The sequence below is a fragment of the Hydra viridissima genome, unplaced genomic scaffold (assembly GCF_058129835.1).
Source record: "Hydra viridissima isolate aposymbiotic clone 2 unplaced genomic scaffold, HvirCarnegie_v1 scaffold_15, whole genome shotgun sequence".
In the NCBI taxonomy this organism is placed as follows: domain Eukaryota; kingdom Metazoa; phylum Cnidaria; class Hydrozoa; order Anthoathecata; family Hydridae; genus Hydra; species Hydra viridissima.
Genome location: NW_028324314.1, coordinates 8,945,304 through 9,072,190, shown reverse-complemented (window position 1 = coordinate 9,072,190; position 126,887 = coordinate 8,945,304). Strand labels below are relative to the sequence as shown.

At 29.7% G+C, this 126,887-nt stretch overlaps 7 protein-coding genes, 1 long non-coding RNA gene and 2 pseudogenes across 12 annotated transcripts in view; 3 read left to right on the top strand and 7 right to left on the bottom strand.

The window, feature by feature from the left end:
- Window positions 1–2,448: 2,448 nt before the first annotated feature.
- On the bottom strand, window positions 2,449–3,385 carry LOC145185003 (uncharacterized; annotated as a pseudogene).
- Window positions 3,386–6,336: 2,951 nt separating this feature from the next.
- Window positions 6,337–29,785, bottom strand: LOC145192797 (uncharacterized). Of its 2 annotated transcripts, none has more exons than XM_090073107.1 (29): window positions 29,646–29,785; window positions 26,789–26,976; window positions 24,190–24,399; window positions 23,084–23,371; window positions 22,655–22,804; window positions 20,950–21,109; window positions 20,716–20,873; window positions 19,833–20,102; window positions 19,432–19,580; window positions 18,396–18,634; window positions 17,877–18,064; window positions 17,389–17,661; window positions 16,722–16,835; window positions 16,374–16,538; window positions 15,583–15,732; window positions 15,022–15,273; window positions 12,158–12,322; window positions 11,393–11,643; window positions 11,037–11,211; window positions 10,665–10,763; window positions 9,691–9,869; window positions 9,277–9,403; window positions 9,023–9,166; window positions 8,705–8,847; window positions 7,864–8,125; window positions 7,398–7,571; window positions 7,134–7,199; window positions 6,687–6,916; window positions 6,337–6,585 (listed from the first exon to the last, which is right to left on the bottom strand). In XM_090073107.1, exons 2-29 carry the CDS (start codon window positions 26,961–26,963, stop codon window positions 6,466–6,468), a joined length of 5,076 nt encoding a protein of 1,691 aa, XP_089929233.1. In that variant the 5' UTR covers window positions 26,964–26,976; window positions 29,646–29,785; the 3' UTR covers window positions 6,337–6,465. The 2 variants fall into 2 exon arrangements, with proteins under 2 accessions (XP_089929233.1, XP_089929234.1); XM_090073108.1 differs by having other exon boundaries at window positions 29,641–29,770.
- A 7,205-nt stretch (window positions 29,786–36,990) lies between these two features.
- LOC149878543 (uncharacterized) lies at window positions 36,991–38,938 on the bottom strand. The gene is made up of 3 exons (XM_090072555.1): window positions 38,245–38,938; window positions 37,987–38,085; window positions 36,991–37,706 (listed from the first exon to the last, which is right to left on the bottom strand). The coding sequence occupies exons 1-3, from the start codon at window positions 38,825–38,827 to the stop codon at window positions 37,072–37,074; spliced, it is 1,317 nt and encodes a 438-aa protein (XP_089928681.1). The 5' UTR covers window positions 38,828–38,938; the 3' UTR covers window positions 36,991–37,071.
- LOC149878542 (uncharacterized) lies at window positions 38,913–41,414 on the bottom strand (annotated as a pseudogene).
- A 10,801-nt stretch (window positions 41,415–52,215) lies between these two features.
- Window positions 52,216–91,852, bottom strand: LOC145193136 (uncharacterized). The gene is made up of 29 exons (XM_090073109.1): window positions 91,711–91,852; window positions 90,585–90,787; window positions 88,803–88,997; window positions 87,736–88,032; window positions 87,318–87,467; window positions 82,393–82,552; window positions 82,159–82,316; window positions 79,792–80,070; window positions 67,415–67,560; window positions 66,686–66,912; window positions 66,171–66,358; window positions 65,580–65,861; window positions 64,902–65,015; window positions 64,470–64,634; window positions 64,027–64,176; window positions 63,477–63,722; window positions 60,446–60,610; window positions 59,663–59,913; window positions 59,294–59,468; window positions 57,257–57,355; window positions 55,566–55,744; window positions 55,181–55,307; window positions 54,918–55,052; window positions 54,580–54,722; window positions 53,750–54,011; window positions 53,285–53,458; window positions 53,026–53,091; window positions 52,579–52,808; window positions 52,216–52,480 (listed from the first exon to the last, which is right to left on the bottom strand). Exons 2-29 carry the CDS (start codon window positions 90,772–90,774, stop codon window positions 52,361–52,363), a joined length of 5,073 nt encoding a protein of 1,690 aa, XP_089929235.1. The 5' UTR covers window positions 90,775–90,787; window positions 91,711–91,852; the 3' UTR covers window positions 52,216–52,360.
- A 1,728-nt stretch (window positions 91,853–93,580) lies between these two features.
- On the bottom strand, window positions 93,581–99,652 carry LOC149878541 (protein mesh-like). The gene has a single exon (XM_090073110.1). It carries the CDS (start codon window positions 96,940–96,942, stop codon window positions 95,164–95,166), a length of 1,779 nt encoding a protein of 592 aa, XP_089929236.1. The 5' UTR covers window positions 96,943–99,652; the 3' UTR covers window positions 93,581–95,163.
- A 6,236-nt stretch (window positions 99,653–105,888) lies between these two features.
- Window positions 105,889–109,127, bottom strand: LOC149878540 (histone-lysine N-methyltransferase SETMAR-like). Its single transcript, XM_090072554.1, has 3 exons — window positions 108,977–109,127; window positions 106,543–106,668; window positions 105,889–106,370 (listed from the first exon to the last, which is right to left on the bottom strand). The coding sequence occupies exons 1-3, from the start codon at window positions 109,125–109,127 to the stop codon at window positions 105,889–105,891; spliced, it is 759 nt and encodes a 252-aa protein (XP_089928680.1).
- Window positions 109,128–110,013: 886 nt separating this feature from the next.
- Window positions 110,014–112,612, top strand: LOC149878539 (uncharacterized). 4 transcript variants are annotated; one of them, XR_016447647.1, is made up of 5 exons: window positions 110,025–110,182; window positions 110,266–110,401; window positions 110,539–110,872; window positions 111,628–111,878; window positions 111,996–112,180. It is a non-coding gene; the product is annotated as an uncharacterized LOC149878539 (long non-coding RNA). The 4 variants fall into 4 exon arrangements; XR_016447645.1 differs by lacking the exons at window positions 111,628–111,878; window positions 111,996–112,180 and adding an exon at window positions 112,277–112,612 and having other exon boundaries at window positions 110,014–110,182; window positions 110,271–110,401; XR_016447644.1 differs by lacking the exons at window positions 111,628–111,878; window positions 111,996–112,180 and adding an exon at window positions 112,277–112,612 and having other exon boundaries at window positions 110,016–110,182.
- Window positions 112,613–114,805: 2,193 nt separating this feature from the next.
- On the top strand, window positions 114,806–118,940 carry LOC145192913 (protein mesh-like). The gene has a single exon (XM_090073275.1). The coding sequence runs from the start codon at window positions 115,914–115,916 to the stop codon at window positions 118,770–118,772; it is 2,859 nt and encodes a 952-aa protein (XP_089929401.1). The 5' UTR covers window positions 114,806–115,913; the 3' UTR covers window positions 118,773–118,940.
- A 6,966-nt stretch (window positions 118,941–125,906) lies between these two features.
- Window positions 125,907–126,887, top strand: part of LOC145192798 (uncharacterized) — a 24,832-nt gene continuing 23,851 nt past the window's right edge. Inside the window, exon 1 of the mRNA XM_090072690.1 lies at window positions 125,907–126,099. Within this exon, the coding sequence (XP_089928816.1) occupies window positions 125,922–126,099 (178 nt within the window). The 5' untranslated portion in view covers window positions 125,907–125,921. The remainder of the gene's footprint in view (window positions 126,100–126,887) is intronic.

Sequence of the window (126,887 nt, the reverse complement as noted above, 5' to 3'; positions counted from 1 at the left end):
AAATATTGCAAGTAAGAGTAAAGAAACTAAGTGTGTGATGCTCAATTAGAAAAGTGGATTAAAAAAAATGTCCAGAGAACAGATCTTCTTATAAATCAAACATGTTCTGAAAAAAACATGAAAACTCTTTCAAGATACGACTTTGCTTCAATTATTTTGAAGATTGACAAGGCGCTTCTTAACTGCTCTGCAAAAGTGTGGGTTTGACTATGATTAACTTAACTTTTTGAGGCGAAGCAGCAAATAGTGAAATCAAATGTAAAAAGTCAGGTTATTTTTGTAATATCCAATGTCAGCTTACATTCATGGCATTGAATAACATAAACTGTTCAAAAGGTATCATGGCCCAGATTCAGCCTTTTGTTTAGGGGCTATGATTGTCTTTATCATTCTCTTGAGAATGATGTCAGATAAATTCAAAAACGTTGTTTAGTAGTTACACAGAAATAAGCAACGAAAAAACAGAAAGTTAACAAAACTTAAGACCACTGATCTGAAAACAATAACTGGATAGCGTGATTAATTTTTACAAGAAAATATAATTTTAAAATAGTTATCCTAACAGGTGCATGCTAAGTGCAATTTACTTTTTATTACGATTTTATTTATTATTATTTTATTCTATATAACGTTTATTTAATTTTTTTTTAGAGAAACTAAAATACCTTTTAGTTTTTTTACTATGCTTTGTGCTGAAAGGTAATAGCACAATTGTATAGTAAGCAGCAATGGTATTTTCATACAATGTTTAACAATCTTATGTTTTTTTTTTATTCCTAGATAGATGTCAGAAAAGTAATAACGCTTCTTGAACTATTATCTGACCAATATGAGTGACTAACAACTGAATCGATTCTACTAAGATGTTACTGGTCATTATATTATGTAACCTACTTTAGTGCATAACTGCTTGTTTTGAAAATATATTTTTCCAGTGCTGGGCAATATATGTGTTTGATCAAATATATGTATATATATATATATATATATATATATATATATATATATATATATATATATATATATATATATATATATATATATATATATATATATATATATATATATATATATACCATACACTCCAAATTTGTGGCAAGTATTAAAAAAACACAATTCCCAAAAAATTGGAGCTCTGCAGGACCACTTATTCCTTCACCATAAACACTTTTTTAGAAAAAAAGTTCTCAAAAACCATCAATATTTTTAATCATCATTTATTAAATCTTATTTATTGCACCCAAAAAATCTTATAGACAAAAAAATATATGAGTTTTTAACAAAATATATGCTTCTTTTTATTCTTTCTATTTTTGTTTTGTAAAATTAAAGTTCGAATTTTTTCTATCGATATTTTTCAATTGAATTTCAATCGAAATTAAATTTCGAATTTTTTTTAATCAATGTCGTAACTTTTCTTTTGTTAATTTTTTTTTTTAAACGTAGCAATAGACAGTTTTGGGTAATTCCATGTCAAAACAACAACAAAAATCCAAAAAAATAATCCGTTATCTCTAAATTACTTAATTACATAATAAATAAATAAAAGTCTCACATACATAATAAATAAATAAAAGAAGAAATACATAAAAGTCTCTAGTTCCTGGTATTGCTTTTACATTTTTAAATCTTTCAGATTTAATAATTTTGTTTCTATCAAACTTTCGCTTGAAATAAAAAAAAAGTTTATACCTTTGATGTTGTTTGTGCAACATGTAAACATATCACGTGAGTTTAATATTTGATTTGTAGAAATTCTCGGCAAACTAGCATTAGGTACAAGCCGTTTAACTGTTCCTCCTATACCATCCCAAGGTTGCTTTCCAAGGCTGGTTGCAAAGAAAACCCATTTTGCATCTATTCCAAAGTCTGATTTTTGCTGACATAGGTTAAAAATATTTTTGCAGTTTTTATATTGAGATGAACAGCCATCAGAAAAGTAGATTACGTTTACAATACTAGGTTTCTTCAGATTATTGATAATTGATTTTTGTACCTCGTAAACCATTGCTACATCATGATTGTTATCATCTGATGTAATGCAATATGAAGTGGAATCCAACACTTGATCTTCTTTATAGTACACAACTACTGGATGAAGGATGCACTGAAAATTACACACACAGAATGGGTTCCTGATGAGATTGGCAAAACACACCATTTAGGTCTTAAAACACAAAACTTGGAAAAGCCTAACTTTACAAGCGGATAAAGAATTTTAAATGAGACAAATAACTCTTTTAAGCTTTGATAAAAGCAGTCGCTTTTGCCTATGGACTTTTCAACTAATACTTACAAATTCCTTTTGACCAGGCGTCTGGCGAGAGTTTTCACCATCTTCATAAAAATTTTTAACTGAAGTATTTATTTGATTTGGAAGCATTTTACCTCTTTTAATTTATGGAACTGCAAGAATTCCTTCTATCTGAGCTAAAGATCTAGATTTTATTATTTTGAAACACCAAAATACTCACTGCCTGCTTCAATTGACCATTCTCGTGGGCACAAAGTCAAGACTAGAATCTTGTCCCTAAATGAACAGCATTTTTCAAGTTTATCTTTGATCAAAACATTTATTCGAGCAAATTTTTTATTTAAATCAAGAATGTATTCATTATCGAAAACTTCAATTTCTGTCAATAAGGTTTTCAAAGAACTTGATAACTTTTCTTTAAAAACTGTTGTTATAGTTTTAAGTTTTCTTTTCCCAATGCACATACGATTTACAAATGGCTTTCCGTGAAGCTTAACTGGTGATACATAAATTGTACTGAGACAATCAGAAATTTCTTGTATGCTTTTTTTTATATCAGCCTCGTGTTGAATTTTAAATACGTCTTCTTTATTTATGCTTTCAGTTGTGTAATCATCAGCAATATCAATTTTATCAGTATTAATTTCAGTGAAAGCTTTTAATTTGACTTAGCAATTTGTACAAATTTTTTGACCAGGTGCAATATTGAACCTATTGTTTAAAGCTATGGTTCTTAACTTGACTTCTCTGAGAGATGCTAAGTTAAAAAATATAACTCAATAAAAGAAAACGTGCCTAGTATTAACAAACACAATGGACTTAAAATTATGACCAAGTAACATTTATAAAAACTTTATGTCAAGCTTTACTAACCTTTGCATGGTTATTTGTGAACTAACAGCGGATCACAGCATTTATTCTGAAACACAGGGAACTTCTCAAGAATTTTTGGTGATGAAAACAAATGTCAATTATTAAAGCAGGAAAAACACCAGACCTCAGTGCAACTAAATTTTGCTCGTCTGGAGCTAAATCTTAAAAAAAGTTTATTCCAATGAGGTTTGTAAACATTAATTTGTGACAATTTGATTTTAAAATTAATCTAACTGAGTATTGAGATGTTCCAGCCATTATAAAAATATTTAGTTTCAATATTTTATCTTTCTAAAACCAACATTTAAAAAAAAAGCAATTTCTCACATAAGCATTACTGTTAATACTCCAATGTTAGAACCAATTGCTCCATTTAGTTAATCAAACAAGAAACCAGAAATTCATTTTTATTTTAAACTAAATAAGTGTAGTCATGGAGATTATAACCAAATCGGAAAAAAAAAAGCTAAAATAAAATTTCAAACATAAAGCTATAATAAAATAGATATGTGCATTGAAAAACAGTGATATAATTTATGCCTCTTACGGGTATTTTTATATATAAACTAATACTGTAAAGATTCGAAATAAATGCATCAATACCTTTTCTGTTATTAATCTTAAGCTAGACATGTTTACTGAAAAGTTATCGTAAAAAACCCGGTTTGTATTTCAAAGTTTTTTGTTAAATATAAGATCTAATAACTTCAAGTAATGATTTTCGATTTCTTCCTTCAAAATTTTCTATACCAATTAAATTTTGTAAACGTATCTTTAATGCAACTGTGTATACTTAAACATTTTAGTGTTGATATAGACATAGCTAAGAGGGCGGAGAATAAAAAAACGTAAAAAATCTCAAACTTCAAAGGCCCATAACTCTTGAAATAATAAAATTGTCTTCAAATTACTTTTGATTATTCCAAACAGCACTGTTTACTACATTTGTGTCAAAACTCAAGTATTTCTGAAATGGTGGGTTACTTCGACTTATTGCTTTGACATAGAATTACCTTTTTAGAATTAAACTTAACGTCGGAAACTCTATCAGGTCTTAACGGAATAAAAATATATAGAATCTTTTGAATACTTAGTACTGGAAAAAATTCGGCAAAAAGTTCTTGCAGCTATAAATTACAGAATTACTGTATAACAAGCTCGCAATGCAACAATTGATGTAGAAATAACCAATTTGTCAACTCTTGTTGATGAATTAAATACAATAAGAGATAGTTGGGATACTATTTTAAATGAATGTAGATTGTTGGGCACATCTTTACAGATAAACACAGAACTTTCAGGAAAAAAATATACTAAAGGAAAAAAACAGCACACAAGTTAAAATGGACGCAGACAGAAAAATTTAGAACTTATATTTTCAATGTTTTCATGAAAAGCATCTTTGGAAAAATGAAAAGATTTAATGCAGCAAAGGAAATAGATTCTTTTTCAATGTACTATGGTTGTTCCGTGATTTAAATGATCAAGAAATACAAAAAAAGTGTAAAAGGTAGCAAATACTGTAGGAGAATTATCATCTTAGAGATTAAATGCTACATTTAAAATCAATTTATGATGCCAATATACAAAATATTTCTCTCCAGCCCGTTGAATTATTAAATGAAATTCAAAAAACAAACTAGATGTGCTGTTTCCAATCATTATAATTGCAATAAGGCTATTTTGCACAATTCTAGTGACAGTTGCTCAAGCAGAAAGATCTTTTAGTGCTTTGAAAAAAATAAAAAATATTAAGATCAACAATTACACAAAATTGTTTAAATGACTTACGAATTTTATCTATGAAAGCCGAAATGGCTTTGAAAATCAATTTTAAAGTTTTTAATTTGTTTGCCAGTCGATAGGCTCGCAGAGTTCTATTATGAAACAGTGTCTGGCATCATTTTTTGTGCACTTTTTCCTAACTTTACCTTTTTAAAAGCTGTCTTAAACCCAATTTTCAGTTTTTTTGTTTTAAGAGAAATAAATATTTTTTATTTTCTATGCAGGTATCCTTACAAAAACTTTTCAATCATTTTTTAGCATTTTTATACATTTTGGTAGTAGTTTACACCTTAGGAAATGCCGAGATTTTCACGCTATGCAAAAGCCAAAGCAAACCACGTTTTAAATTGCAAATCAATATTTTGGTCAATAAAATAAAAACGGGACATGTAGCAACTAAACAATTGTAATAATTATTGTTAGTATTACATAGTAGAACACTCATGTAACCATAGTTTTGAAAATAGTGACCGAATATCACAATAATCGTAACGTTTTGAGGTATGAGTAGCAAAAAACTAATAAAATTTAAACTAAAGCTGCCATAAATCAGTAACCATTGAACCAATCCGACTGAAATTTTATCCAAAGTTTGGTGCGGCTATAGGCAACACTTGCACCAAATTTTATCAAATTATATAAAGTGGTTCTTATTCTACAGGTGTTTTTATTAGCACACTATGAAGTCAAAATTTCACTCAATTTGAACATTCAAATGAAGTTATCATCCGCGGAAAAAATAAAATGATTTCAAAATTTGCATTACAGGGTACCTTATATCACCCCATGTAAGTGGCGCTCTTTGGTCAGGTTGGGCTAGGTTGGCAATATCGTAATCCATGCTAACCATGTGCATCAATTAAGAGCCATGATTTAGAACTAAGTTTACTCCACTCGAAATCGTTGAAACAACTTAACCTCTGGACTAGAAGATACTCCAAAACAAGTTTTGTAACCATGGGATTAAATTACTTCATGAGCATGATGTGTATAACAAAGATTTTCCTATTAAATTTTTCCAGTGAGGTACAAGTGCCTTAATGTTTACCTGTGTTGCTTGAAGTATTATCAAAAAAGAGAGCTACAAATCTGTCATATAAAATGCTCCAATCTTTTAAAACTTGTTCTGTGGCGTAATTTATTTGTTCACCAGTACCTCTATCCGGTTTTGGAACTAACAACATTTTTTCTACATCATATTTTGTCACTAATATGGACAGCTGATCAACTTAATTCATTATTGTCAAATTGGGTAACAATTTTCTTATGCGTAACCTGATCAAAATATTTTTTGCATTGAATTGTTATGGATTGAAGGATATATATATATATATATATATATATATATATATATATATATATATATATATATATATATATATATATATATATATATATATATATATATATATAAACTACACGGATTTATCTTTCGATCAGATTTTTCATATGAAGCTTTATTATATGCAAATAAATTACATCATTAGATTTAAACGATATTCCAAACGAAATAACTTTAAATAAAGGAATATACATAAAACTAACATAAAAAACTACGCTGCGCAAGGAATGCTAGATCTCTTCATGGCCGAAAGCATCTTTTGCACTTTACCAATTTCTTTAGCCAGCTCAAAAGTCGGTATGTTATCATCTGTAGCCACGTTCAGAAGAATCTGAAACAGTATTTAATCACGTTTTAAAATGCAGTAAAGTTACAATTTTAACAAAACCAAGAACAAAAGAAAAATATTGCAACAAATGCGAGTCAACTAACTTTCTTAATGTGATGCCAAGAGCTGGTTGAATCCTTAGTGGGCTTTTGGTTGACTTGAGATTTCTTATCAGCTTTGACAGCTAGAGAATGTAAGTATTTGATGTACTCAGGCAACTTTAAGCCTCGATCACTTTTGATAACATCATTTAATGCCTGACGCACGTGATTTATGCTGTCACGCTTTTTCCCCTGGAACACACTTGTCGCTTTATCTAAGTAGCTTTTAATATCTACAGGGAGATAGAAAGGTCTGAATGAGATTTATCCGATAAATTTATAAAACTATTAACAGAAAGTACAATTTCGGAATACTTAAAGCAAGTTTTAAAAACAAATTTTTTAAATTTCTTAACAATATTGCTCATTTTCTAAAAAATAGTTTTATTTTAAAGCAGTTGCCTTTTTTTATACTGCACGAAAATAAAATACCGTGTAAAAGTTACTTACGATCTTCTGCGTAATCTTTCCAATGCCAAAGATCTTCTTGTTCATCCAAAGTCATGTTATTTAAAGCTAAAGAGTTTTTAGAGGAAAAAATATTCCAGCTTTTTGGCTCAACAAAAGTAGTCGAGATGGTTGTGGCAGTGATTGTTGGTGGTGGTGACAAGAGAAGGGGTGGAGTGTGAGAAATGGGTGAGTGAAGTGAAGTGAAGTGAAGTGTGAGCAAGTTAAAAAACAATAAAAGTAATTATTTTAACAAGTATTACTTACGCCCTGAACGAATTAAACCATTCAAATAGTCTATTTGATTTAAGTATGATCTCTTTTGGTACATGAAACCTTCTTTGGCGTCATTTAAATGTTCAATAGCTGAAGAAAAACCATTTGCTATTGTGCTATACCTCGAAAGAACGTTTTGATGTTGATGGCAAGCGTCATGAGATTCTAAAAAGCAATATATAAAAAAAAATCAACTTTGATTTAAATAACTACGTGGTTTGAAACAGTCTCATTTTTATGCTAATTATCAATATTTAAACCAATACCTTATGTCAAATTACCAAATTGCATAAAAAAAGTCTTCAAAAGTTGTTCTATACGTTTTTAAATACACTTTTATTTATGCGTTACAAGAAAAAAGAGATGCAGTTCTAAATCTAGTTTTGTTTTCTCAGAACTTTCAAAAAAACCAATCATCTTCTTGTTTTTAAATAGACACAGGGATATACTTGCATACCTTCATTAGGAATTTGATGGCGTGTAAAAGCTGCATCTTTTGTACTCTTGCCAAATTCTTCGACATTGAGAGATTCCCAAGGCACTGCACGTGTCATTGCAATGTTTGTTTCTTCACTTCTCAAGTTTACATATGGTAGAGGGTCATAAACCAGTTTGTGAAACCGTAGTTCTTCTTCTGTGTAAACATATGATCGCTTCTCTAATTTAGCTGTTGTTGTTGATTTGACTTCATTTTCAATACGTGATGCGTTTTTCTCCATCTAAAAAATTTAAACACAAGTTTTATTAAAAGTTAAAATTTCATAAAAACATAAAAAAAACTTTGATTTCTTGAGTATTAGAACTTCTGAACATTTTTGATTTAGAAAAGTTTAAATTTTTTATACATAACTTTATTGAAAAGCTTAAGTTTCAAAGTCTTTTTGACTTTGATAAAAAGATTATTATAATTATCTAAATTAGTTTAACTTTGATTGCGAATATAACGTTCCTAAAGTTCTATCTAAGAGATTGATGAAAAATTCTAAAGAAATTATAATAATATATTGTTTGACTTTTTCCATTTATTGTAAAGTTCAGGTTTAACAGAGATCTGTTCAGTTTGAGTATTGATATTTCAATATAATTGTTTACAAGCTCGATCAACGTCAACTTTAACAGTTAAGATATAATTTTCATAAAAATGCAAGAAAACTTATAGTGTTACTTGAGAATTACAACTTTCTAAACTTTTTTGATCAAGAAAGTTTTAAACTTTTTAACATGTTTTTATTGCAAAGTTCTACGTTGTTTAGAAATGATCTATTTAGATATGTTTAAATATTTAGATTTCAGTAGACCTGTTTACATGCTCGGTCCACATCTTTAGCTTTTGCATCAATGCTCGCAGTATTATCTTCCAACTTTTCAATCTTAGGTTCTGCAGACTTTGCTGTCGTAGAACCCAGTGTTTTGAATGTAGATAAGTCAATGCATATTGTTCCTTAAAGCAAAAAAATGCAGTCATATGGTATCAAGAAAAAGTAAAGAAAATGAAAAAATATATTGCTACTTCTTTAGAGTCTATATAATTGTTTTTTTTTTTTTGACTTATGAAAGATAAATGGTGCATAATTACTGTATAACAGAATGAAGATTACATAATTCATACAACTTACCATTAAAACTAAAAGACGTAGTACCAAGGAACTTCCCTGCAAGACCAAATCCAACACAAGTTTTGCTTTGTGGATTAAATTCAGCATTCAGACAAAGGTAATCAATTTCAATGTTTAGCAATGATATAGTGAATTTGAGAATTTCTGCAAATAAAATTTTACCAAGTTAAAGAATTAAAATTTTGTTTAAAAAATACTTATATGTAGTTATATTATTGAAAAAAACGAATCTAACAAATAAATTTTAATTTTACCATCTGTTGCATCTCTTGCAAATTCTACTAATCCTGAAGCTACAGAAATAATACCGTCTGCAATTTTTGTCAATTCAGAAGCAGCATCTCCTAAGAGCTCTCCTACTGAGGCTAATCCTAACATAATCTAAATAAAAAGAAACACTTTAAAGTATTTTTTCAAGAGAAGTGCAAATTTGCCATAGAATTTTTTTTAGCTTTATCATTATTTCGGAAAAATCCTGAGGGCAATTGAAATAAAAATATAAAAAGTGATAAATACTTGGTCAAATAATTGTAATAAAAACTTTTTTCATAAGCATCAGTTGTTAATTATAAACATCAAGATTTTTATAATAAACAATGATAACTGACCAAATATCAGATAAAAGAAAACCAAAACTGAATTTGTTTTAAAAAACATTTGGGAATTACCTTTATTCCTAATTGCTCAGCCCATGCTGCAAACTTAGCCAAGCCTTTTCTAATCTCACACGCAGCAATGCATATAAGATTAGGAGCCTTCCATTTACAATTATCCCATCTCAAACAGCCAACAGGATGTCCCCAAATAGTAGTGCAATGAGATACCCATCCAAAAAAAGGAATACAAACTAAAAAAATCATGCAGGGTTTTAAGTAAGTTTCAAAATTTAGCAGAGCTTCAGTAAGGTTTCAGTTTAAGTTTTTTTAATACTTAGCTGTTGCTAAATTAATGACTAAATAAATGACCTTGCAAATCACATTTTTATTTTTGTACTATAAATAAATAACAAAAAATATATCCTGATGAAATTTAATTTGTTTTTTGCTTCATTTTATAATAATCTAAAGTTGATAAGTATAACGCTTCCTTAATGAATGGAGTTATCATTAGTTTTTAAGTATCATTAGTATAACATCACAAAAACTTTTATGTTTGCACCTTTCTCGCAGCAAACCTCTAGCTGAAAACATAAGTGACATTTGTCAGTACATATGCGAGGTAGGATTGTGTTGGATGAGTACAAATCAAAAAAAGTTGTACAGACTAGCAGTTTTTGACATTTTTGATCTTCAATGATTGCACCGGTCACTTTGAATGATTTCTAATGCAATACTTTAAATTTAAAAATCTTCTTGCTGATTCTCTTTGCTGATTCTGATGATATCCATCATAACTGTGAATAATCTCTTTATGACCCATTTTTGATAAATCTGTTTTTTGACTCATTCTTATACAGCTAAATTTCATTTCATAAACTGAAACTAAGTTCAAGGGACTTACGAGTGACAAATCTTCAAACTACCCTTAAATATAATATAGCTATACTGTAGTAGGATCTGCTCCCATTTCTTCAATGAGCATTAATGCAAAAAACAAAAGTTAAAATAAAAAATAAAAAATTCCTTGACTAAAGTTTATTTACCCGTCCCACATTCTTTCCCACAATTGGCCTGCATACTTTCTGTCTCTTTTTTTAGGTCTTCTTTTCGTTTTTCTAACTTTTTTTTATATTCCTGAATACCTAAACCATGAGTAAAATTTTAGTTTGCAGTTAGTTTTAAAATCATCTTTTTTGAATTTAAATATACACATTATCTATAACACATGAAAAAATTCAAGTATTGTTTTCTTTTCACCAAATGTTTAAATACTCAGGGCTACAATTACTCATGGGAAGACTTTATGTTAATGAAAATTTTTAAAAGTTTTTTAGTCTAAAAAGGACTAAACAAGGCAATAGCAATTAATAAAATATATTTTCAATGACATCAACAAATGTGTTAAATGCCTTTACCTTGTTTCCATTTATTTATCTTGTTCCTGACATTTTCAACATCCAATTTAGCTTTTTCCAGAGTCTCAATTGCTTTCGAAAAAACAACTTTAGCTTTCTCTTGTGCAGCTTCTATAGCTTCAATGGCTGATTTCGAAACAAGATCTTTAATATTTGCACCCACGCATCCTTCAAACTAAATGTAAGTTTTATGGCGGTTTTTTACTGAAGTTTATCAAAAAAAATCTTTTTTTAAAAAGTTTCACTATTTTTCTTTAAATACATAAAAAATGTCAAAATAAATGTCCCTTCCTCCTCTTCCCCTCTCTCCCCTACAGAAAAATAAGAGAATCATTTTAAAAAATTAACACACTTACAGAAAATGAATTCAGCTTCTTGTTAGCATAATCAGCTTTTACTTTTACAGACATAGTTAAAACACCCCATAAGTTTCCAGAAACTTCAAAAGAAAATGCGGAACTTGTAATTTCAATGTTTATTAAACTTCCTACTCCAAGAATGTTTATATATCCTTTGATGCAGACTTCAAAATTATTAGGTTGGATATCTAGGTATAAAACAGGTCCCTCTGTGTGATTATCAGCTGATCGATAAAGTTTAATCATACCTATAAAAATATATATATATATCTGACAAATGTATTCAAAACACTAAAAAGAAAAAAATTATTAAAAGTGATTTTTGGTTCATACCAATTACAATCAATAAGTAAAAGTAACCAAAACTATTTTGAGTTTTTAGCAACAAATATTTGCATAGCATTAAACATTTGCTTTAAGCATATATTACACATGTATCTTAAATTAATGTTTATCAAAAATAAATATATGATAGGAAAAAAATAAAAAATTTAAAAATAAAGTATAAGAACATAGAAAAGCTTGTTAATATTATTATTTCAATATGATAAGCTTGCTACTAATAGCAATTAGGTTTTTAGAACGAATAATGGATTTATGCCAATTATTTTTTTATTATTGGTATGCAGGATTATTTCACAGGGTAAGAAGTCTCATTACACTTGGTAGCTTTGAGCTTGATAATAAAAATGACATTCTAATTGTAAAAAATATTATACATACATATTAAAACAGTACAGACTTTAAATATAAATACCATACCTGATCCCCAATCATCAATTGGATCAAAATTTGCATTCAAAAAAAATGTCTTTTCTAAGTGATTAAACCTTAAATCACATTCAATATGGTAACCCAAAATGGAAATTTTTCCTTTAAACACAAAACCAGGCGGAATGGAAAATCCAAATTCCTCAATTACTTTTTCTAAAAAAAAAAAAACAAATATAAAATTAACAAAAATGAAAAAATATTTCAACCTTTGAAAATATTTTGAAATTTGAAGAAAATTTAAATAACACTAATTGTAAAACTAATTACTCATTTAAGTTTTATTTTTATTACTTTTCAAACTTGATATTATTGCAATTGAACTTTATTAAAATACAACTTTTCCAAATAAGCTATTACAAACTTTTCAGCAATTGCTGAACATAAAAATTGTTAATTAAAGTTATAAAAAACAAAATATAGAGATAAAGCAAACTTGATGCAAAAGCTAAACAAAGAGTTCATACAGAGATATAGCAAACTCGATGCAAAAGTTATAAAAATGGGACAAAATATTCTGATAAAGATAGAGCAACTTGATGCCAAAGTTTCAGCGAACTGTCTTTAACTTAAATCTTTTGTAACTATGAAAAAGGTGCTTGTTAATTCCTAATTGAGTTTTATTATGAAAAGCATCAACTGACATTGTTCAAATTGAAGCTAGATTCAGTCAAAAATGCGTAAAGTTAGCTTCAGTTAACTCAAAATTTTGAAAAGTTCAAAATTTTGTTTCAGTTTTTGAAAATAACAGAAAAAGAATTTTGAACTTTCAATAAAAAAAATTTCAGTTTGGTTGTCTAAATTCCAATATCAATGATATTCATTTAAGTTTAACACATATGTAATGGTCGTCAATTTTTTCCAGAATTTTCCTAACTCAAGATTTATATTATCTTTAATTTTTTACAAATTTCAAACCAAAATATTAAAAGCTCTTGGAGGTTTGATAGAATTTAAATTTGGTAAGATTCAGGGTTCTTTTTTTCCATTTTACTTGGATAAAAACTTCATCAACAACTGATTTAAACTTTGCATAAAGAGCAAAAATTTATTTACCTACTAAATTTTGTATTTCTCTCATGGAGATTAGTCTTAAAAATCAGGTACAGCATATTTTTATTTTAAAAGAGTTTTGCCCACTGCTTGTCTTAAAATATATTTTTTATAATATTTTGCTTTGTCTCTAACCCTATTCATACTTCTTTAATACCAAAGACGCTTTCTACCTTTCCAACTTCTTACAATACTGCAAACAGTTTGCCTTGCTCTACAAAATTTCGTTTTTTAAATTTTTCTTTTTTTGTAATATGTTTAAAAAAATGTATTTAGATTTTTTTAATTTTTTTTTAAACTCTGAAAATCAAACTTTCTCAGTGAATTTTAATGCTATATGGATGAGGAAATCATTTTTTAAAACACAATATTATCTTTTACCATCAATGACTGTGAAGTTTATTTTTTCCGAATATGCAAGCTTTCTGAGCTGAAATTATACAGTCTGTTCAAGCTGTTCCAAAAACAATCATAATCCGACAATCACTTTCTGTAAGGACCTAATACCAGAAAAATGATGCTCTTCAGGAAGATCATCTAGTTCCTCTTTTTTCTTTTTCAATTTGTTTAAAAAGTTTGCTGACATATTCTGTTATGGACAATTACTACTGTTGAAATTAGTATCTTTTTTAAAATAAGATAACATAGAATTCATCTACTTGTGAATTCTCCTGATTCTCTCTGACAACTTTTTTTATTCAAAATATAGATTAAGAAATATAGATTATTTTACTTATATTGCATAAAACTGTTGGCTTAACACCAACAGTTTTATGCAATATAAGTAAAATAATAACTCTATTTAGGGGCCATCCATGTATTACATCAACCAATTTTGGGTTGTAACATTTTTGGCGATTCCCCTTCCCACTCCCCTTAATATTATGTTACAAATTTTCAAATCGCATGGTGTGCTTGAACTGCAAGTTTGTCTTTAACTTTTTTTCAGCTATGAATTGAACATTAGCCAAATCTTTTTCATTTTCCTAAATCCAATCAATGTGTTGCCCATTTTCCGAAAATGAAAGTAATTGCCATAAACTCAGACTGATGATGTGCTGCAAAAGAAACCAACTTTTGCCTTAACAGATGCTTAGGATCAGGATTTAAAGCACAACATGATGTTGATTGTAGACAAGCAACCAAGTACTTTTTCACCAACACTTCAGATGCAAGGTATTTTGTAAAGATTCTTGAAACAGCAATTTTGAAGGAAGGATTGATCAGATGGGTGCAAGAAACTGTAGGGCAGAACCTTACACACTACCATCAAGCAGAATCATACAACGATATCAACAATTTTTAAAGGTTATCCAACAAAAAAAGTTGGAGCTTGTGATTTTTGATTCCAAAACATGATTCTAAATGCATTTGACCAAAAAAAATCATTAAGTTAAAGCTGTAGGTTGCAACCAAAAAAGTATTCAAAAATTTTTTAAGCGCCCTAATACTGTCCCTTTTTGGCCTACACCCAAAGGCTATAGCATCAGTCAGTAAATTCAAAACAAAAGCTCTGGAGCTAGGCTATCAATGTATAAAATTACATTATTTAAAATAATAACTTTGGTTCTACATTTGAAGTTGAAACTCCCTCCCTTTCAGCAAGGCTACATAGCTGGAGGGGATTTTGATTTTGTAAAGCTTCTAAGTTTATTGTAACAACTTTACTTAGCATAAAATATTTATTGCATAAAAAACATAAAACCTAATAAAAATGAATAAATTTAAAGAAATAGGATAAAGCTTATTAAAATGTAAATCAAAACAATTTGGTGATTAAAAAATAGGATTAAAATGTTTACCTTGAGGATAAAGGTTCAAGGAGACTTTTAATTCTCCCTTGAAACCACTTTCTGCAACCATTTTTGGTAGTTCTTCGGTAGAGCCAAGAGCCTTTAGAATATTATCAATGGTTAAATCTGCTCCAAAGCTACGAGCATAGAAAAAGCATTGTTTAGGTGAGGTTGCATCGAACCCAAAATACCCTTGAAACTTAAACAAATCTTGGGATCCTGTACTATTTATATTACCCAGCCAAATTTCCGCTCCCATTTCTAAATATTATTTATTGAGAGATAAATTTAACTTACATAAAATAAACTTCAAAATATTTTAAAAACTTAATTTAAAAAAAAAAAATTTTTCACAAAAGAATAGGAATAAAATGAAACAACAGGTTTAACAATTTAGGAGCTAAAATTACACAGCAACAAATACCAAATTTATGTTAACAATCAAACAACAAGCTTTTCAAGAAACTTTGAGTTATTTAGATTTGAGTAGCAATTTTTAAAGTCTATGAAATATCAAGAAAAAATAAAAAAGAAAATAACAGCAATTGATAGGCACAAAAACTATAATACCAATTGATGGAAGAGCAGTCTTTAAATCAAGTCCAAAACTAAGCATAAGATTTCCAAAAGAAAGCCATTTTATCCCAAATGGTTCGTGAATCATGCCACTCATAGTTCCACCAATTTTTAACTTTCCACTTAAATCAATTTCAATAAAACCTGGATAAAAACATTGATGTATTTATACTATATCCAGTAAAATATGTATTCAGTAAATAAGAATCTAATTTAGAAACACAAATATTTGCTTATAACAGACAAATATAAATTTTTTTTATGCTAATTTAAAATGTGTTGACTGCTTTTGTTGAATTCTTTATTACAAGAGAAGTTTTTTATTTCACAAAAGAATTGAAGAATTTCAAAGAGAATTGAAGCTGTTTTTTTTAAAAATAAAAATATACTAGAAAAAAGAATGAAAATATAGACTAAAACTTTTTTAAAATAAAAGTATTTGTCAAAAATTAACTAAAATTGCTAAAGATTGAGAAATTTTTGAATAATTGCAATCTGTAATGACAAGTAGTGGCTCTTTATTATGAAATTCACATTTTATAGAAATTTTGTTATTAATAGTTTTATTCAAAAATTTAACCTGCAGTCTTGAGTGGTAGATTTACAGTATGAAATTTACAAACTTTACGTTTTATACTGATTTGTTTAAAATCAGTATATATAATAATGATAATGCAATAAATAGGACAATAAAAAAAAAAGATCATTTTTATCAAAATATTAAAAAACAACCATTTGAAAAATTAATAAAATTGTTAAATAAGAGTTTTATTAAAAAATTTAACCTGCAATCTTGAGCTGTGGATTTGCAGTATGAAATTCACATTTTATAGAAACTTTATTATTTTCAGATCCAAACTCTAACACCAAAGATGCACTTTTCAAAGTAACATCTCCACCTAATTTTATATCACCACTAATTCCAGCTTCAATCTTGACACTGGATGTTGCTGAAACAAGCAAAATAATTAATCAAACAAAAATCAAAATGTTCCAAGAAAATTTTATAAAAAGAAGAAACAAGGAAGATAAAGAAAATTGATAATTGAAAAATAAGAAAGTCGATCGTCTTGAATTTTTTTTTAATAAAAAATACTGCACAAACAATAAAAGATTAGTTCAAATATACTCACTGAGCTTTCCTTTAAGAAACAGTTTTTTGACCTTTTTATCTACAAGAAACTCACAGATGCCATTACCATTACAATGCTCAGCTTTAGGCTCAATAGAAGCTTCCAATACAAGTCCTGAATAATTTATGTAAAAAGAAATTTAGCGCATAGCATAAGGGTTAAGCAAACATCTTAAGATAAACACATTTCATTTCTTGCATTTTTGTTTGAAAGTAAAAAAAACAAAAAAAAAACTAACAAATTACTCCAATTAAAAATAAAAAATGGATTGGTTATGATTCACTATATATGCAAAGTAAAGTCTAGTAAAGAAATTAATTAGACAACAGTTTTCAAATCTTGAAAGTTTTCGTTAATTCTTTAATTTATTTCAATTTTGTTACATGATTTTCTGCTGCAACTTCAATAGAATACTACATGACCAGAAAATTTTTTTTTTGTATTTCAACTCAGAACTTTTTTTACCAGCATATCGTTTTCAACGGTATTTCTGATACACAGTAAATTCATCTTTTTCTTTTAAATTACAAATATAGCAAAACAAAATTTTAAAAAAAATTCTTTAGAAAATTTCTTCTTCATTAAAAATAGTAGAGAAAGGATTTTTCCAAGATTAACAATAAAACAACAAAGTTATTTGGGAACCTTTTAGAAAAAAAATCTTCACCTTTTTCAATTTTAAAATCTCTTAACTCATCAATTGTATCAAAATGAGTGGTTGTTTCATTAAGTTTACTGATCACTTTTGGTTTGTTTTGTTTGCTTGTAGACTTCTTTATGACTCTATTGCTTACATGAGTAGTTTTATGTGAATTATCTTTTGTGCCACTGTTTGATGGTGTTTCAGCATTTTTTTTAGTCTTAGTTGATTTCTGACATTCTGGTCTTTTAGCATTTTCTTCATTACAATACATTTTATCTCCATTACTGGCCAGCATTACTAAAGTAAAAGTATACAATAAGTATAATTTGAACAATAATAAAAATAAAAATAATATTAATAACAGCAACAAAAACAACAACAGCAAAATCAGCAATAAAAATTATTAAAGTTTTAATTAAATGAATTTTAGAATCCTCATGTACATTTACTTAAAAGTTTATGATTGACACACTGTATAACAAAAAAAAAGTTAATTGTTTCAAAAAACATACCTATAGATACATCGTTAAGCCAAGAATCAGGCATTTCAACTCCTGCAAATTTTTTCAATGCTTTATCTAAACGCATGTTTTTCATGACTAAACCAAAGGCTATACTAAGCTGTTCTTTTTTTGGCTGCCATATGAAAATAGCAACTGTTAAACCTGTCATTCCATTAATCACTGGAGAGGCAGTCACTCTGTAATTAGAATTTATTACAGGTTTTTCTTAATTTCAATAGATCACAAAAGCTCAGTGTTAAAAAAGCATGACAAAGCTTTCTTAACAATTATCATGCTTTAGATTATAGATTAATTATTGTAATTTATATTACAGATTAACTATTGTAATTTACACAAGTTTAAAGATATGTTATTTATTTAAAAAAAAAAAAAATTGTTAATACTATAAAATTTCTGCACATCAAACTGATGACTTTTTTAAAATAATTGAAAACTATGAATTGTAGATGCATTTTATTCCATGCTCATGTATTTTATAATGAAATTTTAATCAAAAAAGATGCTTACGTAAGTTCCCCTGTTCTATCTTTTATATTTAACTTTCCATCTATATAAAGGTCTTTTATAGCAGGGTTCAAATATCTTTTTAGATATTTAATGTCTCCTTCAAATGGATCAACTCCAAAAAATTTTGCAAGTGATTGGACTTCCAATGCTGGAACTTTAATGCTAACTTTGATATTTTGATCTGTGTCTAAGGTAAAGTCTATCTTTCCTTTATTGCTAGCATCTTCAAGAAGGTTAGACTAAAAAATCAATATATTCAATTTTAACTGATAAAAGGATTAATCTACCACTGTAAATTTAACAAACTTTTTTTTTTTAAGGTAAATTAATGTATTATACTAAACAACAGAATCATAAAACTAACTCTTAAACTTTAACTTTTTGTAGTTAAATATAATTTTAGTGAATTAAATTATTAATTGTTTTGTGCCAGACTAATATGTCATTTAAGCTAGTTAACAATATCTAAATATTATATAGTTATTAAAAATATTATAACAATATTTAAATTTCAAAATTTATTCCTCTTATGTTATAAACATAATTAATAAAATCTAGAAAAAAAAGTAAAACTCCCTGATCTAAAACTTTAAACTGCTGAAAAAGTATACACCTTTTAAAAGTAATTCATTTAAAACATACACTAAGAGCTTATTTTATAGAGCAATTTAATTTAGCAAGAATAAATTTTTTAACAAAATGAATTAACTATGATGAATAAGTAACTTAAATAATAGTTACAAAATGGATATTAACAAAAATACTTCTTTTTTAAACACTTAAATTATGTAAAAACATCTAGTAGAATCTAGGGAGTTAAAAAACAATACAATGCTCCAAATTTTCAGTACAAAACTTTTAAGTTCTGAAAAGAAAACTAGTAATTATAGTCATTTGTTTAAACTTTCTTCATTTACAATAAAAGTGTCATTAATAGTAATATTTATATAATTAAAACATTAGAAGTTTAAGTATTAAATTTTGAAAACAAGGTCAAATTTTTTAAGGTAAGCAAAACCATTTTAAATAAACTTACAATAATGTCTGCTTGACCTTCAAAAATCCAAGTTTTAGCTTCCGATTTGTTTATACTAACAGCAAATGTAGGATTTGATATATTTACACCAAGGAAAGGAATACTGATGTCACCAGTGTATGAAACAGAAATTTTGAACACCTCATTTTCTAAAAAAAAAAAAGGTAAGTTTAAACAAAATTTCCTAAGTAAAGTATTACTTCAACTCATTAAAAGCTAATGTAGAACATTATTTTAGCAAGAAATCAGAATGTAGTTTAAAAACTCTGACCAAAAAACTTTTTAGTCAGTGGAGGTGCCAAGCCAAACAGTTATTCTTAAGCAGTTCTTTTTTACTTATAAAGTTCATCTGAATAAAGAAAAATATTTTTAAAAATGATCTAAAAGACATGAAAAATTACCATAGGAAAGTTCTTTAATAAAAAATGATGGTTCTCTATTCTTTTCTTTAAGCAGCGTTGGAATCTCATTGACTGCATATTGCGTTGTTTTTTGAAGAAAACATTTCATCACTATACTAAGATCAGCAGAAAACCCCACTGGTAGTTTTATAGTGACACCAGTTTTAGTCAATGTTATGTTTACCAGCTCCTGTTTTGTTCCAGCTTGGACTGTTTTATCACACTTACTTAACACTCCTTTAATATCAGTTTCAATGAAGATGTTGATACCTCAAAAGTAAAAAAATGAAAGATTATGTACTCTTAAATTCAAAACTTTAAAGTACAAAATTTAAAAGCCATTAAAAAGGTTTGTTGAAAAAATTAACATCAAAAAGCTTGTTCAAGGGGTTGGTGGAAACTTTTACTAGTTACTTGGAATAAAAACATTGATTAATCCAACTACCTGATTACCTTTATTAATGAAAAATAAATTAATCAATTGACATAATGCTTAATAAAAATAATTCAGTCAAATTGTTCAACAAGATTTTTTTAATGCGTTGTTGCAACTTGTTATCAAGGGTTTTTTAAGTTACTTTAAGTATTCAAAAGTAAAAAACTTTACAAACCAGATGTTACAAATATTGTTCTTATATTCTACATGTAGATGAAATTTAATCATTTTCAAATTCCTTTCATTGGCAAACTAATACATCAATCATATTTATCTTTTTTTTAAAATCATGAAACAAAAAAAGTTTTTAGAAGATAGAAAAAGACAATGATCAACAATAACAATGTAATATAAATAAATAATATATATAATATAAATAAATAAAAATGGAATAATAATCCTAAAAAAGAAACAGGTGTAAGTTATTCTTCTGATATAATAAAATACCTGGTAAAACAGACTCTTGATCTTTCCCAGCTAATTTTAAGAAACCATCAGAGTCAATCAGATCAATTGTTGTGTTTGAAACAGAAAATATGCAACTCTGAACCAGATCTTTAATAAAGTCAGGACCTTTATATCCCACTAGTGTTTTCAAATATTCACTAAAAATAAAATGAAACTTTTACACAAAGTAAATATTATGCTAGCTTTAATAACTAAGAAAAATAAAAGCCTTACACAATATTGTTAACATTGTTTAGCTGTACCACAAGAGCAACAGCAATTGGTAACCCTTTGGGCTTGTCCAAAATTAAGTTAACAGTTAGATCTAATGGATCTTTCTTATACTTAAACTGAGCAAAAAGTTGAAAGTGATTGTTTGAGGTGTTGTACCGACCTAAAAATGTAAAATTTAATTTATATGTTGAAAAACTTGTATGAAACAGTCAGATAATGATTAATAAAAGTAATATTAAAACATTTAACTCTATATTCTAATGTATCTCAGGTCTTATAGTTAACTATCAGGTCTTATATTTAACTGAAACTATGTTGTTGTTTTTTTCAACTGTTGCTAAGACTTACCTTCTTAACAATATTTAAAATTAATAACAGATATGGACATGATAAAAATTAGTTACATATATAGGCGTTAGGGTAGATCAAATAGTGGAATGAAGGAGGGGGGGGGGGGATGCTCATACAATCAAAGGTGCACATTCTCATAAATAAAAAAATGTGAAGATGTATTTAAAAGTCATGCTACAAAATTTTTAGAATTTTGCTTTCCTGTGGATGAGTTTGACTTAATGATTGGTTAGATCTTTTTTGAAAAGGTACGGAGATTTTACTGTAAGGTTTTCAACCCAGTAAGCACACGACGTTGAAACAACGTTGAAATAACGATGATCGACGTTGATCAACATTATTTCAACGTTGTTTCAACGTAGTGTGCTTACTGGGTAAGTAATATGAAGTGTAAAAGTGATAATTTGTCGAAAAAAAGTGGAAGAGATTGAGAAGTAGTTTACTAATTTAACCTAGTCATTAGATCTTCAATGAAGGATTAGCATGGAAGGAAGGAGGAAGGGAAAGCAATACGAGCCCTTTGGTCCTTACCAAGTAATTTTCTTTATTTCTAAATTATATGACCAAGTAAAATAAACTTGGGGATGAACATCTTTTAGCTGGTTTTTGCAAAACAGAAGTCTTTCCGAAAGATAAATCTCCAGTAATATCTAAAATGACATATTGCTGTGACAGGGCAGGTACCAGCTCTAATTCCAAACCGGTTAATTAATTAATAAAGTTAAAATTATCTAAGTTTAGCAAGAGAAGGTATCTTAGGAGTTTTCATTCAACCACAGCAATATTAAATTCTACAGTTCAAAGCAAGAGTTTGTGTGCAGTTGAAGTACCCTTAAACGTAATGGTGGATAAGTAACATCACCATCAGAGTTTATTAAAAAATATTAAAAAAAATTGTTTCGTAGCCATTTGTTTGCCTTTTGTACTTTTGTTTATTTTACATTTATATTTTGCTGTTTTAAAAAATTTTTATAATGGGTTTGATCCGATTCTTAAACTGAAAAATTAATACCTTAAGTGCAAGAAATCTTTGATTAATAGTCATAATTATCTTTGTTATGGACTTAACAAAAAAATTATTGTTCCTGGAAATAGCTTATGTTCTTTTAATTCATTCAACACTAAGATGTAATATGGCCAAAACTGACCCCATTTTACAGTGTGTGCGAACACTTTTAAACTATTATCAAATATTCTTAGGTTTATCAAAAAATAGGTTAAACTTTAAAGGCGCCAGATTGCCGACGTAATAAAATATGATATAACTATGCACATACTATATGACTTTTAATGCAATATATTTCGTTAAAATTCTAATTTATTATTAAAACTTTTTTGCATGTTAATTACTTACCAGTCACATGTCCACTAATTTTTGCATTTTCAAAAGTTTCAGTAGATAATCCACTTTCTTTTAACTCTGTAAAACCCAAACTCCAAGATTTCAAAAATTCTTTAACTGTTGTTTCTTTTACAGCTATACCAATTTTTGCAATAGGACTCTCTATGATTAAAAATTAGTTTAAAAAAAAAAGATGATCTCAAAAACGAACTATAAAAAGTTGAATAGAGAATGGTGAAAATTATATCAGTAAGAAAATATTTAGATTTGAATAAGCAAACAAAAAATTTAAATTCAAATAACAAACTCAAATTTAAAATTTAATGAAAATATTTAGAAATAAAATGAAAACTAATATCAGTCTTTAAACTTTACAAATGATACATGGAGATTTTTTCCAACTAGAAAAAAAAAAGGATTTTGAATCACATAAATAAATACCTGCCACATTATAAAATATTTCTGTGTCTAAATTATTAAATTTGCTTTTCATCTCAAAACTAAAGCTTTTGTTGGTTTCTGCATCACTTGACGCTGCAGTACTGGCTGATGGTGTTTGTGAAGGTTTTTTTTTTTGATTTCTAGGAATGCCTAATTTAAGATCAATATCTGTTAACTTCAGCATGGACTGTGTATGTGAGTAATCACCATTATATCCTGCATGAATGATCACATATGTTTCGTTTACTTTCAATGATTGGAAAAGCAATTTATTGCTTTGAATAAATCCTAATAAAAAAAAAAGTTTTGTATTCAAAACAAAAAAAGGATAAAAAATTAAAATAACAAGATATAGATCAATGCTTTATTGTTTAAACTTTGGAAGAAATATATAAAATCCCACTAAGTGAAAGGTTTTACGTAAATTTGCAACAGCTATTTACTAGTCAAATCAAAATATAAATGCAGTATCTATGTTATATTACTTTCAAAGAAGAGTTTTGATGATTTTTTTTAACTTTTTCATCAAAATAAATCATTTTGAACTTAAAATGAATATCTATTTATTGCTTTTTACAGAATTTATGTTATATATATATATTTTTTTTTTCATTTACTAAAATGTCACTTACATATAGAGCTTATTGCTTTTTTTTTTTTGTTATTATTACTATTTATTATTTCAGTACTTATTTTAATAAATAATAAATTTAAAACAATATGCAATTTTCTTTTTCATTTTCTTTTTTTCTTTTTTTTTTTCTTTATCACAAGCAATAATAAAAACCTAAATAAAAATAACAGCTTTTTGTATGTCATTTTTAGGCTATTAAAAGAAAAAATAATTTCAACCTTATTTAGTTATATGACACATAACATTATAGTATACTATATCATATATCTATCTGGCGAGTAGGTATAATAAAGTTTAGAAATATTTCAATTTTTTTACCACACATTTTCCTCTTAACAGGATTTATGTAAAATATGCTTGCAAGAAAAATTTAAAAAACCTTATAATCATACATACAAGAATATCAACAACAAAATGTGTAGAAATGAACAATAAAAATTGACTTCAAAATTAATATTTAAAAGATAATCACCTGAAGAGAGAACATCAATGTTAAAGTTCTCAAAAAACTTTCTTATGACATTGCCAATATCAATCATTCCGTTGCATTCATTTCCAGCAGTCATTTCAAAAGAGTTTCTTGATTTTTTTATTTCAAGTGTGCAATTATCATACAATTGAATTTTATCTGATTTCCAATTTTGAATGGCTGTAGCTAAAGCTTCTATAGTCAAAATACCATCTAAAAGTTAAAAAAACAGAAGCATTTTGAGATGTATTAGATATCATAAATGCAGCAATTCTGATTTTGCTTATAGCAGTATCATTAACTTCTCTCATTAACTTGTAACAATTTACTTTAAAATCTTTTATTCATTTAATTTTTCAAAATTCAAAAAGGCCTTAAGACATGAATTTAGAACAAAAAATGTCTTCTAATTTATCACTGATATGTTACGATCTGATTTAGTATTCTTAGTTGAGCAACTTGGATTCGTACATTTTACATTACTTCTTATTTCTTTCTATTTCGATATCTGTATTTAGACGGATATTGCGAAATAATTTTTCTTATCTTTTTATCTTTTGAAATGAAATAATGACGGTCATGAGGACCACGTGGTCATTAGTTCTCGGAAATCATAATAGTTATAAGAAGACTATAATTAGGGTAGACCGGGGAAATGCCGACACACGGGGCAAATCCGACACCCTGCTCTGTAGTTGTATTTTGTGAGTAAAGCGCTGTTGTATAGTGCTGCGACCTGGCGGACAACACTAAAACTAACGTTCAGTGAGTTTTATGCGATTACGCCTACTGCTTGTTTTGCTATAAATAAATAACTAGTTTTTGAAGTTTTCCATATTAAAACTGACTCCTGGATGAACTGAGGTAAGATTCTAATTGTAAGTATTACTAAAAAACCACTTAGTTTGCTAGAAAATACATATTAAAACCAACATTTTGGCATAGCTGTTTTAGGATATGGAGCTAGCAGTAGTTTGTAGGGTTAGGTTTCCGCCATCTTGTTCCACCGGGGTAACGCCGACACACCACCACGGGGCAATGCCGACAGATGTCGGTATTGCCCCGTTACTTATAAAATATTTAAGGTGGTCCTATACTAGAAAAAATCGAAAAAATCATTTTTTCAAAAATTACAAATTCTAAAATTTCAAACATTCTACATACCGAATATATACAAATCATTATAATAAATTATATTTCAAATACTCTAAAATGCACTACTCATTAATCTTCGATTTGAAGAAGGTTTTTTTTGTATCTCAAAGAGTTAACCTGTCTTACTTTGTTATTATCAATTATATACTACGTTTATTTACTCTATGTAACAATAAAACATGTTTGGTAAAATAATTGTCTTATTAATTACTAATGTCGGTATTACCCCAAAGTGGTGTCGCAATTACCCCGGTGGCTGGGGAAATACCGACACTGTGCTTAAATTACGAAAAACATTCATGTAACACTTGTAATGTAAATAATTTTAAAACATTACATATTAATTTGCTACAGAAAATTGGGACAAATATTTAGGTACTTTCACCAAAATCGTAACTAATCTAGAAAAAATTATAAAAATCAAATTGTATTAAGGTGTCGGCATTCCCCCGGTCTACCCTAAGCATCGGCACTTGGTTTTACCGTTAATAACTAATAAAAACGATTAAAGTGCTAATTTATTGATTTTTCTTTCACGATAAATCGCGTTTTCTGAAGTTTATTAAAACAAAAATCTTTATGTGTGTAAAGCAGCAAATGTTTTCTTGTTTGACTTTTTCTTCATACGCAATTTTGAAAAATAAGTTAAACGAAATTTAATTGAATAACAATTCTGTGCAAGTCTTGAAGGATTGAAACATAATTTTATACATTATCTGAGGTGTCGCAATTTTTTTCAGAAAACTTAAAAATTTCTAGGTCGGAATATAAATATTATTTTAAGTTTGATTTATTTTCAGTGATTGATATAGAAGCTTGCGCATTATTCGTTACAATTTGTTGTTAACAGAAAATCAAAACACCGATGATGAATTAAAATAGTGGATATAGAGGCCTTTTTTTAAAAGACGGAATAAAAGCATGGTGGATTTGGTTTAAATAAATACGATGCTGAAGTTATAGTTAAAGAGTAAACGGTATAATAATATTTTTGTCATGAAAGAAAGAACATGGGTCGTTTAGAAAGTTCCTCAGTATAAAGTTAGATCATTTTTCAAACTTGCTATATGTGCTGTTAAACAATTTCATTTTTTTTTAGTTTTACAAAACTTATGAATCCGTTTTGTTTCTGAATGATAGCATGATCTTAAATTAACGCATCATAATTGCATCATTCCTATGATCCATAGAGGCTTATAAAAAATGTGTCACTATTGCAATTATATCTTTATCGGTCCAATGTTTTTTATTTTAAATGAGTATTAGTTGAATGGAAATAAACGAAGCTTAAGTTAAAATCAGGAAAAGTGAATGGCTAAGCAAATAACGTTTCCATAGAGTCTGTAAAACTAAGTTTAAATTTTGCTTCATTTAATTTTAAAATTGATTTGAGAAATGCAAGTCAACTTTTTTTGTATTAAGATTATTTTAATAAATGTTCCTTTACCTTGAAAAAAGTTGTTTGTACTTCGTGCTGACAGGGCGTCTGAATCTTGAATATCGAGGCTCTCAACCGGAATAAATCTACCACTAACGCTTGCGAAATCGAGGTCATCTTTAAAATAATTATGTGCTTCATTGTACGTCACGCAGATGACGAAAAAGAGAAGGAAACCGATCATGTTTTGGTTTTAACTAAAACAACAAATGAGTTTTAAAAAGGTGAAACAAACTCAGCATTCGCTGCTCAATTTATTTTAAAATTGATATTGTCAAGATGAGCTGTTGGGAGAGCGACGCTCCTTGTGTAAAAATAAATCAGCCCTTCAAGAGCTACCAAAACTTTACGCGAAAGAAGTAGAATTACGAAAGTGAAATTTAAAAAAAAAATGAATCAGAAGAAATTTTCACTCAGACGACATAGAAGATGATATGGCAAAGAAAATTGCTTTTAAGTTGTAATAAAAGATAATTGGAAATTTAGAAAACGACATTCAAATTGTTCCTTAAACATTTGAGTCTCACTTGTTTACTAATAATTATTTACTTACCAGGCTTTATTTATTTACCATACTTTATTTGTTTACTATACTTATTAATACCGTTTTTTGCGAAACATTCAATGTTCGTTTTTGAAATAGTTATTTTTATTTATTTCTTTTCGTTTAAAATAACCGCTATTAAATTATCAAAAACATTTCCCGCGGTCCGTTTTCGATAAATTGCAGTTCAAAATAGTTTGCGGGTGAACTATCTATAAGTATCTTTCAAACTATCGACAGTTAGAAAATTTTCCTCTTCCATCCAGTATTTAAGGAGTTAAAATTGAAGCGATTGTTTATGTTTAGAATATCTAACAAAACATGCATTAAAAGTTTCAGATGTAATTGATTTGGAAAAAGCTAGATTAGAAGACATTTTGTTGTAGGAGGTTTTGTGAGGAAAGAAAACGAATGAAATTGTAAACAGAAGTTTTAATTTTCTTCTCAGCACAAACATATTACTTATCGAGCGATGAAAAGTACACTTAAGCCCAAAGACCAGGTGGACAGTCGCACAATTAAAATTTAAAGTTGTTTTCGCAATAGAACAATAAGGCAATGGTTCAATTTGTAAATTTGGCGACAATTATGTAACTATTTTATGATTTTTATTACCAAGTCTAGAGACAAACGTTGATCAAAAGATGGCAAAACCTGTTTTAGAGATTCATGGTTTAGAAGTCGAAGCAAAAACGTCAAACGAACTTGTGAAATAAAATCGATTGTCTGTATCAGAACGACACTTGATTTAAGAAACTATTGTGGACACACAGAAAATATCTGTGGGCACACAGAAATGCAGAGCCGAGAAAATTTTAAACAGGGAGAAGTAGATAAGGTAGAAAAGGAAAAGAATTTTGAATAAAACAGGGAAGAAACGTAGATTTTAAGATGTTGTAAATAGTTTCAATGTAAGTCGGCATTTTGGGCGTAAGTTCCATAAACAAAAAAGTTATAGTTTGGAATGAGATTTCGTGTTGAACTTGCAAAGTGTTAAAACAACTTAAGTTAAACAATTAGCCAAACTTAGTAATTGCTATAAAAGAAAAAACTGTAAGTATTTCGAGTAGGTATTTTGAGTCAGACTTTATCGTTAAACAATTGCATAGATCGAAAGCGTTAGGTGTGAACGAATCTTCTATTACACGAGCCTTACGCGAGCCTATACGCGAACTATAAGCGAATATCATTTCACAAGACAACATCAAAGCATTATTCGATCTTCTTCAAATTGTTCAATACCTTTACAATTCACTCAAGTTATGAACTGTACTTATAAACGCAATGTGTTATTTGCAGTTATACAGTTTAAAATTTCCTTGATCGGTGTTATTGCCCATAATTGCATTTTCCAGATTTTAGCAAATCTGAAGCGTACTCGTTGAGAATATTTTAAGAAGTTATAAAAACTATCAAGATGCAAAAAAGAAAAAACGCCAACGTTTTAGCATAAGATTTTCAACTGTATGTGAAATTTAATCTGGTTGACTATCACAAACTTCTGATGCATATTCAAGAAAGTCAAGAGAAACCGAAAATTAATAGCTACAAATATTAGAAATTACTCAGCCAAAGTTTCACTTAGGGAGACAAAACGGAAAAACGTGTCATCCTTTCCTCAAAAAAGTCAATTTGATAAAGTAGGTTATCGAGACAAGTGTAAAGGCTGAACATTTGAAATTGTTTTCTGAGTTTTATAGATTCAAATAAGTTTTTAAGTCATGTTTTAGATGTAATTTGCATGAAGATTTTTCTATGTTGTATTCATGATCTTAGTTATCTCTATATGTTTCATCATCTGGTTTGGTACAGCCACTCATGTGGTCAACAATCATCAGTTTTGAAAAAAATTTAGCAAAGTATATGTATGTATGTATGTATGTATGTATGTATGTATGTATGTATGTATGTATGTATGTATGTATGTATGTATGTATGTATGTATGTATGTATGTATGTATGTATGTATGTATGTATGTATGTATGTATGTATGTATGTATGTATGTATGTATGTATGTATGTATGTATGTATGTATGTATGTATGTATGTATGTATGTATGTATGTATGTATGTATGTATGTATGTATGTATGTATGTATGTATGTATGTATGTATGTATGTATGTATGTATGTATGTATGAATGTATGTATGTATGTAATGTATGTATATATATATATATATATATATATATATATATATATATATATATATATATATATATATATATATATATATACATACAAACAAATACATATAAACAAGTACATATAAATTTTTTAGATGCAAGAAAAAATGATATCGTAACATTTTGTACCTCACCTGGTCATAATATTCCTTCAGCTAAAAGTATTTCATTTTTTCAAGTAAGAATGAAATTTTTTCGAAGATTATGTTAATGCACGGTACATTAGCAAAATCATTCAAAATACCCAAGTTAGACAAACAATTAGACAAAAAGAAGCAAAGGCTTAACTTAAAGAAAGTAAACAAATTACAGACTTCGATAAACGAGTGTATTATATGTCAATAAAGCAGGTCATGATAACTTGCAACCGCTCCGGTTGAGCACCCAGGAACAACTCGTAAAATAAACAAAACTCAATTTGTTGTCAAGGGGGGAGTTTTTTTTTACCAATCACATTGCGCAGTAATTTACTCATGTGGAATGTGTGCTTAAAAATTATTCTAACATGAAATAAAAAAAAGAATTTGAATTTGATAAAAAAAAGAAAAAAAAGAATTTGAATTTGATAATGAATTAGAAAAATCTATTATTACATAGTTTTCGAGAAAGAAATTAAGTCAGTAAAGTAGAGCATTTTTGAATTGACATTTATTACTTGACAATCACTGATACGAACAAAGTATATCAAAATACAATTTAGATTTATCTTAAAGTAGAAAGTCAGAAATGCAATAGCTAGCTTTTATTGCTGATGCTGTAATTTACTAATGACATTGAATATTTTTGAATATTTTTATATTTTTATTAATCTAAATAGTATATTTGGGAACTTTCAAATCTGTATTTTATTTTTGGAGTCATTTTTAATTGTTAATTACACTTTAACTATGGAGCTTCTAAAGTTCTTTGTATTCTAAAAGAGATAAATTGCAGATAAGATTTAAATATGGCAGAGTTAACAATTGTATATAGCGTGATAGAAAGTCAATTGTATATAGCGTAGATTAAAAGTTTAATAAGATTTTTTGAAAACATCAAATAAGTTCGCTGTGAGGAAACGTTGATAACATCAAATGTTTGCATTCTCCTTTAGCAAAAGCTGATTCGGTTTAAATGATAAAAATCCATTCAAAATGTAACTTGTAGATTGCTTTTGCTCCACTTATTCCGATTGTCCATGTTGGTATGTAGAAGGGTACAAGTGATCTGTTCATTTTACATGGTTTGATCCTCGCCATCATAATGTTTTCATCTGCATTCTCCAACGTTACTTACAACGTTACAACTTCAGCGTTCTTTTCCTATTTTTTTATTTTTATTCAAGATACACATAATCATTACAACGTTATGCGTTAGAACATTTAAATTGTCATTTTACAAATCGCGAGTTTAGAATTACTTTGTTCAATCTCCCATTTTAAAAGTTGGGATAAAATAAGCTATTAATTTTAGTAGATAATGATTACTTTTAAAATACGCTTTATTTAAAAAAATTTTTTTCTAAATAATTTGTTTAAAACTTTCTCTCAACGTTTAAAACTGGAGATGGAACAAAATAATTCTAACCTTAAGATATGTCCTTATTTGAAAGCAACGTGAGTGACCTTACTCTGAGGTCATTTACTCCCGTTCGCTTTCTGTTTTGAGGCTGTTTATTCTCAAATACTTAATCACCAACTGGTAATTGTTTTTCAGAAATGTATTTTTGAGGAAAATATTAAGAATTCAATAAAAGCATTTTTTGCGTTTACAGAGGGCAAAAAAAAAAAAAAAAAAAAAACGAATTACTTTGAGGTAAGAGAAAATCGTAAATTACATTTAGCCGAAAGTTTTTTTTACTGGCTACAAACTTTGATTTAAAATTTTGATAAAAGAATGCTAATAAACAACATCCTTTGTCTAAAGATACGTTATCATACGTCTGATACTGATTTATTAGATTTCCCTATACGGATATATTTAGGCTTCACAATTTCAACTAACTCTTGATTTTAATGCCTTCAAACTATTAAAAACAACTTTTCGCAATAAACGTAGTTTGAGACAACGCCAAAGTATTCAAAACGTGATTATCGATTACAAATGCAGAGAATATACCGATATATACAATTTTTTTCAATAATATTTATATAACATTATATGATAATAAATAATATCATTATTATAATCAAAAATATTTATATAATTTTGTTAGTATAATCAATAATAGTTATATGATAGCGCAATATTTAGCTTTACATTTATCAGAACAAAGTTGGAATCCAATTAAAATTTAAAAAATAGGCATGAAAACGAAATTGAAAAAAGATTGGCAATCCAATGACATATATGAAAAATAATGCTCACAAGCTGCGAAATTTCTGCGCAAGCAAATATGGACTATAGCGCACATCTTGGTTTTCGCAAAACACAACTGTCATGTTACTAGCATGCATATTGTGAAATTATAGTTAACTATTAGTATGGTTACTAATAAATTAGATCAACATTCATCACCAGTTAATGACAAATACTTGTTTGTTTTCACCAACAAAAAAAACATCTTGTGAAAACTTTTAACAAATGTAGATAATTCTTATATAGTTTTAGGTGCTGAAATCTTATTGCGTGAATTTTTTGTACCACCTACAGTTCTCTCACATTAAGACCTCGAGTCTATTTTAAAAAGAGGGCAAATAGGCCAAAAATGATAAAAAATAATAAAAAAATCTAGCTGATTTTGCACTTCTGTTTAATTATATTTATTTAATTTAACACATTATGTACGGTTTCGACAAATTTTAATTTTTTTGTACTTTTCTCTCTACTTTTGGAAGGTTTTAGCGTAACCCTTTTTCCGATATGATGCATTATGCTGTTTTCGGTAAAATGACCATTAGAAATCTATGATTATGTTGACACTCCACCGTCCCTGGTAACGCTTTTCTATCACTTTGAATCAAAGTATGATGTCCTGGTAAAACCAGATTGCTCAGTTTACGCCTCATTTTTTGAAATTTTTTTTTTTTTTGAAAAAAGTTCATTTCTTTAAACATAATTTCTTGAGCGTTCTATGGAATACCTAAGAAATCATATGTAAAGTTCATTCATAAAGAAACTTAAACAATTTATTTAAAGAGATTTAGAAATGATAATTATTCTCTTTAAAATACGGAATCATTAGCATTTTTAATAAGATTTTATTATTATTTTTTAATTAAAACTCCTTATCCTCTGTCTAGCTCGTGTTATTTCTTGATCACCGAGTTCATCTTAACATAATCCTTGTTAACCTTTTTTATGAACTCTGATAGTTCTTTGAACTCTAATATTTCTTTAAACTCTTATATCTCTTTCACCACATGCATAACAAAAACTGATAGGAAAGTTTTTGCAACTACGGTCAAAAATACTTAAAGCCAAAGGTAAAAAAGCTGAAAAATGACATTAGATTGAAAACAAAGGGCTGAGGGGAAGAAGAACGAGGCGGGAAAACAAAGTGCAGCATTGAAAGCATCATTTACAACCCTCCCAGCATTATTTTATTAAAAAGTCTGGTAAATTAACTAGTACAGAAAAATTTTTTTATAAAAAAAGTTTACTTATATGCAAAAGAGGTACGTTGTTCGACTTTTTCATGCCACTGTTTTCTGACTCAGCACACCCAAAAAACAAAAGTGTCAGACAAAACCATTAAAGGTTTTGTTTATCACTTACAAATTCTTTACAATATATTTGACACATTTGTAATATACACGCATTAATATCATGTGTAATGGATTAAGAACCGAAAAGTTTACCACTTCGTATCAGTTTTTCTCTCTTCTTTTATCAATACCCTTTAGGTTTGCTTACTTCCTTTTATATCGTTCCGATATTTTTTTCCGATTTTATTGCATCGGTTAGAAAACGTTTTTTTTTAAATCTCTAACAACAATTCTCTAATAACAATTCAAGCATTTAAACCTAAAGTTTATACGCTTAAATTGTTACGCAACTATCTATTAGTAGCTTACTTTTGTATAAAATTAAATATTTAATTTCATAAAAACTTAAACTTCAAATATCTTCATAAATATCTTTTTACGTGAACTTAATTCCTTTAGTATCGTTCCAATACTTCATCCATTTTTACTACATCGGTTTGATGACATCAACATTCGCCTTTTCTGGGAAAATAATGACATCAACATTTGTCTTTTCAGGCAAAACTAATCTTTAAATATCTACACAACAAAATTTATTTCATTCTTTTAAGGTAGCATCAATACAACCTATCAAAGCAGTGAGGAAATCTGTAATGGTACGCTGGATCTTTTAATGGTTGTCAGCACTTTGTTTACGCTTGCGTGGTTGGATGCATTCACTAGTAGTAAGAACCAGTAACATGTAAAATGATACCAAAAAGGAATAACCAAGGTAAGGTTTATTAGGTGCGATTCAGCGTATCTTTCTTAACACCTAAACAAATGTGATCAAACGAAGAAAATGAATACGAAACGAAAAAAATATAAAACAAACTTTGTTAAACTAATTTAATTATTTCGAACGAGAGAAATTATCAAAAAATAACACAAAAAAAGAAAAAAAAAAAATCAAAAAATCAATGATACAGAAAAGTCAATTTGGAAAATTTTCGTTTGTTAAGCGACCATTTAGATAAGTTATGGCATACAGAAGTTGTTGAAAAATAGAACAATTAAAAATGCTTGAACATATCAGAAAGGATAATAAAACCAGAGGCAAGATAAATAATCCTTTTGTTGATGATTCCACGAACTCGAACCAATTGAAATACCCTGATCGAATTCGAACTTTCTGCTATCGTTCACTACAAGAAAATGTAAATATTTAATATATTGCGGCAACTTTACACTACGCTCTTTTTCAACGATGTCGTTAAACCATTGACGAAAATGATTAATGCTGTCGCGCTTTTGTTCTTTGAAAATACATTCAGCTTTTTCCACGTAACTTTTCGCATCAAAAGCTGGGCATAGCCGCCGAGAGAAACTTCGGGCCCTGGGGAAGTTTTCTAAACGGGCCCTCATTATAATCAATCAAATACCCAGGACCGTTCGAAGCGTCCTCTGGATATTGAAACCTTTCTCACTTATTTTGTATTTCTTGATCAATTAAGTCACAGAACAACCGTAATACATTGAATAAAGAATTTATTTCTTTTGCTTCTTTAAATCTTTTTGTCATAATTCCAATAATGCTATTCATGGAAACATTGAAAATATTAATTCTAAATTCTTCTATCGGCATCCTTTCCAACCGGTGTGCTGTTTTTTTCCTTTTAGCATATTTTTTTTCTGAAAATTCTGTGTTTCTCTCTAAAGATGTGCCCAACAATCTACATTCATTTAAAATAGTATCCCAACTACCTCTTATTGTATTTAATTCATCAAGAAGACTTGACAAATTGGTTATTTCTACATCAATTGTTGCATTGCGAGCTTGTTATACAGTAATTCTGTAATTTATAGCTGCAAGAACTTTTTGCCATATTTTTGCCAGTACTAAGAATTCCATACATCTTTTTATTCCATTAAGATCTGATCGAGTTTCCGAAGTAAAGTTTAATTCCAAAACAGCGTCTATTGTTATTTTAATTTCATAAGTTTTTTCAGCAAATGGCTTAAAACTTTAAATTCTCGCAGACCACCGTGTATTTGACAGTGCTCAACGAACATCCAGTGTTATTTTTTATTATTTGTGCGCTACTACTAAATATATTGTACAATTTTTGTATAGTGCCGAAAAATCTTACAACTTGAATACAAGCTTTTGCTGGATGAACACCACATAAATTTAAACTATGACATACGCAAGGAGAAAATATTGCCAACGAATTAGTTTGCAAAATGCAAGCTTGTGCACCTTTATATGATCCACACATGTTGGATCCATTATCAAGCACGACAGTCACTTATAGGAATATTACACCTTTGTAGCGTTTCAAGAACAAAATTAGCAATATTTTCTCCAGTCTTCTTATTGCAGTCAACAATCCAAGAAATCTTTCAATAGCTTTGAATTTGTTGGACTTAACAATAAGTACCATAAAATGTATGTAATTTGTTCTATTTGCGCAGAATCGGGTGTTGCGTCTACAATAAGCGAATAATATTTCACAGTTTCTCTTTCCTTTAAAGTACAAGTTCTTAAGTAGCCAGCACAGCATGATATGAATCCATTTTGAATATAATCCGACAAGTTATATACTCTGCAATCTCTGCTATTCTTTTTGTGTCAGCTTAACGTTTTTTAAATGTTCTTCTAAAAGTGGATCGTAATGACTAAAAAGTTCTAAGAATCCTAGAAAATTCCCATTGTTCGAATCTCCAATCAAATGAGTAACACCAAGTAAAACAAAAAAGAGCATATTTAGATTTGCTCCTAACTAAGCAATCATGAGGAACTATTTATTTATCTTTTTAAAACGAAAGCTTGATAAATACGTAGGGAATTAACTACCAAGTTTATCTACCAATGTTGTTGGATATGGTTCTGGACCTCTTAAAATGACATCTTTTACGTCTTTTGGTGTTACATTTAATTTTACCACTCCAATATCGAAGTAGTCACAGTCGGTATACAAAGAAAGTGGCGAAATATCAGATTGCATTTCGAGCGCAGAAATTCCAATAAATTCCGTTTCATTTCTTGCACTTAATGGGTCCGCATCAATATTTCCATTATCGTAATAGTCATTGTTCTGTGTTTTTGAAGAAATTGTAGACCCCAACTTTTCTAGTGTTCTCATTCCTCTAGAATTTTCTACATTTCTTTTTTTGTCGCTCTTTTCGTTTATCATATCCAGATTTATGGCGAGAACTCATATTCTATATTTCAGAAATTAAAACGTAACTCTTTTATTATCTAGTTACACAGAATTTATAAATAAATAATACAAATTAAAGTTTTTTAACAATATCAATATTTGAATAATAATATTTTGTATTAAACGTAATTGTAATATCTATTAAAAGTTTTAATATAACACGTATTATTTACAAATTGTTAACTAAAATTAAAAATATACGCTTACAAAAAACAACAGCAATAGACACATCCCGAATTCCAATGATGTAATGTTACGGCTACCTGAAATCGAGGCGAACCATGACAAAATATTAATTTTCAAAATAAAACATTTTAATTTTTTTTGTTTTTTATTTGCCACAAAAATATTTTGGAACATGATGTTTTTTATGTTTGTTTGTTTATTGTTGTTAATCTTAATAATGTTTTTTTTCATTACTTAAAAAAAGAATATAAAAAATATGGATGTAAGATGAGGTTAAAGAAAGCCAAACTATTGCATCTGTAAGAATACATATAGAGCATGCTATTCAAAGAATAAAGCGATATAAAATAATTCGTAATGAAATATCTCTATCTTTGCATGGTTCAGTAAATCAAATTTTGACTATTATTTGTCCCCTTGAAAACTTTCAATCACCATTAATAAAAGATACAGAAAAAAGAATATTTTTTTAAACTAAAAGAATTTACTTTTTAATAATGTAATAAAACTGCTTTTAAATAATAATATTTTGTTTGTCATATAATTTATTGTTCAACTTCATTAGTCTCAAGTTCTACAATAACAGGTAAAAGATATTTGATAAAAAATAAGTTTAGTTTATTTACAACATCTTTAAAGTACATTATATCAAAAGGAATTCGAATAATAATGGATCCTTGGAATGTATAAACAATGAAATCACAAAATGTTACTTGTGATATGTCTAGAGCCATTTTTATTTGAGTGTAATATCCATTTTCATGTTTTTTTTGCAAGACTGGTTTGTCACTTTTTATTTTCACATAAAAAGATTTGTCGAGGACTAATTCTTTGGGTGCATAGTTTCTCTTTGACCAAGGATATTTTATTCCTATTAACCCAATTTCATTATTCAACTCTCCATTAATTAACATACCATCAGGTGACACTGCAAGCCATGGTAATTTAGGTTGCATAACAATCCCTGTTTCTCTGCATTTTATAGAATGATTAAGTTTGTGTTTCATAATGTCTTTATAAATATCTCTAGCAATAGGTTCAAACTCTTTACCATGTTGTACAGCTTTTTCAAAAAGTTTAGAATCAAATAAATTATATTTTTGTGTAAAGATGGATATTAGACTGTCAAGGTTTTTGGTTTTAATATATACTTTGAGCATTGCTAGAAGTAATTTTGTTTCTTCGTATTACAAGCCACTTATCTGACAAATTTTGTAAAACTGTTGTTTTTTCAATATCTTTTGGCTCTAAATATGTAACTTTTATTTTTTCTAAATAGTGTTTCTTTTCAAAAGAAAATGTACAATTTGGAATGATGTCATTATAGTCATCATTTATTACTTTTAAGAGTAAATACTCAAATTCAATTTTTGGTTCTTGAAAAGCAGATTCATCTTTAGCAAACTTTTGTATATTTGATATTATTTCAAAATAAGGTTCAACAACTTGCAAATGCATACTAAGAGGTGAGCCTGTTAAAAATTGACCAAATCTTGTATTTACATATTTGTAAGTGCGAATGGGTGGCACAACATGGGAAAACCCAATTTTGTAGTCAACTTCAATAAGTTTTTTTTGCAACTTTAACACTTTTAAGTTCATGTGATGTTCATTAAAAAAAAGTCTTGGGTCATACAATGTAGAGTATATACCACGCTTATTATTTTCTCTCTTAACAGTTGAGCTCATTACAGGAACTTTTCTTATATTTTTTTAACAAGGTATGCCCCATTGTCGTTGTTTACTTGTACAAGAAATTTCAGTTGGGACGTTTTTAAGAAATTTCATAGGGTAATCAGCTAATTCTAACAACAAAGCCATTACATGGTTACAATATCCACTCAATCCTGCTGGACAAGAACAGTAAGCATACATAACATGGGACGACATTTTTGATAGGTGTACAATAACTTCCCTTTTTTCCTTTTTCATACTCACTTTACACAATCCTTTAGCTTGAAATACATTTTTTGCAGAATATGTAAATATTATGTCTGATAAAATATAACGCTCATCTTGGAATTTCCTACCTCTTAAAAGTGTTTTTTTAATTGACAGTACTTTTGATTTACCACTTAATTTACGATAATTTTGAAATTCCTTTATGGTAAACAAGGGCATTTCTTTCAAGCTTTTCCCCCATTTGTTATGTAAAAGATACTTTTGATTTATCTTTGTGACTTTATACGGTATAGAAACATTACTTTCTTCTAAACAATCACTTTCAGATAAGTCTTCTGACAAAACAAGAGGAATAGCTTCTTCAGTATTTAAAAAATCATTTAGAGTTACAGTTGACATCTTTTTTTAAATTTTGAAAGTATAATGTTTTTTTCACATCTAAAATTTTTGTCATGGTTCGCCTCGATTTCAGGTAGCCGTAACGTTACATCATTGGAATTCGGGATGTGTCTATTGGTGTCTAAAACGAAAATTTTAAAACGCAGCATTAACGAGTCGTACAATCTTAACGTCAGTTGACGTTTTAAAAAGAAATTTAACAAAAGAAGTTTCGAACTTTAATTTCGATTGAAAAAATTCGAATTTTAATTTTACAATAAAAAAAAAAAATAGAAAGAATAAATAGAAGCATATTATGTTAAAAACTCATATATTTTTTATCTTTAAGATTTCTTGGAAGCGATAAATAAGATTTAATAAATGATGAATAAACAGAACCTTATGAAAAAAAAGTATTTGCACACTCACCGGTCCACCCCCCACCCCCCTCTCAGCGGCCATGAAGATGGGTAACCAATTGTGTAAAGAGTCTTGTATAAACTATTACCTTAATATTGTATACCGAATGTATACTGTTCAATAGCACAAGATCAGTAAAATGAAAAACATATTTTTCCGCGCTATCCCTCCAGCAGAAAATATCTTGTCGGTCTTCTAAAGTCATATTATGAAGCGCCGAAATCAAGAGAAATTCTTGAATACAATTAAGAGAGTAAAGTTTAATCACGAGAATCTCCATGATAAACATGGAAATTACTTTTGTAATACACTACTAACTTAGAAAAAGAGCCTTTGATAATTCGTGTTAAATCAAATAATTGTATTACTTAAATGATATAAAGCTAATAAAAGAACTTTGAGTTCAACATAACACTTTTATTACCACTGTTATATCAGCGTCAACAATCGAATCATGACCTGCAAAAACTGCCTACATCGCATTTTTTGACGATATCATTTTATTGCAAAAAATGTTCCTAATGTGCGGTATTTATAATATTCTGTAAAAATTAGACTTGTACCGTTGTACCTTATAATCCAGTCAAAATAAACATTTCCATTTACAATAATTCGCATAAAGCTGAAAATTGGTACATACCTTTAGGATATTATTAAAAATAAAATGTTAAAAGTCCCCACCGATCCCATATCTGCAAAAAAAGTTATTAAAGGTGAAAGGTTAAAAAAAATAGTTTTTTCTTTTTTTCCAATTAATGATAAGTTTTATCATAATAAAGATCAAACAAAAGTATTACATCATGAAAGTATTTAATAAAATTGCCTTTATACATTTTTATGAGAACCGTTATTCCTGAGATATTGCAATACTTGCGAAAATATATTGCGAGAAGATATTGCAAGAATATATTGCGAGAAAATATATAGCGAAAATATATTAAGTATAATGCGATTTTATATAAAATGAATTGCTAGAAAAGATATTGAAATTCTTGTGAAATTACGAAATTGATATAATATAAATATTAAGAAATTAATATACATATAAATAATATATACATAATATTTGCATATATTATTTATTATTAAATGCATATTATGTATTATATATTCGTAGGCAGACATAATGCTGTGGCTGATACTTGTACAAACTAATTTTAAATGTTCTAATTTTTCATCGTTTATTTTTCAAAATAACTTGCTCTAAAAAATAAGTCAATGACTCTGGAATATCGCTGTTAATATTTTCAAACATTTGACTAGGCGAGGAATAATTGGTATTATCAAATACCAATGATTGAATGTCCTCTCGAATGATTGCTGCCGCAGTTTTTAAAATTCGAAATCGTTCTTCTTCTTTATTTTGGCTTTTCTTCTCATACCAAGCTTGGTTAAGAATATCGCTATGATTGTCAAAAAAACAGATAAACGTTAATTTTCCCTGTTTTTCAGTGATAATAATTTTATTTCCGAACTTCAACTTTAATCGGGTCTTAATTGTTCTGTTATCTAAATGTGGATTTTTGCAAATATTTTTTAGTTCTTCTAATGAAAACTGGCAGTCATCGCTATTTTCAATGTATTTAAATATTTCTTCCATCGCAACAATTGTAGATTCATCTTGAGGACGACCGATTTTACACCCATTGGTTGGCCTCAAGAAAGAATTATAACAGGTATTATGATATTTAGCCTAAGCAGCAACTAAATCAAATTCATATTCAATGCGTGCAGTAACCTCGTTTGCTTCCTCGTCAGAACGACTCCATGCTACCTTCAGAATTGATTCTTTAAATTCAAGAGTCGCAACTTTATGAATTTTACGCCGAACTTTCTTCGCTTTCTTCTTCTCGGCCTCATCGTTTGCTTCTTCGCCGCAAAATAAGCAACATTTTTTTAAACAAAAAAGTGATTAACTTACGCGCGCTCTGGTACGAGGTGGACTATTTTCAGATGTACTGACTTAATCTATATCTTACTGTCTTTTAAATGCAACAATAGTACTCTTCCGAGTATACTTTTTACGGCACACCACATGAATCGTCACAGACTTCAGATCTTTGAGGTATTCATAAAACCCGTCACTTCTTTTAACACTTGTATGAATCAAAGTCTTTATTCCACGATCAACAACAACAGTTTCACTTGCTTTTAAAAGTTTACTAAATATAAAACATAGTTGCGACATTTTAATAAAAGTATTAAACGGTTCCAATCGTAATAAAAAATACTGCTCGATACTTAACTGCAATGGAACGTTCAACGCTAAAAGTATTTCGTCGTTCAAAACTTTGTTCCAAGAATTTTGGGAAGTCAGACGAGAAAAATCAGTTGAAAAAATCATTTGAAAAAAGCATTTTTCATTGTTCTTATACAAGTTCAAAGAAAAGCCGACGAAACAGTTTATTCAAAAATGTGTTTTTAATGCTGTTCGCTTTTTGTCTGATCTATTTTTATGATAAATCATTTCCTTTTTTTTAAAAAAAAAAACTTTTTTTTATACCTTAAACCTTGAATAACATTTTTTGCAGATATGGGATCGATGGGGACTTTTAATACTTTATTTGTAATAATGTGCTGAAGGTATGTACAAATTTTCAGCTCTATGCGAATTATTGCAAATCTACCACTATTTTTTTTTGTCTATTTTGACCGGATTATTACTTTATAAGTAAATGCGTAATTTTCACGCGGTCTGTAAAATAACTCAAGTGTTGCGCACGTGTTGTTTTTGCAGACCACTTGCGGGTTTATTTCATACGTTGCGGTAACGCTGAGTTTTTGACTTTTCGTATTTTGACAAAATAGTTGTATTCAACTTATTGCTGAGTTAGGTTGCGTAAAGTTTAAATCATGTCTGACAGTAGTAATACGATGGATATTGACAGAGAAACTAAAAAAAGGAAAAAGGCGTGATTACATCAAACACGCCAAATAAAGAGGGCTCGCACATAGAAACCACGTGAATAAAAATGTTCCAGAACAATCAACAGGTCCTGACTGCAAGTACAAATTGCATTGTTACAGCAACATGCCGTTGCAAAAAATGTGAAAAAGGCTGCTGTCGCAGAATTAATGATGCAGAGATGAAAAAAACCCATACATTTTACCTAGCAATGAAAGCATTTAAAGAAAATACTTATGATTCAATTGCTGTATTGTCTTTTGACTATATGCAAAATTTGTCTCTTCCAAACATTCCTGTTCAGGAAATATTAAACACGAGGCAGCTATGGATTTTTATTTTTTGCATTAATAACGATAGAGCAAAGTTCTACATATACCATGAAGGACACGGGAGGAAGTCTCCTGACAAAGTGTGCATGTTTTTGCTTAATTCTATGACAAACAAATTGCCAGCAACAGTAAAGAACTTTATTTTGTCTAGTGATTCATGTGGCGGATTGAACAAAAATCATACATTAACAAGATTCTTAAGGAATTTATCAGATAACAAGGTTTTCGAAAACATCACTCATTATTTTCCAATCAGGGGTCATTCATGTTTACCCTGCGATCGAGACTTTGCAAACATAAAAAGGTTGCTCCGTCCATTCGATCGAGAGCAAGTAAACTGAATACATTCTCTGTTAAGATGATTGATGCCACAGATATTCTCTCCTTAAAGTCATGGTAGCCAAAAGAGTATAAAAAGACAAAAAAAAAACAGATATTGTAATGAAACCTCTGGAAGAGGCATCCAAAAAAATCAAAGAATTCCTCCTGAATATCGAAATTTTTCCAGTATGACTACAAAGCAACCATTATGGAGAGAATATAAACAAGGCAGTAGATAAACGATTTTACCGTAAATAATTTTAGTACGGCCGGTTTTACCAAAACTCTAGCTGCTTTGCCCACAGCAAAGGCATTCGTCTGACAAAGTGCCTATAAATAGGAAAAAATTGCTGATTCAAAAAAACTTGAAAAATATGTTATTCGGTATGAAGACATTTATGATAATGTTTTCAATTACCGAAACAGATGACTGCTCTATGTTAAGTAGAATTTGTATATTTCATATTTTGTCTTTGTTTCCATAACTTTATTTTCGATAATAAACTTGTTAAGTGCAAAATGTTGTTGCATTTTACTTTGAAGTTAGCGATGGTCAGCAAAAACCACGCATGCGTATGTTATAAACAAAATGAATATAATACCCCAACGATAAAGTTTACTGAGGCCTAAAAAGTCTCAAAATCCCCAACACTGTTGAAGCATTTAGAGAAAGCTAGCAACAATTAGGAAATATTGTAGGAAATATTGTAGCTTTTATTAGACGAAACCTCTGTGGCAGAACTGAGTTTTAGAGATATGAGTACAGAAATATTACTTAGAAAAAAAAAATATTCATATTCTTTTATTCTCTTGTTTCAAATTCTACCAGCGGCTTGCACTGAGTAGGGTTATGAAGCTCGTAAAACTAAAATCCATGCAATATTCGATTGCCCCAAAGATATGAAGATTTACAAATGACATTATGTTTGGGATTCAATCGATTCTAAAGTTGGGAAAGAAGACAAACTACTTTAAACGTAAAGAGAAAAAATATTTTAAGAGAGCATTTGCAATAAGGTTAATTATTCAGTTTAAAATAGAAAGTATCTGAAACCCATGCTTCAGTATTTCTTTTTATTACACAGAGTTCTAAAATGAATTTAGAGCAAGTTTTTTCAGAAAAAAAAAACAAAGAAAAAACAAAAACATTTTTTTGAAAGTTTTTGTCTGAATGAAACGCTTCTTAAATTTTACTAAGAAGTATTTATTCCTTACATAAATCAATTTAAAGTAAGGCGAAATAGAAAGCCCCTTAATCATCACATTAAAAACTCTACATCAATCTTCTCGATCGAGTTCGATGGAGGACAATGTTGTTCATATCGATTGTATTTATTTACAATTTGATGATTTAATCGTAGGAAACGTTTTGAAAAATATCAGCATATCACTGACATATTTACCAATTTTGTAAAGTCATTTCTCAAAAAGTCCAGGTCTGCTGTTGAATCTTTGCCGTAGTTAAATTTAAACGGATGTATAAAGTGTAAATCTATGCTACAGTAGAGAAGAAGACGATCACTTCTTCTTAAGAGACCGCTACCGACCTCTCCTAGCATGTCTATAGCTTTTAAGTTCATAATGTCTGTGGCATGCAGCCTTATAATAATCGAAAAAACTATTTCATTTTTAAACGTGAGGTATTTTGATTAAAGCTTTTGCCTTGTGCAGCGGAATTTAAAAATATCAGAATGTTCACCGTAGCAGATGTAGTTATAAGTACTTCATAACTTTTTCTTTTCCGTAAGTGTTATTAGACGTCATCAAACGGTTTTATGATGTTTATATGTGTTGAGAGAGCTTATTTTCTGAAGGGCTTTAACACACAATTGTAAACCAAATGGGGTTTTCCAAAAATAAGAGACTTCTCCTGATGAAAAAGTAAACTTTCTAAACTTGGAGGGGGATTCTGGACCTTGCAATAACTTGTCGAGATGATGCTCTTTAGGCTCCAAACGTTAAGCAAAACGTTATCGCTAAAGGTCAAAAAACCAGTCTAATAGGGATGTATGGTCATCACTTGAGCAGCACATTCATTATAGCTAAAATATCCTTTATAAGTTATTGAGTTAATCATTGGATAAACAGATGTCAAGTTTTTTGGTCCGCAAAACAAGATGTGTGAAAAAACCTCATTATACACATTTAGAAGTAACGGAATATAATCGTAGAGAGGAGAGTTAAACGTGATCAGAAGAAGAACTTCACGGAACTGGTTTTTCAAACTGGTTTTTGAATCTTAGGAAACTTGATGTAGAGATTTTGTTGAGTAAAAAAAATAAAGAACCTTGTTTAAATTGATGTTCACGTATCGGAGATAATTGAATAAAGACGCAGCGGCTGTACATAAAACAAGAAGCTCAGGTACGACGTCTTTTCATCCGTGGTAAGAAAAAAAAACTAAAAGGAAAAAAGCTTCAGCGATGAATTTTTTAAAAATTCTTAAATTAAAAATAGAACTAATTATTTAATAACGTTGCGGCTGTATTTTTAAGTATTCAGTATTTTTAATAATGTAGATTATTACCTTCCTTATTCGTTCTAATAATACTGGCTTTTTTATTTATGCTTAAATATAAGCTTTTACTTTAATAAACCCGCATACAAGTTCTTTTGCCTTTTCTCAAAACTAGAAAGACTTACAGCAACCATGCAAAGAAGCTACATTACTTCACTAAGCTTATTGTTTTAAATTATATACCTTTTTTCGAATGAAAAATACTCTTTATAATGAGTTAACATTACGTTGTTTTCGCAAATTTTTAAAATTTTCTCTTCCGCAGAAAACCCTACGTTAAGTAAAACTCGCGTATTATTCTAACCTTTTGCGTGACGCACAAAAAGTACCTCATAAAGTTTAAAGAGGAAGTTTCGTAACGAACACGGTTTAGTCTGTAGTTAATACCTGCAGGTATTTGGAACAGCTGGCCAGCTGTTTCGAAAAACGATGGTAACAAAAAGTTTAACAAAGTTGATATCAGGGTTTTGTGGAAGCCAAATCAAGTTTTTCAAAACATTTTCATCTTTTTTTCGTTCTAATTAACTTCAGCCTAGTTTGGAATAATGTTTGTCCTGTTGAAAAATGAATCTATCACCATTTAATCGCAATCCCGAAGGGACTAGATTTTATTCAAGAATTTTATTATATTGTTCTTCTTTCAATAAACGATCAATTTTAACTACATCTCCACCTCCAGAGCTCCTACCATGTCTCATTGTAGGGATCATGTACTATGGTGAGATCTTTTCTTTGTCTCTTTAGCGAAAGTAAACACTTTTGGAAGAAAAAAACCCAAATATTTTGAACTTCGATTCGTCAATCCAAATTACTTTTTCAAAATCTACTACAATTAGATATCAAACAATCGAGTTAAGGTTTTCAGATTCGTATATTTTTAGTTCAACTTTGAAAGCCATCGCATAATGAGTAAAGATTCAAAAAAACTGGCAAAAAACCCGCCAAAAAACACAATTACTAGGAACTAATAAATTGAAATATAATGCAACTAAAACCACCAAAAAACTGGAATTAATTGTTTTTTAATTAATTTTTAAGGGTTCGCGAACTTTTGCACCTCTTCCTTTGACATAATTTTATTTATTTTTTGTTGAAAAACTAAGAGGTTCCACCAGATTCCATCGTAGTTTTAACTTTTTCTCATTCATAGGTTTATATGAATTCAGAAAAAAAAAAAAAGAAAATCAGTTGCCCGAGCTTGCCCCAATTCAATATACAAACTTTTAGAAAAAAGTCAAATATTAAATTTCATGTTGATAATTTTTCGCACAATTTTCATACTACATTAGCACTACAGAGGTAATTTTTCATAACTAAAATTCCAGCATTAAAAAACTCATACTCGAACAAATCATTTAAAATTTCAAACCTCAAAAACCAAGTTACATATTTTTATCTCATTTGGTAAAATATAAAGTATTAATGTTTTCGTATAGATGTCCAAAGAAAACTAAAGGCTCACGCAGATAAAGAAGATAAAAACTCACGCAGATGAAAAGGTTTCAATGCCCCAATGTCGCACACGCTTAAGATCGCAAAACAGCCTTTCCTCAATGAATATTACCTAATACTTGAGAGTCATCAAAGTTATCCCTAACACATTTACTTCATTTAAAATTGAAGTTCCTAATCAAATTTCTGATTAAATTAAGATTGTCTTAAAGCTATTTCTAGCCTTATTCTATTAGTTCTAGCCTGGTGCTAATATTCATTTTAAAACTAAAAATTCTGATTAAATTTCTGAATAAATTAAGATTGTCTTAAAGCTATTTCTAGCCTTATTCTCAAATTTCTAGCCTTGAGTCAATATTCGCATTAATATTGACAATTCTACTTAGAATAATTATTGATTGGTGCATTTCTACCCTAAAGTTCTTAGTTAAAAATATGTGTCAATAGTCGTTTTAAAATTCAAAATTCGGATTAAATTAAGGTTCTCTTACGAATATTTCCAGCGTCAGTGTGTTTCCAGCCTTACTCTCTTAGTTTTAACCTATTTTCAATACTCGTTTTAAAATTGACATTTTAAATCGGACTAAGTTCTTGCTCAGTGTGTTTCTAGCCTGAATCACTTAGTTCTAGCCTAATGTCAATATTCGTTTAAGTATTGACTTTTTTCAGTGTGTTTCCAGCCTGATTCTCTTAGTTCTAGTCTAGTGTCAATATTCGTTTTAATATTGGCAATTTAAATCGGATTAAGTTATTATTCAGTTTGTTTCTATCCTGAGGCTCTTAGTTCTAACCTAGTGTCTATAATCTTTTAGGTACTGATCTTTCTCAGTGTATTTCTAGCCTGAAACTCTTAGTTCTAGCCAAGTGTTAATATTCGTTTAAATATTGACCTTTCTTAGTGTATTTCTAGCCTGGTTCTCTTATTTCTAGCCTAGTGTTAATATTTGTTTCCAAAATTGACATTTCTAATAGGATTAAGTTTCTGCTCGCATTCTTTATAGTTTAATTCTCTTAACTCTAGCTGAGTATTAATGTTCGTTTAACTGTTACAAACGCTAAAGTAACCGATCTAGAGAACTAAAACTGAATTGTTCGTTAAAAAAGTTCGAATTCCGGCGCGACCCTCGCATTGAACCTCAGACGATTTCAAATTCATTTTTTTCATTTTACTATGCTACGTCAACTTAAAACTGAAATTGTTTTAAATATAAATAAATATGAATGTTTGATTTAAGCAATTACTATATTTAAAAACTATAAATTACAACTTTTGGAGAACTGGATTGTATTTAAGTAATTCTATACCGACCACATACACGTAAAATAATATATATATATATATATATATATATATATATATATACATATATATACATATATATATATATATATATATATATATATATATATATATATATATATATATATATATATATATATATAATTTTACGTGTATTTTGGGTCAGTGATTGGTCAGGGGAGCACGACTATCTTCAGCAAATGACGCACTGAATATACAACCTTTAGGCAATTTTCATCTGACGTGAATAGGGTGATTGAAACCTAAGGTATACGATTCTTTGCACATTTACAATCTTCTGCACCTGTAACTCTTTCGACTAGAGCAATGGTTATCTGTGCTAATCTCAGATCACACCATTATTAGCTCACACCGAGGTGGCGCCCTAGCGCTCTGACATGTAGCGGACATTATCGCGAGTTCCGATGGGCTGATGGGCCTGGACCAGTAGAATCCAGGGTATATGTGATCTATACTATAACCAAACCATCCACTTTATGATTTGTGCGAAAGGGCCCCTGGCTCTAATGTGGTAGTCACAAATAATTGGCGGGTGCCGAGTGTGGTAATTCGAATTCCAAATGGAAGCAATATTATCCATCTAGCTCGAAAGCACTCATAACCAATTTTCTTACAAAAAGAGATTAGACAACTTGTACGAACAAACACATGCAAACCCCATATAAAACTTAAGCATAAATAAACTTTAACAATCTTTTGCAAGCTTTTTTTTGTTCTAGCAATAACTCTTCTTTTCTTTCGGAAGGTTTTGATGCGCACATGTTGACATGGACTAAGATTGATTAAAAAAGCTGGCTTATGAAATTTCAAAGTATTTTATTGACTTTGAGTTAACTCAAAAAAAGCTAATAAGTTTAAAATGTTAGTTCATTGGAAATTCGTTTCATGAAAGTAAAAATAATAATTTAGTCCAGCCTCAAGGGACTGCACTCAGTAAAAACTAATTAAGCTTTCTCTCCTACAAAGTGCCCAGCTGCTTAGAAGCCGCGTACCTTTTAATATTACTATTTATCCTTATCCGAGTTTCGATTCCACTTAGAATTGTAAGAATACTTACTTTTTATAATACTACCAAAGAGTCAGCTAGTCTCCCCTCTAAAATAACCCAAACGTGACTTATTTCAAAAATATTAGTGCTTTACAAATTTGAGAATATGCTCGATTTGGCATAGTAGTGGAGCTAAATGGTGGTGTAGGTCATGGGACTTGGCGCAATAGTCTCTTTGAAACACAATGGTGACAAAATCATGACCCAGACAAGAAGGTCACCGTAACCACTAGACTTGTAATTGGAATAAAGCACAAATGTTTTTCTTTCTACCTTTCTCCTACCTAGTCGTCCCCAAATCGCTAGCATTAACACGTAATTCAGTTAAAACCGCAAAACCTTTTGAAATACATATTTGATGCATGTATTTGCTTCATTATGATTTCTAAGTAATCGCAACATGATTAAAGTTGCACAATTTCTGAGAAGTGAGGCAGGATGGAAAAGTGCGAAATCTGGCTTCAATATTACACTGATTGAGAACAAGAAGATGATTGGAAAATTATTCAATGGTGTTAAATTCCCATTGCTATTAGAATTAAATGAAAGCAAAGAGGTAAGTAAAGTATCACCGAAAACTTTTTTTTTTTGATAACTAGATTGCAATCTGTATCATTCATTTTGATATTTTATGGATATATAGTTAGTAGAAAAAGAAACTCCTACTTTGGTAGTATTATTGAAATCACATTGAAGAGCTTTTGGCAATGGTACTTCAATGGTAGTAATGTTGATATCAAATTAGGTGTAGATGGAGTGCAAGCATTTCTTAAAGTTACTCTGTAAATTACCCGATAACCAGAGTTAGAAAATAATAAAATTCCAGGAAACTGAGCAGGTGTGAAGGATATGCGTGCAAAGACTTTATAGTTTCAAGTGTCCTTAAAACTATTATATTGACCATTTTGCCTTCATTGAACAAAAATACCATAATTTGCGGTTATTTTTGGATAAATTGAGTTTTTCTTCCTTAGATTACACAGTTTCTGAAGATCTATAGGTTTTGCTTCAAATGCTTGGAAAATAAACTTCAACATCAAAGCATTTTTGTCCGCATTGCATGAGGTCACCTCCTGACTTTCAAAAAGCTCATCATTATACTTTAGAATCTTTGTGAGACCAATAGATAGCTGATGCTGCAAGTTTAAAAAGAGCAAAAAATTACACAAATGTTATTAAACCCCCATTATTAACACACGACAAAAACAAAAAAAATACCAGAACTTGTAAATATTCCTGGTATATATATATGGCTAGGATTTGGGGACAAAATTTTAAAAGAGATTGAAAAAATTTATTTGAAAACAAGGAGTATGAGTTACAGTTTTTTAACCGATATCTTTCTAAGATGAACATCTGCAGAGTATCTTACTAAGGGCGCTATAGTTTTCTAATGCTTGCAATAAGTTGCTTAAAAACATAGACTGCTTTGAACTGTTTTTTCTGGAGTCTAGTCTCAGAGTTTCCGCTGCCAAATATATTAAGTTACTTAGAGATTTTGAAAAAATAGTCTACTGCTGTTTTGGAAAATCATTAAGCTCCATATATGTAAAAGATTTAGAGGAATTCTCAACAAGCTATAGAAATCTATTCCTTTGAAGGTACAGGTAGTTGAGCAACATGATATCTACTTCATCAACATGAATGGTGGAGTCTTCGGTATGATAAATAATTTTTTCACTTTATAAAAAATAATTTACAATATTAGTAATTACAAATATTATAAATAATAATTGTAAATAATCTATTTCAACAGTTGAACCCTAAAATTTGCATAAATTGTGAAGAATATTTATTAAATAAACTTGCATTTCTTTTGTACTTCTTTGGATCGAACAAGCTCTCGAATCCATTCATTAAGATTTCAATCAGTTTTGGCGAATGAGAAAAGTGGGAGGGCGCCATGCAAACTTTAGAGAAGCGCTAAAAAACGCTGTTATTGCTTACATTTCCAAGCAATTTTAAAGCAGCTTTCTACTTGCAGCAATTTAGTTTGAATATTAAACCTACAATGAACAAACGTTTAGTATGATTTTGAAATGAAAAATATTAATCTTAATCTAACCATAAAGACCAGAATTTTTTTTACGGTATTAAGTGATTGTAGCAAACCCTAATTGACCCCTAATAGCCCTCTCCTAGGGTTCCTAAAAATCCTTTTCAATTTTTTTTTTGTTTGTTTTATATTAAACTAGATAAAAGTTATCAACAGATTTCAAATTATATTAAAAAAAAACTTCATGTCTAAAAATTAAAATCATTTAAAGTTATTTCAGGGAGTAATTGGGGCGGGGGAGAGGGGACTTTTTTGCATGGTTATAAATCTTAAACGAAAAGAGATTTTTTTGATGAAATATGAAATCTGTCGATGAATTTTAATCTAGCTCATAACAGAACAAAAAAAATATATAGTTAAAGGTGACGTAGTTCTAGGAAGAGGGCAGTTGGGGGAGGGGAGAGGAGGGGTTGGTTTAGCTCAAATTACCCTAATTTTTTTGCAAGTTATCGTTATTCGAAACCAGTATCAACATAGTAAAAGTTTTAGTATGCCCAATGCTTCTTAGTTACCTATATTGTACAACAAATTTCTGGACACTGCCCTAAAATATGTAATTTCTCCCAAGGCCCCACTAAAAAAAGTTGTCTTTTAAAAATTTTGAATGAGGACAATGATAACTCTTTGAAGATAATCAAAAAAAAATGTTTTGGGAATGTGATGCAAGTTCTTTGGACATGTTCCTATGCACTGCAATACATAAACTTCAAAGTTAGGTAGAGTGTGCTACCTTAAGCGTTAAAAAATTGTGAGAACTGCTTATCAAAAGGAGAATTCTGATGACGCAACAAAAGAAATATTTCCGACAGAACAGTTTGCCACATTTATCTTCATTACCTCTTGCTTCATAATAACGAATTCCAAGAAAAAATCTAAGGTTAAAAAGGACAAGTGTGTGGAGCTCAATATTTCTATATTAACAGTTTTTTATTAAAAAATTAAGTAAAAAGTTTTCATTGTAAAGTTAAATCCTCTACGTCAAAACAAATGATATTTTTCAAAGATTTTTATGTATTGACGGAAAAACAATATAAAGTTTTCTTTTATTTCCTTTTTATTTTTTTATTTATTTCATATGAAACATTCAGATATGCAATTAAATTACATCATTAGATTTTAAACGATATTCCAAACGAAATAACTTTAAATAAAGGAATATACATAAAAATTAGCTTAGAAAACTACGCTGCGCAAGGAATGCTAGATCTCTTCATGGCCGACAGCATCTTTTGCACTTTACCAATTTCTTTAGCCAGCTCAAAAGTTGGTATGTTATCATCTGTAGCCACGTTCACAAGAATCTGAAATAGCATTTAATCATGTTTTAAATGCAGTAAATTTACAGTTCAAACAAAGTCAAGAAAAAGAAAAACATCGGAACATATATGAACCAACTTACTTTCTTGATGTGATGCCAAGAACTGGTAGAATCCTTAGTGGGCTTTTGGTTGACTTGAGATTTCTTATCAGCTTTGACAGCTAGAGAATGCAAGTATTTGATGTACTCGGGCAACTTTAAGCCTCGGTCACTTTCGATAACATCATTTAATGCCTGACGCACGTGATTTATGCTGTCACGCTTTTTCCCCTGGAACACACTTGTCGCTTTATCTAAGTAGCTTTTAATATCTACAGCGAGATAGAAAAGTTTGAATGAGATTTATCCGATAAATTTATAAAACTATTAACAGAAAGTACAATTTCGGAATACTTAAAGCAAGTTTTGAAAACAAATTTTTTAAATTTCTTAACAATATTGCTCATTTTCTAAAAAATAGTTTTATTTTAAAGCAGTTGCTTTTTTTTACACTGCACGAAAATAAAATACCGTGTAAAAGTTACTTACGATCTTCTGCGTAATCCTTCCAATGCCAAAGATCTTCTTGTTCATCCGAAGTCATGTTATTTAAAGCTAAAGAGTTTTTAGTGGAGAAATTATTCCAGCTTTTTGGCTCAACAAAAGTAGTCGCGATGGTTGTGGCAGTGATTGTTGGTGGTGGTGACAAGAGAAGGGGTGGAGTGTGAGAAATGGGTGAGTGAAGTGAAGTGAAGTGTGAGCAAGTTAAAAAACAATAAAAGTAATTATTTTAACAAGTATTACTTACGCCCTGAACGAATTAAACCATTCAAATAGTCTATTTGATTTAAGTATGATCTCTTTTGGTACATGAAACCTTCTTTGGCGTCATTTAGATGTTCGATAGCTGAAGAAAAACCATTTGCTATTGTGCTATACCTCGAAAGAACGTTTTGATGTTGATGGCAAGCGTCATGAGATTCTAAAAAGCAACATATAAAAAAAAAAAATCAACTTTGATTTAAATAACTACGTGGTTTGAAACACTCTCATTTTTATGCTAATTATCAATATTTAAACCAATACCTTATGTCGAATTACCAAATTGCATAAAAAAAGTCTTTAAAGTTCTATGAGTTTTTAAATACACTTTTACTTATGCGTTACAAGAAAAAAGAGATGCAGTTCTAAATCTAATTTTGTTTTCTCAGAACTTTCAAAAAAACCAATCATCTTCTTGTTTTTAAATAGACACAGGGATATACTTGCATACCTTCATTAGGAATTTGATGGCGTGTAAAAGCTGCATCTTTTGTATTCTTTCCAAATTCTTCGACATTGAGAGATTCCCAAGGCACTGCACGTGTCATTGCAATGTTTGTTTCTTCACTTCTCAAGTTTATATCTGGTAGAGGGTCATAAACCAGTTTGTGAAACCGTAGTTCCTCTTCTGTGTAAACGTGTGATCGCTTCTCTAATTTAGCTGTTGTTGTTGATTTGACTTCATTTTCGAGACGTGATGCGTTTTTCTCCATCTAAAGAATTTAAACACAAGTTTTATTAATTAAAAGTTAAAATTTCATAAAAACATAAGAAAAACTTTGATTTCTTGAGTATTAGAACTTCTGAACATTTTTGATTTAGAAAAGTTTAAATTTTTTATACACAATTTTATCATAAAGTTCAAGTTTCAAAGTTTCTTGACTTTGATAAAAAGGTTATATTAATTGTCTAAATCAGATTAACTTTGATTTCCAAAGCAACATTCCTAATATTATAACTACAAAGTTAATGAAAAATTCTTTGGAAATTACATTATTATATTGTTTGACTTTATTGCTTTTATTGTAAAGTTCAAGTTTAACAAGGATATGTTTAGTTTAAGTATTGATATTTCAATATACTTGTTTACAAGCTCGATTAACATAAAAACTAAGTTTTCTTAAAACATCAGGAAACGTATAACGTTACTTGAGAATTACAACTGATAAACATTTTAGATCTAGAAAAAATTAAGCTTTTTGGTATGTTTTCATAGTAAAGTTCTACACTGTTTAACTACGATCTATTTAGATATGTTTAAATATTTAGATTTCAATTTACCTGTTTACAAGCTCGGTCAACATCTTTAGCTTTTGCATCAATGCTTGCAGTATTATCTTCCAACTCTTTAATCTTAGGTTCTGCAGACTTTGCTGCCGAAGAACCCAGTGTTTTGTATATAGACAAGTCAATACAGATCGATCCTTATATAATATGTATGAAGATAATATCTTTAATTATAAGAAAGGAAATGAATAAAAGTAAATGAAACGAAAAATTATATTACTGAGTCTTCAGAGTCTTTATTACCGTTTTTTATAGTTTGTAAAAGGTAAATGGTGCATAATTATTGCACAACAGTATCATTACGAAAATAATTAAAAAATCAAACCACCTACCTTTAATACTGAAAGGACCTCTAAAGAAAGTTCCTGTAAGATTATACCCAACACAAGTTTTGCTTTCTGAACTAAATTTAGCATATAGGCAAAGTTCTGTTATGTTGAACAATGATTCAGCAAACTTGCTAATTTCTGCAAACAAAAATTTAGCCAATAAAAAAATTTATAAGTTGTTAAATAATTCTAAGTGAAAAAAGAATACTTAGAATAGTTACAGTAATAAAGAAAAAAGATGGTTAAAGAAAAAACCTTAAATTTACCATCTACTATATTTTTTGCAAATTTTACTACTTCTTTAGCTTTATCAATAATATATTTTCCAATATCTGTCAATTCTGTAGCAGCTTTTAAAAAGAACTCTCCTACTGCAGTTAACCCCAACATAATCTAAATAAAAATAACATTTCTTTATACTTTTTCAAGTCTAGTGCAAAATATAAGGCAAAAAAAAAAAAAAAAAAAAAATTTAAATTTATCATTATTCAGGCTGAATGCTCATAAAAATAAAAAAAAAAAAAAGATTAAAAATGATAAATACCCAGTCAAGCATTTTTCTTAACAATAATAAAAAAATTTCATAATTAGTAATTAATAACCTACCAAATATCCCATAATAATCAAATAAAAAAATGATTAGAAAATTACCTTTATTCCTATTTGTTCAGCCCATGCTGCAAACTTAGCTAACCCTCTTGTAATCTCACATGCAGCTATGCATACAAGATTAGGCGCCTTCCATTTACAATTATCCCATTTCATACAACCAACAGGATGTCCCCAAATAGTAGTGCATTTATCTACCCATCCAAAAAATGGAACACAAACTATAAAAATCATAAAATTTTCAAGTAAGTTTTAAAATTCAGCAGGGCTCCAGTAAGGTTTCATATTATGATTCTTAAATGCTTAATCATTTGCATATTAAGGACCTTGCAAATTATATTATTATTTTTAGGCTATGAATAATTAACAAAAAAAACCTTAAAAAATTTCTTTTTTTGTGTTTCTTGCTACATTTTATGTTATAAGATTCATTTTGCATAATAATTTCAATATTTCAATAGGTCTAACGCTCCCTTTATAAATAGAAAAAATATGTAAGATAAAAATTTAAAGAAAAGTAATAATACTTTTAGCCTTTTACTTTAGTTTTTTACGGAATATTTAAGGGACATCTTTAATTCTCAATTGACAGATGCCCTTAAAATACTCCAAATATTTTTGCTCATGAATTACCTATTCCACTTGTTATACCTATTCCACCTAAAATTTCCATTTGTTCAAATACATCCATTTAATTTGAAAACCATTTGGTCAACAAACTTACCCTAGGTGGCTGCAGCAACACATTCTTGGCAACCAATGAACTTCCAAGCACTTTTGTGGAAAAAAAAAATCTCTCAGTCTAATTGCTTGAGCCTTTCTATAAAGTAACGCAACTTACTCATTGAAATCATTTTCTATTTGTCGATTGAGACATTGTGCCAGAAGATAGCCTCTTATACTGAAACTTTTGTTTTACCTCTCTCTTGACAGTGTGGGAATTTCTATCAATAATGTCTTCCCCAGAAGGACAGTAAGCTCATGAAACTTAAACTCACAGTTTTCAAAAAAACTTCTAGTCTCTTCATTTCTAAACGTAGTGCTATTGTCCATCAATATTTCCTCTGGTGCTCCTCTTTTACAAAATATGTAGTGGAAGTGTCAGATTACTGTGGTGTTACCTGAGAGAGTGAAAGTTGAATCTTGAAGGACCACATTCCATTGAGATCAAATAACTTTCTTCTCTGCAGTTAGTGGTATCCATAGCTAAGTTCTTCCTATTATTTCCAAACAAAGCACAAAATTCTTCTGAGAACCAAGTGTCCAATTTGCTTGTGTATTTAATATACTTTCAAGGATGCACAATTTTTCTTGAGGTTTTTTATTTACAAGTTTTTTATTTACACAAAAAATTATCTAAATTGGTTATCTGTTTGCAATGAAATCATCTTGTAGCGTCAAATGCTTGTCATTTGCAAGTTTATACAAGTGTGTGTGTGTATGCACACACACACACAAACACTTGTATAAACTTGAATTATAATTATTTGCTTCTTTTAAAAAAAAAAAATTACATTTTCAAGTTTAATTGAACCAAAACAAATATATTAAATCATTTAAAAACAATCCTAACAGAAAAAATTCATTAAAAACAGCATGAAACACCAAATTCCATCCCTTAATAAATTATGTTTTAAACTTCATTTTCCCTTTGTTGCATTTAAGAGAAACTGGGATTTGGAAATCACGTTTTATTAAAAACTTCAATAAAATAACCTTAGTATCATTTATACCTATTCCACATTCATTCTCACATCTTGCTTTTGATTGATTCATTTCTGCTTCTAATTTCTGTTTTCTTTCTTCTAATCTTTTTTTATACAGCTTAGTTTCTAAAACATTTCAAAAATTATTGATTTAACACACTCTGAAATAATATTAGGAAAAAATTCTTTCAAATGCACCTAAACGCAAAATGAACGCTTCACTTACACATTTCATTTTATTTTAATTTTCGTCAATATATTGATTATAAAAAAAATTAAGAATAGAGCACTTAAACAGAGTTATTTTGATGATAATAGTTAAACTGCTTCTAAGGATGGTGAAAAAAAAAAAATAAAAAAAAAAAGAACCAAAATTATGGTTTGTTTAACAAAATAAAGTAAAATGACTATTATTGTTATGCACACTAATACAGCTTTAATTGAAACATTTTTGATTTATCAATAACTAGTGTTACCACCTCTTGATGATATTAAAGCTTGACAGCGCCGTGGCATACTTTCAATTCAAGATCTAATCATTTCTAGAGGGATATCTTCCTACATATGGATAAGACTTTGATGCTGCTCGTATAGACTGTTTGGTAGTGGATGTTGGGTTCTAACACGGGATCCAATTATTTTCCAAAGATGCTCTATTGAGTTCATATCAGAACTGCAAGCTGGCCATTCCAAAACTTCAATATTAACATTATTTAAGTATTCAAGAACAGTATGTGCTGTATATGGTCTAGTCTTATCCTGCATAAGAAGGAATAAATCTCCAATGTATGGTGCAAAAGATACCAAAAAAGGTTTTAAAACGTCTGCTATGTATTATTGAGAAGTCAGATGTCAACCATTAACAATAAAAAGCTTTATGCGAGCTGTTAAAGATATTCCACTCCATACCATCAATGAGCCGCCTTCATATAAAGCAGTTTCTCAAATAAAACATGCAAAATATCTTTCATTTGGCCTTCTCTAAACTCATAGACAACAATTAGAACTTACAAGGCAAAACCTTGAATCATCTGTAAATAAGACCTGTGCCCAATCCTGTATTTCCTTATTTATACGCATCCTTTCAAAAGCCAGTCTGTTTCTTCAGTGGCCTAAAGACAATCTGGGGCCAGTAGTTGCTGCCTGATGTCCTAAATTTAAAGTGCAAAGTCTTCTTCTTATGGTACCTAGACTAACACCAGTTCCATGAACCTTAGCAAGTTGTATTTGGAGACTTCGTACAGTATTGAACCATTCTTTCAGTGTTCAAAGGATTAAAAATTGGTCCTCCATGGCATTAGTGGGTAACAGTCTGTCTTGGCCAAGTTGTCTAGCGTGATCATTGGTCTCTGCAAACCTTTGTAGACCCTACCGACAGTTGTATGAGAAATTCCAAATCTTCTACCAAGTTCGTGATTTGTTAATCTTTCATTTGACAAAGTGGCAATTGCAACACATTCATCATAGCTTAAATTTTGTCTAGATTGCTGCATTGCAAACAGATATGTTGCTCAAAGGACAGTTATTTTTTCTACTGTTAAAACAATTTAAAATTAACATACTTTTCTTTTAGAAATGAGGTTTAATTATAGCAAAACATGCTACTTATCAGAAGCTACAATAGTTTCGAAATTAAATGTAGGAAATAGAATAAAAACTACAAAAGCTATAACAATAAATATTACTATCATCTTTGTTATTGATTAATCCGAGAAATACATAATATTCTTCAAAATAAGTCGGAATTTATAAATGGTACGTTAATTTTGCAGTTAATTGTATTATTTCTTTAGATATTTTCATGAACATTCTCTCAAATATCAATCATATATATAGGTGTATATATATGGTTTATTTTGAGAGAGAGTTTCCATGAAGATATCTAAAGCCCATAAAGTAATAAGACTATACTGTAAATAAATATTCTGTAATACAGACACTTAACAATGAGAGAAGACCTTTGAAGGTTATTCAAATTTAAGTTTATGGTAAAAATTGTTAAAAAGAATAAGTCAACTATGATCTAACAAGTTTGAAGAAGATCAAAGTAAATTTATTACTAACCATTTTCCCATCGCATTATTGTTGCATTTACAGCTGCAACATGTTTCTCAGCATTTTCTAAAGCAGTTTCTACTCTCTTTAATACTTTTTTAGCTTTCTGCGCTGTTTCGTTTATAAACTGTAAACTAGCATTTAGCACCCGCAAAATAATGTCTGTAGTGAGGCATCCGTCGAACTAAGGAGATATTTTTTTAAATAAAAATGTAAGACATTAGTAGCTAAAAATACATACATACATACATACATACATACATACATACATACATACATACATACATACATACATACAAATGCCCCACCCTCTTCCTCCTCTTCCCCTCTCCCCTACAGAAAAAAAAGAGAAACATTTTAACAAATTAACACACTTACAGAAAATGAATTCAGCCTCTTGTTAGCATAATCAGCTTTTACTTTTACAGACATAGTTAAAACACCCCATAAGTCTCCAGAAACTTCAAAAGAAAATGCGGAACTTGTAATTTCAATGTTTATTAAACTTCCTACTCCAAGAATGTTTATATATCCTTTGATGCAGACTTCAAAATTATTAGGTTGGATATCTAGGTATAAAACAGGTCCCTCTGTGTGATTATCAGCTGATCGATAAAGTTTAATCATACCTATAAAAAAATATATATATCTGACAAATGTATTCAAAACACTAAAAAGAAAAAAATTATTAAAAGTGATTTTTGGTTCATACCAATTATAATCATTATGTAAAAGTAAGTAAGAAAAACTATTTTGAGTTTTTAGCAACAAATATTTGCATACCATTTAACATTTGCTTTAAGCATATGTTATTCAAATTAAACTAAACGTAAATATCACAAATTAATGTTTATCAAAAATAAATATATGAAAGGAAAAAAACAAAAAATTTAAAAATAAAGCAGAAGTATATAGAAAAGCTTGTTGATGTTAGTATTTCATTATGATAAGCTTGCAACTAATAGAAATTAGGCTTTTGAAACGAATAATGGATTTATGCCAATTATTTTTTTATTATTGGTATGCAGGATTATTTCACAGGGTAAGAGGTCTCATTACACTTGGTAGCTTTGAGTTAGATAATAAAAATGACATTCTCATTGTTAAAAATATTATACATGCATATTAAAACAGTACAGACTTTAAATATAAATACCATACCTGATCCCCAATCATCAATTGGATCGAAATTTGCATTCAAAAAAAATGTCTTTTTTTCGAGATCAATTTTAAATTCACATTCAATTTTGTAAGTCAATATGGAAATTTTTCCTTTTAACATTAAACCAGGAGGTATAGCTAAGTCCAACTCGTCAATTTTTATTTCTAAAAAAACAATTTTCAAAATTAATAAAAATAAAAAATTATGTAATATTAGAATACACTTTGAAAATTGATTAAAGTTTAAATGATACTAACTTTTACTTTTTCTTGTGTTACAATATTTATTTGGTAATTTTATTTCATACATTTAAATTCTACAATTCTTTCTTAAACTGCATTTATATAATTTAAATTGTACATTTCAATTTGTTTGAAATTGTAGAATTATGTTGTAATTTATAGAATTATAATTTAAAATTTACATATTTATTGTTCTTTTTAAGTTGCACAAATATACCGTAAATTTCTCATTTAATTTGTATTTATATTGCATTTCAAACTTGATATTGTTGCAATACTTATTAAAAAAGATTTTTATAGTTGAATTGTAAAAAAACACTAAATTTTATTAACTTATTTTAATCATTTTTTCAGCAATTGCTTGACATAAAAATTATTACTTAAGTTAAAAAAATTAAACAAGTATTCTTACAGAGATAAAGCAAACTTGATGCAAAAGTTATAAAAATTAAACAATATATTCTTATAGAGATAAAGTTATAAAAATTAAACAATATATTCTTATAGAGATAAAACAAGATTGGTAAACAAATTAAACAAAATATTTTTATATAGATAAACAAACTTGATGCAAAAAATAAAAACTAGCCAAAACATCCTTTAAAAAAAATCAAAGCAAACTTGATGCAAAACCTTCAGCACACTGTCATTTAAATTAGATTCTTGTTACTTAAATGTTTTTGTTGATTCTTAATTCAGTTTTATTATGAAAAGTATCAACTGATAAAAAAATTATAAAGTTAACTTAAGAAAACACAAAAGTTCAAATTTTTATCCCAATTTCTGAAAAAATAATAATAAAAAAAATGATATTTGAACATGGCTCAAAAAATGTTGCTTTATTTATTTGACTTTCAGTTCAAAAGTTCTGTTTAGTTGTTTTAGGCTCAATATCAATGATGCTCATATCAAGGTAAAAAGTTCGTTTTTTTTTCTGGCATTTTCGCAGTTGAACTTTGAAGCTAACTCGTTTTCTCTACAAACACTTGTCAGAATGAAAAAAACTCATGGAGGTTTCTAAAAGTTTATATAGTAAGAGTTAGGGTACTTCTTTTTCTTTTTACTATGATAACAAATCCTCCATAATAGCTAATTTAAAATTTGCTTAAAAAAATCTGAAGCAAAAATTTATAAACCTATTAAGCTTAGTATATATCTCATGAGGATTAGTCTTAACAATTAGGTATAACATTTCTATATTTTAAAGGTGTTTTGCACACTATCTGTCTTTGAATGGCCCACTGTGAGGATTTTTCATCTTCTTTCAATACAGAAAATGGTTTCTGTCTTTATTAGTTTTCAATTTTTCAAAGTTGATTTAATTTTCTTTTCTTGTAATGTGATTGAAAAAAAAATTATAAGCCCTATTCATCCTTTTAAAACTCTGAACTCAAGCTTTCTCTACAACTTTATTGTTTGATTCTAAACAAGCAACCAAATGCTTTTTTACCAATACATTCGATAAAAAGAACATGCAACAAATCTTACAGCAGCAAATCTGAAGAAAAAGCTACACATATTGGCACAAGAAATTATTGAGTTTAACTTTACACACCACTGTTTTTTTCGTCAAAAAAAGATGGGAGATTTAGTCTGATGCATTTGGAATTTGAAGCCCACCTTTTGGCATTTTTGAGAGATGATTTAGTGGTGGTAGAAAACAGGTGTAATGGTGAAGTAGGATCTTCTTGGCTGTTTACAGCATTTGATAATTTAAAGAAAAAAATTGACTTGTTTGTACATGATAGAATATAGGATTTAGTTTTAGGGGACACAAACGGTGATGTGTGCTAATATATGCAATAAATGACTAAGTTGATGGTGCTGTTTGCAACCAAAAAAGAATGTTTAAAAATATTTACAATGAATATTTTTTCCACATTTTGGTCTGCACCTAAAGGTGTCAGTCAACCTATTCCTAAATGAGGCAATGGGGCTAGATTATCAATATATAAAACCATTTAATTTAAAAATATTGCCTTTACATTCAAACTCTTTTTTTAAATAAAATGTTTTGCAGCAAATTTTATTTCAAAAACTTAGATCATGAGCCTAAATAGAAATTAAAAAGAAAGTTATCTTTTTTTTTTTTTTAAAATCATTTTTAAGAATATCTTTAAAGATAGCATTGTAAATTATATGTAGATAGTATTATAAATGGTAATACTAATATAAGTAAAAACAATAATACAATTTTGATTAAAAGAAATATATTGAAAAAGGCTGTTAGAAAAGTTATTCTTTAAATGTAATCCCTCCATTAAACTTGTTTTAACAATATTTATCCATTAAACTCTAACATATTTTCTCCAACATTTAAAATAAATATGCATTGAATACAAATTCCCAACTATTCATTATTAAATTTTAAGACATTCAGCAATTGAAAGATTTTGTCTTTTCACTTAAGTTATTAAAAGAAACATGTAAGTAAAAGATATTAAATATCTATAATAGCATTAAGAAAAAAACGATTTTGCTTTTTCGTTCTTTTTTTAGTTGTTAGTTCTTTAAATTAAAAGTTCCCTTAGTAATTGACCTACTTAAGTAATGTAGCACAATGAAATTCAGTTGCAGAAAGTGCAAAAGCTTTTATTGACGTTATGGAGTTAATAAATTTAACAGTTGTGGAAAACTATCCAGTACAAAGGAATGAGAAAATACTTAGCAATATATGAAGTATTCTTTGGCACATAAAAATAGAGAACCTAATCAAAATAAAATCATGTTCAAACTTTACGTTGGTCAAAACAATTATTGCAATAAATATTAGGATTAAAAAGTTTACCTTCAAGATTGTGATTCCAAGAAACAATTGTTTCTCCTATAAAACCACTTTCTTTAACCATATCTGGTAAGCTATAGTTTTTTTTAAACACTTTTAGAATATTATCTACAGTTAAATCTCCTCCAAAGCTACGAGCATAGAAAAATATTTTTGCAGGTGAGAGTACATCAAACCCAATATAACCTTGAAACTTTAATGAATTGTTGGTATCTGTTTCATTACCCAGCACAATACTTGCTCCCATTTCTAAATATTTATTGAAAGGTAAAATTGTTATTTTTAAAGTTTATTTAAAAAAAAAACAAATTTTTACAAAAGTATTGAACTAAAATGAAAAAACAGGTTTAAAACTTTTAGGAAACTAAAATATCAAAGTAACAAATGCAACATATCTTAACAATCAAACAATGAGATTTTTAAGAAATTTTAAGTCATTTAAATTTGAGTAGCAATTTTAAAAATCTAATAAATGTCAAAAAAAAAAAAAATTTAAAATAAAAGAAAAAAGTAAGACCAATCAATGGGCATAAAAACAACCAATTATAAATACCGATTGTTAGAGAAGCAGCACTAAAATCAATTCCAAAGCTAAGTGAAAGATTTCCAATAGAAAGCCATTCTATTTTAAATGGATTTTGTACCATACCTTTCATAGTTCCTTTAATTTTTATCATTCCTTTTAAAAGAAACTCAATAGAACCTAAATAAATGCATTAATGTGTATATATTAAATCCAATAAAAAATATAATTAGGAAATAAAAATATTTTTATATAACATCCAAATATATATTTTTGTGCTAATTTTTATTTAAAATGGGTTAACTAGTTTTTTTTATTTGTTAGAAAAAAATCTTTGTTTTATAGAATGCTGGTAACAAAACAGAGAATTAAGTTGTTTTTCATTAAAACAACGAAATATCAGAAATTAGTCAGTAGTAAAAAATATCAGATAAAAGTTGCAAAAGATTGAAAAACTTTTGAATAGTTGAAACCTGTAATGACAAGTGACGTTTCTGTGATATGAAATTCACAAGTTATAGAAATTTTTTTTTCCTTAGATCCAAAGTTTAACTCCAAAGTTGCATTTTTCAAAGTAACATTGTCAAAAAGATTTATTTCACCATAAATACCAGCTTTAATATTGACATCAGTAGAATCTGAAACAAATCAATATATAATTTAAAAGAAAGTGAAAATAAATTTCAAAACAACAATATTTAGAATAATAATATTCCAAGAACTTATAATAAAAAAAAAAGAGTGGAATTGAAAAATTACAAAATTTTATATTGATTTTTAAAATTAAGTTAGTTTTAGTAAATCAAGTAGATTGATTAGATAAAAAAAAAAAATACTCTATACACATGAACCTTGTTATAGCATAAAAGAAGCTAGAAAATGAAAATTAAAAAAAAAAAAAATACTTATATTTCCTTTAAGGAAAAGTTCTGTGATTTTTTTCTTAACAAGAAAGTTACAGATACTATTATCACCACAATGCTGAGCTTTAGGTTTAAAAGAAGCTTCCAATGCAAGCCCTGAATATTTTATGCAAAAAAAAAAATATATATTAGTTAACTTAGTAAACTGCATAAAGTAAACACATTTCATTTGTGATTTTGTTTGTAGATAAAAAAAAACAAACAAAAAACAAAAAAAAACTAACATGTTATTTTAACTAAAAAAATAAAAATGGTTTTAATTTATTTTATATGCAAAGTAAGTTCTGATAAAGAAATTTATTAGAAAACAGATTTCTATTCTTGAAAATTTTTGTTAATTTTTAACTTTATCTAGAATTTTTTATTTGATTTTCTGCTACAACAGCAATACAGTACAACAATACTATATGACTGGAACATAGGTTTTTTGTTTTTCAAAACAGACTTTATTTTTTACCAGAATATAAATTAGGAATAATATTTCTGATACACCATCAACCAGCCTTTTTTTAAAAATTATAAACTCAGCTTTTATCCATAGTTTTTTCCTTAGAAAGTTTCTTAATTTAAAACGGTTTACTTGTGTTGTTCATTGATACATACAAGATTAATTATGAACTATAAGATTTTTTTTAATAAGAACTTTAAAAGCATCTTCACCTTCTTTAATATCAAACTTTCTTAACTCATTAATTGTTTTAAAATGAGTGGTTTTATCTTTATCTTTACTGATAACTTTAGGTTCGGTTGAAACATTTTTGCTTGTAGACTTTTTTATAACTCCATTATTTACATGAGAAGGTTTCTTTATACTACTTTTGCTATTTTTTAATTGTTTATTGTTTCCTGATTGTTTTTCTGTATTATTTGTTGATTCCAGACATTCTGGTCTATTTGAACTTTCTCCGCTACAATCCTTATTTCCAGTACTGGCCAGCATTTCTAAAGTAAAAAGAACAGTAAAAGCCTGAAAAAACTTTAAATGAAGGTTAATAAAATATTTAGGTTCTGATTTTGTTGTGGTAACAGACTTTGTAAATTAACCTATTCACATCAATCTTTTTTAGTGAGTTAGAAATAAATGGAAGAAAATAAAGCTTAACAAAATCAATTTAAGCATTTATTTTATAATGGTTTGATCAGTCTTGAAAACTATTTAAAGAAAAATAGGTAAAATGTACATTTACATTAAATTTTATGACTGACACATTGATATAACAATGAGACTGTTAATTGTTCAAAAACACATACTTATAGATACATCACGAAGCCAAGAATAAGGCATTTCAACTCCTGTAAAATTCTGCAATGCATGATCTAAACGAATGTTATCCATGACTAAACCAAAGGCTAATTTGAGAGGTTGATTTTGAGGCTTCCATATGAAAGCAGCAAATGTTAACCCTGTAATTCCATTAATCACTGGAGAACCAGTTACTCTATAATTAGAATTTATTACCACTTTTTCTTAATTTCAATACATCACAAAAGCCAAATAATAACAAGATTCAACATGTTTTATTGACAATTGATTAGATTATAGGTAAGTTAATACAATTTACACAAATTTAAAACTGTCACTATTAACATTTATTAACAAATTAAACCTTAAAAACTTAAAAATTTTTTTTTAAATACTACACATTTTAAGCACATCAAAAAGTAATGACCCTTAAAAATACTTTAAATACTTCCAAGTTATAAACTGTGTCATGTATTTTTTTATATATATTTTATAATGAAGGTTTATTTAAAAAAATGCTTACGTAAATTCCCCTGTTCCATTATTTTTATTTAACTTTCCTTCTATATAAAGATCTTTTATTATCTCAAGATTTTTAATATCTTCTTTGAATGAATTAATTCCAAATAAATTTGCAAGTGATTTGACATCCAATGCTGGAACATTTATACTAACATTGATATTTTGATCTGTGTCAAAAGTAAAGTCAATCTTTACTTTATTAGTAGTAGCATCTTTAAAACCAGCATTCTAAAAAATCAATATATACAATTTTCATTGATAAAATAATAATCTAACCTGTCAATTTAACAAATTTACTTTTAAGACATGAATGCATTATAATGCAAAGCAGAAAAAAATCTAAAAAAACCTAAAATCTTTCTGAAATTAGAAGCAAAATAATTGATTTTATAAATAGTTAAACAGTTCTAAAAAGGATATTAATAAATAATCTCAGAACAAAACTTATATGTTCTAAAAAAAAAAATTGCAATTACAGATATCATCTAGAAAATTGTCATCTAGAAAAAAAACTTGTAATTACAGATACCATCTAGAAAATTGTCAATGCTTAAACTATAACTTACTAAAAAAGGTATATGATGGTTTAAACAATTTACATAACTGTGATATTTATGAATACTTATGAATGAATGATACTTAGTTTAAACTTTAGAAATTTAGCATACTTAAATTTTGAAAACTAGATCATATTTCTTTAGTCAGACAAAAATTTGCTAAAAAAACTTACAATATATGCTTGTCCTTTAAAAATCCAAGGTTCATCTTTGGATTTCTTTTTACTAACAGTAAATGTAGGATTTGATATACTGACATTAAGGAAAGGAATATCAATGTCACCAGAGTATGAAATAGAAATTTTGAACACATCATTTTCTAATGAAAATATAAGGTAAGTTTAAACAATATTGGCAATTACAGTATTGTCTAACTCACTAAAAGCTTGCATTAAGTTTAGTAATAAAAAAACTATAACAAAAACAAATTTATTGAAAATTTTTTTGCCAAAATATCTTGGTTAAAAGAAATAAGGGCAGAAATTTGAAAACTATCCCAATCACCAAACATTTAATCAGGTCACTTTTTTCATTTAAAAAATAATCCATAATTAAAAAAAAAATTCAAATGAACTTCTTAAAGTAATTATGAAAAAGTATACAAAGATAGTTACTTAACACAAAATAAAAAGTGCTTATTTTTTTCAGTAAGCAAAGTTCGAATGTTGGTAGATGTAAAATGCTGGATCTAGTTCAGCCCATTATTAACCATATGCCCAACTACTAACACATAGATAAGTAAAGTGATTAAAACTTTTTAAAAAATTCTTGCTAATGTTAGTCTAAGCCCTTTTTGACCATATGTTTACCTGTTAAGCTAGATTTAAAATCAACCTAAAAAAGTCCTCACATGCCTCACCCATTTTCAACAGTATGACCAAACATCAGTACATTGTCAAATTTCAACCATCTAATAATTGTGGCAGAACTTATAAGCAATGATCTCACAACCCTTAAATAACTATTAAGCTATGGTAAAAACTTAAAACATAAAATTGAAAAAAAATTCAAAAAATTTCTGTTTCATAAGAAATTGTAAGAGTTATATATGAGAAATTTATTAGAAAAATAAAGAAAAGGGTTTTGCATTCACCTTAGAGCTAAAAGCCATTGTAAAGAATATAAAGATGCAAGTGTGTGCACAACAAATTAAGATGGAGATGTTTACCATACAGTGGTGTTAGCATTCGTGTACATGATAGGATAAGATAGAGCTAAGTAAATTTTAAGTAAAATTAGTGAAAAGAAAAGAGACAATGTGAAATGTTATTTAATGTAAACATCATACCATTCATTTTAAGCTCTATAAAAATTGGATCACAATCTACTAAGTAGTTAGCAAAAAATGATTTATGATCTGCTCAAGTAATGAATCCTTTATAATGTGCAAATAGTTTTACATCTCTATAATAGTTTTATAGTCTTATATCCAGCTATTAATGCACCATTACACTCAGGACTACTTTAAACAGATACTGCTTCAGTGCCAGCAGCTCCTGAAATAATCAAAACTCCTTGTGGATATAAAATAACAATTTTATCCCATCTTCCACCAACATGACCAAATATCTTGCATCATAGCTTTTTTCAGTATATGTCTGTAATCAATAAACTACATATATATTCACTACATCATATACACCAGAAGCTGAGTTTAGATTTATTTTAGATAAAAATATTTGTGCGCTATTTTCAATGAATAAATAATATCTATTATTCTTATCTATAGATAAAGTTGGTTGATTTGCAATATTGAATTGTAGCATCCATACCACAAAGAGTTCTATGAAAAATGTGAGAATATCTTTCAAGTAACTTAATTTTGTAGTCAATTCTCTATCAATTTGATATAGATATCAAGCATTAGTGATTTTAATATCACCAATAATTTCTGTTAAAACTTTCCATTTTTTTATATAGCAAAGTTTTTATTGCTCTGTTAAGTAAACTTTTGGAAAATAAAAAGTTAAAGTTAAAAGTAATCTTATCAACATCTATACTTTTCATTTGTTACTGTACTAGTTTGATCTGTAACAATGAATCCATGAGGTTTCTTCCAAGCCCTTTTACATAATCTTCTATACTTGATAATTGACTTATCTTGACTAACATGATTAGAATAGATGAACTTTTTTCCTTTTGTGTCTTGCAGAAATAGACAAAGTTTTCATTCTGACCTATGGTTTGTGTGCTGATTATTATTATTATTATTATTATTATTATTATTGTTATTATTATTATTATTATTATTATTATTATTATTATTATTATTATTATTATTACTATTATTATTATTACTATTATTATTACTATTATTATTATTACTATTATTATTATTATTATTATTATTACTATTATTATTATTATTATTATTATTACTATTATTATTATTATTATTATTATTATTATTATTATTATTATTATTATTATTATTATTATTATTATTATTATTATTATTATTATTATTATTATTATTATTATTATTATTATTATTATTATTATTATTATTATTATTATTATTATTATTATTATTATTATTATTATTATTCTTGTTGAGTTTAATTATGTGTTTACTAAAACTAACCTATTTTTATATTTTAGTTATATATTATTATATGAAGAATAAAACCCTCTATGTTGGCTTAGAATTATTAATAGACTATTGAATTAATTATACTACAATTTATTCTTCATATTTTAATGGATAAATATCTAAGACCCGAACGATTTGACAGCAATCACAATTCTGCATCAGCTTCCAAAGAATGGTTACACTAGTTTAGAACTTTTACAAACTTCATGAAAACTAACATGTAAATAATAAAATATAAAACAAACAAAAGATAAATTAGATGTCCCTATTAACTATTTATCTCCTACTGTGTTTGACTATATTGCTGACATTGAATCGTTTGATGACGCTATAGAAATCTTGGAAAACTTATTTGTAAAACCTAAAAATGAATTATTTTCCAGACATCAGTTAGCTTCACGTAAACAATTATCTGGAGAATCTATTGATGAGTTTTTGAAGGCCTTATGTACACTCAGTAAAGATTGCAACTTTAAATAGGTTTCTGGTTCAGAACATTGTGAAGAATATATTTGTGATTCATTTATAAGTGGTCTAAGCTCTTATCATATTCACCAACGACTACTAGAAAACTCTACTCTTAAACTTACTGAGGCCTATAATCAAGCTCGATCATTGGAAAATGCCCAAAGAAATAACAAAATGTATTCACATGCAGAGTGTAGTAATGTCGCAACAATTAATTAACATTCTAAATGTATTACTGAGATTGCTTCAGTTTCTACTAAGCCTAGTGGACTTTGTTATTTCTGTGGAAGTAAACTTCACCCTTGACAATCATGTCCTGCCAGAGACGCAGAATGTAACAATTGTGGTATGAAAGGACATTTCAAGAAAGTATGCAAATCATCAAAGAACTTTCTCACGTTTGCTGCTGCTATTTTCCATGCACCAAATTTAGCCTCTATTACTTGCTCTTCTATCAACTCACTCAACTCTATTGTTCATATCTTTATTGCCAGGGTCAAGGTAAGAGCTCTTCTTGACACTGGAAGCTCTGACACATTTATAAGCAAATCATTATGTGACCTTTTAAAACTTAATACACTCCCTTCTAATAAAAGAGTTTCCATGGCTGATCCTTCCTTATCTTGTCAAGTTATAGGTAAAGTTTCAACTAACTTCACTTTATTTGGTATGAAATACTCTAATATTAACTTTTTGGTTATACTCAACTCTTGTGAACAAATCATACTTAGTAGAGATTTCCTGCAGTTACACTAAAGTCTTAATACCAATTATGGTGGAAAAAAAAGACTCTTTAGAAATCTGTTCTCTGAATAGTATTACAATGAAAGCTAGCACTCTTTTCCCTTTTCTATCTCCAGAATGTAAACCGATTGCTTCACCTTCTAGACAATACAATTCAGAGAACAAATCATTCATTGAACAAGAAGCTAAAAAACTTTTGGAACTAGATATAATTGAACCCAGTAACTCTCCTTGGCGATCACAAATAGTTGTTACCAAGAATGAGAGACATAAAAAACACATGGTCATTGATTACTCACAAACAATAAATCGCTTTACACTACTTGATGCTTATCCTTTACCTAACATCAATGAATTAGTTAACTCTGTTGCAAAATATACATTATTTAGCACATTCGACTTAAAAAGTGCTTATCACCAAATACCTCTCCTAGAAAGTGGCAAGTATTATACTGCCTTTGAGTCCAATGGACATCTTTTCCAATTTAAGAGAATTCCTTTTGGCCTCACTAATGCTGTTGCACAATTTCAAAGAATCATGGATAAGTTTATTCAAGAAAACAAATTAGAAGACACCTTTGTATATCTAGATAACTTGCTTGTATGTGGTACATCTAAAAATAACCATGATTCCAATTTAGAAAAATTTCTTTAAGCTTCTAAGAAAACAATGTTTACTTTCAATGAAGAAAAGTCTATATTGTCTACTTCGAGTATAATCTTCCTAGGTTTTATTATAAAAAATGGCTCTTTTTCTCCTGATCCAGATCGTTTAAAGTCATTAATTGATAGCCTGCTCCTACTGATAGTGCTTCTCTTCGTCGAGTCATTGGTATGTTCTCATACTACTCTCAATATATCAAACATTTTTCTGACAAGATTCTCCTTTATCTCTAGCATCTACCTTTCCACTGTCAACTGAAGCTATTAAAGATTTCAATGAAATGAAAGAATTAATCTCTCAATCAGCTCTACAAGCTATTGATGAAAGCATACCATTTGAGGTGGAAACAGATGCCTCCGATTTTGCCATAGCTGCTTCCCTTAATCAGGCTGGAAGACCAGTTGCATTCTTTTTTCGCAAACTTTCACCTACTGAAAGAAAACATTCTTCTGTTGAGAAGGAAGCTTATGCTATTGTTGAATCACTCTGAAAATGGAAACACAACCTTGTTGGTCGGCATTTTACTCTAGTCACTGACTAGCGCTCTGTCTCTTTCATGTTTGACACAAAATAAGAGTGGAAAGATTAAGAATGACAAGATTTTGAGATGGAGGATAGAACTTTCTTCATACAGCTATGATATAGTTTATCGCTCTGGACGTAACAATTTTGTTGCTAATGCCCTCTCTAGATCTTGTTGCTCTATGACTATAAACCAACCCTCTCTTAAAGAACTACATGAATCTCTTTGCCACCCTGGAATCACCAGAATGTATCATTTTATAAAATCTAAAAATCTGCCTTTTTCAAATGATGATGTAAAAAAACCATTTCTTATCGTCAAATTTGTGCTGAAATAAAACCTAAATACTATGTAAGCAATTCTTACCACACTTTAATAAAAGCTTCTCAACCTTTTGAGCGACTAAGTATGGATTTTAAAGGACCTATTCCGTCTTCATCTAGCAATAAATATTTTTTAAAAGTTGTTGATGAGTATTAAAGATTTCCCTTTGTATTTCCTTATCATGATATCTCTTCTTCAACTGTAATTAAATGTTTAACTCAACTTTTCACTTTATTTGGTATGCCAGCTTACATACATTCAGATTGAGGCACTTGCTTCATGTCTACAGAGCTCCACAATTTTCTTAACTCTCGAGGTGTCAACCTAAGTATAACTACTCCTTATAATCCTCAGGGCAATGGTCAGTGTGAAAGATACAATGAACTGAAAATATGTTTTACCCGATGTCCTTCATTCAATGTGTTCCTTACTTTGCACTTCTACTAATGCTACACCTCACGAACGATTATTCGGATTCAGTCAACGTTCTTCTAATGGGCACTCTGTTCCTACATGGTTAACTAACTCGAGTCCTGTATTGCTTAAAAGGCATGTTCGACACTGCAAATACGAACCTCTTGTTGAAAAGATTGAGCTTTTAGAGGCTAATAGTAAATATTCTCATTTAAGAATGCCTGATGGGCGTGAGACCATTGTTGCTACAAGACATCTCGCACCAATGGCTGAGGAAATCAGTGATAATGATGGAAATAATAACTACAAAGATAACTCCAATGAATCTGATACAATCCCTTCACCTGAGTCTCTCCATTCCAAAAGATCTCAAATCTACAAAGATAACTCCAATGAATCTGATACAATCCCTTCATCTGAGCCTCTCCATCCGAAAAGATCTCAAAACTTTTCTACTTCCTCTCCAACAAATCGTAAAGGAATTTCTATTGAAGAATCAATCCAATTGTTCAGGAAGATCCCGCAATCCTCCTAAATATTTAAATGACTATATTTGAACTATTTGAACTTATTTACTTACTTTGTTTACTTAGTACAGAAGAATGTGCTGATTCTTATTATTATTATCATTATTCTTGTTGAGTTTAATTATGTGTATACTAAAACTAACCTGTTTGTATATTTTAGTTACATATCATTATATGAAGAATAAAGCCCTCTATGTTGGCTTAGAATTATTAACAGACTATTGAATTAATTACACTACAGTTTGTCTTGGAAGTTTGAAATTATTCTGTGCCAGGTAGATGCAATCCACAATGTTGTCTTCCACGAGTGTAACTAGCCTCACATTTATTCTGTTTTTATGACAATACATCATCAGAAACGACAAAGTTTTCATTTTCTGATGATAACTCTCTAGGACCTGGAACATCTGAAACAGATAAACCAGTTTGTACGATTGCTTTATTGTTATTGAAAAATTTTTTTATCGTTTCCTATGATAACTTTTCTTCAAAGGCTTTCTTTACAATGCAATACTCTGGCTGAAAATTTTTTTTTCAAAAAACCACAAGTCTATTAAAATCAAGCCATTCTGGGTTGATAAGTAGATGGAGAAAAAGAACTGTCTTATTGCATCCAGATTTACCAACAGTTAGACCTCTAATGCTTCTAGGTAATAATGAATTATTTCGTTGTTTCTTTAGTTCCGTAATATAGCTTAAATTTCATTTTATATGTAGATAAAATAGTAAAGTTTACATAAAATGAGATACAAGTCGGTGGAGTTGTGTAAGATAACAACCCATTATCTGAGATTGAGATTATAAAAGTAGCTAAATACCTGCTTATAAAAAACTTTGGAGATGTATTTCTATGAAATACGTTACTTAAAAAGCCTAAAAAAGTAGAGTGTGGTGTTTTTAATTCATACTGTAGTGAAAATGTTGAAACATGAGGTAGTTCGTTATAAAAAGCAAAAAGGAAAGTATTAATTTGATAGCTATGGTTTACCACCTGCTAGCAAGCTTCAAAAGTACATAAACTATCCAATATATCATAACACATATGAAATTTTACATGTTGATCAGGTATTTTTTGACATTTATTTATGACTTATTTAAAAAAAGATGAGTAAAGAAATGAATATGCTGTATAAATGATCAGCAAAATTATATCGTGCTAATGAATATATTTGCACCAGAATTTGATTTACAGCATGAATTCTCAAAAGAAAATAACTATAAACCTAGTAATTGGAATCATAGTTATGAGACAAAAAAAAAAGTTAAAACAATACAACTAAAAAATTTTAGTTGAGAAGAAGTTACAATTGCGTGTTTATATGAGAGATGAGTGTCTGGCTAAATTAGATGATTATTTATCTTGCAGAGTCTATGAATAATCTGATTGAGACTATTACAGAAGGAAAAATTTTTTTTAAACGAAGGATATTAAAAGAAGTAAAAAAGCTAATAATAAGTCTTGTCCTTCTATCCCTGGTTAATAGACTTATAGTTATCCCTGGTGAATAGATTTAATATATCTAACATCAATTATTTGTTGGATTACGAATAATACGCTATAAAGGTATTATTCGTGATCCAACATGATGGAAATAGATGCAGATGCATTATTAATACAATGGGTAAAGTGTAGAGGTATTAATATTACTATGGGTAAAATACAATTGGAGCATAAAGCTTAGAAGATGAATACTTTTGCAAAGTTTTACACGATTAAATAATTTATATGTAAAACTTTTGCAAAAGTTTACACGATTAAATAACTTATATGTATAATAAAAGCTATGGAGTCTGGGGAAATTGGTCAGTTGTATTTCTAAAAAAAATGGGCAAGAAGAATAGAAATACTGAAACAAGAAAGAGCATCTGAAGGGGAAAAATAGAAAGAAGAAAAAATGAAAGAGAATGAGAGGAAAAAGTGGAAAATAAATGTAAGCAAAAAATCAAGAAACAGAAACGGTATGATGATTCAGACTCTTCGCACCGTTTCATCCATTCACCGGGATTCAATTTGAATAAACGAGTCTGATTCAGACTCATCTAAGCTAGGGATGATGAGCTTAGGGATTCTAACTGGCATAAAGATTCTTAGATGAAGATAAAATTACTCTAGAAAAGGATGTCTTTGTAATTGTAGAGTAAAAAGGAAGTCATTTTCCAGGATAAAATAGTGCAAGTTGTAGCTAATGGCTATGAAATAGCCACAATGGTTTAAAGCGAAGTTTCTTCTTATCGATGGCCAGATAAAGAAGATAAACTTGTATATATAAGGAACAAATACAAAAGATAATCCACCATACGAAACCTGTGTTCTCGACGTGGGTTATACCTTATACCAGAAATGAACGCTTATTCATCATTTCATTAGAAATAAAATGTTGTTTGTGTTGCATTACTTCAAAAAAATTCAATATTTTTTTGCAATTTTATATACACTGAAATAAAATAAAAATATTATCACTGCTTTCATTTTTCTCCCATTGAACATATAGTTAACTACTAAAGCCAAGTACGGTCAAATACTGAAAAAAAACATTTTTAGACGGTCGATTTCTAAAATAAAATCAAAAACTATTGTAATAGCTTATTGTTATGATTCATTGTACTTAGGTTGCAACAATTGAGTATGAAACTTTAAATTATGCCCTAGAGAATTCCGAAAAATATATATATATTTTATAACTACCTAAATGCAAAGAGAGATAAAAATAGAAATATATAACCATAATAGAAATACAGTCGTCTTGATTTTAAAAGCTATTTCGGCAGTATGACACCTATGGCAAAAATGATTAGAAAACTTCACGGATCTGGAGATGTGGTGGTATGGCTGAAAAAAGTGAAACTATTCGGAGAGCTACAAAAGATAAGCGATCTTTCTTTAATAAATCCGTTATTTCTCGAAAGAAGTGCATTCGCCTTGTGTAAACAACTTAGCGCCAGCAAGAAAACCTCCACCGTGGATATTGAAAAAACTTTATTGGATGCGTTTGCAATGAATAGTTTTGAAGCCTACGAGCTGTCTAGGGATCAGAGATGGAGCAAAGGCAAATCCGTCGATGCTTACATGGCCAGTTTGCGTCAACTTGTTAGGCCGGCGAAAGTTGAAAATGAAGAATTACAGAAACGAGCGTTTATAACTAGATTGCCAGGTAAAATTTCATAGCAGCTACGAGCGCAAATAAAAATATTTGGGATCAATTGGCAGGATGTGATAACCCACCTAAGAGTGCTTATGTCGAAACCAACGAAAGAGGAATGAGTTTCACCAACGATCTTTAGAATCAATAAAAACGTTAATAGTAACCGTACATGGATGGCTAAAAAGTGTGCAGAACGAAAGTCATAAAATTAAAATAAAATAAACATCGTGTTAAAGTGGGTTCCGTCCTCTAAAAACAAAGCTGATGCATTGACAAGAGTTCCAAAGATCTGGTCAAATGAACTTTCACGTAAAGGTGTTAAAGAACTGTGTGGGTTGAATGTTGCAGATAAAATTCGTAAATGCCACTCAAAGCATCATTTTGGCTTTAATCAGACGATGCTTACAATTCAATGAATAACTCCGCATGCAACCAGAAAAGATGTCGAAGAATGTGTGCGCTTTAATTGTCAGTGTAATTCAATTGATCCAGCACCAATGAAAGCGGGAACACGGAGTGCTAGATGTTCCTGATACTATCTATCGTATTGCCTGTGATGTCACTTAATATAAATGTCACCATTCCTAACAATGACTGACTGTTGTCCGAGTCGATTTGTAGTGTGGAGAAAAATGCCTCGCGAAGGTATCAAAAGTGTACTAACTCAATTGGATTCAATATTTTAGGAGCATTGCCCACCACGAGAACTATGGATGGACAATGTAGCGGTGTTTAGATCGAATGAGCTTTCGATATTTACTGAGAAATGGTATGTACTAAAAATCTATAGATGTACATATAGGTCAATAGGAAATGGGAATGTGGAGCGTAACCATCGCGCAGTAAAATGTACAGCGCCGAGGGCACAGGTATGTTCTTTGCAAGCAGTATTTTGGTATAATTCAACACCAGTATTTTGGTATAATTCAACACCAGTATTTTGGTATAATTCAGCACAAACGATTGGAACGCAAGACTGCACCTGCTTCTAAAAATTTTAAGTACGAATGGTGTCTACCACTTATCTACGTATTACGTATCTACATATCAACGCAGTTTACAAAAAAACGACAGAATTGGAGAGCAAGTTTACGTTCGTCCCGTTGACTCAAGGTGCACCTCATTTTGGAAAACTGGCAATCTAACTAACATAATCACAAAAAACAAATATGAGAAAAGTTCCTACATCAGATTTAAATAAAAAGAAAGAAGTTTAGGTATAGGTTTTTTTACGGTCAGGGACGAAGAGATCGAAGAGGCAGATGTTAACAATGATGAAGAAGATAGCAGTAAAAGAAAGAAGATAACAGTATAGGAGATGATGTGTTACGAGTGATCAGACGGTCTACCAGAGAAAGAAGAATGCCAATGTAGTTAACTGACTATTTAACTTAAGAACTTTATTTTTTTTATGGGGATGTTTTAATAGCTTATTGTTATATTTCATAGTACTTATGTCGCAACAAATGCGTAAGAAATTTTATATTACACCTTTGAGAGTTCCAAAAAATGTATATAAATTGTACAACTACGTAAAAGCAAAGAGAAAAAAAAAAGAAATATCTAACCATTATAGAAACATAGTCATCTTGATTTTACAAAAACATAAAAAGATAGTTCTTTGTAAAATATTGCTTAACAGTATACTAGAAGATATATGTTTAGTTGTTAGAACTATTAAGACTATATAATAGGCAAACAATCTTAAAGATATGACAATCATATAGAATTTTTCTCTTAACAGATCAATTACTGGTACACTTACCTCAGTAAGTATACCAGCAATTGACCTCTTAAGAGAAAAATGGAATCATAAAAAAAAAAAAAAAAAAATGGAATCATAAAAATAAAAAAAATAAATAAAATGCGGAAATACATCACTGCTAATTCAACTTATAAATTTTTAAACGTTGTGAATGATCATGTTTAAGAATATAATAGTATTATTCCTTCGTTGATAAACTTGACACTAGTTGAAGCTTATTCTTAAGAACAATTAAAACAGTGTAGAAGTTTTCATTGTGTGAAATGAAAATGATATTAAAAGTTCTGTTTCTTATTACGAGATATATATAGAATAGAAAAAATTTTGAAGAAAAAACAAATTCTTAAAGTCTCATGGAAAACTAATTAAGACTTGTTTGACATACCACGCTAATGATGAATAATATGTTGTTTAACAAAAAGTAATATTTCTCATTTGTACTAAATTTAGCTCTTAAAGTCACCGTGTGAAGCATTATCACATTTTATTAAATTTTCTAAAAGTTTTCCGCACCACTCTCTAAGTGCAATTTCAACATATCCGTCTCTTATAACCATCTTTTTTCACATACACTAGTCATGCCACATTCTTTACAATTATCTTAATTTACCATGCTTACATATACTATTCTTATCACCTTTTTTAGTATAACTCTAAGTTTAAGGTGAATGCAAAAAGGTCTTGTATTATCACTTAAATGTTTAAATTTGATAATGTGTTTATGGTTGGGCATACATTTGAGAATAGATAAGGCATGAGAGAATTTTCTTTGGTTAACTTATAGCTTAATAGTTAAACATGTGGTCAATTTAGCGGTTAAAAATTTTAAAAAGTCCAAGTATAGATTAGCCCTGTAATCTATGGTTGGACTTTTCAAAGTTTTTAACCGCTAAATTGACCATGTGTTATTGGTTGAGCATATGGTTAAAAATGGGCCAGGTCCCGCTTTTTACAACTACTTATGTTATATATGTAACCAATTACATATTTTTTTATTATTCAAAGAAAATATCTCATCAATATAAATCAAGATCAGCAGAATACTCAGGCAGTTTAATCAAAGAAAAACATGTTGATTTGAGAAACCAATGTACAGAAAAGCTGGAAAAATCTAGACATTCTGAATAAATGAGCTTAGAAAAAAACATAATATTAACATTCTTTTATACACAATCATGCTTACATTAAGATTATGTTTTCAATAAATGAAAAAGTTTTTTAAATGAACAGGATAATCTCTTTCCATCATGTATAAAATTTTTTTTAGTGATTAGAGTTTGTAGGGATAGTGTTAACGGTTATGAATCCCCATAAAACCTTTTTCTTAAGCAAGCATTTTTACTAATTTAAATTTAAGAAAATGCTTTGAAATTGTAAAAACATACCGAAGGAAAGTTCATTAATAAGAAATGATGGATCTCTATTCTTTTCCGCTAGCAATTTAGGTATCTGTAATGCCTTATTGATTGCATGTTGAGTTGTTTTTTGAAGAAGACATTTCATTACTATACTAAGATCAGCAGTAAACCCTACTGGTAGCTTTATAACGAAACCAGCCTTGGTTAATGTTATGTTTACCAGCTCCTCTTTTGTTCCAGGTTCTATTGTATGATCACATTCATGTAACACTTTTCTAACATTAGTTTCAATGAAGATGTTAATACCTTAAAAAAAAACAACAAAGTTGAAGGCTTATATATAAGTGAAATAAAAACAAGAAACAAAAGTATAAAATTTGAAAGATATAAAAGTTTGTTAAAAATATTTACAAAAAAATCCATCTCATGCATTAAAATTGTGATTGCTAGAAATTAACTTTTCAGTATTCTCTTAGACAAACAAATTTTTCAAGATTATTTAGAAGAAGACTTGTTCATTTACATGTGACTGTGCCGCCTGACCCAGAAAAATTTTCTGATGCTGATGATGAGGCTGGATTACAATAAACTTTTCTTGCATGTTTTGCGAAAAGAGGGTAAAAGTTGGCCATCACTCTTCACCATTCCGTGATCTTTCTGTTTCTGGATCTTCTTCCTCATCAAATATGGAAATGATGTTGATAGAATAAGGGGTTCGGATCCTTTAGCCAATTTGTGAGCTCATAAAATCTTAAGTAATATTATATCATTTCATTTCCTTTAAGACACGGCCTTTAGTGTTTAGATCCAGCATGTGTGCAGTTGAATACTTAACCAACTCTAGTCTCAGATTTGGATAATGGAAAAAAAGATTTTCAAGAATATTTTTTGCTAGTTATTTGCAGCCTTGGTTTGAATCATTGGCTTTGGTGATCATTCAATGGATTCTTAACAAAGAAGGAATTATTTGATGAATTGTTGGCTCTTTCTGCCCCTATAAAACTTTACAGGACAGAAATTTACACCGATATGAAATCCTATGTGAGCCCCTTATAAAGTTTTTAGGCCCACTAAAAATCTTTAAGTTGTAAATTGTCATTGATGAAATGTGTTGTGAGAGACATATAGGCATCATTGTACCTACTTGTCCATATATCAGTTGTGAATGCTATGCTACCAAGTCTTTTAAATGACTTTTTCATCACTTGTTGATTGACATCTTGAACATACAAGGAAGTATATAAATGTCATACAAGAAAGGTAGTTTCTATCTGGAATATGTTGTACTTGGCTAGACCGTCATTTTTAGATCCATCATGTCATAAGCCTTCCAAATCCTCTCCCTTCAGCTGTATTAAAGAAAGATCATCCTTAGATGAAATTCTATGAGGATGATCTTCCTTTAATACAGCTAAATTCTGTCATTTAAAATTCAAAACGTATTTGATTTGGATCACTGAGTTCCTAAAGAGTCGGTTTTAGGAATGATGCCTTGATTGTTGATTGATTAGACTTAATGTGCTAGTAGAAACTTCACCACTTTGCTGAAGTTTCTACTAGCACATTACTGGATGCAGTTTATGATCACTCTTGGGAAGTTTTTTTAACAATTAATTTGTTGAACTTCTGGGTAACGGTATGAGTGAAGACTTTCTAGATGACTGAATAGTTTTGTAAATGAATATGTAAATATATTTTTACATGCTTGACATTCGGCTTTTTTTTACACTTTTTTCTTTCATCTTTGTGAAGTATTTCCGTGCTAAACACCAGTTTACAATCACAATAATGGCAGTTCACTGGAGCTGTTCTTTAACTTAAAGAATAGCTCCAGTGAAAATTGATTGTAATTATTAACAATGAGAGTTTTTAAATTTGTTTTTGGATCAAGCCAATTTTTATCTTTAATCTAACTTTACAAAGCATTTTGAAAAGTCATGCTATTAACATGGTATTAACAAATTTTAGAACGATTCGGTATTGGATTGATATTCTCAAATAGTTTTTGTCTTAAATAACAGTTAAAATTTACAAACTTGATATATTTTTGAAACTTGATAAATTTGTGTAATTCGATCAAAATATTTGAGTGAAAATGAAACTTAACAAACTTGAACTCAAATTACTTGAAAAACTTTACTATTTGACAAACTTGTATTGAAAAACTTGAAAAAAACTTTTAAACTCGAAAAAATTTGACAAACCCGAATGAGCTTAAATAATAATTTAAAATATCGCTCATATTTACTTCCTTTCAAAAATATAAAATAAAAGAGAAGGGAGGAAAAGTCAAGGAACAACAATAGCAAAAAAAAAAAAGAGAAGAAATAAAAATGGAATAACATTCCGAAAAAAGAAACAAGTCCAAGCTATTCTTCAAATAAAATAAAACACCTGGTAGAACAGACTTTTGATCATTCCCAGCTAATTTTAAGAAACCATCAGAGTCAATCAGATCAATTGTTGAGTTTGAAACAGAAAGTATGCAACTCTTAACCAGATCTTTAACAAAGTCAGGACCATCATATCCCACTAGTGTTTTCAAATAATTACTAAAAATAAAATTAAATTTTTTTACAAAGTAAGTATTATGCTAGCTTTAATAACTATGAAAAAGAAAAGTCTTACAAAATTTGATCTACATTGTTTAGCTGCATCACAAGAGCAAAAACAATTGGTAATCCTTTGGGTTTGTCCAAAATTAAGTTAACTGTTAGATCGAATGGTTCTTGCTGATACTTAAACTGAGCAAAAAGTTGAAAGTGGTTGTTTGAGGTGTTGTATTGACCTAAAAATATAAAAATTAATAATTATGTTAAAAAACTGGAATGAAACAGATAAACAAAGATCAATGAAAATATTATCAAAACATTTCACTCTATATTTTAACATATCTCAGGTGCTATAATTAAATCATCTTTCAAATAATGTTTTTCAATCTTAATTTTCTTAAGAGAAACAATTTATTAAAAGATAATTACATATATGGGTATTAGGTAAGATTTAATGCAAATAGTGGAGAGAATAAGGGATGCTCATATAATAAAACCAAACAAATTAAATAAAAAACTGAAAGGTGTACATTCTAATAAATATGGTGATCAGCCATTATGACAAACAAAGATATTTTTAAGTATTGTAAAATCTTTAAAACTTGGCTATTCTGTAAGTGAGTAGACTTGAACAAGTGAGTTGAATTATTGATCAAATTATATCTATTCTGAAAAGGGGCAGAGATTTTACTGTAAGGTTTTTAAGTAAGGTTGAGTGTAAAAGAGTGGAAATGAATAATCAAGAGATAGTTACTAGGGCGGGTCATACATTTTTTTTTTTAGAGTTGCTAACCTGGCTATGGTCTAAAAAGTTGCTCTAGGTGCGTGTTATTGTAAAAAGGCCAAAAACATTTAAAACAACAGGTGTCTTGTACTTGCAACTTTACCGCAAAGATTTACCCTTTAAAGGCTTATAGCTAAAAATATAAGAAATTAATCAAGCACTTAATATGATACAAAGGCCATATCCATGGCTAGCGCAAAAAAGTATTTTTTTGGGGGTGTTTAAGCATTTTTTGCTTACTATAAAAAAAGTAAAAAAAAAGATGCACCTCCTTAATTTTGGCCCTGTCAACGATAAGGGGGTGTTATCGACGTCGAAACATTAAATTCACTTAAATGGTGAAGTTCTAGACATTATTAGTTCAATGAAACAAAATAATCAAACGTAATTTACAAAAGTCTGATTTACAGCTAACACTAGGTAGTTCTGTTCTTGATGCAGTACACTGTAAAATCATTCCATGTCGCGATTCATGCCCAAAAACGGTTGAGCTTGCTGCAGAGATATCTTGGATAGCACGCTCAACTGCCTGAGAGTGACAGGGTATACCAAAAATGAAATCAAACTGACAGTGTTGAAGTTTTTCATTCTCAATAGCTGCTAGCAACGGTGGTGGTGTGAGGTTAGCTGTAGTCTAGTCAATCATATCAACGTAAGTCAAAGCATTGGCGTTTAGCTTGATACTTGACTTATCAAAAACACGCACAGAAGAACTACACAAAGTACTTCTCAATTTAATTATTTTTTCACAACAGAAATGTCGCACAGAATCATCATTGTCACAAACACCAGAAAGAAGAATGTTTTCGGAGTGGGCAAAGTAGTTGTTGTTCTGCAACACAGGCTCTAATATTTTCCAATCTTCTGCTCCAAGCTCATGACACTGCTTCAGCAAGTAAAAAAAGTTCTTTGCACCATCAGCGCAAGAAGGATGACTCTTGATATTGAACCATGAAGGAGCGTAAACATTTACTATAAAGCCTACAATTTTGTATAGTGATGGGGAACAGACTTCTTTTGACATATAAAATCTCAAAATTCTGTTGGCTTTTGTCAGCCACCTAGCATGGTTTAAATTTCCTGGCATTGCCTTCTGTAAAAACCTAATTTCATCACTACTTGTATAACCTTGCTGCATTGCTAAGCATGCTCTAAGAAGATATTTTTGATCTGTACTTAGACTGTTCTTAACCTCATCATTAATCTCAACCACTTTTCCTAACATAGCTTTAAACTTTGAAATTGGTAAATCCTTGGGATCAAAGTCTAGCGCACTCATAATTACACCACTTGAACTACTAGGACCTCTTGTACATCCTCCATCAATAGCAGAAATGTATTTCCGAAATGGTAGTTCATTAGTATGCAACAGGCAAACAAGCCATTGCAGTGGTCTTGCAACGCCTTTCTCTAATTTTCGAATCACACCATTTCGTTTGCCTGTATTGGTTACTGTACCGTCACAAACAACTTCTTGTAGCGTACTTGCTGAATTTGTATTTGCAATTATCGATAATATCTCATTTGCAACGTCAGCTGCTTTACCTGTTTCTGGCATTACATGATCAATGTAGTTATTGTTTGGAAATGATACAATAACATAATGTTCTTCCTTTATGCTTCTACGTATACCAGACTTCTCAACAAAAGTTAAGTCTTTCTTCCCATCAAATCCAATACAAATTAGTTCTTGCATCTCGGCAGCATGCTTAGAAACTTGTTTCTGCCGCCAAAGACCTCTCTGACGGCTAAGTTTTGCAGGATCTATTGCAGTTTCTGCCGACAATAGCTTCATATCTTTTAGCACTGCATTCACTACAAGACAAGCTTCTCTGTCACTAATGCATCTGTCCAAAGCTTTGCACAACTCCAGATATTGTTTCATGTTTCTGGGTGCTGCAACACCATCATCAGATTCACCACTGGAAATTTCACAATCAAGAACTTCATCACCCATGTTTAGTTGAAGTTCTACGTCCTCACCACCATCATCATCAGCATCATCACTCATGTTGTTGTAGATATAATTTATTTTTGTCTCATGTTTTATTTTCTGATTGCGCTCAAATTTTAAACGTTTGACTGCTCTCATTTCTTTCTTCTGCAACTTACCTGTAGCTTTTATATCTATAGCACCTATATACATTTTCCTTTCAGTTTTTTGGTCCAACCAGAAAGACCATTCTGTTGGAGGTATTTTATGCGACAGTGGAAAAATACATTGCGAATTCTCTTGTATACCGCTGTCAACACATTTACAAGCACATATATCAAATACAGTTTGTAATGATTTCAAACAGTTTTGGTAGTTGATGGATGTCTTCTTAGAACTGAGATATTTAGCAAGACCCTCAACTTTATCAATCAATTTCTTTATACGATTGACTACACTCTTTGTGTCAATTACTGGGATACTCGCAGTGTTGTAGATACTTACAACTTCATGTGCTACAGCTGTCACTCTCTTCTGCATACAATCATATTTATTGTACTTTAAGTAGTAGTCATACAGTCTGTAAACATCACTAGATGTAGGAAGTTAATTTTTTTTTATAACTGCAGGCTGGCCCAGGACTGAGTGTTTAGTCCAAAGTCTTGTGCTGACGGACGCCATTTATTAATACTCAATACAATGGAAACCAACTTGTCCAAACAATATCAGATAACAATTAGAAAAGGTTGATTATAAACAACTGATTGAAATAAACTTTTTTTAAAAATAAACTTTTTTTAAACAATCTAAAATATAAAACAGAACATGTTAAACACATATATTACCGTAATACAGGGTTTTGATGAGGGTAAATTTACGATATGCTAGGATTACTTTTGGTTGAGTTAAGGTAATGTATGATTAATTTACGGTTACTTAGACTTATCTAATCTCATTTCATTTACCAGCGAATGTAATATAAACTAAACGTAGTGAACACTAATAAGAATATGCCTTTATAAAATTGATATACGTTTTCACATTATTTCCTCATTTTCAACTACAAGTTGCAAGTACTTACTGAGGTTAAAATTTAAAAAATCTTATGGTCCCTAGATTTTGGACCAATAGAACAACTTTTTATGCTATAGCCAAAAAAAAAAAAAAGTATGACCCGCCTTAATAGTTACATTCTTCTTACCTAATCATTAAATGTTCAATGAAAGACTAGTTGGCAAGAAAAGAACCCCTTCCATTCCTATAAAATAGTTTTCTGTATTTCTAAATTATTTAGCAACCAAGTTTAATGAAGAAGTGGGTAAAAAACTTGTAGCTGGATTTTGCAAAACAAGAATCTTTCCATACGATAAGTTACCAGTAATAGTTCGAAAGAAATATAGTTATGATTGGATAGGTACTAACTCTAGTTCCAAATTGTTTAGCCACTCTTTTTAAGATCATTTAAGTATAGCAAGTAATGGAGTTCAACCACATCATTCAACTACACCATCATTCAACCACACCAAGGTTAAATAACGTTGAACGTTTATGCTGAATAAGTAATATCAGCATTAAAATTTAATGAAAAATATGAAGAAAAAAAAAAAGTTTTTATAACTATTTGTCAGTCTTTAGTACTTTTGTTTTGTCAATATTTATGCTGTTTTTAAAAACTCTTATTATTAAAAACTCTTATTATTAAAAACTCTTATTATTAAAAACTCTTATTATTAAAAACTCTTATTATTAAAAACTCTTATTATTAAAAACTCTTATTATTAAAAACTCTTATTATTAAAAACTCTTATTATTAAAAACTCTTATTTTTAAAAACTCTTATTATATCAAAATGACCCCATTTTACAATAAGTGAATACTTTTATACCATTATAAAATATTGTTAAGTATATTTAAAAATTGTTTAACTTCAAAGGCACCAAAATCGTCGACGTAATCAAAACTAATAAAATTATGGCTATTATTACTATATCTAAAGTTACAGACCTTAACAACGCATGTCTCAAAAATTGTTTTCTTTTAGTAAAAGTTGATCTTAACAGTATGAACTACCATCTTTCTACTGAACAACTCTATTTTAGATAATATCAAAAAATTTTAATTTCTTTTTCTTTAACGCTTTTTCAGAACATGCTTTGCTTGAAAAAAATTATTTAACTCCAACTTCAGTAAAAATACAAAGAAAATCCTTTTTTGCATATAGGTTACTTACCAGTCACATGTCCACTAAATTACTTAAGAGTGACATGTTCACTAAATTACTTACCAGTCACATGTCCACTGAATTCAGCATTTTCAAAAGTTTCAGTAGATAATCCACTTTCTTTTAACTCTGTAAAACCCAACCTCCAAGATTTCAAAAATTCTTTAACGGTAGTTTTTTCCAGAGTAATACTAATTTTCACAATGGGACTCTCTATAATGAAAAGTTTTTAAAAAAAAGATCATTTCAAAAACCAACCGTAAAAAGTTAAATAGGGCAAGGGTAAAAACAGTAAGAAAGTATTCAAGTTTGAGTTAACAAAATGAAAAATATAATTTAAATGACTAACTGATGTCAAAAAGCAAACCTAATAAAAATATATAGAAATAAAGCGAAAACTAATATCAATCTACAAAAACAAGTGTTACATGGAAATCCAAACTATTAAAAAAAAGTTTTTTTTTATAACATAAATAAATACCTGCCGCATTATAAAATATTTCTGTGTCTAAATTATTAAATTTGCATTTCATCTCAAAACTAAAACTTTGATTGGCTCCATTTTTTGACGTTGTGCTACTGGCTGATTGTGATCCTGATGATGTTTCTGAGCTCTTTTTTTGTTGATTTATGGGAATACCTAATTCTAGATCAATATTTGATAACCTAAGCATGGACTGAGTATGTGTGTAAAAACCATGATATTTTGCTTTAATTTTCACATATGTTTTGTTTAGCATCATTGATTGGAAAAGCAAGTTGTTGCTCTGAATAAACTCTAAAAAAAACAAAGATAATCTATATTAAAACTAATATAATATAATCAAAATTAAAAGATGTAAATAAATGCTTTAATGTTTAAACTTTAAAAAAACTATGAAAAACCCACCATGTGAAAAGTTTTATATAAACTTGCCACAGCTATTAGCTGTGGCAATAGCTATTAGTTGCCGATCGAATTACAAGAGCAGTAACAACAGTATTTTCAAGGAAATGTTTAAAAAGTTTTTTTCATTTTTCATCAATGAATATCTATTTATTGATCTTGAAAACCTAATTATGTGAGTAAATTTTTTTCTTTTTTATTTCCACTTCCTAAAATTAACTTATGAAGCAATTTAGAGATGTTACTTACAAATTTATTTGTTACAATTAATTGTTTTAGCCCAGCAAGCACACAACGTCGAAACAACGTTGAAATAACGTCGATCAACGTTGTTTCAACGTTGTTTCAACGTTGTGTGCTTGCTGGGAGTATTTATTCTAATAAATTTTTAAATAAAAAGTGAATTCTGCTACGTAATTTAGTCTTCTTTTCTTTCTTTTTTTTTTATCACAGGAATGTTTATTAGAAATGTTTATAAATTTTTCAATAATTTCCTTAAAACATTATTTCCTTTGAAGATGATTTGATTTCTGTAAAATATGTATGTGTACTGTGAGAAAATATTAAGTTTATGATAATACATACAAGAACATAAACAATAAAATGTGAAGAAATGAATGATAAAAATTGACTTCTAAACAAAATATTGAAATAGCAATCACCTGAAGACAGAGCATCAATGTCGAAGTTCTCAAAAAATCTTGAAATAACCTTGCCAATGTTAACTGTTCCACCGCAATCCTCTCCAGCAGTAATTTCAAAACAGTGTTTTTCTTTTTCTTCAATTTTAAGTGTGCACTCATTATTTAATTGAACTTCTTTTGATTTCCCACTTTGAATTTTGAAATTTTGAATTGCTAAATAAATTTTGAATTGCTAAATAAATTTTTTATAGCCAAAATACTAAAAAAAGGGCATAAAATAAATAAGATAAAAGAAGGCTTTGAGAAATGTAAAAGTTAGATGTTATAAATGCAACAATTCTATTATTGCTTTTAGCAATATCATTAACCTTTAACACTTGACTTCAAAATCTTTTATTCAATTAACTTTTTTTTTCATCCAAAAAAAAGCATGATATTAACTTTTAACAAAAAATGACAACTAATATATTACTAATAACTATTGCGATGTTATTTAGTAACTTTTTGTTAGTTGGGCAATTTGAATTCGTACATTTTACATTATTTTTTACTTCTTTTTATTTAGAAATTTGTATTTAAACGGATATTGCAAAAAATAATTTTTTTTAGTTATGACTTTCTTACATAGTAAATAACGGAGATCATGTGGACCACGTGGTCATAAGTTCTCGGAAATCATCTTAATTGTTTCAAGAAGATTTCAAAAAGAATGGTTTCAAGAAGAATATTAATAAGCATCGGCATTTGGTTTTACCAATGACAACGAATAAAAACGATTAAAGTGCCAATTTGGATTTCATTCTTATATGATAAATTGAGTTTCATGAAGTTTATTAAAGCTGAACTCTTTATATGATAAATTGAGTTTCATGAAGTTTATTAAAGCTGAACTCTTTATGCGTGTAAAACAGAAAATGCTTTTGGTGAAACCTTTTATTATTCGTATTTTTGAAAAAATTACTCGAACTTTATTAGAATAAGAATTCTGTTCAATGTCTGAAGGATTGAAATTTTATATCTTATACGTTCTGTGAAGTTATCATAATTTTCTTACCGAGTCTTTGTAGGTCTGTATGTAAAATTAGTTTAAGTGCGATTTGTTTCTAGTGACTGATAAAGAAGTTTGTATTTTATTCGTTATTATTTGTTATTAACGGAGAAAACAAACCGCAGATACTTAATTAGAATAGGGGATAAAGAGCCCTTTCTCAAAAGTAAAAATGAAAGCATAATGGATTTCTCTTATCGTTTAAATAAATATGATGCTGAAGTTATAGCTAAAACGATTAAAAATGAAGTTGATAGTTTATTGTCATTTTATTGAGAAACAACTTAAATCGTGCCCGGATGTTTCTAATATAAAATGAAATCAAGTTACAAACTTACATTATGTGTTATTGATCAATTTCATATTTTTGAAAACTTTTACAAAACTTATGAACTGCTTGTTTTTGGATTTTAAGATGAAATAATCCTAAATTAACGCAGCACAATTGCATCATCCCTACTATCCATAGAGGTTTATAAAACTTTTGTCACTATTTCAGGTATATCTTCATAGGCCCCATATTTTGTATTTTAAGTGAAAATTGGTTAAGTAGAAATAAACAAAGCTCAAGTGAAAAATTTTTTTAAGATTTTTAATCTGGAAATGTGAGACGAGGAAAAGTGAGTGGTTAAGTCCGTATTATTTCTAAAGAGCCTGTAAAACTAGTCAAAATTTACCTTAATTGATCTTAATTCGAGAAATGAAAAGTCAACTTTTTTGAATTGAGATAATTTTGAGAAATGCTTCTTTACCTTGTAAAAGATCAGGTATTAAGTTTTTGTCAGTACTTCGTGCTGATAGGGCGTCTGATTCTTGAATGTCGAGGCTCTCAATCGGAATAAATCTACCACCAACGCCTGCATAATCAAGATCATCTTTAAAATAATTATGTGCTTCATTGTACGTCACGCAGATGACGAAAAAGAGAATGAAACCAATCATCTTTTGGTTTTAACTAAAAACAACAAATGAGTTTTAAGAAGGAGAAGTTAACTGAGCAGTTTCTCTTCAATTTAGTTGAATGTTTATATTGACGAGACCATCTGTCGAAAGAGGGGCGTTCCTTGTGTGAAAATAAATCAGCCCTTCAAGAACTACTAAAACTGTACCCGAAAGAAATGAATAACGAAAATAAAATAAATAAATTACAAGAACGAAAAAGAATTAGAAGAAATGTTCACTCAGACAATATTGAAGATGATATGACAAACGATATCGCCTATAAATTGTAATAAAAGAACGTATGGGTGATTTAGAAAACATCTAAATAGTTCTTCAGATTTTGGCCACTAATTTGTTTACTGTTATTTTTTTTGTTTACTATTCTTTATATTTTTTGCCATACTTTGTTTTTAATGCCATTTTAATGCCATTTTTGTGAACCATTCAACGATCATCTTGGAAACAGCTCTCTTTGTTTATCTTTTTCCATTCAAAGTAACCACTATTTGAGGTAAAGCATCAAAAATAGGGTCGAAAATATTCTCTGCGTTACGTATTCGATGAACTACAGTTCATCAGGGTATGCAAATAGTGCAAGTAATTTTCTCTGCCAACTTATATGAAATGATTCAACTATTATCATCGTGCAAATTATTGGCAGTTGATAATTTTTCCATTGCCAATCAGACTTCAGTATTTCAGAAGTTCAAACTGAAGTGCTTGTAGATGCTGAGAATATCTAACAAAAGCTTACATTAAAATAAAATATCTTGCAATAGGTGATTGTAAGAAAGGAAAACAAAAGAAATTCTAAACGTAAGTTTCCATTTTTACTCGGCTTCAACGTATTACTTATCGAGCGATGAAAAGCGCAAGCCAGCCGAAATACACAAAAAAAAAAACGCAAAAATGATATCCTAAAATTTTGTTCCTCACCTTGTCATATTATTCCTTAGGCTAAAAGTTTTATTTATTAAATCATTTTTTCAAGTAAAAATAAAGTTTTCCGAAGATTATGTTAATGCACGGTACATTAGCAAAATCATTCAAAATACCCAAGTTAGACAAAGAATGACACAAAAAAGTAACAAAGGTTTAATTTAAAGAAAGTAAACAAACTACAGACTTCGATAAACGAGTATATTTTCTGTCAATATAGCAGGTCATGATAACTTGCGAGCGCTCCGGTTGAGCAAACAGGAACAACTCGTAAAATAAACAAAACTCAATTTTAATTTTTTAAAAAGAACCTTTTTTACCAATCACATTGCGCAGTTATTTCTTAAAAATATGTTTTTTTAACAATTTTATTGTGCAGTCATTTGCTCATGTGGAATGTGTCTAAAAGTTATTCTTACATAAAGTAAAAAGAAATTGAATTATGAAATAGAAAAATCAATCAATTAAGAATTTTAATAAAAAAAAAAAAAATTAAGCCACCTAAGTAGAGCACTTTTGAATTAGACATTTATTGCCTTACACTCACTGATATAAACAAAGTATATCTAAATATAAATTAGAATTATCTCAAACTTGAAAGTAGGAAATGCAACCGTAATTAGAAAAGCGAAAGCAATCTACAAGTAACTTTTTATATTGGATTTTTATCGCTTAAACTTTAATAAAGGAGAATGCAAACATTTGATGTAACCAAGGTCTCCTTACACCGAACACATTAAATGTTTTCAAAAAATCTTATTAAACTTTTAATCTGGTATCACGCTATATAAAATTAATAATAGTGCCACATTTAAATCTTAACTGTAATTTATTTCTTTTAAAGTAATTTTTAGAGGCTCCTTAGTTAAAGTGGAATTAAAAAATAAAAATGACTCAAAAAATAAAATGCAGACTTGAAAGTTCCCAAATATTTTATTTAGATAGAAAAACATTCAAAGTCATAAGTGAGTTACAGCATCAGCAATAAAAGCTAGCTATTGTCCGTGTTGGTATGTAGAAGGGTGCAAGTGATCTGTTTATTTTACATGGTTTGATCCTCACCGTTCTAATGTTTTCATTGGTATACTATTCTTCAACGTTACTTGTAATGTTAAAACTTCAGGGTTCTTTTCCTGATACTTTTTTTTGTTCAAAATACACACAATCATTACAATATTATGAGTCAGAACATTAAAGATACCATTCCACTATTTTCCTTGGTTTCAAATAACAACAGTGACTTAATTCTGAGATCATTTACTCCCGTTCGCTATCTGCTTTTAAGTTGTTTGTCCTCTAATACTAAATCAGTAACTCGTAAATGTTTGTCAGAGATGTATTTTGAAGAAAATGTTTAGAATTTATGAAAAGCATTTTTTGCGTGTAAAGACGAAAAAAAAAAAAAAAATAGAAACAAAAAAAAACAAAAAACGAATTTCTGTGAGGTCTTCTTTTCACAAAATCGGTGAAGATAAAAAAAATATATTTACTGACGAAAGGTTATTTCACTGGGTGTAAAGTTTAATCTAAATTTTTCATAAAAGAAAGTTAGTAAACAACATCCCTTGTCTAAAGATGCGTAATCATACGATTTGATACTGATTAGTGAGATTATCCTACAGTAATGCTGATTACATTTAGAGTTCAAAACTTGAGCAAAAACTAAAATGCAATGCCTTTTGGCAACAGTTAGCAATAAACGTTTTAAGACAACACCAAAGTATTCAAAACGTGGTTATTGATTAGAAATGCAGTGAATATATCGATATATCATTCAATAATATAATTACGCAATATTTAGCTTTACATGATTGAGACCTATTTTTAAAGTTTGAATCCAACAGCACCCATCTTGGTTTTCGCAAAACAAAACCGTCATTTTACTTGCATGCATATTGTGAGGAGGGAGAACTAAAATAAAAACGACGATCGATAAAAAAACATACACAAGATGATTCACCAATTCTTCACATAAACAAACGATAAAGCGTAAGAAAATCCAACTAGGAAAAAACGTAAACACGGAGAGGAGTAAATGATAAAGCAAAAAAGAATTAAGTTAAAAACAACTGAGAAAGACGTTAACACGAAGACTCGTAAATGATAAAGCAACAATTAGAAAAGTCAAAAACAACGACCAGAAAAGACTTATACACGATGATTCACTGATCTATCACGTAAGTAAACGATAAAACGGAAAGAAGAAAAGTTAAAAACAACTGAGAAAAGACGTAAACACGAAGACTCATCAACCTGCGATATAAATAAATGAAAAGATATCGCAACTGGAAAACAAGCAAAAAACTATAAAAGCTCAAAAAAAGAGAGTCTAACAGAATTGGGAGAAGAGTTTTTAAAGGAGAAGAAAGACGTAATTTTATAGAGAAAATTTTAAGAAAGTTTTAAGAAGAATTTTAAAAAGAGAGAGAATTTTGTGATAAGAAGAGTACTTTGATGAACAAGCAGTTTTATAAGCAGTTTAATAAGCAGTTGAATAAAAGAAGAAAAGAAGAAGATTTAAATATTGATTGTCGGAGAAAAACCAAAAGATTTAATTAAAGAAGAGATATTTGTAATAATAGAAGAAATAGAAAAAGAAAGAGGAGCAATTGATATAAACAGTATTGAACACTGCAAAAAGCGTAAGAAAATATTATTTGCATTATATAAAAGTTAAAAAATATAAGAGTGCTAACCATTACACTTTAATAAAACATTTGTTGAGTTTTACTATATTATAGAATATACTGAGGACGGCGAACATAAGTTTAGCCCTTTTAGATTAAACCTTGCCCATTCCTAACCAAACTACTCCTCAAATCTTGCCCTTTCCTAACCAAGTACTCGCCAGACTATCAACCTCGTACCCAACCACCATATACCTAATCCACATAACTCTAAAGCCAAACCTTCCCCTTACCCTTACGTTTCATTAACTAATAACAAACAAAATTAAATAAATAACTCAAATTAAAAAAGCCATCCTCACATTTTTGTGAAATTATTGTTGACTATTAATAAAGTTACTAATAAATTAGATCGTGAACTGTTATTAGAAATAAGCTGAATAGAGAAGTACCAGTAACATCTAAAATGCAAACAAATAGGAATAACCAAGATCAGGTATACTAGGTGCTTACGACTAATTTATATCACTGCTTTCCGACTCAGCTAAAATTAGTCGACTAACTTTTTATTCTAACTAAAACTAGTCGACAACATTTTTAGTATAACTAAAGTTAGTAGACTGACATTTTAGCGTAACTAATATTAGTCAACTAACTTTGTAGTTGAACTGAATTTAGTCGACTAACTTTTTAGCTTAACTAATTTTAGTCTACTAAAATTTTTAATTTGCGAAAAATATATTGTTTCTAATACACAAAAAAAAACTTTTTAAAAATCTTGTTATGCGTTAGTCGTGAAGTGGTTTGAGCGCCATGTTTTTAATTACAAATTGCACTGATCGACTCCAAGTTTGCAACACGTTAGATAAGGCAACACGTCTTCCTGAAAGTGTTTCATAGTAGAAACCTCCGAATCGCCAAACTGAAGAGTTCCGCCAGCAGGTTTTCCTAATAGAAGCTGGTTTTCATCGTTGTAGCAGCATTTCACCACCGGGGGTTCTTCGTTGTTTGTGCTCCTGTAGCACACTTTTGCGCCAGGATGAAAGAACTTGCACATCAAGTTATTCTTGAAACCTTTTGGGTTGCAACTTTCGTCTATAACAAAGTTGCCTATTTTATCAGGATACGTTGAGGGGATTGCCGGCAAACAAGGCCTCTTTTGTGTCGCATCTTCCACAACTTCGCTCATATCTGCAGATGACGGTTGGCTTTCGTACCAATTAGTGCATCGCATTTCAGCTGCCGCTTTGCCTGTTATGATAATTAAGGCCGTAACAGCGGACGTAGAAGTAAAAAAACCTGACGCAAAAATGCTTCTAATTAGTTGAAGCTTAACATCTCTTCGATGTCTTCGCGTGCTAACCGGGCTCAGAGAGACTTTTCCGTTGTTGGGAAAACTACTGAACTGTAGAGCGTTTACCTCTTCTTTAACAACTGCTCCATCGTCGCCAATATAGTAATCTATCTGATGCCCCATGAACTCAATAGTTTGTTGGTGGTGATCAGCAGGATCCCATTCAATCGTGATATTATCGTCTACGTTCGTTTCGGATCGAATCTCGTTTACGTTTTCGACTACCGTGTTGTCATCTCTTCCAACAGATATGATAAAGCTCTTGTATGTAATTGAGTTATATTCTAGAGACACTGCGATTTTCCCTAGTCTTTTGAGAAGCGGAACTCTGCAATGCAAGTTTTTCCATTGTCCGAAGTTGCATGCAACAGCAACGCCATCAAAAGAAACTGAAACGCTAGAACTACTTTGTTCGTAACAGACCCCCGAGAGTTTGATTTCTTGACCACCAAAGTAAAGTATCTTTCTCGGAAATATTTCCAGCTGACCTTTTGTGTTGCATGGTTCAATAATATCATTGTCATCTGTTGAAAATATCCACTTTCCAGGTACTCCGACGTTGCTTTGAAAAAGAGCAGTTTCTGAGATTTTAGCCGTGTTTGAATTTGGCATTAGAAAAAATCTCTTTCCATCACCTGCATTGAAGCCTACTTGAGCAAAGTTTGCACATGGGGCCGAGCCGGTAGGGTAGCCAAGATGGTTAAAACTAAAAACTGCAAACGAGTTGACTCCATCACTGGTTAATATTGTCTGGTATGTAACGTTACTTAAACACGAAGTATTGCAGCCACAACTGAACGGTCGCACTTGATCAAAAGTGACAACAAGTGCCCACTCAGCATTAAACGTATTGTAATTGATGAGACGATATTTGATTTCTTGGGAAATCTCGCCAAGAACAGTTCGATTCGTTGTTTCTCTATAGAAGACCCGGCCTCCTTTTGAAGGGTCGCTGTCAGTCCAGTAGACTGCTACAGTTCGCATTCCAATTAGCGGAAATGGTGTCGGAGAATAGCTTGCATCGCTAGCTCCAAACGATAATATGCCATTTGTACTTATGTGAACTTCTTTGTAAGTAGAGCCAAAGAACGGGTACTCAAATGCTATGGGTACGCTGGTTGATGCGTCATCTAAGGATGCCAAAGCGTTATCATTTGCAGCAATCCCGTATGAGTAGAAATCGCTTTTTGCTATCCTCCCACTAACAGCATTTACCAGCAAGATTATTGAAAACCAAACATTAAGCATGGCCTAAAAACACAACATGGTCCTGTAAAAATACAAAAAAACAAACAAAAAAAAAAAAAATAAAAACATCATTTTTTTAAAACATTAAGTAAATCGTATTAACCGCTCAAACGGTTAATACGAGTTTGTTAATGTTTATAAAGGTGAATAGAAGTGAAAATGTACACTTTAGGACTTAATAGAAAAAAACTAGTTCCGAAAGTTGATAAATCTCAAAAACAGACACTAAATTAAAGATCACATTATGAAGATAACCCACGTATTATCGCTCTATATTAGTTAGCATTAAATGTTTTAAGAACATGGCAGAGCGAGAAAGAAAAGCCGTTTGCTAAAAGTATCATCTAAAAACTGCTTGCTAAAAATATTAGAAATACACTTGGTTGAAGCTAGTGCGGGCGTGTGAGCACATTTCAACAATCTTTACTAAATACTTAAGTGTGTTTAGCAAACAACTTGTTGTTCAAAAGCAAAACAGTTGTAGTTTGTTTCATTTTCTGAGGATACTCCAGCCTTCAATATATTCAAGAATTTTGCTAGAAATGCAAATTCTTTAACGTAATTGGAATGTCCATCTTATATCATCTTAAATTTTTCAAGTAACAAAACTTTAAATAGCTTATCGGTTGATTATTAGTTCACTTGCTTGTTTTCAGCTGATTTGGTGTTTATGTTATTTTAATTTTGTTGACGTTGACAAATCGTTGACCAATATTCTTCGCTATATTGATTAACTCTTAGAATTTAAGATCTCGCGTTCAAACGGGCTTGAGAAGATCTAGTTACACGAAGGATGAATGTTTGGTGCATAAGGGCTGCATTTAAATGATGACGACATATTTCGTATAGGCGTTAATTCAAGCATAGCTCTTTTAGTAAAATTTTTTTGTCAAGTTTTTTTCATATCTCATGTTGTTCGCATTAACATTTCTATAACTTCCATTTAACGTTTTTGGTTTTTCAGCAAAAATCTCGAAAAAATCAATCAAATTGAACAAAATTTTGTTATTAAACATGAATATTGTACAATCCGTTAGAAACGTAGTTCAAGCCATCAAAAGTATTAACGACAGTTTACTATGCTTATGAAGTTTTTATTATGCATACAGAGCTGGATGCTAAAGACCTTTACGTTTGTTTCTTAAAAACGTATTTTGTTTCTTCTTAAATATATGTTGAGAAATAAACAAGACAAATTTTTTCCCACCCAAAAAATAGTTTAACGCGGATACTAAGTTACGTCACTTTGGACAATGAAGCTTTAGCTGCGATTCCTAAATAAAGAAATTTTGCTGAACTAATTGTAATAATTTTGATATCATGATAAAAACTAACTCATAATAAATTTAGTTTCATGATTAGAACTGATCGATTGTAATTTTAATAAGACGATAAGAACTATCTGATAATAAATTTAGTTTCATGATTAGAACTACTTGAGAATAAATTTGATGTGATGATAAGAACTAATTGATGATAAACTTGGTTTCATGGGATAAGTCAACGTTTTGAAAAAAAAAAGATTAAACTTGCATGTTTTCAATTAAATAATGTAATAACAAGTTCTTTACTCATTGAGGCAACAGCAAAAGAAAATAAACAAATATGGGATATTGAATTTAGTTTTTTTGAGTCAGAGCGTGTGTTCCAGATCCTAAAAAATTATCATTAGAAAATAAGTATCTTTTTTTTTTTGACGATGTGTTTTTAGAGAAACAGAATAAACGTAAAGCTTATTACATTCGTTGAAAATATTATAATGCAAATTGTATCTACCTTGCTCAGAATTATTTTAAGCTTCCGAGACGTTAAAATGCAAATTTTAATTGTCTGTTTTCACAAGACGCAAAAAGTATAAGCCAAAGACTCTCGATCATGTTAGTCAAGATATGTTTAGAAGATTATGCAAAGAAGAAAAAAGAAATCTCATGGAGTTGTTATGACAGATCAAACTAGTAAAGTAACAAATGGAAAGTATAAATGCAGATTTGGCACTTTTTATTTTCCACAATCTTTTTTTTCTGAATAGCTCTGAAAGAGCTATGACGTACAACGCTTCGTAAAAGTTTGCTGTTATTTAAAAATGGAAAGTTTTAATCTGTTGGAAACTTTAGATGAGATCAATATTTTGTAAATTAAAACATCTTGAAAATATTATTATGTTGGAAATTTTAGATGATATTAAACGTACAAATGCTGAATTGGTTAATACTGCATCATATAAAGAACGTTTTAAAACAGTAATGTTTAACAGAAGACACAATTCAGAACTTAATTTAATCTTCTATTACAGCTTGACAAAAATAAAATAATTTAATGTGTATTGGTTAACTCGGAAACATCCCAGCTAACACAAAAACGTTCAAGTAAGTTCGAAGAACGTTGGAAACGTTCTTAGAACGTTCTTAGAACGTGACCGACCGTTTCTAACGTTCTTAGAACGTTTCTTGAACGTTTTGTGTTAGCTAGGAGACTACTCATTTCCACACGTTGACTCAACAAATTACTACTTTAAGTATTTACCAAACCTTGGAGTTTCATGGAGCAGTGGGTTGCATAAATAAAGAATCAGTTTATTTTTAATATGATGTTTTTTGTTTTTTTAAAATTTAAAGGAAGCAAAAAAGTTAATAATTTGAATTGTTTTAAATTTTATTAACGGTGATATTATAAACAAAATAAGAAAAAAAATTTTTTTTAAAAAAAAAAGATAAAAGATATTTTTTATGAGGAATATATACAACTGTTTAAAAAAACAAACAGAAAAACAGAACAAAAATATAGAGTCAGGGTGCATTTTAGTAACTTTCACACATGCAAGAACACGTCTAGACATAGATTCCACTAGCCCGATACAAAATTCTCTTGGAAATTCTTTTCAAATCTTGTTTAGGGCCAGCTGTAATTGCGCAACACTGGCTATGCTCTCTTTGACCAATCTCTTGTTTATCCAAGCCAAAATGTTCTCGATGGGATTGAGATCTGGAGAACGAGCTGGCCAAGCCATGACCGTAATGTTTTTCAGATCAAGCTACTCTTTAACCGAGATCGCAATGTGAGCCGTTGCGCCATCGTGCTGAAAAGTTCATTGTTGTATCTTCCGTAAAAAGCCCATCTACTAACACTAACGTTATCAGGGGTATTTGTGAACCCTTCAGCAAGTTCGCGGTAAGAAATTTTATGGTCTTGTCTGACCTTTCGATAGATATAACTTTGGTCTCTTGAAGTTAGTTTTAAAAGCCTACCAAGCCTTGGTAAATCTTTGACATTATTTTGGAGCTCGTGGTTTTTCAACGTTGTTTGTACTCATTTAAGCGAAACATTGCACATTCGAGTTATTCCTCATTGGCATTTTGTTTTATCTTTTAGCAGAACTATAACTTGCCATCATACGTTGTCTGAAACAGCTTTTCTACCCATTTTCGTGTTTTTACATTACCAAGTAATTACAAAAATGTTAACTTAATTTTATTTTCGTAAGAACGTATATATTGTTCGTTAGAAATCAACCACCAAACTTTAGACCGTTCGGATAAAATTTCGTTGAGATATTTCAAATTAAGTTGTTAAATTTTAACTGACTCTATATTTTTGCTACATTAGAAATACATGTATGCTCTAATTGGATTGATATTTACTCAACACTGGTAAATCTAACGAGTTCGAGTTATATAACATTCGATAGAGAATCACTTAATTAACACATTTAATACGCTTTTAATGGTATTAATTAGTAGGTTTTAATGAAATTTTTGAAAAAAACAAATATTTCGCATAAAAAAAGTGGTGACTCTACATTTATGCAACCCACTGTATGTCATTTACATACCTGAAAGTAGCAATGAGTTGTCATCTATAGAAAAACAAATGGAGATAAATGGCCATTACAATACTAGAATCGTATCAGCAAATAAAACTTAAAAGGAAATTATTACTTAAAACATGTTGAGTTAAGGAGGAATCTCTGATAGCAGTTATCGGTTTATTATGCATTTTCAATTATTTTAGAATCATATCATTACACATTATAGTCTCATTCGGAGTTGCATTATCATTTACTCTACCATTTTTGATAAACTTCTTCAGTTCTGTGAAAGACTTATTCAGGCCAGATAATAGAAAGGAATCAGATAATAAAATGTATACCGATGAAGACTATAAAAATTATTTAGATTTTATGAAAGGTAGAAATGTACTAAAAGAGGTGATAAAAAAGATGGTACAACCTCAAAATCAAGTTAGAATTATAAATGAAATAATATACTAAAACCAACTTGGAATGAATCAAAAACTGCTAAAGTTATTGCAAATCCTATATTCTTACTAAGTGATCCAAATAGATTGCTAGATATATTTGACATGTTATTGGCTAGTAAAAGCTGGTAACTCTATCTAAGAACTAAGGAATCAAATTGATTTACTATGTGATGAGCTAAAAAGCAATAACTCTATGATACGAATTCTTAAAAAAAAACAATGTTGCTGTTAGCAAAAAACAAGAATTTAAAATAACGTATGTCTATAGAAGTGTTAAGTTATTTAAACAAGTTGGTAAAAACTGTTGTAATAGATGTTGGTACAAAACTAATAGGTAATTCAACAATTGTGATCTCGCACACTCGACAGATACTCCAAAGTCACAGCATATAATAGAAAAATATACTAAATAGAATACCGTCTAATGAAATTGCACAAAAAGCAAATGATATGGAAAAATATGTAAACCCAAAGACTGGTTTAACAGATATTAATGAATTGATAGTTAGAAGTAGTATGAAGAAAGTTATTGATAATAAAATTTAGTACGTAAGTTGAACAGTGATACGAATTAAAGTATACGTAGGAAACCCAAGGGATCTGGAATAAAAGATATGATGTAAAATTTTGTAAAGCATGGTTTCGCAAAAAAGTTTTAGAATTAAAAGTTTTTAAATCTTATGAAAATTTTATTTCTTGTCTAAACATAAGTACGGAATTCCGTCGAGATATTTATAAAAAATTCAATACATCTTCTTTAACAGTTAAGAATGCTGAAATGAGCGTTAAATGATGTGAAGTATTGGAAAATACAGGTACAAATTATAGACATCAGAAAGTTTTTGTAAAGCTATCAAAACCAAAGCAGGAAAAGATTAAAAAAAAAAATGCAAATATCTTTGAATAAATCTCAAATGGCAAGGCTCGAAAGAAATAATTATATTATGTATAGTGACAAGATTGTATGGTGACTAGATTTATACGAGGACAAAATCACAAAAAATCATTCGGTCCGACTAAATTTTGTCGAGATTAATGAGGAAAAAAATTTAATTGCGAAGGTTTGGGTAATGCAAATATTTAGCTCCACAGGAGCAGCGGCACAAGCGCTTATAAAGTTAAAAATCTTTGGAAAGTATATCAAGAAATAAAAAGATTTTTTTCTATAACTAAATAGACAATTACTATTATGTGATTTAAATCCAACAAGTGGAGCACCTTTAGATGAAGACGTAAAACATCTTGCAGTTTTTAAAGGATTCATTATTAGTGATAATAATATTATAATAGTTAAAAGAATTTTAATTTATATTTTTATTGAAAACTAGTTCGTAATCCATTAGTGAAAAACGTTTCAGAAGTTCAAATATAAGTATTATAAGAAGTTTTTAATATAAGTATATTTAAATAACGTTTATTTCATGTCCATTTTGTTTCTGTAAAAGATATTAGCGAAGAAAGCATAAGGAATCAATAGTTTCATCATTTAAAGATGTTCTCAATTTAGTTGCATAAAGCCCTGCCACACTAAAACATCTTTCAGCTTCGACCGACGATGGTGGAATAGTTATCAAAGCATTGTTAAATTGTTCAAATAAATGTCTTCCACTTCTTTTGTTAATTTTTTCAAAAATGCTTATTTATTTTTTAATAGATGAAACATTTTGAAAATTTACTACAGTTGAAAGATTGGTGTTTTTCTTTGACAAAATGCGATTCAATTCTTCTTTTTTTGTTATGTTTTCAGTACATTCATATGTAGCCTCATCTTCTTGATTTAAACTATTTTCATTAACATTCTCATCAATGAGATATAAATGATGAACAATTTCTTTAATTGTTAGAGTAATTTCGTTTCTTGTTGATCGTTTTAATATTGCATTTTTTTGTGTAAGTGCTTTAAGGTGTTGGGATCATCTAAATATTCTAACAAGCCTTCTACATTAATAATTCTACGCTCAAATATTCTTTTACTTACTGCTTCATAGAACTTCATACCAGTTTCACTTGATTGAGTTTTCAATTTAGAAAGTAAAAATTCAAATATTTTTAAAGCATCAATTATATTGCAATCTCGCCTTCCCAATGCAAGTGAACTTACCTCAATGATTTCTAATGATTTTACAATTTCCTCAATCTGCTTAATTTCACAACTTGTTGGATATAAATGAATATCTGACAAATTTAATAGTACTGATTTTATTATTTCTTTCAATTCCAAGAACCGGTTTAACATTGCCAACATTGAGTTCAAGCGTGTAAGTACATCAATTATCATCACTTTTTCCTTTCTCAGTTTTTCTTGAAACTCTCTTTGCAGAAAATCATTTTTTACAGGTGATTTTTTTAAAAAAATGAGCAATTTTTCTAATTTTATTTATTGCTGATGAAAAATCTTGAACAAATTCGATTTCGTAATTGGCAGGAGCTACTTCAACCCAACTTTGTCCTTCGCTTTTTTCAAAATCTTCCTCATCATCATCACATTCGTCACTTATTGAAGAATTATCAAGTTCTGCTTCAAAATATTCGTCATCAGGTTCTACTAAATTTTAGCATAAAAAACATCTACCTCTGCCAAATTTATGTCATGACTATGACAAATTTGATGATAAATACCCATCAATCATCCCATTTTTTTCATTACAGACGATCCAACTGTTATAAAAGCGATTATGTGATTTTTGAGCTCTAAACCAAACTCGTTTTTTTTAATAACAATCTCAACTGCCTTAGTAGCTGTGTCTTTTACTCTTATCATAACAATACTAATCACATTTCCATTTTTTATATGGATATTTATACACATATAACGTCTGTCTTTTTTGGAGCTCCACTCGTCTAATGATAATGAAAATCTCTCATCATCTACTATTCTCTTTTTTAAATCACTTTTTAATTTTTCTCTAATCTGGTCAGCATACCCAAGTGTAATACTTTTAATTCTTTGTCTTGTTAATGGCATTTTTAAACCTTGAGCTTTCCATCCTTTCATAATTTCTTCACTATTTGCTTAAGTTGAAAACGATATTTTATCAAAAGCTGTAAACTTTGCAAGAATTAACCCATGACAAGAATTTTGTTTTTACTTTGTGCAACTAATGAGCTTCCTGAAGCAGGCTCTAATAGAAGAGTGTTTGTGTTACATGTGGTACGTTAAGGATGTAGTTGATAAATGCGATTTAAATTTGGTGTCACAATGCTTGCATTTTAAAGTTCGTGAATCGTTTACATTTTCTAAAAAATGAACCCAAACCTTAGACTTTCTTTTATTCGGCTGCACCCATATATCATTGCTGTTGCATATATTGAATGATAAATCCTAAAATTATAATATAATTTACAAAAATTTTTGCAGGTACACTATAATTCAAAACAGAACACACATTCCCAAGAAAATACATTCAAAAAGATTATTATCAACATACCATTATGAAGTAAAATCACTGATCTCTATAATAATTGGATAGCGCAACTCCGAGCAAAACTTCTAATATTTTGATGCCAAAATCGCCATATTGGAAAGCCCCAAAAGTTTAAATCCCGTAAGCTTTAAGTTCTGTTTTTCGAGTAATCGCTTTAAATACACAGTATCAGTTTTCAGCGTTCTGGGGCTTTCCAATATGACGATTTTGGCGTCAATTTTGATATTAGAGATGCGCTCTATCCAGTTACTATAGAGATCAGTGAGTAAAATACGAGGATTGAGGTTTTTCTAAAAGTAATAAATCTAAATATTCAAGATGTTCTTAGAAACTATGGCTTATTCAGTTAGTTCCGTGGTTTAACATGAAACAATTACTAAATCCAGTGTCGACGATCCGGTGTATAAAGACGGAAAAACTCTAAAGTGCTTATTTTTATATAAAACCTAATCCTAATATAAAACGCCGATTAATCGTTCTAATTTTTCGAATTATCAATTAATTACAATTAAACGATTAACAAAAATAAAAAAAAAACAATTAAACGATTCATTGATTAATCAATAACACCCCTATTAAATAATATATCGTATTTGCTAGAAATATTTCTATCTTGCTTTACCATGCTCATACGTCATAGCCCCACCACGTTTGTTAAGGAAATAATACATAAAAGCCTCTACGTTCTATCGAAGACATGCAATTTTTATTCGTTTTTTATTCTAATCAAATATTCCATTAGCGCTTGTTTCTTCAAACAGATTTCGTTCATTATGGAGTGATTCATTATCTAAAAAAGAAAGAGCAATTTATAATTTTTAATAAAACATACTAGAGGGACATGGTTATGGTTTTTTAATGCCAGAAAAAATCATCAAATTAAATCGTAATAAGGTCAAAAGTGTTTCAGAAATCTTCAATATTTATAGCGCTATTCTTGGGTTTAGAATCCAACATTTGCCTGTTACTAAAATTGTATAGGAATTGCATTTCGACAAAATAAATGTTTAAAAGTGAGCGAGATGTTACAGACGTACATTTTTGGTTAGCGTGCACGTACGTTTACATAAAGCGAAACAGCGCTATGTTACTTAGCTCGTTAGGAAAGTTCGTAGAACTCCCCTATAAAAAAAAAAAAAAAGAAGAGTTTTTTTTAATTTTATTTTATGAAATGTTCAAAATAATGTTCATCGTTATCTATACAAAGTTGCATTCTTTCAAGCCATTTGTCAAACGTTTTTTTATACTCTTCTTTGGGTATACTTTAAAGTAGCTTCGTTATGCGAGTTTTTTGGCGTTCGACGTCAGTATCGTCATCAACATTTTTTTTTATCAACTTGAATAGCCAATAATCGGATGGAGCTATGTCTGGTGAGTATGGTGGGTAGCAAATTATTGTAAATCCAGCTTGGTTTAGACAATTTGTGACGGCTTCAGTCACATGGGGTCGAGCGTTATCATGGAGAAATTTGAAATTTTGAGTGCCTGTTTTAGGTCTTTGCTTATTTATTTCGCATATAAGAGGTTTCAAACAATTTTTTATATAATATACGCTAGTAATGGTATCCCCCTTTTCAACATGACCCAAATGAACAACACCTGTTGTTTTGAAGAAGATGTAGAACATATTTTTCGGCTGAAACCAATTGCATCTTACTATAGTTCTTGGACTTTCACCTTCACCGACCCAACAAGCGTTTGCCGACTTGTGTCCAACTTGTCTCAAATAAAACCACGACTCATCCCCTGTAATAATATCACATAGTCTCCATAAGCCGTTTCTGAAAAGGGCTAAATTTTCCTTACATGCCTCAACTCTATTCTTGATATTTTGATCGGTTAACTCGTGGGGTATCCAACGTGATGTTAGTTTTCTTTTTTTTAAGTGCGTCGTGAATGGTTTCGTTGATTATAAAACGATTAATCGATGTCAGGGCTTTAATTATATCATGTGTTGCACGCGGATTTTCTTCAATAATGGCTCGCACACTTTCAATATTCTTAGCTGTGTACGTGGTTTGAGGGTGCCCTGAGCGAGGATCATCTTCGCAATGATATATTATATATGCTAGATGTCTAACTTGCGGGATTTTATTGGACGAAAAGTGAAGCCGCTTTTTTTGTTTACAAATTGAATCCGACATTTGTAATAAGGGCAAAAGCTACAGTATTGGACAAAACATTTGCAACCAACATCGAACAATGCTTAAAAGTATTCCTAATTTTACATGTCTTAAAAACGAAACGAACTATACTACCACAGCAAACAGTTCAAGAGTCTGGAGTCATAGCATGCCATGACATGAGCAGGTGACAGCACACAGGCAGAATTTGACTGTCAAGTGCCATTTTGCAGCGGACAAAACAAGTGCAACTTTTTTGGTTTATTTCATTTTCTTAAGTCTGGTCCGTGTCAACGTCACGGAAGTTTTTTAATAATTAAAGGAAGTATCCAGAAGTTTCCAGAAATTTCCAGAAGCATGCAGAACCTTCCAGAAGTTTCCAGAAGAAGCATCTGGAAGCATCCAGAAATATCAAGAAACATTCAGAAGCATCCAGACGCATCCAGAAGCTTCCAGAAGCTTCCAGAAGCTTCCAGAAGCATCAAAAAGAAGCATCTAGAATTTTCCAGAACAGGTTCACACAGGTTCATTTTACTATATAAGAGACATGTAAATCGACATATAATTCAGTCAGTATATGGAAGTCAATCAGTCAGTATTATCAAGACAGTTTATCGAAGTGAGTTTTATCAAAGTGTTTTATCGAAGAACATCAATACAAGAAGTGAAATACAACAAGTGTTTCATTACATTAATACAGTCCATATCCAACCAAGACGTTGTGTTCCACAGAGCATTATTGTATCATCACAAGGTAAATGTAATACGGTAAGCCTTGAGAAGCGTGATTATTTATTTTTATTATTTTTATGACTTCAAGTGCAAAAATGGCTCCCGACAGTCTTGGATTGGAACTAAGAAAGAAAATTATTGGCGATTACATAAGTGGAATGTCACAAAAAAGTATTTGTGATAAATATCGCGTGAAAAAATGGACCGTATCAAGACTATGTTCCAAATATCGTTCTACGGGGAAGTTGGCAGCAGATAACAAAGGTGGAAGACCGCGTTCCACCACTTCTAGAGAGGATTCTATGATCGTCAGATCCGTCAAGAAGGATCCCTGGATATCATCAGTCGAGATACAAAAGCAATTAGAGCTGCCTGTATCGGACCGAACAATCAGACGACGTGCTGTTGAAGCCGGATTGTTTTCTCGACGCCCTGCAAAGAAACCGCTGATTTCAATAAAAAACCAGAAGAAAAGACTTCTGTTTGCTACATCTCATATTGACTGGAATGTGCAGAAATGGCGAACTGTCCTGTTCAGTGATGAATCGAAGTTCAACATCATTGGGAACGATGGCATTTGCCGTGTACGTCGACCGGCCGGAAAACGCCTCGATTTACGTTACTGCCAAAAGACCGTGAAGCATGGTGGAGGCAATGTAATGGTCTGGGGGTGTTTTTCTGCTAACGGTCTAGGTCCAATACATCAAAACGATGGAATAATGGACCGTTTCATGTATAAAAATATCCTGAAAGATGTTATGTTACCTCATGCTGAATGGAATATTTCAATAAAATGGGTTTTTCAGCAAGACAACGATCCAAAACACTCTGCAAAAGTAGTCAAGCAGTGGTTTCAAGACAACCACCTATCGGTGATGGATTGGCCGCCTCAATCTCCGGATCTCAACCCTATCGAGAACCTGTGGGAGATCGTCAACCGCAGAATTAATCGTGAAGGTGTTCGTAATAAGGAACAACTGTTTGAACAAATCCAAAAGGCCTGGGCAGCGATTCCACAAAGTTTCATTGATCACCTGATCGAATCTATGCCTCGAAGATGCAAGGCTGTGATCGACAACAAAGGATTCGTCACGAAATATTGATAGCGAAATACAGCTTGGTCAACATTTTGTCGAGTTGCACTTGTTTTGTCCAGAAGGAAATCAACTTTTTTTAATATTTTTGATTAATTTATTAATTTTCGTGTACAAATAATGAACTTTGTGATGAATAAAACTTGAAGAACTTTGTCTCTAAACAATTACATAGTTATTTCTCTAAATTGAAAAAATGCAGCACTTTTATATAAAGAAACTAAATTAGCATTATTTGGTTGCAAATGTTTTGTCCAATACTGCATATCCGACGTGCGAAATTAAAGTTAAAAATGCATGTTTTTGCCCGAATTAGAAATGGCTTCCACGGCTTCACTTTTCGGATCGAAGTTAGACATCTAGTATATATAATATATCATTGCATCATCGAGACTCTCTCTACCATCTTTAAATAAAGTAGCCCACTTGGCAACTGTACTATATTTTGGAGCTTGGTCACCATGAACTAAAACCAACTCATCGGTTATGGCTTGTGCTGAAGCTCCAAGTAGAGCACGGGTTTTAATATATGCTCGATATTCAAATTTTTCCATTTTTAAATTTTTTCTTTAAAACGTATATAATAAAACTTAGATAACTTTTTTAATAAACATTCAAAATATTTCAACAAATAATTAAAATGTTCATAATTAAACACAGTTTAAAATGATACATAAATATTTAATTATTTCCTGTCTGATTGTATTTTTTATAGATGAAGTTCTACGAACTTTCCTAACGACCTAAGTATTATGCGCATGCTTCATAAATAGAAATCGAAAGCGATGTAAATATGAAAAAAATTTATGATTTATCAGTAGTGGCAATCCTAACGTTTTCTCAAATAATTTTACAAAAAGAAATCTTCTTTAAAAAATGTAAATTGGGATAGTTCCTATAATAAGCAAGGTATACGTCTTAAAAAAACCTTGAAATTTAATTGCGCGCAAATATTAAGAACAGCTGTCGATAAAGGTAAAAACTAAGAATTTTAAAGTCAAAATAAAATAAAATCTGATCGTAGAATTTCCAGATTTTTTTTTTAATACTGAAATACTGAGCAGTCAATTTTTTTACTTTACGTTGATTGTTTACAAGTGATGACAAATTGCACTGGTTTTGGCTGGTTCTAAACTATGTACAAGTGCCACGACTCATGGAACTAGCCTTGTTTATGAATTCGTATTCTCTAAATAGTTGCTGAAACTTAGTCTGGAGATGAAAATGTGGTTGAAAATACTCCTTTCACCTTTTTACAAAGAAGAGAACGGAAGGTTTGAAATAAATCTAACACCTTGGGGTTATGTAAAAGATCTATCAACACATATTCTCACACATCTTGATCCATCTGTGTGTATATGTGTGTGTGTGTGTGTGTTTGTGTGTGTGTGTGTGTGTGTGTGTGTGTGTGTGTGTGTGTGTGTGTGTGTGTGTGTGTGTGTATGTGTGTGTGTGTGTGTGTGTGTGTAAATATATATGTATATATGAAGTAGCCTTACTGATTTCAAAAATACATATATGAAGTTTTTATATATCTAGGGATATCAACATTACAATATTTAGGTGATTGAGTTTCTTTGTGCACTTTATAGTATTTCAGGAGCTTCAGGTGAGTTATTATAAAAGAAATTCAACATTAAAAGGTGAATTTAATTTGAACTACTTATAGTATTTTTTTAACATGAAACTTAGTAAAGAAGAAAGAACAGAAATAGAATGTTGCACACTTGAAAGTCTTCAAACCAATTATCAAAGGTTTATATATAATGAGGACCTCAAGAGAGATGCAAAAAGTTTCAATAAAGTCATAACAGAACCAATTTTGAAGGTAACTCTAGATCAGTTAAAATCATTTCTCTCATTTAACTCAATTTTAACCAGTTATAATTGATTTGCTGTACAATGTCACTAAAATTTAATTCAATTTTTTAAAATTATAACTCATACACATACATTTATATTTAGGTTTCTTTACCAACTCTGCACATTGTTATTTGGATTTATTTTAAATATCTCGATATGTTTGTAGAAGAAGCCCATGAAATTGGATATTTAAATGGTATTAGAAGAAGTATTAAAAAATAGTAGCAGCATCTGTTCTGAAAAATATCATGAATTTATATCAAAGCAAAAACAACTGTAAGACCTTCAAAGTTCTATTTTTAAGCTTGATGAACAAATACAGCTGGTGAATGTTGCTATGGTAATGGCTACATTAAATAATCCTGAAAATGTGGAGAACATTGAGTCAATTTACTTCCCTCAACTTGATTTTCTAAAGAAAAGGAAAAAGGAAATGGTAAGAATTTCTTTAAAGTGTGGCATTGACAACATAATAATGTTAAGTTCTGTTTTTTTATAGAATTATTGTTCTGTTTTAAAGTGGCCTATAACAACTAAAATTGTTAATCCTTTGATTTTCAGTGTAATATTTGACTAAATTCATGTGCAATAAAAAAACTTTCAGCATAAATAAATAAAAAACTATTAATGTGCCCATAAACATGCAGAGTCAGCTATTAATATGCAATTTTAACTGCATTTTTAAACAATAATTTCTTCTTAACTAGTTATAGTTTGAGTCTAAATTTTTTCAAAAAGGTTAACATGTTGGTAAAGGGATTTGATCAGAATTGCCATCATAGCATTTATAGATGCAAAATGGTGGCATTTTCAGTAATGGTTTTTAACTTTATTGTAAAATCTGTGCTGTCAATATCAATTTCTCAAGAACAGCAATTTGTAAAAACCTTATTTTGGTCAAACCCCTCGAAAGTAACCTGATAACCAGTGTGCAAATATTTTAGGTATAATCTCCAAGTAGTTAAAAAGATATCCTTGTTCAAAGTTGAAAAACTCAGAAAGCAAGAAAACAATATAAAATCTCTCTGAAACATTCAAGACACATGTGAGTTATAATTACAAAAACATTTTCTTATGACTGACATTTTTTTTACTAAGAAACATATAAACAATATACATTTTTGAAATCTACAATAATTATATTATTCAAGTTTATAAAGTAAAAAATTGAAAAATTTTGATATTTTATAGGCTAGTACCACCTTAATCAATTTACATGTTATATCTGGATCATTCCTGACCAATGTTTCCTTGTGGAAACTACTATTAAACTAATCTTAATTTAAAAGCAATTATAATACTCTGGAATTTGAATCTACGCTGAAGAAAGGTGAGGACCATGCACACAACAGATTGAAACTATATTGCAAAAAATGAAAGTTCAGCAACAAGTATACCATGGAAAAGGTTTTATTGGAAATCATGTGTATAAAATGCTTTAGGTTCCATTTCCTTTATAAATTAATTTATTCCGAATTTGAAACATTATTAATAACAATAATAATAAGTAATATAAAATCATGCAATATATCTTTTAAAGAGACATTTTTCTTTTTTAGAAAAACTCTATGCTAAAGTTATGTAATTCTAATTCAAAGCTTGTTTATGATGAAGGATTCTCTGGGACAAGTCTGCACAAGAAAGTCGAAATCATTACAAAACATAAACTACACTTTCATAAATTTTCTGTATGAAAAAGTGTATTTTACTCAAAAAATACAATGACAACCGAAATATTAAATGAACTTAATAAGTTTTATTTGATTTCTTTCTTTTTCTTTCTGTTTATAATGAGTTTCTAAAAGTGCTTTGGAATTTTATTGTGTTTTTTGTTATTGAGGTTGAAGAGTATACTGAAACTACAGCAATGCCTAACAAGATAATTTTGATGATTTATGATTATTTAACTTATAAAGCTAGGATTAAAATTACAACATGATTCATGTCGCTATCATTCTTTTTTTAGAAAAAAAATATTGTTGAACTGATGCATTTTTATCGCACAACTTGGCCGAAGGTTTTAGTGCCTCCAAAGTTACACATGTTGGAAGTTCACGCAATTCCGTTTTTGAAAAAATGGGGCGCTGGCTTTGGATTGTATAGCGAAAAAGGTGGAGAATCAATTTATCTTGAGTTCAACAATTTAAAACGTATTTATCAATCTATCTAAACACTTTTGGCAACAGCATTTTACATTTCTTAATAATATATATTTCCTTTTTTCTTATATTTGTCCCTATTAAAGGCAAATAAAATGTAGCTATAATGGTCAATAAGGTAATGGAGAAAAGTCTTTTTTGTCCATTGAAAAAATTGAATGCTAAGAACAGCCATAAGAAATAAATAGAAGAAGGTCTCCTCAAACTTTTTCAAGAAATATGGTTAGATTTCCACGATTAAAAATCTAGAAATTAGGGTCCAAAAAATGTAAACAAATAACGTGTAGTTAACCAGTCATCTTTCTCAACAACAAATGTTAACGAACGTTTAGATGTTCCTTCTCTTGATTTAAGTGTTTTAGTACACAACCGGGTTATCTTTAAACTAATTTAAATTAAAACAGCAACAAAAAAATTCATATTGGAGTATATGCAATTACTTAGTTTCCAGAAAAAAATTATTTTCGTTGCTAAGGGCCGTAACCATTTTGAAAGCGTTGATTTTTTTCCGTAAAATTTGCGCATGCGTACAATAATATAACGCTGCCAAACAACCGTGCGTGACCTAACTAGGTTCAATATCTAACCACTGATCGAAATTATTTGAGCATACCTTGTTAGTGTTGCAAATACTAAAAGTAGTCAATTTCTATTCTTTGAAGAACCGAAATCTGGCTGAGACGCGAATGAGTCAATCTAAAAATGTAAATAAAAAACATTCATACTTAGTTGTAAATAAAAAACATTCATAATTATTACACAAAATCTATTTTACATTTCCGACAATTCGTAGAATGTCTGTGTCTACAACAGTACACACAGACATTCTACGAATAGTGCGTGTGTATATCATTATATAAGTTAAAGCTAAGCAAGTACAATGGAGCTGTAAAAAAAAAACTTTTTTCACTAAAAATCCCTATTGAAAAAAGGAGGTAGAAAAAATAGATTCGATTTGCTGACTGAAGTAAAAATCAGCAAAAAATCCAAGCTTTTATTTTCGTCTTCAGATGATTTAACAGCATTTCAGACAATTCAGTGAAACGTAGAAAACTTATTTTTATAAATTATTTCAAGGAGAACTTTAGGTCTTTGGAAATAATAGATATTTAAGCTTGTATAACTAAAAACGTAATCGTTTAAAATTTGAGGAGCTTAGATTTTGATTTGTTTTAGAATATCTATTTTTGGAATATAAAAGCACTTTCTGCAAACTTTTGTGCTATTTTAAGTTAGGTGTTATTTCAAAAGGATAAAATTTTATAAAAAAAGACGCTATTTATTACTTGACAGATTCTTCTTAAAAGTCATTGAAGCCAAGTGTTTATTTCATATTTGCGATATTGCTCCTTTTTCTCATCTGTCATTACGTCAGCGCCCAGATTACGAAAAAAGAAATCCTATCCTGTTTACGAAGTAAAGGCTGATTAAGAAAAGTGCAAAACTGTTCTCTTATAAATATTAGTAAAGACGTTTAAGCGTGATTTCAAAAGCTCACATCGCTAAGTGCATAGCAAATTTTCAAATGGGATTTTTAGTTGAAATCTCGTTTTAATAAAATATCTCGGCGGCGTATTTAACAGGAGAACTATTATTCGTTTTTTTTTTTTTTTTTTCTATTACTGATTGAGTTGCCAACTTCTTTAGAATAGAACTTGCTAAAATGCTTGACAGATTCACGAAGTTTAGAACTCAATTGAGCTATTACCCATATAAATCCCATATACATACTCAATATTACAATTCCAAGAATGTTTTAAAAGTTTTTAGCATATTACATTTTATCATCATAAAAAAATAAGCCATTATGCTCCTTGTTATTACATTATTCAATTGAAAACATGCAAGTTTTTTTTTTCAAAACGTTGACTTATCATGAAATCAAATTTATTTTCAAGTAGTTCTAGTCATGAAACTAAATTTATTATCAGTTAGTTCTTATCATGAAATCAAAATTATTATCAAATAGTTCTTATCATAAAACCAAATTTCTTTTTAATTAGTTCTTATCATAAAAACAAATTTTTAATCAATTAGTTCAGCAAAATTTCTTCATTTAAAAATCGAAGCTAAAGCTTTATTGTCCAAAGTGACGTAACTTAGTATCTGCGTCAAACTTTTTTTTGGGCGGGGAAAAATTTGTCTTGTTTGTTTCCATGTATATTTCTAAGAGGAAACAAAATAATTTTTTAAGAAACAAGCAAAAAGTTCTTTAATAATCAGCTCTGTAGGCATAATTAAAACTTCATAAACATAGTGAACTGTCATAAATACTTGTGATTGCTTCAACTTGGTTTTTTACGGATTGTACTACATTCATGTTTAATAAAAAAAAAGCTGATTTTTTTCGAGATTTTTTGCTGAAAAGCCAAAAACGTTACATGGAAGTTATAAAAATGTTAATGCGAACAACGTGAGATATTAAAAAAACTTTACAAAAAAAATTTAGCTAAAGGAGCTATGCTTGAATTAACGCCGATACGAAATATGTCGTCATCATTTAAATGCAGCCCTTATGCAGCAAACATTCATCCTTCGTGTAACTAGATCTTCTCATACCCGTTTGAACGCGAGATCTTAAATTTTAAGAGTTAATTAATATAACGAAGAATTTTGGTCAATAGTTTGTTAAAACGTCAACAAAATTAAAATAACATAAACACCAAATCAGCTGAAAACAAGCAAGTGAACTAATAACCAACCGATAAGCTATTTAAAATTTTGGTACTTGAAAAATTATAAGATGGACATTCCAATTCCGTTAAAGAATTTGCATTTCTAGCAAAATCCTAGAACAAATTGATGTCTGGAGTATCCTCAGAAAATGAAACAAACTACAACTGTTTTGCTTTTAAACAACAAGTTGTTTGCTAAACACACTTAAGTATTTAGTAAAGAATTAGTTGAAATGTGCTCACACGCCCGCACTAGCTTCAACCAAGTGTATTTCTAATATTTTTAGCAAGCAGTTTTTAGATGATACTTTTAGCAAACGGCTTTTCTTTCTCGCTCTGCCATGTTCTTAAAACATTTAATGCTAACTAATATAGAGCGATAATACGTGGGTTATCTTCATAATGTGATCTTTAATTTAGTGTCTGTTTTTGAGATTTATCAACTTTCGGAACTAGTTTTTTTCTATTAAGTCCTAAAGTATACATTTTCATTTCTATTCACCTTTATAAACATTAACAAAGTCGTTTTAACCGTTTGAGAGGTTAATAAAATTAACTTGATGTTATTAAAAAATGAAGTCTTTTTTTTTTTTTTCTTTTTTTTTTTTTGCCTTTTAAGAGGACCATGTTGTGTTTTTAGGTCATGCTTAAAGTTTGGTTTTCAATAATCTTGCTGGTAAATGTTGTTAGTGGGAGGATAGAAATAAGCGATTTCTACTCATACGGGATTGCCGCAAATGATAACGCTTTGGCATCCTTAGATGACGCATCAACCAGCGTACCCATAGCATTTGAGTACCCGTTCTTTGGGTCCGCCTACCAAGAAGTTCACATAAGTACAAATGGTATAATATCGTTTGGAGCTAGCGATAGAAGCTATTCTCCCAGACCATTTCCGCTAATTGGAATGCGAACTGTAGCAGCCTACTGGACTGACAGCGACCCTTCAAAAGGAGGCCGGGTCTTCTATAGAGAAACAACGAATCGAACTGTTCTTGGCGAGATTTCCCAAGAAATCAAATATCGTCTCATCAATTACAATACGTTTAATGCTGAGTGGGCACTTGTTGTCACTTTTGATCAAGTGCGACCGTTCAGTTGTGGCTGCAATACTTCGTGTTTAAGTAACGTTACATACCAGACAATATTAACCAGTGATGGAGTCAACTCGTTTGCAGTTTTTAGTTTTAACCATCTTGGCTACCCTACCGGCTCGGCCCCATGTGCAAACTTTGCTCAAGTAGGCTTCAATGCAGGTGATGGAAAGAGATTTTTTCTAATGCCAAATTCAAACACGGCTAAAATCTCAGAAACTGCTCTTTTTCAAAGCAACGTCGGAGTACCTGGAAAGTGGATATTTTCAACAGATGACAATGATATTATTGAACCATGCAACACAAAAGGTCAGCTGGAAATATTTCCGAGAAAGATACTTTACTTTGGTGGTCAAGAAATCAAACTCTCGGGGGTCTGTTACGAACAAAGTAGTTCTAGCGTTTCAGTTTCTTTTGATGGCGTTGCTGTTGCATGCAACTTCGGACAATGGAAAAACTTGCATTGCAGAGTTCCGCTTCTCAAAAGACTAGGGAAAATCGCAGTGTCTCTTGAATATAACTCAATTACGTACAAGAGCTTTATCATATCTGTTGGAAGAGATGACAACACGGTAGTCGAAAACGTAAACGAGATTCGGTCCGAAACGAACGTAGACGATAATATCACGATTGAATGGGATCCTGCTGATCACCACCAACAAACTATTGAGTTCATGGGGCATCAGATAGATTACTATATTGGCGACGATGGAGCAGTTGTTAAAGAAGAGGTAAACGCTCTACAGTTCGGTAGTTTTCCCAACAACGGAAAAGTCTCTCTGAGCCCGGTTAGCACGCGAAGACATCGAAGAGATGTTAAGCTTCAACTAATTAGAAGCATTTTTGCGTCAGGTTTTTTTACTTCTACGTCCGCTGTTACGGCCTTAATTATCATAACAGGCAAAGCGGCAGCTGAAATGCGATGCACTAATTGGTACGAAAGCCAACCGTCATCTGCAGATATGAGCGAAATTGTGCAAGATGCGACACAAAAGAGGCCTTGTTTGCCGGCAATCCCCTCAACGTTTCCTGATAAAATAGACAACTTTGTTATAGACGAAAGTTGCAACCCAAAAGGTTTCAAGAATAACTTGATGTGCAAGTTCTTTCATCCTGGCGCAAAAGTGTGCTACAGGAGCACGAAAAACGAAGAACCCCCGGTGGTGAAATGCTGCTACAACGATGAAAACCAGCTTCTATTAGGAAAACCTGCTGGCGGAACTCTTCAGTTTGGCGATTCGGAGGTTTCTACTATGAAACACTTTCAGGAAGACGTGTTGCCTTATCTAACGTGTTGCAAACTTGGAGTCGATCAGTGCGATAAATATTATGAGAAGCGACCCAGCATAAACCCGGGCATCGTTCGGCCGCCAAGATCGGTAAACGCAAACGGAGATCCTCACTTTGTCACGCTCGACGGAACCTCTTACAGCTTCAACCCAGTAGGCGAGTTCGTTTACCTGACAACATCAGACAGCTCCGATACCATTCAAGCTCGTTTTTCTCAGTACGTTGACCAAAAAGGAGTAGCGAAAAAAGCCAGCATTTTCTCTGGATTTGCAGTTAAGAGTAAAAACTCTGACGTCGTTCAGGTAGAACTAAACTCAAATCAGGTATTTGCGTTTAAGATCAACGGACAAACAATGCGATTGGATTTTGGATTCTGGAACTTTAACGGAATAAGTTTAGAATACGAAAGCAACGCAACTGTTGTTGTGCAAACCGACTCGGCAATTCGATTAGAGATAGTTGCCCTTAATAGAGCTCTTCACGCAATTTTAAGTTTGTCGGACACTTTCAAAAATCGGATCGGCGGTTTGGTTGGAGACTGGGACGACAACTCAAGCAACGATCTAAAGTTACCCAACGGAACGTTTGTTCCCACAAATTCATCTAACGAAATCGTTCATTTCAAGTTTGGAATGGCTTGGTCAACTTCTAATGAAACCACTTTGTTCGCCTATCCTGCTGGTCTGTCTTGGTTTGATTATCAAAACAGAAGTTTTGTCCCTGACTTTTCGACTCCGTCGGAGCACCCTCAGTGCAAAGGAAATAAAGATTGTAACTACGATGTTCAAGTTACCGGCAACGTCATGTTTGGGACGAGCAACATAGCTATTCAAAAAAGATTGACTGATTTAAAACAAACGTTCCAAGCTGTAAGTCAAACGTGTCCTTCAAACTTAATCGTTACAAACGGCAAGGTCGAAGTGAGAGCAGTTGAAAATGCAACACAATACTCTCTCATCTGTCTGGACGGATTCAAACTTTCTGGCGAAAGAACATCACACTGCGTATCTGGCTCATACTCTCCGATCGGCCGTTGCGATCATCCGTCTAACTCTAACGAAAGATTAGAAATCGCTTCAGGTCTCCTTATCTTATGTTTAATCTACAATTATGTTTAACAGTTCACACTTACAGTTAAGAACTTTTAACATACAAATTAACAAAGCACAAGTAAATAAAATTAACAAAGTCCGATAGAAAACCAGTTGACGAACATTTTTGTTGAACATTATCTAATTGATTATTTTGTTAAACGGTTGTTTTTTGATGTGCTTCTGTTTGCTACAGCGTTTTTTTTTGTTCTGTGCGCAGACATACGTATAGCAGTATTTCACATTAGAGGTTTTAATTAGAATTCGTATAACGGATAACGAGCGGTAAGTCAAAACGACCTGAAGCTTTAATTTTCTCAAACAACGACGAATCGGTTGGGCTAGAGTAATTGCTTTGAACTCAAGTTGAAATATCCCTTTAACGTTATGACGTGTTTAAAGTAAAAAGTAGTTAAAGTTATCAAGTAAGAAAATTTAGTAGAAAATCTCTTGCAAGACATAAGTTGAAAATTACGTTGTTTAGGTAAAATTAGATTAGTTGATTTTAGAGTTTGCAAGCTCATTTCAATATTGTCATCGGACCGTTGGAAATGATATCGGTTCGTTGTACCAATATCACTTTCATAGATTAGCTAACACACAGTTGAAGATTTACATGCAGTAACAGAGACCAAATCATGCATTTTCTATTAATGATTAATGTTTGTAAAAATTAAACAGATTAGTACCCATAATTATCAACTGCTCAATAAAGCGAGCATCATATTTTAAATAATGTTGGTGTAAACCAGGTGTAATTGAACAACTTTTTAATTTTTAGTTTTTATGAGTTGAGTTTTAATAAACAAAACATTCTGAGTTTATTTGTTTGGTTGTTTTTTTTTTTACCTTTTTGTACGGAAATTTCCGCTCAATCATACTGTATAAAGCTAAACGGTTTTTTTTAAAAAAAAAGTTCAAAATGGGCAAATCATTTAAACTCTTATTCACTGTCTGACTTCCTAGTTTCGTAAATAAAAACTGGAAGCGCTAAACATAAAATGTAGTTTTTTAGTAAAAATTCTGCTGAAAATGATCCCTTTTTTCAGAATTGAATTTGGTAGTTCCGGAAGAAAGTTATAAAGAAGAATCTAAATTAGAAAGATTTCCTGTTTAATTGAACATACTGTTTTTTTATTTTATATATTTATGTACTCATTTCACACTTATTAATGAAGTTTAGTTACGCATCTAGTCCTAATACAAGTATGAGTCATCCTCGTAAATTAAAAACTTAATAAAGCAATTTCTGACTTTATCTCAGTCACTATAATCAGATTCACGCGATAGCAAACAAGATAACAAGAAGCTAAATTGACTAGAAACTGCAATTGTACCAATTTAAATATGTCGACTTATATTTATACAAAAAATCACTTTTTGTATGGCATTCGAAAGGCAACTTTATCGTTCAGGATAATGAACCCTGCAAACTCTATTGGTACTAGCACAGCTACCATTTTATGAACTTTTGCTGGTTTATCATTAGTTGAAACACCTATAAGACTTTCCGATTGTGGTTTCAGTAGAACCCTCAAACAAGTAAATGAGCTTGTTGCTAGTTATTTACAGCATACAAAACAAACTAATTTATTTATGAACGGTAAACCCGGCAAAACTTGGTATTAAGCTTTCATCAAACATTGAAAATATGGATTAAGTGGGAGAACTGAGGTAAAAATAGCAAAACTCAGAGCGGCTTTTTGTACCGAATTTAATATAGATAAATATTTCAATACATGCAAGGTTCATATTCTTGAAGCAAACGTCAATAAAGATTTTGCCTCAAATGTCTGGAATTTTGACGAAATCGGCTTCAATGATGATAAGGATAATCGAACAAATCTCGCAATCAAACACGCAACAAATATTGCAGATTCAAACAAAACAAAGGAAATACATGAAGTTTAAAAAGATGATGAAAAATGGATGGCAAAAACCTACTGGTGAGATTCATTTGTGAAAAGCGAGCAGCTTTAGATTTAAGGAAAGAAAGAGAGCAGCTTTAGATTTAAAGAAAGAAAGATGTTCAGTTACAAGAGCTTTAGATTTACGGAAAGATGTTCAGTTACAAGAGCTTTAGGTTTACGGAAAGAAAGATATTCAGTTACAAGAGACTCAGTTTAAACGCCTGAAAGCTTAAAGTTTGAATATACAAAAGCTTTATCTTTAAACAACTTTAATTTATTTAGAATAATGGTAATTATGCTAATCTGCGCTAAATTATGCTAAATTCTTAAAGTGTGGTTAAAGACTGACATACACTAAGGTATAAACTTAAGACTTCTTTGATGGTCAAACCGTATTAAAAAATGTCATGCAAAATGTGAATTAAAATGGAAGACTGTCATAGAACTCTTATTAATTGATGTCTGACGTTAATAGAATTGATATCTAGAATAAAAGCGAAAGAAACCCCTAAATATTCTTGAGAAGGCCAAAAGTTTAAAAGAAAAACACCAACTTTAAGTTAAAAAAAAACCGGTTTTTTTTTTTTCATTCTAACACGTGATCAAAAGAGATACAAAAATTATTAACTTGACGTTTTCAGTTTCGTTTGAAGAAGAGGAAAAGTTATCCCAAAGAACATTTCACTAAGATTCCTATAAAAGTTATTAGTTAAAAAACAAAGTTTAACTAAATTTACTGCAACTTCAAGCTTCCATGCTGTTAAAAACATAACTATACACATGGGAACTTAAATGGAACTTAAACATTTCAATACAAATTCGCTTTACCAACTAAATTGAACAATCTGTTTATGTATCTTATATTTGTTTCTCTTACATTTCACTTTCATTTTACCCAAATGGCTTCAATGATGGAGCACAAGCGTAATGCCGAGATCAAGTACTTGATCTCCAAGATCAAAGCCATAATCTAGAAGTCCTGTTATATTTTTATGTTTGATAGAAGAATTCGGTTTAATTGAAATTATTTTCCGTTTTGATTGAAATAATTACGCAAACTACTTTCTTTCTCGTTTTCCTCCATGCTATCGTCATGTCATTCAACATTTGTGTTTGCTGGGTCTTTCACATCATGCAAAAAACTTAAGATTACTCAGTTCTTTTCCAAAATGTTTTTTTTAAGAAGATTCCGTAAAATCTAAGCATCAATGGTTTTCATAATAATTCGTTTATGTTTTCATCAACAAATGTTTTGTATAAAGTGTCGTCAACCTGATCATTCAAAGGCATTTCCCACTTCTTACTTCCAATCAGCTAGATTGCATTCTTGTAAACCAAGTTAAAGAGTTGTTGAAAACTTCTTTACACAACCGTGTGGTTTTCAAGCTCTTTAAAGTTTCTATAATACACTTGTTCTGTTCTCATAAATAAAAGCGCTGAGTAAGCAAAAACTCAATCTCAAAACTTCAAAATGTTTAACGTGATAAATAACTACCATGGACTACCATGCAGTTAATGTTTTATTGTTTTAGAACTTTCAAGTCCTCGTTTTATTTAAAGCCATTCAAAATGTATTGAGATTCAAAAGGCATTAAAAGTTAACAAAACACCACTTCTATGAGAATATGAACAAAATTTGGTTGAACATATAGGGGCAATTTGGGCAGCTAAAATATCTCAAAAACTACGCATCAAATGAGAAAACCTTTAATGGATAAAAGATAGGTATATGTAATGGTAATACAATCCCAGCTAACACAAAACGTTCAAGTACGTTCGAAGAACGTTGGAAACGTTCTTAGAACGTCCTTAGAACGTCCCCGAACGTTTCTAACGTTCTACGAACGTTTCTTGAACGTTTTGTGTTAGCTGGGATGGGTATCAAATGGTTGTTGGACCACGGTCAAGTTTTACAATGCAATGGTTGTTGGACCACGATTCAGAATTTTTTTTTTTACATTTTCAATTTCGGACCAAAAAAGTGAAAAAAAAAATATATATTTTTACTATTTTTCTCTGAAATTCTTAAAAAAACATTTCTCTCACGTAACTTAAGCGTTGATATTTTACCTACTTATTTGACTTTCAATTACACTTAGCCATTTTTTCCTAATTATTTTTGTAACCTAAATTTTATATCATCTAGTCTAGTCGGGGTAAGCTGAGCAGGTTTGAAAAAAGTTTATAAAACGGCATTATCGGATACTGAGAAAAAAATTTCGTAGGCTAAACATTTTAAGGTCTATAAATACTTTTAAAAAAATAATTGTTAAATACTCTAAACAATTTAAAATCTGAAATAACATTTTTTCTTTTTTTTTTTTTGAAAAATGGTAATATAATTTAAAACTATTTAACTTTTGCTTCTTTTAAAAATATTTGTACTTAAATATCACTTAGTCAATAAAAACATATCACGAGGTTGACTTGGAGATAGAACAAAATAATTCTAACCTCGCGATATGTCAAAAGTTCATAAATAAAAATTTAAATTTTTATCTTGAATTCCGTTTTATTTGTTTTCTATGTTTATTATGATGGTATTGCATAATTTATATATATTTTGATTATACGTATATAATCAAAATATATACAAATAATTGGCGCTACTTTAATTTTGCACCTTACCCCCACCTCCTAATATTTTGCTCCCTACCCACCCCCTAATATTTTGCAGATTATGAAAGATCGTTGTTTAAAACTAAAAACACTTTTAAGAAAGAATACTTTTAGACCAACTTAACATACTCTAATTTCAATCTGAAAAAATTAAAAACTCATACAAAACGTTAGTAATCGTAATTTTTTCAATGCTATGGAGAATTTAAAAAAACCATATAAAATTTACAGTTATAGACCTGGTTTTTATGGTTTGGTTGCTAGATCAAAATTTCCGCTACCATCAGCGTTAAAATAAAGCATTCGAAATTACAAAAATAGATTTCTTTTGTTTTTTATCAAAATCTTAATTTTGATTAAAATCTTTTCATTATTAAATGTAAAATGGCACTTGCTAGAAGACCTACCATGCTTGAATTTGATAAAATTACAATTACTGAAATTGGCCGTAGATTAAAAGGCAACACAAACGAGTACATACGTTGGCGCAGAGAATTCGGGTTACTTTCTATAGTCAAGACCTGCCCTCGATGTAATATTCAACGGTACGAACAAACCTATAGTCGTAGTATGAAAAAATGGCGAATGTTAGGGTTTTTGTATGAGTTTTTAATTTTTTCAAATTGAAATTAGAATGTGTAAAGTTGGTCTAAGAGTATTCTTTCTTATACGTTTTCTTATTTTTAAATGACGATCTTTCATAATCTGCAAAAAAAATGGGTGGGGGTGGGTGGGGGTGCGAAAGTAAAATAGCACCGTCCTGCCCTACTAAATTTTACATTACATTACAAAACCAAACAAACAAATCCCTTTCTGGTTCTTTCATTTTTATGTTACCAGTTTTAAGAAAAAAAGAAAAAAAGTTTACAACAGAGTTCGAAAGTTTCTAAAATACGATCTTAAATGACCGCAGTTTCTAGAAACCTTCATGAGTTTATTCTTGCATAAAACTAAGCGAACGCGTAACGCGTATAAATATCGTATAGTTTAGTTGAGAACTTTTAACATTTAAATTAAAGTTACATTAATGAGATAAGTTACATTAATGAGATAAACTTCTGGAATGCATACGGCTGAGTAAGAATATTTTTTAAACGCCTGCACAGGTATATTAAAGAAGTCGTTTTTTTGCAAGAATAACTAAGCTATTAGAGCTTTTGTTGAAACTGAAATACGGTCAAGACTCAAAAAAAAAAAAAAAAAAAAAAATTCAGTTAAAAAAAACGTCTTCGTTGATTATTTTTATTGGGAAGATGAAAATTTATGTTTTATTCTTCATCAGGTTTTTCACTTCAAATAAAAAGGTTTCTCAGCGCAAAGATTTTTATTGCTTTCTTCTTTTTTTAGTTTTGTCATGATATCTTTATCCAATTGAATTATGTACTCTGGACATATCTTTAGAAATAAATTAGATTATATTTAGATTTTTTTAAAATGTAATTTTATTTTTTATTAGATTATAATTAGATTTAGAAATACATTGGATTATAAATAGATTACATCTTTAGAAATAAATTAGAAGTAGAGGAACCGAAATTTAATTTTTTTTTTCTAATTTAATTTTCACTCGTATTTTGTGTTTCTGTTTTCTCAGTTTTTTATGCATCACTTTAATAAAAATACGCATTCCCCACTGTTAAAGAAATAATGCTCTTACCTTGCGTTGTCAGGCCCTTCGAGAGAAGAGGGCCTCACGCATGGTGAAGGCCCACTAAAGTTACTAAAAAAAATACTTTTTTTCAATCATTTTTTTTCACAAGACCTCAAATGATTATTTTGTGTATCTTATTAAACTTACGAATTTGTAAATTTTTTATCAAGTAGTATAGAAAATTTTCATAAAGATTTTTTAACCACTCGCAAAAACCAATAAAAAAAACATTTTCCTCTTTACAAGAGTGTTTGCAACAAAGTAAAAAATTTTTGCAGTCACATATTTCCACTCGCTTTACATAATTATAAACTTATTTTACGTTTTTACCAAACAGAAGATACTTTAAAATAACTCTTTTTTTACAATAAAGAAGATATTAAGGTATATAGAACTGTAATTTTTGTAAATATTAAGGATATGTAAATATTAAGGTATATAGAACTGTAATTTTTGTAAATATTAAGGATATGTAAATATTAAGGTATATAGAACTGTAATTTTTGTAAATATTAAGGATATGTAAATATTAAGGTATATAGAACTGTAATTTTTGTAAATATTAAGGATATGTAAATATTAAGGTATATAGAACTGTAATTTTTGTAAATATTAAGGATATGTAAATATTAAGGTATATAGAACTGTAATTTTTGTAAATATTAAGGATATGTAAATATTAAGGTATATAGAACTGTAATTTTTGTAAATATTAAGGATATGTTAATATTAAGGTATATAGAACTGTAATTTTTGTAAATATTAAGGATATGTAAATATTAAGGTATATAGAACTGTAATTTTTGTAAATATTAAGGATATGTAAATATTAAGGATATAGAACTGTAATTGTTAGTAGTATGGTACTGTTGTTTGTATTGATGTTTTTACAACTATTTAAATCAAACTACCAATATTAAAGGAAAAATAAAAACCAAATAAAACGCGAAAACTTATCAAGACCTAAGTATTCTTTTTAGATAAATTAACATAAAAATGTCAGTTAGCCTATTTTTGTACATATTACTCTTCATCCACCTACAACTAAGCAAGGGCCATGCTACTTTGAGGCATGACCTCAATTATGGATCAGGAAGAGGCATATTCATTCCTGCTGGCTTGTTTAACAACCTTCCAACTTTGAAGGTTGATAGTTATCGTCGAGATGTTGCAAGTAAGTTTATATAGAAATTTTACCTAATTCTTGTTGATTTAAAAGTTCAAAAACTATAAACAACTAAAAACACTGAACTTATATTATAAATTATTATTATAAATATAGCTACACAAGTTACCTCATCAAAGTTTGGGCCGTAGTAACACCATCAAAGCTGTTAAGGCCTTTTTTTTTTATTTCGCGTTATTGTTAACCTCAAAGAACGTATCCAAAAAAAAAAGAAATTCATATGCGTTTTAAATGTAGGAACAGCATTGGGCACTGTAAACTCACTCCATAGAGTTTAGATCGGTAAAACAAACTGGATAAGCGAGCTAAAGAAAGAAATCTTTTTTCTAGAGTTTGTTAAAAGATTATATTTCTAAAACCCAAATAATAAAAGTTATGCAAACATGCTCTTGCATGCGCGAAATTTAAACAAGTATTTTATCAGCCTCTACAAATCACGAACAATTGTCTCGTCAGGAATTTCGTGTCAGCTCAATCAGGTGGTTTAATCATGCTTTTTTGATATTATTAAAACTTGGTGCAGCTGAAAAACGAAAGAAAAATATTTTCCTGTAGATTTTGGACATCCAAATCAAAGTAGTTTTCATGGTATTAAACTGTTAATAAATAATCAAATACTGAGGTGTTTGTGTTTTTTAAGGCCAGTTTACACGATAACAAAAAATATTAAAATCATAAAATCCGTAGATATGACTGTTCCGAAAACAATGAACTTATGCATTTAGATTGAGATTTTCATAGTGGAATTTGTTTATAATGGCTTTTGTATTAGCAAC

Excerpts from the sequence above, each read along its gene's own strand:
- LOC145192797 (XM_090073107.1), bottom strand. The coding sequence starts at position 26,963 with ATGATCGGTTTCCTTCTCTTTTTCGTCATCTGCGTGACGTACAATGAA. Across the intron at positions 24,400-26,788 it reads TACAAACAACTTTTTTCAAG|ATGGTATTTTGACTATAGAA; the intron begins GTAAAGGAACAT and ends TTTAACTTTTAG. Across the intron at positions 10,764-11,036 it reads GATAAATAAATGGAAACAAG|GTATTCAGGAATATAAAAAA; the intron begins GTAAAGGCATTT and ends CTCATGGTTTAG.
- LOC149878543 (XM_090072555.1), bottom strand. The coding sequence starts at position 38,827 with ATGTCAACTGTAACTCTAAATGATTTTTTAAATACTGAAGAAGCTATT. Across the intron at positions 38,086-38,244 it reads ACGACAATGGGGCATACCTT|TTGACTACAAAATTGGGTTT; the intron begins GTTAAAAAAATA and ends AACTTATTGAAG. Across the intron at positions 37,707-37,986 it reads TTTAACAGGCTCACCTCTTA|AAACAAAATTACTTCTAGCA; the intron begins GTATGCATTTGC and ends TGTAATACGAAG.
- LOC145193136 (XM_090073109.1), bottom strand. The coding sequence starts at position 90,774 with ATGATTGGTTTCATTCTCTTTTTCGTCATCTGCGTGACGTACAATGAA. Across the intron at positions 66,913-67,414 it reads TTAAAGGACAAGCATATATT|AATGCTGGTTTTAAAGATGC; the intron begins GTAAGTTTTTTT and ends TTGATTTTTTAG. Across the intron at positions 55,053-55,180 it reads TGCAAAAAATATAGTAGATG|AAATTAGCAAGTTTGCTGAA; the intron begins GTAAATTTAAGG and ends TTTTGTTTGCAG.
- LOC149878541 (XM_090073110.1), bottom strand. The coding sequence starts at position 96,942 with ATGCTTAATGTTTGGTTTTCAATAATCTTGCTGGTAAATGCTGTTAGT.
- LOC149878540 (XM_090072554.1), bottom strand. The coding sequence starts at position 109,127 with ATGGAAAAATTTGAATATCGAGCATATATTAAAACCCGTGCTCTACTT. Across the intron at positions 106,669-108,976 it reads GGCTACTTTATTTAAAGATG|ATGATCCTCGCTCAGGGCAC; the intron begins GTAGAGAGAGTC and ends ATCATTGCGAAG. Across the intron at positions 106,371-106,542 it reads AGCCCTGACATCGATTAATC|GGGATGAGTCGTGGTTTTAT; the intron begins GTTTTATAATCA and ends ATATTATTACAG.
- LOC145192913 (XM_090073275.1), top strand. The coding sequence starts at position 115,914 with ATGCTTAAAGTTTGGTTTTCAATAATCTTGCTGGTAAATGTTGTTAGT.